Consider the following 144179-nt stretch of genomic DNA (forward strand, 5'->3'; position numbering starts at 1 on the left):
GTCTTTCTGGTGAAATCATCAATGAATGTTAGAAAATATTGGCTGCCTGCAAGTGATGGAGTTTGCATTGGTCCACATAAGTCTGAGTGGATAATTTCTAAGGGTGCCTTTGCCCTTATGCTTTTCCTTGATGGAAAACTTTCTCTATGTTGTTTCCCCAAGATGCAACCTTCACAAAGGCTGTCCGGTTTCTCTATCAATGGTAATCCTCTTACCATTCCTTTTCTGCTCAACAAGTTAAGACCTCCAAAGTTGAGATGTCCAAATCTTAAGTGCCACAACCAATTTTCATCCTTTGGTACACTTTGGAAAGCTTCTTGGGTAACTGCTGCAATTACTTCTTTGTTTTTCAAATCTGCCCTTATTCTGAGAGGGAACATCTTATTCCTCGTCATCTTCACTTCAACAATACATCTTTTGCTGGGTGCTCTATCCATGATGGTGCATACATCATTCTCAAAGAAGACATTGTAACCCTTCTGAACAAGCTGTCTAATACTTAAGAGGTTACATCTCATTCCAGGGACATAGTAGACATCTGCTATGGTTTTCTTCTCACCATTCTTTGTAAATATTTTTACCTCTCCTTTTCCCATAACAGAAATTTTGCTATCAATGCCAAGTGTAACTTGTAATTTCACGTTTTGATCTAAAGCAGAAAAGAGGGCTATGTTTCCTGTCATATGGTTGCTGCAACCTGAGTCTAAAAACCATATATCTTCACTGTTTGTTTCAGCCATGTTACAAGCTAACAACACATTATCTTGACTGATGTTTTCTCTAGTGACATTTGCATTTTGTCTATTACTCATATCATGCTGCTTATTTCTACATTCATTTACATAGTGCCCATATTTTTTTACAATAATAACATTGGACATTGGATTTTTCATACCTTTGTCCTTGAGCATGATGTTGTCCTCTTTGTTGGCTGCTGTCTTGGCCTTGGTTCTGATTTGGATTGCTGCTTCTTCTTTGAGCATTTGCTGGGCTGTTCCTTCCACCTCTGTTTTGACTTATGCCTCTTCCTCTCTTGTTTCCTCTGCCTTGACCTCTTCCTCTTCCAAAAGACATCTGGGTCTTAAAGGCTTGCTCTAGAGATGAGTTTTCATTTCTACTCAACCTTTGCTCATGTGTTATCAGTGATGCATGAAGTTTATCAACTGAAAAGTTTGAGAGATCTTTTGTCTCTTCTATGGCGGTGACAATCACATCAAACTTTGAAGGTAGGACCCTCAATATTTTCTCCACAATCCTCATTTCTTCAAGGGTTTCTCCATGAGTCCTTATCTGTGTGACCAGACCAATTACATGTGTGAAGAATGAGTCAATATTTTCTAACTCCTTCATGCACAGGTTTTCAAAATCTTTCCTCAGCAACTGTAGTTTTGTTGTCTTCACTTTCTCCATGCCTTGATAGGCTGTCTTGAGCGTTTGCCATGCTTCTTTGGATGTCTTAGCTGCTGCTATCCATGGAAACACACTCTGGTCCACTACTTGATACAAAAATACAAGGGCTTTTGAATCCTTCTTCCTATTGCTCTTCAACAGATCCTTCTCTGCCTGAGTTAATCTATTAAACTCATTTTCATATGTTGGTTCTTCAAAGCCATCTTCAACTAATTCCCATAAATCTTGAGAGAGAAACAGGGCTTTCATGGTTATTGCCCAATAGTCATAGTTTCTTCCATTAAACTGTTGGAGCTGAGTATTAAACATGCCCATACTAGTGCTTGTGCTGGCCATTCCTTGCATTTTAAACTATGGTTTAAATTCTTGACTGTGTGTTTAAAAACACTCACTGTTTCTTCAACAGCGACACAAAAAAACTTTGAGGAATACCTGAATCTTTTCTTAACTGAGTTTTGACTCTGCTAGAGCAGCGGTTGCAGCAAAAGAACTCTGTTCTTCATCTTCTTGAACACCTTCAAAGAGCCTAAGCCTGCTCCGATACCACTGTTGGGGATTTTTCTGGTAAAATCCCAAAAACAAATAAAAACTGAACACAGAGACAATGCTTTGTTTTACTCCAGGATCTTAGCACAGGGAAGCAAAAATAGATTTCTGAGAACAGAGTATTACACACCCATAAAAAGCTTTGTATTCATTAAAATATAATGCCTGATACAAGATTCATCCTCTTTCACTCAGAGGGATTCACCAAAAATACATTTCAACCAACAAAAAAAACTCTGTCTCCTCCTGAGATTTTACACTGCTGTGTGTAAAAACCTCATTTACATTTACTGCTGTGAAAACATTTTACATATTCTACTGTAAAAATGATTTTACATATGCAACTCCAAATAAAAAAAACATTATGTGTTCCTCTAAAGGAAATCTCCCCTGCTTCTTCCACCCACTGCTGTGCGATATTCGCTCGCCCTTGCATCATACAAATGGTCAACTCATAATCTATGCACTGTTGTGCATTCACAAGAGACTCTGGTAAAAAAATTTGTTCGCACAAGCTGTGTGTTTCATACCCTTTTTGTTACATACACAAAGTCAACTCGCTACAAAATAAAACTACTCTAGCCAAAAAACGCACAAACTCTTTTTTTTTTTTGGATATTGCATTGAGTATATCATATAACAAAATGACCATACTTGTCTTTAATATTCACCATACGTTTGTGCAAAAGAAACTTTGAAACTTAGACCTCTCACCTACTATCTACGAACACAATTAATTTATTAAATTACTTTAACCGCGGTCAACCAAAATTTTTACACAATGTGAAAATTCATTTGCTGCAGGTTTGTGAAGTCCGACAACCGTTGATTTGCTCTCATGGAATGGAACGGTTGGAATGAATATCGGAAGGCCTTTGTTACCGAACGTTACGTTTCGATGGAGCTGCACGGGAAAACATGCCGAGGACGCGTGGAAGCATTTCATTGCATCGGAGTTGTTTGTAAAAAAACAGCTTACTGACCAAAGGCGGTCCAATATGCTCAGGTGGTTTTGCTGAAGCGGTTTTGGCAGTTGAAATTAAATCTTCAACACAACTTTCAAGTCAGTATCCACACGGACTGGTTTCTTCAACACCATGTTGTCAAGAGACGCTGTAACTAGTAACAATGGTCTCGGTGTGTCGTCATAATCGGAGCAGTGCTGAAAAAACTAAACCATTAAGAATATAATGTCATTTTTTCTCACTCGACTCTAAAATCTGCATGTTTGATCAATCTAAACCAAAAATAAAAATCCTTTTCTCATGGGCAACTTTGATCTATATATATTAATAAAAAAATCTTTTCCATGCGAAACTTTGATCCATCTATATATATTAATATTAGAAAGAAATAAACTAACAATTTTTTATTAATAAAAATTGTTAGGTAGTTTATAGGTATTATCAGAAATATAGTGCTAGAAAGAGAAACAGTGCTCAAACAGTAGCGATACCTTAGTGCAGAGCAAATCCACAAAAAAATAATAGAAAACATGCAAAAGATAGAGATGAAAAACATTGCAAAGTCATGGTGAAGCAGAATTGATCAGTCCAAAAATGTAAAATGCCTTGTCTCCTGTCCTGTTGAACTGGGAGATGCCAACAAAATATATAATTTTAATCAATGAAGTAAAATATATTTCTTTTTAAGAACAGAAAATATGTTTTTAGAGAAAAAAATCGAACTTTTTATTGCAATGTAAAAAGTTACATTAACAGAAAATATGTTATATATATATCGACGAGAAATTTATATAAAAAATACATACAACATATTTTAAATTCCAGTAGTTTTGAAGTGTAATTTTCTGGAATGTATTTTTGGTTTATTTTCCAATTTAATTTGTCTAAAATCTGATAGGGGTATATTGAAATCACAATTTTGACAAGTGAACTCTTTGCAACAGAATTTTTTTGAGGGTTTTTAGAGTGCTGTGTCTATATATGTAGTCAAAACACCAATTTAAACAACAGAAATCAAGATTTGTCCACAATTTTTCCACCAGATTCCAACCAAAAATCTGCCAAAATCTCCAAAAATATTACACTTAAATATTACTCCCCTAAAATATTACACTTTAAAATTACTCCCCTAAAATTTATCAAATGAAATGAAATTAAATATTTATTAAATTAAATTATATATAAAATCTCTATTGTTTATTGTTATTTATGTATTAAATTTGATTATACATATAGACACGCACGTTGCATTGTATATTCATATATCTGTTCTTAAGAGCTGGCATTCAAAGATTATTGATGTATATTATATTAATATATACACTAACAACAAATAATATATTTGTTTAAGGAATTATACATGGATCAGGTTCCAAAGACCATGGATGTTTACTTTGTTTTGTTTTATATATAAAGAAAAATTGAATAGATGACTAAGATATATGTTAAAAAACGGGATCATCGTCACATATCTATCAACACCTCACAGTAGAGCTATGCTCCTGGGTTTCCCGGATGCGTCGTTGGAATGGGGCGGCATTGTATATCAGCAACCACCATTGTATATCAGTAAATATAAATGAAAAAATCAATGATTTTCTGCTACAAGCTATTATATGGAAGACGCTATGGTCTCTACTTGAGGCGAAGAGCATAAATTAAAAGTAGAATCAGATACGTCCCAAATCTCTCTGAGATTTTAAAAGTAGAACCAGATAAATCGAATAACTCCACAAATAAAATATAAATTACCTTGAAAGCAATGGTGTCCGCTAAGGCATATAAATCCTCCAAAAGCTTACCGATCCTGACCTCATTGTATGGATCCCTGTATTGCTCTCGCAGTATGTGATCGGAGGAGAAGTTGTAGAGTATGCTTATGCGGCTCTGACTCGGACTTTTGGTTTTGGGCGCCACTGGGCACTGTGACTGTGGGGATCTGAGAGAAAAATTTAACACATGCTTTTCCAATATGCTGCGTCTGACCTGCCAGAGAGCATTTGTGACAGCCGAGTTGTAGAGACGCGGCCACAGGCTAAGGGGCTTACGGAGGGTCTCCCCAGCGTCTACTGCAGGAGATTCCTCGAGAGGAGAAGCTACAGAGAAAATGGTGGCCATTGATAAGAGGCGGAGCACAGTGGCACTCTATGAAGTTACTATGGTGATACAATGAGGGAGGCAATGAAGGAGGGAGGCGACTCGAAAATGGCAGCCCAAAATGCTCACTTTGATTCATCGTCCAGGTTGGCGTTTTATAGGCGTCTGTAGATTCTTCCACATGATATACCGCATTTTATGTACAGTGTGGATCACGCCTAAGCTTATCGCACGGAACGGTTCACGGTTCACTGGTTCATGTTATTGTTTTGGTATCGTTTTTTATTTGTAAGTGATGTTCTGATTCATGATATCGCTTTTTAATTGAGTTCATGTTCATATAAAATAATATTTATTTCTTGCGACGAAAGAGAGTTTGTATATAAAAAGAGTCAATGGTTGTATGGATTAATGGTCACCAAAATAGAATACATATACTGTTGTTTTCATCAATTGTGAGGTTAGGTTATTGTTCTGGTAGGGCATGAATTGCCATGACTTGTATGTATCAATTGAGAGGTTATTATTATAAGATTTAATTAAATAGATAATGATTCTGTTGAAATATTTTTAAAATAAGAGTTATTGCTTCTTTATATAAGTGAGTGATGTGCATATAGTTTTGTGGTTAAAACAATTATAAAATGTTACACACAAAGAAGTATGAAAAATTTTATGATAAAACTGACCAGTGAGGATGGAATTTGAGAGTCAAATTATTTAATGAGATTCGATATTTGCACCATAGTGATCACAAAGCCTAACTCAAGAGCACACATTTCAAACTTCCATAACATTTATACTTCATAATTTAGGGTGAGATTCCATATTCGCACCATAGTGGTCACAAAGCCATTTATACTTCATAATTTAGGGTGAGATTCCATATTCGCACCATAGTGGTCACAAAGCCTAACTGAGAGCACACATTTCAAACTTTCCATAACATTTATACTTCTTAATTTGTTTGAACACAGTTTATTAATTTGGTCAAAAGTGGCCATATTTCTTGTTATTAATCAAATGTCTAAATTAAATTATTTGTTAAATATTATTTTAAGTACTTAGGTTATTTTTTATTAATATATCACGATTTTAAAATTTCATTTAAATTAGTTTTTAATATATTAATATTTTTAAATTAGTTTTTAATATATTAATATTTTTATTTTTTATTTTAATTGGATAAGTTTTAATATTTTTAAAATTTTGTATAATTATTTAATGTTAATTTTAATTTAATCAATTTAAAATAATAATGAATTAATAAATATAATTTAACATAATTATAAATATAAGTAAGAGATATTTTATATCATTTTATATTGTAATTTTTAATCTTGACCATAAATATAATTTAAGATGATTATAAATATTATTGACATATAAGTAAGAGATATTTTATATCATTTTATATTTTAATTTTCATTCTTGACGATAAATACAATTTAAGATGATTATAAATATTATTGACATGATAATTAATAATAATTATCTTATATTTTAATATGATTAAGTATTCATAATTATAGTTTATATATATATATTTTTATTGATAATGATGATGATGGTTAACGTCCACTTAGACCAAACTTTGGTTTATCGGGCCTAAAGAAATGAATTATTTAGTTCGATTTAAGATTTTAGTCTCATGCTCAAAAAGTTTGGAGAGAAGCCTCTCGAGCTACCTATATTTTGACATTGTAAAAGGCTAGGAAGGTCAGTATTGCAAAAAAGATTATGAAACCGAGATGTCATGTGGTTGTATGTGGAGCACTCTAAGAGGAAGTGATTTTCATCCTCGATGTTCATATTCTCACAGAGATGGAAGATCCTTTACATCCATGGTGTTTTAGGAATTGCGCAACGACCATTTCACTATGGATCTCATGAGAGTTCGTTCTAATCTTGGCTATATTAATTTTCTTCTTTGAGCTAGTTAAAACAGAGAGATACTTTTGATCTTCTAGGGTAGGGTTGATGAACTCCTTAAAATATCTTAATTTTCTTTTAGCTTCTAAATCTTTCTCACACCACATTTTTTCTTTGAACTTAGAAGTAACACTATTTTTAATGCTATTAATGTTTTGCAATGCAACATTCTCATCGATCTCCCAATGGTTTAACCATGCCCTTGTGTCTTTATACCAACCTCGTTTAAGCCTTAGGTGGTTTTGGATAGAATTTAAAGCTAGCTTAGGATGTTTATGGTCTCTTATTTTATTGAGCTTGTGCTTGTACAATAGGAGCCTAGTCATAGCTAGGCTCTCGATAGGGGAAAGACCCACTTCTATAAGGAGAATAGGGTATGGTGTATTGCTTTTAATTTTGAGGTTATACATTATAAAATGCTTCTGGATTTGCTCAATATTTCTCCAGGATTCTCTAGAGATGTTGCAACCCCAAAACTTACATCCATATAAGATAACAGGAGTGACTAAAGTTTCAAAGAGGAACTTCTTTCTATCCCACATTACAAGGTTTTCCACTTTAAAATTATTTTCAAGACCAAAATAAGCTTTCCACCCCCATTAATCCTTTTCTTAATGCTATAATTCCAGTTGAGCTTGCGATGAATATCAATTCCTAGGTACTTGCAAGAAGAAACTTCATCCAAGTTACTATTGTCATACCTAAAATTAGCGTAAGTGTCCTTCTTCGATTTGATAATCATAACTTTTGTTTTGTCAGTGTTAACAGTCATACCCATGGTGGAGCAGAAATCCTTAAGAAGTCTAAGTTTCTTATCAAGATCTGATGGGCACCTTGCGAGAAGAACAATATTGTCAGCAGTGAGAAGAACAATATTGTCAGCATAGAGAAGAAGGATGATGACTATCCTAGCTAAGATCATGCCAGCACAACCTGCTTCGTGTAAACAACCTTCTAGATTGTCATTGTAAATACCAAATATGGTAGGGGAGAGGGGGGAAACCTTTTTTAAGTCCGATATTACACTTAATATCCTGCGACCACCCCTCATTGCTCTTTAACTTGGCAATTACATGCTCGTATAACCTTATAGCGACAGATCTCAACTCGAAAGGAACCTTTAGCTCTTCTAATCTATTCCATAGGTTGCTTCTAGGAATCGTATCGAAAGAATTTCTAAAGTCCACAAAGCAACAAAAGATATTGGATTTGTCATTGTGACATTCCTCCACAATGATCCTAAGCGTAATGAGATGGTATGTTGTTGAGTGTTGCCTTCTAAAACCCGCTTGGCCTTTAGCCCACTTACCTTCACTTTCAAGCCATATGCTTAACTTCTTTTCCAAAATAATACCATATAACTTGGCTAAGAGAGGGTTGATGATGTAGGAGAGTCCAACTCAACATTATCAATGTATTCTAGTAAACATACAGGGTCTTGTGTTTCAAGGAAGTTGGTTTCCTAAGCTGAGTTAATGTAATTATTTAATGTTTTGAGTGATTTTAATGAGAATATGAATTAATTGAATATTGTGAGGCTCTATTGTAAATGTTCTTGAATGTAGGAGAACATGAGAGATATAGGATAGTTGAGTGATGAGAGGATTAAGAATTGATTGTAAACCCCAAATTAGGAATTAGTTCATGATTCTGTGGATTTGAGAGAATCCTTAGGGATGAAGAAGAGATTTTAGGAATGTGGTTGAGAAATCTATGGATCTAAAACTAGAAATTGGTTTTAGAATTCCTTTGTATAAATGTAAGCCTAAAAGACATGAACAAGGGTTAGAGAGGTTAGATAGGATATATAAGTTAAAAAGTTAGTTGGGTAAGCTAGAGTGTGGAATTTAAGCCTACGGGCAGAATGTAAGCAGAGGCCACTGATATTAGAAAATCAGGCCAAGAGACAGAGTCCCATTTTGTAATTATGTGTTGATTTATATATATGTGAAGAGATTTAATTTCAAGTTGTATAAGTGTGTCATCGAGTATTGAATAGTGAATGATTAGTGAATTAACATAACCTGTGTAGCAGAGAGTTGTAGGTGGAGTCGTGGTGGATGTACAGGGAGAAAAACAAATCTGAGATTCGTAATAGATTCTTGAGTTCATTGAAGGATCTGCAAACGCTCTGGGATGACATAGGTCAAAGGGGCATGAGAGGTTAAGCCAAAAGGGGGTGCAACGGAATAGCAAAGGTGTAAGGTAGAGTCTTTTGAATAAAATCAGAAGATATATAAACGTAGGAAAATGGTGTAAAATCGAAGTAAACAGGTGGACGGAGTAATGGAGTCGTAATGCTCAGTAACTGTCAGATCTGGAAGATCAACGGTTGAGATTAACTCACAACCGAGCCTTGGAGACTTACAATGAGTGAGTTGTGATTAATCGTGGACTGTTGGATCGTGGTGAGATCAATAGTCACTATTGAAATCGCAATTGGAAGTCAGAGGTGCAATGGTCATCGGCGATGTTTAACGGAGTTGCGACATCGCCAATAGTGATATATCAATGATTGGTGGAATTAGAATTCGGGCTTCGGCAATTGGAGGAATCAGAAGTCGAGCTTTGGAGATCGAAGGAATAGTGCAAAGGGGATACAGACCCGATGGCGTTATAGTGAAGGGTCTATAATATTTGAAATCCAACTATGTGTGCCAGAGCTGGTTTTAACTGTTAATCCATTATATTTTTGTTCAAATGATGTGGGCCAATTCTACAGGAAATCACATGTCAGAAAGATTATGGATTAATGTGAAAATGGAAGGCCGATAGCCAATTGCGATAAAGGCAATTCTCGAGAAGTGTGCAAGAGCTATACGAAAGGCGGAAAAGATATGGTTTAGAAGCATTTTCCTTTGTAAAGGTTGTTATAAAGGAAAAGGGCCCGATAGAAGGTTTTATACGTAAAACCATATGTAACCATGGTTAGGAGAGGGTGATTATATATATCCAGGTTAAATGCTTGAACTAAGGTTCTGAAGGGTTTTAATTCCCAATAGAAGGATTGGAAAGGAAGACTTTAATAAAGTCGTGAACAAAGGCTTGAGGACTGTTTAATGTCCTGGTAGGAGGTCTTGGCGGGGTGATTGGTTCCAATACTAAGGAACTGTAGATAAAGAGGGCCTTCACCATTGTATGGTTGAACATTTGACTCCATGGAAGAGTCAAACTCCTGGGACAGTTGTGTTTATGAATTTTTATGCATACTGTGGGTATAAGCAGGGGTAACCCTGCATCATTTGGTGTCAGAGCTGAATTATAAATGAACCATTTGGTATAAGGTAGAACAAAGCAATTATGTATGAGAAGTATTTTAAAGAGTTCAGAATAGAGATATTTGGAAAGATCTGTATGTAGGCAAGGGAGATCAAATTCTAATTTGACAGTCAAGCAACCAGAGTACAACTGGGAGAATGGAGAAGAACAGTTAAGTTCTTAGAGGCAGGTAAGGTAGAATTAAGCAGAGATTGCAGAGACAAGAAGAGTCTACAACGATGTTTGGAGAATGGAGATTCACTCGAATGTGAATGGTGAATGGAGACTGCTTATGAAATCATACAAGTATTGTTTTATTTAATTCTGATTTGAGTTGCTGACAAAGAAATAGATTGAAGATTGATGGTTGTAGCTAATGAAGTATCTCAGCAAAAGGAGATTAAGCCTTAAGAAGTAGTAATGGAAGGAATTGTTAAGGATTTCTGAGTGGAAAGGAAACTCATAAAAGAAGGAATTGTTGCTGATAGTTGAGCTTTACCAAGATAAAGCCAGAGGATTGGAAGAAAGAATCAGATTCTAAATCTGATTGACAGTAGCTGAATATTGAGGATTTGTGCAATGGAAGCATAAAGATTTGCTGAAACAGATTTGCAGGAATGGTGAGATCTTGAAGGTAGGTGAAGGTATGTAGTTTTGTCTGATGATTAGTAGATATTGAATGAGTAAAATTTTATAGCAAGATTATAGTAGTTAAACTATAAGATATGTTTGTAAGTTTTTGAAGAAGCAAAGTTTGAAGATACAGCTGAAGGTTAGTGGAAAGGACAGTCCATTCAAAAGTACAAGTAAACGGGACGACAAGATCAGGCATAGATCTTGAAGGTAAGATGATATGGTTTTATTTTAATTGGATTTTAAGATTAGAAGGTTGTAGTCTTTGCATTGATGCAAAAGTATTGTTGCAAGTCCCAAGAGGCAATTCCACAAAGGATGTGGTAGAATTGCTAAGAGATAAAGGAAGCTGGCAGGAGTTTCCAAGTGAAAGTGGAAATGTGGCAGAACCTTGAGGAATTCCAACAGAGATTAGATAAAGAGGAAAATTGTGTTCTTAGAAGATGCAGATGAGTTGAAGCCTAGAAGGAGCAAAGAGAATTGCTCAAAGGAGGTTCCAAAGATGGAGAACCAATTCCTTACCAAAAGACTGAGTGAAGAGAGCTTGGTGAGGTAAGTGGTAGTAGGGAAAACTTGTTGTGGAATAGGTTTTAGTGAAACTCATAGTGAAGTGAGCGAGGAACTCATAGAGATGGAGGGGATGATGACTAGTGACAGTCATAACAAAGGTTCTGAAAGAAACCATAGCCAAGGATAGAAGGAAGGAGATGCCAAGGCAAATGGCATACAAAGATAGTTAAGCAAAGAGGAATATGAGAGGGAGAAGGCTGAGATAGCAGTTCAACTTGAAGTGTTAATGGAGATGTTGCCAAGTAATGAAGCAGACCAGAAACATTGTTATGTCATGAGAAAGAAAGTGAAGTGGAAAAGGCTACAAGAGAAGAGGAATCAACAAATGAATATGCAGTTAATAAAGGAGCTAAGGGACATTGAACATGTTATTGATTCGAAACAGAGGAAAGAGAGGCTCGAAAGAGTTGAGTTACATCAAAAGGAAGATGCTGAAGAAGATGTTGAAGTTTCGATATGTGTACCGAAGAGTGGACCATTACTTTTTGAAAGTGATGAAGAGCTAGAGGAGTTGAGTCATATGAATGATTTGAAGCATGCAGAAGACTTGATGACTGAAGCATCAAGTGAGACCAGAAGGTCTTGTATTTTTAAAACTAATGATTTGTGTATGATTGCATGTTTGGAAGAGGATAGATAGTATTTTAAAGCTGTCAAAGATGTGAAAGAATACCTTCCAGAAGATGAAAGTTTTGAAGTAGAATATGACCAGGAAAGTGGAAAAGAATCAGTTCACTATAGGGGACAAGTATTGGAAGACATCATTGAAATAGATTATGAGAAGGAGAGACTAGTTGATAGTCTCAAGGGTTCTTTGAGTTTGAATCAGCATACTGATATGTTGACAGAAGAAGAGAGATCAGAGCAACATATTGAAGTGTTTCCAAAGGAAGAAGAGGTACAGAGACCTTATATTTTTTATTATAATGATTGTCTTATAATTGAAGACATTGTTGCAGAAGCTGGAATATATTTGGCATAGGGGGACAGCCAAATGAAAGAAGAAGAGGAAGCACATCTACTGAAGGATGTCAAGAAAGATTTAGCAGAGGAAGAAGGACCATGTGAGATGATGGGTGAATAATAAGTGAGGAAATGGGAGATTATGTAGAATTTCCAAAGTTCGCTCCAAGTGAAATCTTTGAGTTATTTAGAGAATTAGAATTTTAGAGGAGGAAGTTAGAAGAGCAGAGGATAAATGTTTAGGATAGATTGCTGAAGAAGGATGACAAAATAGTTGTCATAAATAATAATCAAGAAGTTGATAGGTGCAGAAAATAGAAGCAGGAATTGTTTTTAAAAGACAATGTAGCAGCAACATAAAAGGTGCAAAACAATAGTAAATAAGAGAGTAAGGATGAAAAGGTAACAATCAAAATAAGTGAAGAACAAGTAATAATGAGAGTTCAGTAATCAAGAAATGAAAATAGTCAGTAGGCAGAGGATATACTGGACGGAGAAATTGAATTGGTAAGAAGGTTAATGATAAAAGTGTCCCAGAGAAAGACAACAACAAGAAAGGAGAGGAGTGAAAACAAGAGGAAAAGAGTAGCAGACTACGAAAGCAAGGAAAGTGTAGCATTACAACATAAAGTATGGAGACTTGGAGAACAGGAGCAGACAACAGCAACAATAGAGAAATTGACAAGCAAGGACAAATTACAAAATAAAGTTTGGGATCCAGGAGGAAATAATTATCCAAACTTATGACTAGGTGGTCATAAATTTTCTTACATGGGGAGTCATATGTAGGAGAATTCAACTCAACATTTTCAATGTATTCTAGTAAACATAGGGGTTCTTGTGTTTCAAGGAAGTTGGTTTCCTAAGCTGATTTAATGTAATTATTTAATGTTTTGAGTGATTTTAATGAGAATAGGAATTAATTGAATATTGTGAGGATCTATTGTAAATGTTCTTGAATATATGAGAACATGAGAGATTTAGGATAGTTGAGTGATGAGAGGATTGAGCGTTGATTGTAAACCCCAGATTAGGAATTGGTTCATGATTCTATGGATTTCAGAGAATCCTTAGGGATGAGGAAGAGATTTTAGGAGTGTGGTCGAGAAATCTATGGATCTAAAACTAGAAATTGGTTTTAGAATTCCTTTGTATAAATGTAAGCCTAAAACACATGAATAGGGGTTAGAGAGGTTAGATAGGATAGATAAGTTAGAAAGTTAGCTGGGTAAGCTAGAGTGTGGAATCTAAGCATGCGGGCAGAATGTAAGCAGAGGTCACTGATATTAGAAAATCAGGCCAAGAGATAGAGTCCCATTTTGTAATTATGTGTTGTTTTATATATATGCGAAGAGATTTAATTTCAAGTTGTATAAGTGTGTCATCGAGTATCGAATGGTGAATGATTAGTGAATTAACATAACTTGTGTAATAGAGAGTTGTAGGTGGAGTCGTGGTGGATGTATAGGGAGAAAAATGAATCAGATATCCGTAATAGATTCTTGAGTTCATTGAAGGGTCTGCAACCGCTCTGGGATGACATATGTCAAAGGGGCATGAGAGGTTAAGCCAAAAGGGGGTGCAGCGGAATAGCAAAGGCATAAGGTAGAGTCTTTTGAATAAAACCAGAAGCTATATAAACCTGGGAAAATGGTGTAAAATCGAAGTAAACAGGTGGACAGAGTAATGGAGTATTAACGCTCAGCAACCGTCGTATCTGGAAGATCAACGACTGAGATTAAGTCACAACCGAGCCTTGGAGACTTGCGATGAGTCAGCTACGATTAATCGTGGACGTTGGATCATGACCAAATCAATGGTCATGATTTAAAACACAATCAGAAATCAGAGGTGAAATGCTCAACGATGATGTTTAACGGAGTTGCGACATCGCTGATCGCGATATATCAGTGATCGACGTTAGGGATTATCAGCGATCAGAGGAATCAGAAGTTAGGCTTTAACAATCATAGGAATCAGAAGTCAGGCTTCGAAGATTAGAGGAATAGTGCAAAGGGGATATAGACCCGATGGTGTTATAGTGAAGGTTCTATAATATTTGAAATCCAACTATGTGTGTCGGAGCAGGTTTTAACCATTAATCCATTATATTTGTGTTCAAATGATGTAGTCCGATTCTAAAGTAAATCGCATGTCAGAAAGAGTATGGATTAATGTGAACGTGGAAGGTCAATAGCCGATTGCAATAAAGGAAATCCTCAGGAAGTGTGCAGGAGCTCTATGAAAGGCAGAAAGGGTATGGTTTAGAAGCATTTTCCTTTGTAAAGGTTGTTATAAAGGAAAAGGGCCCAATAGAAGGTTTTATATGTAAAACCATATGTAACTAAGGTTAGGAGAGGGTCATTATATATATGCGGGCTAAAGGCTTGAACAAAGGTTCTGAAGGGTTTTAATTCCTGATATAAGGATTGGAAAGGAAGACTTTAATAAAGTCATGAACAAAGGCTTGAGGACTATTTAAAGTCCCGATAGGAGGCCTTGGTGGGGTGATTGGTTCCAATACTAAGGAACTGTAGATAAAGAGGGCCTTCACCATTGTATGGTTGAAGATTTGACTCCATGGAAGAGTCAAATTCCTGGGACAGCTGTGTTTATTCATTTTTATGCATACTATGGGTATAAGCAGGGGTAACCCTGCATCAGTTGATTATAATTTTTCGATAATTAGAGGGGTTATTTGTATCCATACTTTTAAAAATAGAGATAATGTGGCTCTGATTCCATGGTTTAGGGAACCCTTGTTTAACCACTTGATTGAAAAGCTTATGAATGTGGGGGATGACGATAGGACCTCCAATTTTGAAGATTTCTGCTTGACAACCTTCAATGTCCTTAGCTTTCCCATTTGCCAATCATTTAACCCCAAAATCAATGTCTTCTAATGAGGAAATTTCTTTCGTTGTGAGCATAGTTTCAAAGTTATCCCTGAGATTTGGAGATTCATGAAGCTTTTTAAGTTAGGAATTCCAGTCGTGTAAAGAAATTTTATTATTATCTTTACTTTTCCTAGTTATAATATGCCTCCATAATTTCTTAGGAGCTACCTTAGAGAGGTGTAAGAGATTCTCTTGTCTTTTACAAATATACTACCTTTTTTTCCTTTTAGTTAGGGCTTTGTATATTTTTATCTTGCCAATTTTAAGAGATTCATCAATAGCTTCCTTAATTGCTCTCCTCGCACTTTTACAATCTTTGTCATACCATCGGTTGGTTTTGCTATTTCCTTTATTACTTGAAACTTCAATTAAGAACTTGTTAATAGAATATGAGAGGGTTGTAGTAAAATAATGGTAGAGGTCTTCTATGTTGTCTATACTAGATAAAGGAAGCAAATTAGTTTTCAATTCATTTAGAAAGAGATGGTTTTTATTTCTATCAAAGATTAAGTTCTTTTGGCTATAAGGATTATCTTCTATGGGATCTCTATACATGAAAAAAATTGAGAGTTATAAGTAAAGGCCTATGATCAAAGTTAGGCTCCTGGTCATTTAAGATGTCAGCATTTATTATTTTGTTGTACAAAGGGAGACTAGAAATAACATATTCTACCAAGATGCTACCAAGCCCATGGATATAGGTCATCCGGATACAATTGGGCCACTTCTTTAGACCATTGCAATTTATTTGATAGAATAAATTTATAATAATAGTAAAATTGAAGTGTATATATATTTGTTTTTCTAATTAAAACTTGCAATCTTAAAAAAAATTGTTTTCTTAATTATTAAATTAAATTGGTTCATAATTTAAAAATTCAAACATTAATTTATTGGTCTATTTTTAAATCACTACTTCCAATATATACACTTTCTATTCATTAACTCAGTTATAATACAACTATTTAATAAAAAAACAATTTTTTTCTATATCATTATTATAAATAATAATAATAAATACTGATATTTATAAATATTGTGTCGAGCCTTTTGTGATCCATAATGAATTAAGCAAAGTCTTTTAGTAAAAATCACTTAGAAAAATTTTTGGCCGAAGCTTTTAGAACCAACAAGTGTAGTTCATCATTCTCTTATGTGATTTCTACCAAAAGAGTTTCTTAAATTATAATTATATTTTATTACAAGTTTAATATAGTCTTATTCACGATATTTTAAATTTCCATTAATCATATATATATATATATATATATGTATGTTTGGTATATTTGTTTTCTAACTTTTTATTTAATAAATATGAAACTAAAATAATAATGTATGGCATAAAATTTTAAAATAAATACATTATTACTAATTATATTTTTAATTAAAATATTCTTTTTATAAAAATAAATTTATATTTATTAAAAATAAATAAATGATATTATTAATATTTTATATTAATTATATAATTATTTAATAATTTATTTTTTTAAGCTTTGTAGGATTATATTTTCATCCTGTCCAACTTCTCACCACAATGAGGGGATAGCACAAGATTTTAGCACAAGGTTTTAAGCCAAGACTTCACGTTTAGTGAAACTTCATTTGCACCACTATTGTCACTTAAAATACACTTAATAAATAAAAAATTATAAATAATAATAAATAGATTTAAATATTGTTGTTTAAATTAAGTTAAATAAATTAAAAATAAATTTTATTTTCAATATCTAACTTAAATAAAAAGAGATTATGAATTAGATTTTTAATTACAGCCAATAAGTATAATATAGTTGGATAATTTAAATGCATCATTTAATCAAATAAATTAAGTTTTTGGCTTCTTTCTTTCCTCATCCAACATAAGTGAAAAATCAAAATCATTGAATAGTGTTTCCCTAAGTTAATAGCTCACAATAATTTTATAAACATTTTAATTACATCCTATAAGTATAGTATAGATGCATAATTTAAATGTTCACAATGATTTTATAAACATTTTAATTATATCCAATAGTATAGTATAGCTTGGCTGCATAATTTGACAGCATCATTTAGGTTTTGTTTTTTTTTTCATCCAACAAAAGTGAAAAGCAAAATCATTGAATGGTTTTTCCCCCAATTTAATGACTCACAATGATTATATAAACATAAGAGTTTTTCCGGGTATTATATTACACGAATCGTCAAATATTAATTTATTAATGAATGTGTGCACATATTACATAGTTGTTGTGGTATCAATCTTATTATCTAGTCATCATATATCTTATGTTGGTTAAATAACAAACAATGCATATGGTATATCAACATACCATCACTTATCATATGACATTATTGAATTTTTGATAATTGCTTGAAGTATGAATCACTATAGAAGGAAATCGTGAAAAGTTATCTGAAAGGAATAGCTCCCAACTCAATTAGCTGTTGGGAATAGTTTTTTTTAATATTATATAAAGTCAAAGTAACTCGGAAAACCCCATGGATCGTTTGTGATAAAGTAATAACGTGGGTGTCTATGATAAAATAAAACGTCAATGATCACAGCGAGCACATAAATCGTATGCGATAAGGTAACAATGAGGGAGAATAGCCGGTTGAATATTGTTTAAAATTAATAATGGGAAGGTTTAAAGTGATTGGAATCGGGGAATTTTTTTTAATTTTTTTTAGAGGTAGTGTTTGTGAATTTTGTTTTTATAGTGAAAATAGATTAACACCATAAAAGAAAATGTCAAAAATTATAATTTTAATAATTTTTACTTAAATTTACAACAATCCCTACTATTTTTTAAATATAACGAAAATTTCGAAAAAAAAAACCTAATTTGGAAAACATAATTTTTAGATTATAGTCTGTAAAAGCCACAGGACAATCAATGCTTTTGGCTAAAAGTATGTGATATGAATGTTAGATTAGCTTTGGTTACCGTAAATGCAACATTTACCAAGGATAGTATGATATAAATAAAAAAGAAACCACTGCCACACCGGGATGACATTCACCCTTGAAACTAGTAGCTGGGATGCGTGGCAAGTTGACCGAACTGAAAAGTTTACCTTAAAAACATTAAAAATTTTAATACCATGGTCAAATTAATCTAATTTCATCAATCTTAGATGTCACTATGCAAATAGTGACATAATAAATTAAATTATTTTGAAATATAAATATATAAATTTAAATATTAAAATATATTTTTATAAAAAAATAATTATATATACATAGATATAGATATATAAAGTTTCTTAAAATCTTATTTTTAAAAATCATTTTATATATATATATATATATATTTCTTTTTTGGAGGTGACAAATCTTATTATAATTTAATTCCCTATTAAAACATGGGCTTTTGTAAAATTTAACTTCTAGCCTTTGCTTTTGAGTCTTGTACAAAGATTATTGCCTTTAAAATGGCTATTAAAACTTCTAAGTTCAATATAAAATTAAAGAAACTTCTAAATTCAATATAAAATCAAAGAAAAATCCACTAGATAGACCATGCAATATCTACAAGTCTTTGAGTTGAAGTTATGAGTTTCAGGGCTTGTGTTTCTTTCTCTGTGTAGCATGCACACATGCAACCAACTAATAAGACAATAACTCTAGAAATGACACTATGTCCATCCATCAACGTACATAAAAGAAAGGATTTGTTATTGATTGGTTGGCAGGTCTCTTGCTATGCACTACCATAGTCAAGTATGAATGCTACATCCCACTAAGCTATATACAAAACTTGATTCCACTACAATATGGAATATGGTTTCTTGATTGTAACTATGTAATTGATATCTCCTCATGTGCTTAAATTATAGACTTACAAACATTGAAGCCAAGCCAACAACAAGTGTAGTGTATTTATCTAACAATGAGTAAAAAATGAATGCAATGGATACGATATAATATCCACCCAATAAATTATATGAAAAAATATGGTTGAATTAAGCCAACAAGTATTAGCGCTTACTTGATATGCATTAAATTAATCACCAAAATAATAATGTACATGTGAATGACTTATTTTGAGAGATTAATTGGTAGACCACTAGTGAAAATTTCACAAATATCATTTACCATATAAGTGTGCTCTCATGAAGTCTTTAATTATGAAATAAATTTTGCCATTTACACCTAAGAAAATGAATTGGCTCTTTGGAAAACATTATGACTACCATACATAATTTATAATTTATTTGATGATTCTAGAAAAATGAGTTAACTCATGACATAATAGTTTTTATTAATAAATTTCTCTTAGTCCCGCATTTTATTTGAAAAAACAATTCTCTTTTATTTGAGATTAAGCTCCTTCCTAGCCTATCCAATTGGTGGGTTGATTTTTTTGGCAAGGTAATTTGGAATTTTCAATTCATCTTGAATAATTGTATTTGAGAAGTATCTATACGATGCAATCAAGAGATGGTAGCCATGAATTATGTGCATTGTTGGAATTTCTTTACTCTCACTTTCAATCTCAATGGAAGTCTAAAAAATCATTCTCAATAGTAAGATTGTTTCTAGAATGCCTCTTCCACCATTAATTGTGAGAATAAAAACAACTAATAGTATTGCATTGATGGCTAGGGGTGGCGTGGCCATCCTCATGCATCCACAAGCATGCAACTTATAATTTTTAATATGGTATGGTTATATGGCTCTTAGATTTTAGAGAATTCGGTGATCGAATTGCAACACTGAGAGGGGGGGTGCTCCTTTGTTTCCCTCACTGCAAAAGGCAAGGGAAGAGGAGAGTGGAAACAAAGGCAACTGCTTCAGTACTTGTTTACCAACAATAGATGAAGACATTATTGTTCCTGATCCTGTACAACATACAATGGCAATTATTGTAACCTTAGCTCGATTCATGTCCTAACTAAGGGTGCACTCTTTATGGATGCGAAGAGGATTTAGGATTTGAAATACTAAAAGGAGGGGGAAATTAGTTTCAAAGCTTGGATGAAACTCTCTAGTGGTCTACAATTTCTCAACCATGAGCAACATCAGGACATTCTCTTAGTATGTGAGTTCGACAACCTCCTCGTGTATCAATTTTTGTGTAAATTAATAGACCTCACCTTTTTTTTGTGTTCTTGTCTCGATTATTTGATAGGTATTTAGTATAATTTGGGTCGAATTTGCATTCTTTTGGGTTTTGTTCTATCGTTCCTATTTTATCAGTGTTCTAGCTTCCTTTTACCACAGAGATCTTTTTGTCCTAAATGCTCCTACCTACTTTTCCCACGCTTGTCACCTTGGGTGTTGGATGACTTCGTGTATTGTGATTTTACCCCAAGCTCTACGATTATCTCAGCTCCTTTTTCTAATTTTGGAATGAACCCTAGGTATCCATCACCCTTTTTATGTTGCAATATGTAAACCATGTATAGTTGTCTAACTCCATATTTCCCTACTAGATATGTGATGTTAATGAATTCATAGTAGGAGCACAAGAGGAGGTTGTGGCCCCTAGGGACACACTTGAGAATAACATTACGCTTAGGAAGTTGTTGACATGTATCATTCTATCACCTTACTTGAAACCTAGAATGAGATTTGTCAATTAGGATCCATGGGTGTTATAGAAAAACATGTTATCTTTGATTTTGAGATCCTAGAGGATGTTTCTACTTAGATTCCTAAACCTATACATAGCATACATTGAAGTAAGAAGTATATGAAAGCTATAATTCTTTATTGGAAATTGAAGACCCTATTAGGCGGGATTGTAAAGGATAAATGAGAATAAAGTTATAAGATATTTGCAGGTTTGCAAGACGTCAAAATAGTTCAGAAAAACCAATGGGTACGCTTGGAGAAAATGGATGCAAGTTTGGCTCATATAGAGTTCCACATTTAGTGTGATCCTCCTCCTCATGCTCCTCTTGGCTCTAGAGCTAAAGACCAGGCACTTGTCACCTCCTCTGACACTTGACATTTTGAATGTTAGTTGGTATTTTTTTGTTTCACAACACTAGTGGATATTTTAATTATGTTAGTGTTAACAAATTTGTTAAAATTTTGGACAAGTTACTCTAATGGTTGGTGATAAAGAACATTCAATTTCCCATAGCACAGATTGAGGATGCCTATTGGATGATATGATGAAATTAATAATTGTGTGATGTAATATGATTTTATGAGATTTTGATGAAATGCAATAATAATAACTTATTTCAGTTAGTATAACTTAAATAGTAAAAAATATAACATTTATCTATTTTTTAAATTTCTAGCTTTCATGCATAAAATTAATTTGCAAAATAATATAATTAAAAACAATTTAATTAATTTTTTTAATAAGTAATTAAACATTATTTACTTTTATTGTTCTCACCTACGTGTATTTGAATATTGAATTTTATTATTTCAAAAATACTTTATATCACTGGAATCACCAATTGAGCAACCCGGTGAGCTAAACATTACTTCATAACATTGGGATCACTATTTAAACTAACTCAATGAGCTAAACATTATTTACCATTTATTTAAATTATTAAATTTAATTTAATTACTAAAAATATTATTAAAATTAAGTTTTAAATTAATGAATATTTATATCACAAGAATAATATACACATGATTATCAACCTTTATCTTCTACGCAAATTGTGTTTCCATTATATATATATATATATATATAATTTCTTTTAATATAAGAATATTTGTGAAAAATTATTAGAAATAAGTTTTTATATAGGTCATTTAATTTATGTTGTCTTTTAAATCACATCACAGGTTACATGAAGATTTGAGTCATAAAATTTGATGCCATGGGGAAGGAAGAATGTTAGATAAATTAAAGGTTTGTATTTTGGAATACATTGGAAATGGTTGCCTCAATTATCATGATTGCCCCTCGAGGTGGTGATGAGCCCCAACAATGTACAATTATTTGGGCTCATCCAACCTTTTAATTTGACTTGATCCACCATTCTCATTTGTTTATTGCATGTTTTTGATTATTTTTATGTTAATAGAGTGAATTTGGTTAGTCATTATGCCAACAAGTCTAATGGGTGCTTTCTGTAGCCTTTTTGGTCAACTTGGAGACAAATTTGAAGGTCTTAATGAGCACTTGGCAGCCAAATTCGTGGGAGAACAAGCTAGAGGATTTGTAGGAAGGTGTCCCCCTCATTTATGGGCCCTTACCTCGAATTCTCCACCATCAGCTCGGAGTTCAAGGGCCACCGAATCAATCAGCTCAAAGGCAGCCAAGCAAGTCAAGTAGGACTGCTGTTAACTCCAAGTCTTGGGCAGCCAAGTCCCTAACTTTTAGGAGGACTGTTGGGTCCTCAAATTGTATAAATAAGAAGGCTTGGGGCCTCATTTTGGTTAGCTAGTGGTTAGTCATTTTGTTTTAGCCATTAGTTAGCTAATCTGTAGTTCCATTTTTATGCAATAGATTAGCTTTTCTTTCAGCTCATGTTCAAGTTCTCCTTGTGGACAGTTTTGATGTACTTTTCATTTCTTGATTAATAAAGATGGGTCCAGCTTTGCACCAGCTCTAAATCTTTCATGGGAGGCTGTAGCTCTTGGGGTTGGGCCCATCTCAAGCGCCCAGTACCTCCCTTGTTTCTCTTTATGTGTGTTTGCTGCGTTCTTGAGAAAAAATCTGCTCTTTAGATTTAATTCATGCTTTGTTACTTAGGTTGCTTTTGATGGTTAAAGTAGTTTCTTATGTTTAAGATAGATTGGTAGGAGTTATTCATGCATTTATATCTCTTTGATAATGTTTTTTTCACAGGTTGTACGTGATTCTTTTCATGAATAAGGTTTCTGTCCACCGATTTCATTAACTTGTTAGATAGATCACATGATATTTCGATTGCATGCAAGATGTAGTTGGTTTGATCAAGTAACCACTATGCAGGGCATCTTCATCACCTCCTCGTTCATTTGAGCCTCGTTTAGATCAGCTCCTCCATCACCAAGTCTGTTCCCTCATCTCCCATCTTCTCTTTTGCCAAGTAACCTTACCTTCTTCCCCATTGTTGTCTCAACTACCTTCAAGCCAAGTCAGCTTTCCACATCATCTCACCACTCCATCCATCAGTTCCTGGGTCACTTCAGACCCCCATCCTACCTCCATAACCATCCATGCATCTTCCCTCAACCATCCATCCTCAAAAATCTAATTCATAAACATCCTGTAGAAGAATTACAGAACATCATGTAGAAACCCCTGTGTTTCCTGTAGAATCCTCTGCAGACATCCTGTAGGAGGCCACTCACTCGGTTGCTGAGCCTCTGAACATGAGGAACCTCTGTGGACTGATGCTAAGGATCTCTGGGGACCTCTCCTAGCCTCCCCAACCTTTCCCAAGCTTTCCTTCCTTCCGCATCACATCTGCACAACCAAACCCTAATAAGCACAAAATCACAATCACTCCATCCACTTAAAGAAAAAATACAAAAACATGTCTTTTAAGATGCAAGTAGATTAGATTCATGCATTTTCACTTATTAGAAGTAATGGCATCATTGGTAGAAGTTTCCTTCACATTCTTTCCATCATAGAGGTTAGACTAGTTAAATTAGGGTTTCCTAGGGTTTCCATTTTTTGATTTGCTTTTAGTTCATTTTTGCCAAGTAGATTAGTCTTCTTTGAGCTAGCTTTCGTCCATCATTTAACAAGCTTCTTCTGAGAGCCTATAGAAGTTGGCTTGAGCCCTAGCGGACTTGTGCCAGCTGACCAAGTGACAGCTGTGACAAGAGCTAGTACTTGTGCATACAGCACCGTCGCTTCCAAGTTTGTACGAACTACCGGGTTGATAAAATTAGAGATAGGAAGCTCCAGGAGTTGTAGCATTTTTGCTACAATACTGGAGCTCACCATCTTTTTGGCGTCGTTGCCGAGGAAGCGGCAGAGTATTGGTGATTGTTGCTATTCTTCTATTTTCTAGTACAACTTTCTGCTAAGTAGTTTATTTCATTTCCCTTATTTCATTTCATTTATGCAAAAGTAGATTAGCATTTCTTGCTTTCATAGATTAGTATTTCTTGCTTTCATAGATTAGCATTTCCTGCTTTCCTAGATTAGCATTTCTTGCTTTCATAGATTAGCATTTCAATTCCGCAATTTCATTTCTGCAAGCGTAGATTAGCATTTCAATTTCGCAAGCGTAGCCTAGCATTTCATTCCTGCAATTTCATTTGAGCAAAATAGATTAGTCCTTTCCTGCTTTCATTTCAATTCCGCATTTTCATTTCGGCAAGATAGTTAGTTGCAGTTCAATCTATTTCAGTTTTGCAAGTAGAAGTAGAAAAAAAAAATCAACCAAAAAGATTTCATTTCATGCTTTGTAGGAGTAGAGATAAGTTAGAAAAATGATTGCACAACCCCCCCACTGCTTCACACAGCCAACGTTCTTCTTCGATGGCTGTGATGAAAGAACCCCTGGGTGGACATCAAGACATATCTGAAGAACCTCTAGGGGAGAAGAAGAAAGAAACACTCCTCTGAGCAAATGGCTACAAGCAGAAATGATTGGAGCAGTCCCTTGTCCAAAGATGAATTTGAAAATCAGATCGAAGGTTTCAAGAGTGATATGAGACAGTTTCTTGCCATGCAACTGGATACCTTGCGGATCCAAAAGAATCAAGAAGAAGCCAAGAGGGCTTTGGCCATTTTTTGTCCTAGGTGCACTAGAAAGCATCCTTGGAACGAATGTCCAATGCACTCTCTAGAAGTGTGTTTCATCTGTGAAGAATACCATCCTACAGATCAGTGCCCTTCCTTGCCTAGAATCAAAGCTACATATCAAAGAGCCAAGAGAGCCACTGAATCACTCTGTTATATGAACCAAAGGAGGCCACATGGACCCATACCCTACCAACAGGAACTACAAGGGACACCCGAGACCTATTATGACCCTTACCAAGCCACCTTCATGCCTTCTTGGGGTCCCCCTGCTCATCCTTCCTGGTTCACACCTCCTCCTTATTCCTTCACAGATCCATATTATGCCCAACCAGTTGCTCATTCGTTTCACTCTTATGCTCAGCCACAGCCTCAGTGGAATGCACCTTATCAGGAGTGGAGGCCCCAGTACAACTCTCATCCCGCTCATTTTCCTCCACCACCTGCTCATCCACAACCATCACCTCCTCCTCCACCAAGGAAACCCCAAATGCCTACCCAACCACAATGCCATCCATCTCCATCTCAATTTCACACCTCCACTCAGCTACCCATACCACCATTTCCAAAACCATACCATGGAGCAGCTCAACCCAATTGCCAATCTGAGGCACAACATATCCAAGCAACTCCTCTTGAGCCCAATGATCTTCACCAAAGCTCAGGAAGAGTGTTGCAAAAAAGAGATCATCTTGAAAGCATTGAAGGACCAAAGGAAAAAGAAGATCCAAAAGAAAAGATCAAAGAACCATGGGCTGCACTTGATGAAGAGAAGGCATCTAAATCAGAGATAAAGAAAGATCCCTCATGGTTACCATTAAATCTTCCATGTACTCAAGAGGAAGATCAACAAAAAGAGGAAGATTAGAAGGTCATGATAGAAGGTGACATGAAGAATGATCCAGATCAGCAAAAGAACCAAGGATATCAAAGCTATATTGAGATATGGTTTCAGAAGGTCACTCAGTTGCAGCAGTACTCTCTTCCTCAGCTATGTTTGATCCCTTCAAAGTCAGATCATTTGGTCTCTGAGATCTGGATAGTTGTCCAAGCATGCATTTTGAGCCCTCACATCATTTTTTGTCTAATCTCGATGTGCACATGGCTCCATTGGAAGTATTCTTATACTTGAAAATGATTTTGTTTTTCAAGTAGGGTAGGGTAGAAAAAAAAAAAAAAAAAAGAGAAAAAAGAAAAAAAGAAGAAAAAAAATGAAAAAAGAGAAAAAACAAAAATCTAAGGTGAAAACCTCCTCCGAGGCGCCTTAGATTGGCTCATTGATTGAAAACCTCCATGAGGCGGTCAATGGGTTGGAAAAAAAAAGAGAAAAGAGAAAAAGATCCTTGGGTGAAAACCTCCCTTGGAGGCGCCCAAGGCAGGCAATTAGGGTGAAAACCTCCATGAGGCGCCCTAGTTGTTTTTCAAAAAAAAAAAAAAAAGAAAAAAGAAAAAGAAAAATGAAGCTAATCTCCATTGAATAATTTCAGGTTGTAGCAATGACATTGCAGGTTGCAAGAAGGACGTTTCATGACAGGAGGAGCACTCAAATCAAAGACAAAGGAGTTTTTGTGCCTTCTACAGGAAGTTTCGTATCTTCTACAGGAAGCTTACAAAAAACCCAAATTGATCTCCGAGGAGGACCTGAAGGCTTGGAATATGTCCATGAGGCCTACCCACATCCATGTTTCCATTCCTCACCCCTTTTCCATCATTTTTTTCATGTCATTATGCTTCTTTCCTCAAAACTGTGTCTTCTACAGGAAGCTTTGTATTTCTACAGGAAACATCCTGTAGAACCTTTGGACGAGCCAAATACAATTTCAAAAGTGAATCTAATGGTGGGAATCTGTTGATTAGGCCTGCAAGCACTTGTGTGTCCATCCCTTGCCTTTCTCCATCATTTTTTTCACCTCCTTGTGCTTCTCATTGTGCTTCTACAGGATCTTCCTGTAGAAATTGTGGGAAACTAGGCATGCATTTCAAAAAGTGGTTTGGCGAGCATGGTAGCTTCCTCAAGTTCAGAAGCCCTCATGCCATCTTCCAGCTCCTCCTCCATCATCTCCATACCTGCATCACAAACAAAATTCATTTTGTCATCCCATGCAAGCACATGCAAAAAGCCTTGAAGCAAAAATACCTCGAGCCAAATTTGTTTTTGCCATAACTTGAAAACCATGCATCCATTTGACAAACCGTTTTATGCGGAATTGTACAAGGTTGATGACAGAATGCCTGAGCAGTTTCATGCAATTCCGATGTACGGTTTCCAAGAAATCAGCCTCCATCACCATCAGCCATTTTTGCCTTTTCTCCATAACCGTGCATCCGTTTCAAAACCTGTTTCATGGGGAGATGCACATGGATGATAGTAACCTACCCAAGCAGTTTCAGCCGATTCCGATGCACGGTTTCCGAGAAATCGAGCTCTGAAATCTTCAGCCATTTTCCATTTTTCTCGAAATCCGTGCATCCATTGATCACGAATTTGATATGGGAGATGCATAATGATGGTAGTAACATGCTCACCAAGTTTCAGATCAAACCGATCTACCGTTTGGGAGAAATGGCAAAAAGAAGTTCTGGTTGTGACCATGCAGCAGCAGCAGCTTGAACGGGCAGAGTTGAACGTGGAAATCAATGCACGCAGCTCAGATCCGGCCAGAGGACACCTGCACAAGAAAAAAAACAATCAAAGATTAGCAGCCAAGCCACATGCAATCAGGAAAACCAATGCATGCAGCAATGACAGGCCACAGCAGCTCACGACAACCATTTAACTTCGAGGTATGTGACTAATCTCATTCTTCTGTTGCATAGATTTAATTGGGAACTGCATAAACGAATGGGATGAGGGATCAAGCCACGAATGTAGCAAGGCTCAACTGATTGTCTGCTTCAGAACTCCGCCGGCAGCCACGCAGTGCACGTGGACAATGGACTCTCGTAAAAATTAAAAAAAAAAAAATTAAAAGAAAAAAACAGTGATAGAAAGTTTAACTCCAATAAACAGGATGTCAATTAATTAACAGAGAGAAGAAGACATGTATCACTGCAGTTCGAAAAATCTAGCGCACACGTTTTTGCCACCACATCATAAATCACGGAGAAATTAAAGACGGCTTGGCTGAAACTCATGAACTGCTGTCCATCTGCACTTTCCACGTCCTCCACTGAAGTTTCCACAATCTATTAACTTTATATCCTCCACCGATCTTTCTCGGCCATTTTTCAAGACCCTTCGGCTCATCGGCATTCTACAGGGAGCACTGTTTCATTCTACAGGAAGCGAGAGCTGCCTACAGGATGTCGTCTACAGGAAAGTGCAGCAGAGCAGAGGAGCCTGAGTTTCTCTTCATCAAGTTTGGAGCTTGAAGAAAGGTGAAAATAGCTGAGGTGGATCATGCTATTGATTTTATTGTTTGTTCACTTGCATGTGATATTGCAGAGGGTGTGAAAGCCGTAGAATTGCTTTTAGAGCTTTCAAAGGATATGGCTGTGTGTGAACAGATTGGCAAGGTACAAGGTTGTATCCTCCTCCTTGTAACAAGGTCAAATAGTGACAATCCTAAAACTGCTAAGGATGCAAACGAAGTTCTGGAGAATCTCCCATGCAGTGAGCATCATGTACTGCAAATGGCATAGGCGGACTATTTCAAGCCCTTGATACAGAACGTGAGAGAAGGGTCTGAAACAATGAAGATTGTTATGGCAAGGAAGTTGTCAGAGATAGGTTTAACAGATCAAAGCAATGCTGCATTGCTCAAAGAGGAGGTTGTATTTCCACTTCTTGAAATGATTTCCAATGTTCATTTGAAGACAAAATTAGCAGCCATTTAAACACTTCAAAATCTTTCAAGTTTACCTGAGAATGCGTTACAAATGATCAAAGAAGGGGTGGTCTGACCCATCTTGGACCTTCTATGCACACCACTGTCAACTATATTTGCTTTGAGAGAAAAAGCTGCTAATACCTATGCAAACCTTGCTATGTCTACAGCATTGCCCCAAAGAACAAATGACACAACAGCTGCATCTTAAAAGTGTGATTCAGTATGAAGTTTGGCTCTACTCCTGGTTATACAACAGCTTGAAACACAACTTGGGAATTCTCATTTTTGGCCTGTTTTGAAGCAATTGCAGATTGAAGGGAAATGCTGATTCATAGCAATGATATGTGAGCAAGTCATATTTTCTCTGCCCTTGATCTATCTTATGTTCTGCTCTGCCTCTGTTATCAATTCTTAGTAGAGTTCAAATCCAAGATTAAGAATGCCATTCGATTCAGTTAAAGGCCTGGAAACACTCTTTCCCATCCAGATTTGGCATGCACTATCTATTCTCGGGCAGTTCATTGTACTTGTGTGCTTTTATAATACATTAGACTTGCCATTCATGTTGGATTCATCAGATTTCAGGCCGCACAGTTCAAGGAGAAGGCATCCCCAGCCAAGCAAGCAAAATCAGAGAAAATTGTTCCTACAGGAAGTTAGCAGACTGTTTCTACAGGAAGACAGAGACTGTTTCTACAGGAAGCCAGCGAACAGTTTCTACAGGAAAGTTTGAAAAGCGGGAAGCCAAAGGAGAAATCGGCCGAAATGCTAGCCAAGAAAGTCACCAAGGCCATCAAAGACAAGGGGAGAGATTTGGTTGCTCAGAGGATGAGCAACACTTTCAATAGGGGGGTGATGATGAGCCCCAACAATGTACAATTATTTGGGCTCATCCAACCTCCTAATTTGACTTGATCCACCATTCTCATTTGTTTATTGCATGTTTTTGATTATTTTTATGTTAATAGAGTGAATTTGGTTAGTCATTATGCCAACAAGTCTAATGGGTGCTTTGTGTAGCCTTTTTGGTCAACTTGGAGACAAATTTGAAGGTCTTAATGAGCACTTGGCAGCCAAATTCGTGGGAGAACAAGCTAGAGGATTTGTAGGAAGGTGTCCCCCTCATTTATGGGCCCTTACCTCGAATTCTCCACCATCAGCTCGGAGTTCAAGGGCCACCGAATCAATCAACTCAAGGGCAGCCAAGCAAGTCAAGTTGGACTGCTGTTAACTCCAAGTCTTGGGCAGCCAAGTCCCTAACTTTTAGGAGGATTGTTGGGTCCTCAAATTGTATAAATAAGAAGGCTTGGGGTCTCATTTTGGTTAGCTAGTGGTTAGTCATTTTGTAGCTAGTTATTCATTTTGTTTTAGCCATTAGTTAGCTAATTTGTACTTCGATTTTTATGCAATAGATTAGCTTTGCTTTCAGCTCATGTTCAATTTCTCCTTGTGGACAGTTTTGATGTACTTTTCATTTATTGATTAATAAAGATGGATCCAGATTTGCACCAGCTCTAAATCTTTCATGGGAGGCTGTAGCTCTTGGGGTTGGGCCCATCTCAAGCGCCCAGTACCTCCCTTATTTCTCTTTATGTGTGTTTGCTGCGTTCTTGAGAAAAAATCTGCTCTTTAGATTTAATTCATGCTTTGTTACTTAGGTTGAGTTTGATGGTTAAAGTAGTTTCTTATGTTTAAGATAGATTGGTAGGAGTTATTCATGCGTTTATATCTCTTTGATAATGTTTTGTTCACAGGTTGTACATGATTCTTTTCATGAATAAGGTTGTTGTCCACCGATTTCATTAACTTGTTAGATAGATCACATGATATTTCGATTGCATGCAAGATGTAGTTGGTTTGATCAAGTAACCACTATGCAGGGCATCTTCATCACCTCCTCGTTCATTTGAGCCTCGTTCAGATCAGCTCCTCCATCACCAAGTCTGTTCCCTCATCTCCCATCTTCTCTTTTGCCAAGTAACCTTACCTTCTTCCCCATTGTTGTCTCAACTACCTTCAAGCCAAGTCAGCTTTCCACATCATCTCACCACTCCATCCATCAGTTCCTGGGTCACTTCAGACCCCCATCCTACCTCCATAACCATCCATGCATCTTCCCTCAACCATCCATCCTCAAAAATCCAATTCGTAAACATCCTGTAGAAACCCCTGCGTTTCCTGTAGAATCCCCTGTAGACATCCTGTAGGAGGCCACTCACTCGGTTGCTGAGCCTCTGAATGTGAGGAACCTCTGTGGACTGATGCTAAGGATCTCTGGGGACCTCTCCTAGCCTCCCCAACCTTTCCCAAGCTTTCCTTCCTTCCGCATCACATTTGCACAACCAAACCCTAATAAGCACAAAATCACAATCACTCCATCCACTTAGAGAAAAAATACAAAAACATGTCTTTTAAGATGCAAGTATATTAGATTCATGCATTTTCACTTATTAGAAGTAATGGCATCATTGGTAGAAGTTTCCTTCACATTCTTTGCATCATAGAGGTTAGACTAGTTAAATTAGGGTTTCCTAAGGTTTCCATGTTTTGATTTGCTTTCAGTTCATTTTTGCCAAGTAGATTAGTCTTCTTTGAGCTAGCTTTCATCCATCATTTAAAAAGCTTCTTATGAGAGCCTATAGAAGTTGGATTGAGCCCTAGCGGACTTGTGCCAGCTGACCAAGTGACAGCTGCGACAAGAGCTAGTACTTGTGCATACAACACCGTCGCTTCCATGTTTGTACGAACTACCGGGTTGATAAAATTAGAGATAGGAAGCTCCAGGAGTTGTAGCATTATTGCTACAATACTGGAGCTCACCAGGTGGTATTCTTCATCACCTTGTGTTGGATGGCTTCTTGCACTAGGAATGATAAATTGTTTAATTAAATGTGGTTTTCAATATTTAAAAATGATGGCATATAAGTTTGTTGCTAATTTTATTTGGAGGAAGTAATTGTATACTTTTGTTATGCTCATTAGATTTGAGTGAGATAGGTTTGTGGGAAATTATTTTTTTAATCTATTTTTTTTATGTGTCAATATATTGAGGATATAAGGACAATGTTTGAGAAAATGTGCATATAGAATGTGTTGGTTAACGATTTTATTTTGGATTGTAATGAAAATATAGGTGATGTTTAGTGAGGTTTTATAAGGACAATACCATTACATTGTTGATTCAACTGTAAAATCTTGTTTCATATATTAAGACAAAAATACAAAATGGAGTTGATGGGATGGATAAAGGGATCGTAATGACCTAATAGCGCCATGTATATGTAGATAAGTATTTGGATAATTAACAATTTTTTTTGCTTACAACATCCCAAGGGTTTAATGTTTTCCTTGTTTCTTCCTCTTTGTGGACGCGGAGGGGTTAAGGATATACCCTCATCACTGAAAGGCCCCTATTTTGAGGATGCAATCAATAGAAAACATTTTTTAATTGCGGTATCTCATCCACCTAATGTCCATATCATGGAGAAACTAAAGTAGGTTCCCATACTTGAGGTAATAGAGGAATTTTTTATTTTTTATTTCCTTTCATTCTATAAATCCAAATTTTCAATATGCCAACTTAATGGTTTTTGGCATCCAAGATCAAATGTAATGCCCTTACCTGAACCCATTATGTTGTATTATGTTAATAACCTACCAATTGAATGATTATTCTCTATACTTGATTATGATGTGTCTTTTCTAGCTACATACCCACACCTCACATGGATACATTAGTATCCTCTGAATAATATTTAACTTGACTAATATTTAAGATTGATTAGTGGTTATTTGATTGATCAACCGTTAATCTTGATTAATAATTAATAATTTATTATTATTAATTCAACATTTAATTAATTAAGATTATCATGAAGCCATTTTGGATTGATCAACCCAAAAAGTAAATATTATTATTATATACTAATATTATTTTATTGTTTTAAAATTATTATTTTAATTATTTATTATCCTTGTGACCTAACAAGGTCTGATGACCTCGAGTTAATTAAAGGATTAAACGTAGGGGAGTGACTTGAGGAATTTATGGGGATTGTCATGACGTAAATAAGGGGGGAGTTATGGAAATTATGATGGGTTGTTTGCATTCATGGGGAAGGGAGGCATGAGTATTGAAGACTATATTTTTCTTTTTGAGGGTTTGGATTATGTGGAGAGGGGTGAGAGGGAGAATCGAGAGGAGAGTGGAAACTAGGAGAGGAGAGTGAGAAATCAAACTTTCTTCTAGTTTGGAGTTTAGAGCGTGTCATATTGATTTTGGACACATTACAGTTGTTATTGGACTTGGGTTCAAAGGGCTAGGGAACTTGTGGAGGTTCCTTTAGCTAGAAAGTCAAACATAGAATCCTAATTAGTAGGATGTCATATTTAGGTGGGTCATACTAGCAGGAGCTCTACATCTGAGCCACCATATCAAGTCTTCTTCTTATTGTTGTTTAATTTATGTAAATTTTCATAAATAAATTATGTACATGTTTTTAATATGATGTAAAAAATACATACATTGAATTGTCAAATATATTTCCTTTAGGTTATGACATTATGTGAAAATTTTATTTATGGTTTGGGGGCCTAGGGATAGGTCCTTACATGTGGTATCAAAACCTGAATTTGAAATCTTGCACCTAAATCCACTTGCGTATTTGTGCACCTTGAAACAACCCAAAATTATTGTTCTTTTTCCCTCTTCTTTTCTTTCCAACAAAGACTTGTAGAAATTAACCACCTTAACAAAATTGTGAATGAACGTTAAAATATACTATATCCTCATGCAAGAATATTAATATCTCCTAAAACATACCATATATTCATGTGAGAATAGTAACATCTCCTAAACAAATACCTCTAATCTAGGAAAGACATTAAGTTCCATGCAAAAAACAAGTGAAAATTTTAGCCATTTATATGTGTTATTGAGATGAAATACACCAAAACTACTTAAAAGACTCAACGTATTATGGTGTGAGAACAAACAATCCATGTGAATAAATCATTCTTTGAAAAAAAAATCATATTCTTTAAGAAATGGAATTAATGAACTTGTTATTAGTGTGGTGTTTTTTTTAGAGTTGCATTAAGTGCGTTTTCGGATGCCTGAAATGAGAAATAACAATAAATCAACAATAATCTGTGTTATTGTCATTACACTTGGCCAAAATGAAAATACAACACTCTATTAGAATTATATGAAAGTCATAAGACTTAGATACAATCCCTTGGCTAAAAGACATACTCCATAACCAAAAGACATACCTTATAACAGTTTGGTGTAATGTGTGTTTGAAAGAAAATAAATAGGTCAAAAAAGTTGGACGATACAACAAGGAGTTATATAAGGCACAAACACAGATGTTTGGATATTGCTTTTAAAAAACCCCTCATTTGGAAATTTTTTAGGTCTAAAATGAGCCTCAAAAAAAAATGTACAACCAAAATAAACTTTATAAGAACCAACATGGTTCAAGATGATGATCTTAACCATGGCAGATGATTCACCATTTTTTGAGTAAAAAGGTAAAACGATGAAAAAAGAAACCACTTTTCAACTCATATTTTCAACTTATCTCCCTAAAATTTCACTCAAATTTTTAGTGGGGGAACTTGTTGGATGCAGAATTTAGTTCCTCATTTATGGAGTACCCATGTTGCATACTTCCAATGGAACCTGCTACATGAAAAATGAGAAATATCTAAAAAACATGATTTCAATCATGTTTTCTCATGTATTTCTAATATTTCATGAAGCATGTTCCATAGGAAGTATGCAAAATGGGTACTCCTTGGATGAGTAATTAAATTATGCATCCAGTGAGTGCTCCCACTTGAAATTTTAGTGACACCATAGGGAGACAAGTTGAAACTACGAGTTGAAAAAATATTTTTTTCTTTCCTCCCTCTAAAATTTGATGATGTGATTTAATCTTATTTTATTATTTCCACTATTTTATAATATTCCTTAGGAGACCCATTTTAGACCTCAAAATTTCTCTAATGAATGGTCAATTAATGTAAGTGCTTGTAGAAAAAAATAATGTGGGGGGATTACTAATTACTCATTAAATTTGTGTTATGTTTTAAATAACAAAAAAGTCTAAGAGAAGTAAAAAATCTAATAACCACAACATGGTGAAGAGAATTTGAATCTAAATATTAGACTAGGAGAAGTTGTCAATTAACAACCACAACATGGTAGGGAAGGGCATTGCAATGAAAACCCAAAATGAAGAACATTCAAAGCTTGTAATTTTAATGGAAAATCAACAAAAACATGGAATTTCACCCCAAATAAACTATAATTTGAAAACCCCACATGATTAATAGGGAATCAAGAATAAGTACTCAATTCCTTGGAAGCATGAAAACTATACGAAAATAAATAGATTGAATATAAAAATGGCATTGCTTACTGCTCATTAAATTGATTTAGATAAATTTTCTCATGTAAGTGCCAAGAAATAAAAATATCTGCCAAAAGAAAAGGGCTCCCGAAACCCTTAATTTACAAGATCACAATGACAATAAAGTATTTTTCTGCAATCCACAAGTGATTGATGTGTGAAGTTAAGCCAAACATATATTAAAGACCTAACAAATTATGTTAACTCTTACCTACATATCGCCTAGTTTTCACCAACCGTGTCAATTCTGCCCACAACATCCTAAATTTTATCTTATGGAGTGCCTTAAAACAAATTTACTAGGGCTATGGCAGCTAAAGAGTGGATCCATAATTTTCTTCAATTAAACCCTTTCTCCTCCTTACTATCTCTTATACTCTGAATCTCTCACTTTGCAAACCCTAACTAGTAGAGGGATTGGGAGATGGGTGAGAGGTGTATATAGTAATACTTATTTCATCCTCCACTAAAAAAGTGGAATGAAAGGTGTGTTCCTTACTAAATTTTTTATATAATGTATGCATGGAGAAGATCCAAAACCCATCCCAACTTAGCTAAGTAGGCCTGAATGATGGTGCCTTGGACCTACTGATTTCATTTGAATGAAACATAAACTAGCCATTAAATCCATTACAATGAGTCCATGAAGAATATGAGTGGGATGTTAGTAACTTTGGATGTTGATCCATGCCTGAGTAAGCCATTTCCCAAGGTTTTTTCACCCAAAAAACTATTGCCACTCTTGCATCTAATAACTACTCTACAAAACCTACTTAATATTCTTAACCAGTCATTTTTCTAGAATCCTAGGAAATTCCACCTTGACAAGAATGCATAATAGAAAGAAATTATAAGAATCAGGATCCATTGTACAAGTGGGAAAAAACCAAATTTATATACAAAGAGGGTGAACTCAACCGACCAAGTAACACATAACTAACATGGAGAGTGGAATTTGGGTTTTGTGTGTGGGTATGGAAACATGTGAGTGAGGCGCTTGAGCCAGATGCGAGATCCAATGTTTCCTACCTCTAATAGCACAATAAGATATTTTTTATACTCTTATTTGATTGTGATATCATTTATTGCAATATTTTTATTTGATTGCGATATTGTTTTATTCACTAATTGATTATTAATTTATTGTAGGTTAATTATATATATATATATATATATATATATATATATATATATGTTAGGATATTACGACACATAGGAAATAGTTAAGTTCAACTTGGTCTAGTATAGAGTTAGGTAAAGTGTGTTTCTTTACCGTTGTACATTTTGTAACTTACAATCCGACGGTCACGATATGTAGTGATCTGACGGTTCACTCTCTCCTCGGTATTACCGACACTTGATCCGTGGCTTGACACCCGATTGGTCCATGAGTTCTATTTAAAGCGCATGGAGGGTCATTGTTCGGGTAATCCGTGCATGAGAGAAGCTTATGTAAATTTTCATTCTTTGATTAATAAATTGCCTGTAGTAGCCACGTTGGCGCAGGCCGTGGACCGTTTCCCTCTTTGAGGGTTTTAACCACGTCAAAAATACTGGTGTATTGATCTGTGATCTGGTTGTGAGCGGTGTCCTTTTGGTGTTCTTTCTGAGGAACTTACCCTGTAAATTCCTACATGGTATTGGAGCTATTTGAGGGCCGCGTTCGTTGGTGATCCAAATCTGAAGTCGGTAGAACTGCATTCGACTGCCGTTTCCTAGATCTGCTCTTTCTGACTGCTTTCAGGCTGAGAGGACTGCTCTGTTGTGTTCGGAGCATCTGTTCCAGTGAGGAACCCCTTTCATTTCACGCGAAAAGGTTTCCGGTAGCCCTAGCTGCGTCATTTTTAAGATCTGGAGGTATACAATCTTTATTTGCAGTTTACTGTTATTTTCTCTCTGCTTATTTCGGTTTCGGTTTATTTAGCTTTTTTTTAACCGGATCTATACCTTTCATTTCTGCGTATGCTCTTTGCCCTGCGACTCTGTGCGATCTGGGCAAATCAGAAATAGAAAGGAAGGATTTTTCTCATGCGTATGCTCTTTTCCCTGCACCTTAGCGTGATCTCGGAAAATCAGAAACATTGAGAAAAATATTTAGTTTTTTGGCTAAAGCTAACTTTGAGCTGCAAGGTTCATTTTTTTTAAATATCTAGTTTTTTGGCTAAAGCTAACTTCGAGCCATAAGGTTCGTTTTTTTTGCATGTCCGTGTTGGTTTTTGTGTTTTGTGTTTTGTAGGGAAAAAGAGCTTTCTCAAGGCAAGCACGCAAACCAAGGCCCCCCCCTCTCTCTCTCTCTCTCAACTTTTTTGTATAGATCAATTGGTTCAAAGCTATTTTAAGAGAGTAGAGGTTTTGGGTTCAAGTCTCCATTTTGTGGGGGCGGATTTTTTCATTTCCGCACATTCGCGCACTTTGCCGGCAACTTCAACAATTGTTTTTTCAAAAAGCCATAACTTCTTCATCCGGAAGCCTTTTTCAGAGCCGTTTTTTTTAAAACAGCCTAATTTTTTGAGATCTATCCATTGAAACACTTACTTTCAGCATCTTCAGCTTCAATTTTTAAAAAATAAAAATGGAAAGTCCATGCCAAGTCATTCTTGACAGCACTAACTACTTCAAATGGATAGCCTACATGGAAGATTTACTTAGAAGTAAAGGTCTCTACAGAATAGCCACAGACCAAGAGAAGAAACCCAAAGATGAAGACAAGGCTACAAAATGGGAAAATAGACAAGATCAAGCACGTGGTTTGATAGGGATGTCTATTTCTCCTGATCTTAGATTCCATATTGCAGAACTTGAGACTCCTCATGAAGCATTGGAACAACTCACTAAAGTTTTTGGGATTAAAAATGAAATTAGAGCCCATCAACTTGAAAATGAGTTGCTTACATTGGATCCTAATAATTTTTCTTGCATTGAAGATTTCTTGTCCAAATTCAAGACCCTTAGATATCTCTTGGAAGGTGTTAAGGTTAAGAAAGAAGATAGTAACCTTATTTATTCCATCCTTACTAAGTTGGGACCAGCCTACTCTGTATTTGTTTCCACCTTCCATTCTACAAGGGAAGCTTTCATTTGTCAAGGAAAAGACTACAAGGCCCCTTCCTTTGACTCTTTTTGTGATTCTTTAATAAGAGAACAAGAAAAACTCTTACACCTTGGTCTTCTTAATCTTGGAAACTCTTCCAAGAAAGCGTTAGCCGCCCAGCAGCAACCAAATTCAAAGAATCCTAAGAAGTCATATCCTAAAAAGAATGGTCCTAAACCAAACAAGGTTCCTAAGCAAACTCAGCCTCAAAATGAAAGATCATTTCAGCAAAATGATAAGACCAATAAAAACAAATGGAAGAAGACTGATAGACATTGTAACTTTTGTAATCGAGATGGCCACTTAGAATCTAAATGCTTTAAGAAGATGGAAGCCTTGGAAGCCGCAATGAAGAAACATAACATCCATGTGGAGCATTCTTCAACTTCAACTTCAACTTCATCTTCAGGAATGGCACTTTCTGCATGTCGTTGTCAATCATCTCAGTCTGGTTATGCATTAAATGTATCTTCTTCTTCTCATTCTCATGAGTGGCTCATTGATTCTGGAGCCTCTTATCACATGGCCAAAAACCAAGCCATGTTTTCTTCTTTAAATGATTGTAACACCAAAAATATATATGTTGGTGATGATAGATCTCTTAATGTTGTAGGGACTGGAACTGTTCATCTAGACAATGGTCAGTTTAATGATGTATTATGTGTTCCAACCTTATCCTGCAACCTTCTATCTGTATATCAGATAACTCATTCAGGTGAAGGTAAAATTGTTGAATTTTCACCTCATGATGTTGTAATCAAGGATCTAAGAGATCCTAAACAGATTCTAGCTACTGGTATTGCTGATGATTCCACAAGGTTGTATAAGTTTCACAACTTTGGGTCATCAAATCTTCCCTCAGTATTTGTTGCTCATAATGATGAAGTGAGCAAACTTTGGCATGAGCGATTTGGTCACTTAAACTATCGCTCCCTTCAGCATCTATGTAAAGAAAATATGGTGACAGGTCTTCCTATGGTATCTTGCAGAGATGGTGTTTGTTCTGGATGTGTACTCGGAAAACATCATCGGGACAGTTTTGAAAAACGTGCCTCTTGGCACGCCTCAGCCCCTTTACAGCTTGTGCACAGTGATTTATGTGGTCCACTTCCTGTTGCTTCATTCTCTGGCTGCAAGTATTTCTTAACTTTCATTGATGATTTCTCCAGACGCACTTGGGTATACTTCTTAAAACTCAAGAGCGAAGTATTTAACACATTTTTGGCCTTCAAAGCCTTTGTTGAAAAACAATCTGGACATCAAATTCTTAAGCTAAGAACTGATAATGGTGGAGAATATGTTAAAAACACATTCATCAACTTTTGCACTGAAAATGGAATTCAAATGCAACATACTGTTCCATACACTCCACAACAAAATGGTGTAGCTGAAAGGAAAAATCGCACCTTAAAGGAAATGGCTAATTGTATGCTGCAATCTAAAGGACTCAGTCTTAGTTTTTGGGCCGAAGCAATTAATTGTGCAAATTATATAATCAATCGCACTCCTACTAAGGTTCTAAAGAATATCACTCCAGAAGAAGCTTGGAGTTCCATTAAACCAGATGTAAGTCACTTTCGTGTTTTTGGAAGTGAAGCATGGGCCCATATTCCAGATGAAAAGCATAAAGCTTTAGAACCTAAGAGTGAGAAATGTACTTTTGTTGGATATTCTGAAGATGTAAAAGGTTATAGACTTATTCCATTTAAGTCCAAAAATGTTATCATTAGAAGAGATGTAAAATTTGATGAAAATAAATCGGCCTGCGAGCCTAGTCCGGCGGATGTGCCACCTCTTCCTATCTCTTCTACTTTTGAAAACATTTCTTCTTCAGATGATGAAAGTGAGGATGAAAATCCTCCCCCACCTTCTCAGGATCCTCAACTTCCAAGATGGGTCCGTGCTACTCGGGATGCAGCAGGTGATCTTGCCGGTGATCCTACAGATCAGCGACGTACACGTTCTCAGTTTGAAAGAGCCTCTTCTTTACTGGCTCAAGCTCCAGTAAATCATGATCCTGACACTTTTGCAGAAGCTTCAGGCCATCCACATTGGGAAGCAGCTATGAATGAAGAATATCATTCATTTTGGCAAATGATACATGGGATCTTGTTCCTCTACCAAAGGGACGCAAACTTGTTAGATGTAAATGGGTTTACAGAACCAAGTATGGACCAGATGGGAAAGTTGATAAACATAAAGCTCGTCTTGTTGCTAAGGGCTTTTCACAGGTTGAAGGCATTGACTACACTGAAACCTTCTCCCCTGTTGCCAAAATGAACTCTATCCGCCTTGTTCTTTCCCTTGCTGCCTCTTTAAAATGGGAAGTCCATCAGATGGATGTTAAATCTGCCTTCTTGCATGGGGACTTGCATGAAGAAATCTATATGGAACAACCCATTGGCTTCATCCAAACAGACTCCAGCCTTGTATGTCGACTTAAGAAATCTCTTTATGGTCTCAAGCAAGCTCCTCGGGCTTGGTATGCCAAAATGGATAGCTTTCTTTTAGAATCTGGCTTTTCTAGGTGTTATTCTGACAATACTGTCTACACCAAGAAAGTGGGCAACTCTCTTATCATCCTTGTTCTTTATGTTGATGATCTTATTCTTACTGGTAGTGATCCCAACCTTATAAACCATGTGAAGTCCAGCCTTAAAAAGAAATTTGAAATGACAGACTTAGGACACTTACACTATTTTCTCGGTCTTCAAGTCTTGCAATCCAAGGAGGGTATTTCCCTTTCCCAGTCCAAGTATGCTTGTGATATTCTTCGTCATTTTCACATGGAAGACTGTAAGCCAGCCCCTTCTCCCTTTCAGTCTGGAGTCAAACTTTCAGTCTCTTGTACTTCTCCTGAAGTTGATGCTACCTTATACCGTCAACTTGTAGGAAAACTCTTGTATTTAACCCATACTCGTCTTGACCTTTCCTTTGTTGTTGGCCTTGTTGCTCGTTTTATGCAAAACCCCCGTGAAAGTCATTGGAAAGCAGCCAAAAGAATACTTCGTTATGTTCGAGGTACAGTACAGTTTGGGATTCATTACAGTGCCAAAGCAGCTCCTCTATTAGTTGGTTTCACTGATTCTGATTGGGCTGGTGACCCTGATGATCGGAAGTCTACTGCCGGTTATGTCTTCACTCTTGGTTCAGGACCTATTACATGGGCTTGTAAGAAACAGGCTGCCATTTCTCTTTCGTCAGCAGAAGCAGAGTATCGTGGTGCCATGGAAGCTAGTAAGGAAGCCTTGTGGCTTCGTCAGATCCTATCAGAGTTTGGCTTTGAGCAGCAGCATCCAACCACACTTTGGTGTGATAATCAAAGTGCCATTCAGCTATGCAAAGATCCAGTCCAGCATCAGCGCAACAAACACATTGAACTACACATGCACTTCATCAGAAAGCTCATTCATGACCATGTTCTTGAAGTGCAATATTGTTCAACAGATGATCAGGTTGCAGACATCTTCACAAAGGCTCTCACAGAGGTGAAGTTCACTAAACTTCGATATATGCTTGGATTTCAGGAAGTTGTCACTAAGGGGGGATAGGCTCTAGTGCCTCCTTCCTTCTCCTATTGTGTCATATTTGTAAATCCTTCAATCCTATCCCAAGTTGTTCTTAAGGGGGGATGTTAGGATATTCCGACACATAGGAAATAGTTAAGTTCAACTTGGTCTAGTATAGAGTTAGGTAAAGTGTGTTTCTTTACCTTTGTACGTTTTGTAACTTACAATCCGACGGTCACGATATGTAGTGATCCAACGGTTCACTCTCTCCTCGGTATTACCGACACTTGATCTGTGGCTTGACATCCGATTGGTCCATGAGTTCTATTTAAAGCGCATGGAGGGTCATTGTTTGGGTAATCCGTGCATGAGGGAAGCTTATGTAAATTTTCATTCTTTGATTAATAAATTTCCTGTAGTAGCCACATTGGCGCAGGCCATGGACTGTTTCCCTCTTTGAGGGTTTTAACCACGTCAAAAATACTGGTGTATTGATCTGTGATCTGGTTGTGAGCGGTGTCCTTTTGGTGTTCTTTCTGAGGAACTTACCCTGTAAATTCCTACAATATATATATATATATATATATATATATATATATAATGTTAGTAATTTTATTTTATTTTTGGACAAATCCTATTAATTAATTAATTCATGACTAACTAATTTTATAGGACTAATTAATTAAAGCTTAATTAAATATATTGATGGGTTAGTTCATAAAGTGTTAATTAATTAGTCAATGACTACTTGGTGTTAATTAATCATAAGGTATACAAAAAAAGGGTAATGTTAATGAAGGTAATAAACTAAGGTTACAAGCAAGGAGAGAAACAAATAGTTGATGCTAGGAAGATGTTTGACGGTAGTTAGTAAGTGCATCATAGTGATCACTTAGCTAGTGATGGGAAAGGATTTACTGGATCTATGAGGATCTACTTCATACTCATAACACTTTTTTATGAGCATAGTAAAAGGAAAACGTACATGTATTATTTCTTGTATACATGTGAGCTAAGAGATGACGATGTCCTAAGCTACACTAATGTACTTTGTATGTCATGCAAATATCTAACCAGTATATAATGGTAAGGATGTGAGAAAATCGAAGCCAAGGAAGGTTGACATAATGTTGAAATAACATCTTGCTGACATGAAATGAGCCTAGCAGCTTTTGTTGTTGGGTTTGGTGGATAGCAAGGGGATTTAGCAAAATACTAGTACAAAATCTAAAATAAACTTGCAAGAATATTCAGTATAGTAAAATGAATAAAGTTCAACATAATTGTCATTAATGAGTGAAAATAAATCAAATATCGTTTAAGAATATTCAGTATAGTAAAATGAATAAAGTTCAACATAATTGTCATTAACGAGTGAAAATAAATCAAAGGTCATTTGTTAGTCACATTGAATATGTAGTAATTACGCAACAACTTTGGTGCCCTACAATAAATATTAGAAAACGATGCAAACTCGGTCTAATTGTTGGCATCTAAAATATGTTTTAGTCAATGATTATAGGCACCAATGGCCATTATGGGGGTGTCATAGAAACAACAAATAGATTCATTTCCAATATGCTTCTTCTCACTTACTAGAGGGCATTTGTGACAACCGAGTTGTAGACATGTGACCATAGGCTAAGGGGCTTGCAAAGGGTCTCTTCGCATCTATTTGAAGGGATTCCTCAAAAGGTGAAGATACAAAGATGATTGTGTCCATTGATAAGAGTTGGAGAAGAGTGGCACTCTATGAAGTTACTATATTTGTACAACGAGGGAGAGAAGTTGGGAAATTGCAAGCCTCAAATGCTCTCTACTATTCATCATCATGGTTGGCGTTTTATAAGCACCTATAAGTTCTTCAAGGTAACATATCGTTTTATGTGCAATATGTATCAAATGGTATGCTTATGTCACAAAAAAGTTCAGTAGTTCATGCCACATGGTGTTTTATGTCACTACAAGTGACATATAATATCGATGAAAACCTATTAGTTTTTTCGTATACAATTTATTTTTTGTCATGTTACACTGTGAACATTGGGTTTTTGTTATAAATTTTCTGGTGATGTAATAGTGTCATCACTTGCCTATGACGTTGCTCGAGGGATGTCATAAAAAATTATGTGTATGAGATGTACGAGATATATATGCGTTGATTCGCCCTCTAATGTCCATACTTGCACCTTTATAATTTTTTTTCTTGAACAATAATTAAGGAGGATGTATTAAATGCACCATCAGGATAACTTATTTCTTTGTATCACAGTATCTTTGCATTATACACTATTGGGTTCTTAACCTAGGTTGGACCTTACATTGAACCCTTCATCATACACTTGATAATAATTCATCACCAATCTTGGTCCTGCATAGAAAGCATTTATGATTTAAGGCTAATCTTAGGACGATTAACACTAGTTCCACCTCCATAGTGGCCATGTGACCTTGCCACATGGTCTCATGGCATTTCCCATATGACCACGAGTATATGATTAGTGTTTCAGTGATTCATATGTAGGGGAAAGATCACATTAGTTGATATGATGGCTAGAATAGTTTGGGGTTTATCCTTGGTAGATCATTCATTTTTTCATTATGCCTACTTGTTACCAGGATCCTTCTCAGAAACTAAAACGGTTTTGGCCATTGGATATGGTAATATTTACCTGACCTCACTCACAACTTCTTTATGCCATTTCTCTAGTCATCAGTCTCACCATCCTCTATTTTCATTTCTTTGTGTTTTTTAATAGGTAATTTTACAACGATTTCATCTTTTTTATCATCTTTACCAATTATGGCTCACATATAAAGGTTTTTTTTCTGAGCTTCCATTTTTTGTTTAGTTTTTGTATTCTTCTTATTTTAAAGATGGTTCTAATCTTTTTTCTATGGAACCCCTTCTTCTCTCAACGATTAGTCACCAAACATGATGGTTGAGGGTTGATATTCTTGTGGCCAAACTGGAATAAACATTCCCCAAGCTATGGTAATGTTGGATATCCATCTTATTTCATCTAGGATTACGATGCTTCTTTTATCTCTATTTTATTTAATTTTGGTTAACATTGTCCAATGGGGTTTTATACTCTCGGCGGTTAGTAAAACCATTCAACTTTCCTCCCCCAGGGTTATTAGGCTAGTTACAGGAAAATTGATTTCTCCTTCACCATTGTTGTTTTCTTCCGATGTATCTCATTTTTTGAAATACTTACCCTGCTTGGAACAAAGGTTTTTCCCTCTCTGTACTCAGGTCCTCTATTCAAATCTCTCTAGACTCCTTGGATGACTTTTGGATTTTCTTTTATGGCTCACGTTTACAAACTGACTGAGGTGAAATCATTTTAACTCACTTCAATATTTAGGCAAATCCTTTCTAAGGTTTCCAAATCTTATAGGGATGTTTTATCCTTGGAAATGCTACCTCTATGTAACCATGTAATTGTAAGAGTAGGATTTTCATTTTCCTCATTTTTTTTTCTTGATACCATATATACATTTCCTTTTCCTAATCTTGATGGAAGGTTTAATGTTGTATTGTTCCTATTGCAGGTGTTGCAGGTAGACATTATAATAACCTGATGCTAGTCAAATTCTCCGAGTGGTCCTGAATCTCATCATCAATCTCAAGGTGGTAAACATTCTCTGAGTTACCAACATCATTTAGGTTAATTACACATGTCTATATTGCATACATGTATGGATACATTTGTTCACATATTTTTATATCTAAGTAATTTCATATATTGATCCATAGGGTGAAAATGTTTGTCCAAGAAGACGTAAGAGAAGCTGGATGGTTCAAAAAGAAGCCCATACACCAATTATTTTTTATCCTATTGGAAATAATACTGGGGGGGTGAATCAGTATTATCATATCAATAATTTAATTTTCAAAATTGATTTGTATACGCTACTTCAGCTTAGTGAACTTGCGTGTACATGGAACTGTACTTAATGCAACTAGCATATATGTAGAGATCTTTTGATTTAACCAAATTATCATGAATTGAACTTTAACCAGTATATCAGGAATTCATTATGCAGGGCAGTAAAAATAGAATGAAGCATCATACATAAGCAACACACATGAACACCAAGATATAGGGTGGAAACACAATGTGGGTGAAAACCGCCTGCTACTGTCGTCTCTGTCTTCTTTTAATAATAAGAAAAATCTGTTTACGATTTTTGTACTGGTGCAGTCTTATACCAGTACACAGGCTTCTACCTATAGAAGGCTACAACCTTCTCTCATTCTCAAACTTCTACTGGAAGGGAGCTACAACCCACTAGCTCTTGTACTAGCTGATATGTTTATTAGTATACAGGAGCTGGCCTACAAAAGGTTACAGCCTTCTCTTTTCTTCGAGGGACCACGTTTCATAAATTTTTAGATTGGATCCATCAACAACATCATTCAATCATCAAAAATATCTACATCAACCAATATCCTTTTGAACCAAGCACAACCGAATCAGTCAATCACTTTGACAACCCATCAATTTGATCATTATGAATGCTATCACCAGAATATGGTAACCAAAACCCAAGCCAGAACCCAGAATACTGCAATAGAAAACAGAAGAAACTAAAACATATTTTATAAGGTATATGCTACTTCCATGTGTTGAAACTGTGTGTATACATGCTCTACTCAAAGTGAACTAGCGTACAGATTTGCAAATCAAATTTATGATGTATACGCTGCTTTGATATGCAGAACTGACATTTATACGCTTCTTTTCTAAAGTGAACCTACATACAGATCTGTAAATGATGATTTAAACATTACAACTATTCCAGACTTTAGTCATACCCAGATCATCATATCTACAAACTACAACATGCACTAGTTATTCAGATACATGATCAAACCACATAAAGATAATTCACTTCAAGCCTTAAGATCCTGATACATCATTAGATCTTATCCTTCATCAAACACTAAGGTTCATCCTTGGTTCAGATCAAACACAACACCATAAGCCAATAAGTTGCATATTAGATCTCACACTTCATCAGATATTCGATACTTGCACACCTTGGCCTAATGATCTTCTCCTCCTTTTGTAGTTTTAGGCCTTTCTCGATACCATGGACCATAACCACTTAGGACCAATACCTTGGACCAAATACCTAGGGTCAATACCTCGGACTAGATACCTTGGACCAATACCAAGGATCAAAATACCATGGACCAAATACTTCAGACCAAAAATTTAGTTTTCCAAGGTATAAGTGCTTTTCCTTTTGTGAAAGTGCGTGTGTACATATATGTGACTTGTATACAACAAACCCGCATGTATACGCAGCTTGGTCAATGGTGAACCTGCATATACCTCTATTTCTTCATTCTGTGAAGACCAATATGTAATTCTTTGTTGTTTACTTGCTATACTGTGATCTTTCATTTGAGTGAGTTGCCTTATGAACATATTCCTTGAAGGTGCCCTGCATTTCATCACATCTGTAAGCACTACTGTCATGCATTCTGTCACATCTAATATCTCTTCTGTAGATTCATCTACTTACCATATAATAGTGAGCTGTTCTTCTACAAGTGGGTTTCCATCAAGTACACCACATACATCATAATTCCAATAATCTCCCGCTTTGGACTTGATGCCAACAACCACACCAAGTCACTCTCCCCCTTTGACATCAAGGGCAAAGGGTCATGCTCCCCCTGACTGCATGATGAATTATTTGAAATGGTGAAGTGTGCTGATTGAGCTCCCATGATCGAGTCCATGCTCCCCCTGAGCATAAGCAAAGTCTGCAAAAAGATGTTCTAAAAGAAGAACATGACTCTATACATACATCACAAATGACCTTCCTATCACCAATGACTCATACATACATCCATCTCCCAACCAAGTGGGGATATACCAAATTTGACTCATCCACCAACCAAGTGGGGATATATTAATTGTTTATACTTGTCAAAAACAAGAAACATTACATCATCCATCCCATGCATAATGGGGTTACAAATTAGTTATTTTCATGACTGTTACATTAAAAGGATATACATGACATATATAACAGAGACCAAATATCTTAAACAAGACTATGATAGTCATTGGCAACTATCATATGATCTAGACCATCAGTAACATCTGTCAACAACATCCAGACCAACAACTTGTATATGTCTAGCATTAGTTCCCAAAATGTCATCAACCATGTTCTCCCCCTGAACTTGTTCCACCTGTTCACTGTCAAATATCAAAGCATCATCATCAATCAAATATACATCAAGCTATCAACAATGAGGAGAAATATATTTCCACATGTTATCAGCAAATTGAAGCCATCATCAAAGAGAGCAAATAATTGACAGAACCATAGCAGACCAATTTTTTTTAAGTTTGGCCCATTGCTTTTCCTTAAACGAACATATACGCGACTGTGCCCACAGAAGCCTGTGTATGTATGCAACTACACTTTATGAAACTCGTGTATAACCACCTTTTTCTAAATAAAATAGGTTTTAATACTAGGATGATGCAGCAACTAATCCCAGCTTTTTCTTGAGATATTTAAATGTCTCTCTAGGTAGTGGTTTAGTGAATATATCAGCAACCTATTCTTTGGAGGGAACATACTCAAATTTTATCTTTTTTTCAAGCACTTGTTCACGTAGAAAATGATATTTTATGGGTATGTGCTTGGTCTTGGAGTGCATGACTGGATTCTTTGAATTACTAATGGCACTTGCATTATCACATAGAATGGAGATGGGTGGAGTACACGTGATCTGAATATCCTGCAAGGTTTGCATCATCCAAGGTAGTTGTGTGCAGCAAGATGCAGTAGCCACATATTCTGCTTCAACTATAGATAATGCAATTGAACTTTGTTTCTTGCTGAACCAAGACACTAACCTGGAACCCATATACAATCCACCACCACTAGTTCTTTTTCTGCCATTAACCCTATTGGTGGAAATATTTGTCAAGACGGTAATACCATGCTCTTGGAGTCTGTTTTAGTCCATAGAGAGATTTTTTGAGTTTTCATACAAGTTTTGCATCATTTCCAAAAATGAATCCTTCTGTTTGTTCAATATAGACTTCTTCTCCTAAGTCTCCATTAAGAAAGGTAGATTTTACATCCATTCGGTATACTTTGAATTTTTGAAAACTAGAAAGAGTAAGGAACATTCTTATGGCTTCAAGTCTAGTAACAAGTGAAAAATTTTCTTCAAAACCTATACATTCTTGTTGAGCATATCCTTTACAAACAAGTGTGGCCTTGTTTTTAATAACTTCTCCATTTCTGTTCAACTTGTTTTTGAATATCCATTTAGTTCCTATGATATTCTTATCATGAGGTCTAGGAACTAATTCCCAAGTATTATTCTTTTCAATTTCCTCAAGTTCTTCATTCATGGTCTTGAACCAACAATCATCTCTACATGCTTCATTTACATTTGGAGGTTCAATGGAAGATAGTAATGCTAGATAGCTTGAGGCTTCAACAATGGTTCTTCTTGTCTGCACACCTACCCCTTTTTCTCCCAGAATTTGAGTTTCTGGATGATTTTTCTTAACATACCTGGACGGATTCTTTTCTTATATTGTTATCTCTTCTTTTGGTGCTTCATTGGTTTCTTCTTCAGAATCAGTGTGATTTGACGTGGGAAAATGATCCTCATCTTCTTCATTGTCATAATATTTGGTTTTTATCTGTTTTGGATTTTTGCAAGCTTCATCAACTACAACATCAATAATTTCAATAATTTTCCCAAGTCCTTTATTATAACATTTATATCCTTTACTTCAGGAAGAGTAGCCAAGAAGAATACCTTCATCTGCTCTAGGTTCAAACTTACCAACTTTTTCATCAGTCCTTTTGATGTAACATTTTATTCCAAAAACTTTGAAGTATTTTACAGTAGGAGTTTTACCATACCAAAGTTCATGTGGAGTTTGAGTGTTGTTTACTCGAACATTTTCTTGGTTGATAATAGTGATGACAGTGAATGCAGCTTCACCCCAGAAGGTTGCAGGAGTTCTAGATTCATTTATCATATCACGAGACAGTTCTATTCATCCTTTATACCACTCCATTTTGCTGAGGATTCCTTGCGGTGGAGAACTGCCTTTTTATTCCATGTTTTTCACAAAGGTCAAAGAATTCATCTGAGGTAAATTCCCCTCCTCAATCAGATCTGAGGAATTTAATTTTGCAATCTGATTCATTTTCAACCAAAGCTTTGAAGGCTTTGAAATTTTCAAATGCTTCATCTTTATGCTTTAGAAGACCTATCCAACACATTTTGGAAAAATCATCAATGAACAATATAAAGTATTCTTCTCCACGAGGTGACTTTTTCCTTGATGATCCACATAAATCAGTATGAACAAGTTCAAGAGGCTTACTAGCTGATCCTTCCTTTTCGATGAAGTGAGATCTAGTTTTCTTACCGAATTGACATGATTTGCATATAGTGTTTTCAAGAATGTTGATATCTGGAAGATCACGAACAACGTGGAACCTGCATGCTTTTCTTATATGAGAAAAGCTTAGATGTCCCAATCTTTTGTGCCATGGCCAATTTTCATCATTTTTGCTTAGATAACACTGTTGTTGTCCTCCCTTGAGTATGTATAGGTTGTTTGAAGTTCTTGTAACTTTGATCATGGTTTCTCCTGTATCAAGCTCATGAACAACACATCCATTTGATCGAAACACTACTTCATTTCCTTGATCACACATTTGACTCACACTCAACAGGTTATGCTTTAAGCCATCAACATACATAACATTCCCAACTTTAACTTTTTCTTTCAAGAAAATAGAGCCTTTACCTTTTATGACAGCGGGACTGTCATTTCCAAATGAGACACTCTTTTCCTTTTCTAAGGCATTATATGAGTGTAACTTTTCTTTGTCACCTGTCATGTGTTTTGAGCATCCACTATCGATGTACCACTAGTTTTCTTGTCCTTCTGCATACAAGGCTATACCACATCTTTCTGTTTGTGGTTCTTTCTTTCTCCATATTTTGGGATTTAATGGAGTTTTCTCCTTTTGAGATATTTTTTGAAATTTACTCCTTCATTTAGATTCGTCATGGCCAAAGTTGTTATAGATTGAGCATTCTATTTCATTTTCAAGAAGAGAAAAGTTATTATAGGAAATTTTCTTGATCCCTATCACATTCCTTTGATTTTTTGCTTCTCTAGTCATGATGGTTTTGTAAGAAACACATTGAGAAACTTTGTGTCGAAAATTATGACATGAGAAACATTTACCATTAAAGACGTTCCTACGATTGTCGAATCTACTAACCTGATGATTGTAGTTTCTATTGATATTCATCTTTGAAGCAAATTGAGTGTGATTTACCTGAGGTTGGTTGTGGCTTCTGTTCATCCTTGAAGTGAATTGAGCCTGATTTACCTGGTGATCTGATTTATGCCTTTGCTAACGATTGTAAAACTGTCCACTGCTCTTTGCTGCATCAAGATAGCTTTTAGTGGAGGTTGATGGCTTTTGTGATTAAGATGCTTCTTCAGTATATCCAAGTCCTGTCTTTATCAGAGGAGAACGCTGCACTTTGATAATTTCCTTTAAGGTTTCTGACCCTTTAGCAAATTTAAGATTGAGAGCTTTTGTTTTCTCAAGATCCTTTCTTAGACTCGCAGTTTCACTTTCTAGTTTTTCATTTTGTTTTTCTCTTCCATCAAGTTGGTATGTCAAGGTATCTATAATCATATTCTTTTCTTCTAAACAGATTTTGAGTTTAGAGATTTCTTCATCAAGGCCACCTTCATTTAAAGCATCCAAGAAATCATCATCTTCATAAGCCATCAGAAGTCTATAGTCATTACTATTTTCATCTTCATCACTATTTAATAAACCATCACTATATTCATGAGTATAGTAGCTATTTTTACTTACACTTTGTTTTCTATTCCATTTTGAAAATTCTTTCCCTTTATCGTTTTTATGACTAACTCTACCATAGGAAAAACATTTGAAAGGTAGTTTACCTCTGAATCTTTCAGAACCCCGTTGAAGCTTCTTGACAAAGTTTACTTCCTCTTCTTCTGTTGAAATATGTCCTGATTCATTAAGTTATTCTTTTCCTTTTGCTGAAGCTTTGAATGTGACTTCTCTCATATCTGATGGACCTCATTTTCTCATCTCAAAGGCAGTTAAGATTCTGTGAAGCTGTGTCATAGTAATAGTCTATAGATCCTGCTTTTCTTCTATGGCAGATACTTTCGATTCAAATTTAGTAGACAAGGATCTTAAAAAAATTTCAACTAAGGTAAATTCCTTTATCTCTTCACCCAGATTCTTCATGTAGTTAACAACCTCATCTATACGTAAGAAGTAACTAGCTATACTTTCATCATTGTGCATCTTGAGAGTTTCATATTGAATTCTCAAAGTTTGTAGTTTAGCACATTTTACCTGAGAGTCTCCTTTGTAGCTTAGAACGATTTTGTCCCATATTTCTTTGGTTGATTTGAGCTGCATAACTTTGACAAGCTCTGATTGTGACAGACTTCCCAATAATGTATTGACAGCCTTGGCATTGGTTTCATATTTCTTTTTACCTATCGTATCCGTAGGAATTGCTTATGGAAATGTATATCCTCCTTCCACAATTTCCTAGACATATGTTCCAAGTGATTGAAGATAGTCTATGGTTCTTACCTTCCAATAAAAAAATTTTCTCCCACCAAAGTTTGGTGGTCTGATGGATCCCCTACTTTCTTGATTACTCATGATGTTGGATCTTCCTTCAAGTGATCAAGCTTCTTCTGAAGTACTACTTTGATACCAATTGTTGGAAATAATACTGAGAGGGGGGCGAATCATTATTATCAGATCAATATTTTAATTTTCAAAACTAATTTGTATATACTACTTCATCTTAGTGAACTAGTGTGTATATGCAACTATACTTAATGCAACCAGCGTATATGTAGAGATCTTTTGATTTACCCAAATTATCATGCATTTAACTTTAACCAGTATATCAAGAATTCATTATACAGTGTATTCAAAATAGAATGAAGCATCACACATAAGCAACACACATGAACACTAGGATATAAGGTGGAAACCCAATGTGGGTGAAAACCACCTACTACTCCCATCTGTGTCCTCTTTTAACAATAAGAAAACTCTGTTTACAAATTTTGTATTGGTGTAGTCTTATACCAGTATGTAGGCTTCTACCTACAGAAGGCTACAACCTTCTCTCGTTCTCCAGCTTCTATTGGAAGGGAGCTACAACCCCCTAGCTCTTGTACTAGTTGATATGTTTACTATTACATAGGAGCCGGCCTACAGAAGGCTACAAACTTCTCTTTTCTTCCAGGGACCACGTTTCATAAATTTTTAGACTGGATCCATCAACAACATCATGCAATCATTAAATATATCTACATCAACTAATCTTCTTTTGACCCAAACACAACTGAGTCAATCAATCACTTTGACAACCCACCAATCTGATCATTCAGAATGTTGTCACTAGAATACAATAACCAAAACCCAAGCCAGAACCCAGAATACTGCAACATCAAACAGAAGCAACTAAAACATATTTTATAAGGTATACGCTACTTTCGTGTGTCAAAACTATGTGTATACATGCTTTCCTCAAAGAAAACCAGCGTACAGATCTGCAAATCAAATTTATGATGTATACACTACTTTGATATGCAGAACCAGCGTGTATACACTTCTTTTCTAAAGTGAACCTACATACATATCTGTAAATGGTGATTTAAACATTACAACTATTACAGACTTCAGTCATACCCAGATCATCATATCTACAAACTACAACATGCACCAATTATTCAGATACATGATCAAACCACATAAAGATACTTCACTTCAAGCCTTAAGATCCTGATACATCATTAGATCTTATCTTTCATCAAACTCTAAGGTTCATCCTTGGTTCAAGTCAAGCACAACATTATAATCCAATAACTCGCATATTAGATCTCACATTTCATCAGATATTCAATACTTGCACACCTTGACCTAATGATCTTCTCCTCCTTTTATAGTTTTAGGTCTTTTTCAATACCATGGACCAAAACCACTTAGGACTAATACCTTGGACCAAATACCTAGGGTCAATACCTCAGACCAGATACCTTGGACCAATACCATGGATCAAAATACCATGGACCAAATACTTTGGACCAAAAATTTAGTTTTCCAAGGTATACGCACTTTTCCTTCTATGAAAGTGTGTGTGTATGTATACGCGACTTGTATATAGTGAACCTGCGTGTATACGCAACTTGGTCAATGGTGAACCTGCGTATACCTCTCTTTCTTCATTCTGTGAAGAGTGATATTTAATTATTTATTATTTACCTGCTATACTATGATCTTTCATCTGAGTGAGTTTCCTTATGAACAGATTCCTTAAAGATGCCCTACATTTCATCACATCTGTAAAAAATATTGTCATGCATTCTATCACATCTGATATTTCTTCTGTAGATTCATCTAGTTACTATATACAAGTGAGTTGTTCTGCTACAAGTGGGTTGCCATCAAGTACAACACATACATCATAATGCCAACATATCCATCTGATATTCTGAATGAGATTCCTTGGGAGACAAACCTCCAACAATGCACATTACAAAAGTGAAGAACTCATTATTCTAAATTGAGGAAAGATCTTGGGAGTTTGGAGCTCCCTGCAGAGAGTAGAGAAAGCTTAGAAATAGTTATGCACTCTCTAAGCTCATTTCTTGATGTTTATGAGGATATTGGGCCACCACGGATTCATTTATAAATATGATGAGGCGTAGAAAGGAAGCGATGATGGGTCCTGATAAATGGGTTGAGGTTAATAAAAAGGTTACAAAAGAAGATGAAAAATCTATGTTTAATTTCAAAGAAGGGCCGAAAAGAAAGATGTTCATGGTGAAATATTTCAAGCACCCTAACATATCTTTCCATTTGTAAAATAGGTTCCTTGCAGTGTATGGAAAGCTGCCATGGAATGATGAGGTTCTAGTTTATTTTTCAAAATTATTTTATGTAATTTTTTTTGGGTATGAAACCTGATTATAATGACCTTCCATCAAAATATTATGGTATTAGGAAAGGTTAGTTATATAATCGTAAGGGTGCATTACGTGATACTAAATCTCCTCCCCCTCAGATAGCTTTGGTTCGCCAACCTCCTCTTCTGGTAACTTTATGGTCAAAGATGGATGTGACTTCTCAAATTAGTTGAGAAAGAAGGGATGCCATTATAAACAACATATAGAGTGCATAGACTGGAATTGAAATTGGTCTAAATCGGGAAAGAGAACGAGATAATGAACATACTAATTTTGTATATAAAACATATGAGGATATATATAATATGAATATTGATGAGCTTCAATCATATGCAAAGGTTTGTCAATATGGTTGGCAAGACCTAATTATTCATGAAGAAGAGGGTGTGGGATCAATATGTGTCAATGGTTAGGGTTGATATTTTAATGTAATTTGTAATGTATACATGTTAATGTTGATTCACATACATTTTTTTATTCTTTTCAGATACAAGAAATAAATGGAAGGGACACCTTCACCATAACAACTCACCAAAAGCAACAAAATCCACTTATTCCATATGCTGATAACGTACCTCTTCTCACCATATATGAAATAAACAACACAGTCAATGAGAACAGGAGGTGTATAATAAACAACGTAGTCAAGAATGATGGATGTATAAATGAACAATCCGGCTTACAAGTTGTACCTCTTTCCTCAAGAGCGCAGAACAGATTAGATTTAAATGTCAGAAACAGCGCAGGTATAAATCAGGAATGGAGCAACGTGGGTATAAATGAACAATCCGGCTTACAAGCTGTGCCTGGTCTTGATGCCTCTAGAGCACAAGCCAGTTTAGATTCAAATCCTATAAACAGCACAGTTATTAATCAAGAATGGAGCAGTGTGGGTATAAATGCAATCAGCAACAAGAGTGATAACGAAATAAGAACAAACAGCTTGGAGATGGTACAGAATATTAGCGATGTGGACATAACCGGTCTCTCCATCAGGCACAGCAATACGCTGGACACTCTGGCTCACTCCAGAACGCATCCCCCATTTGATGTTATAGAAAATAATGACAACGCAGCTATAAAGGTTAAGAAAATACAAAGGTATAAATCAACTGATGAGAACAGCGTAGATATGAGCAATAATGTAGATAAAACCATCAGCCCATCTACCAGTTTAAAATCTCAAACCACTCATATTGAAATAGTTATTACAAACCTAAATATAGAAAAAAGTGAAGAAATCAGACAAGATATTGCAAAAATTCTGAGAACCTTTGAACCACCTACATCTAACATTTCCAGAGAAGAAAAAAGAGCTCTAAACAACCTCAGAAAAAATAAAAGCATAGTCATCCTAAAAGCTGATAAGGGCAACGCTACTGTAATTATGAACAGAATAGAGTATGACAATAAAATGGAAGAACATTTAAATAATAGTGGATGTTATAAAATTATCAATAAAGATCCCAGTGAGAAAATCATGCGTGAAGTAACTAAGAAAATCAAAGAATCATCTCTGGATGATGTCACAAAAAAGAAAATCATCCCTAATAGTTCCATTATTCCTAGAATTTATGGAGCTCCTAAAGTCCATAAACCTAACATTCCTCTCAGACCTATAGTTAATACCATAGGTTCCCCTACTTACCTTTTGGCAAAACACCTAGCCAAAAAACTCAGACCCCTGTCTGGCAATACCCCTTCTTATATTAAAGACTCCTATTCGTTTGTTCAATGGATTAATAACATAGAAATGAAAGATGAAGACCTTATGGTTAGCTTTGATATTGTATCCCTTTATACCATGATTCCTATTGATGAAGCCATTGAGATCATGAGAAACATCACTGATAAAGAAACTGTGGATCTTCTGGAACTATGCTTGAAATCCTCTTACTTCAGCTTCAAAGGTAAAATTTATGAACAAACTCATGGTGTGGCTATGGGCTCTCCTCTATCCCCCATAATTGCCAACATCTTTATGGAGCACTTTGAACAGAAAGCTCTTAGGTCATTTCCATACACCCTTGAAGAATGGAAAAGGTTTGTTGACGACATATTTTCCAAGTGGAGTCATGGAAAAGAAAAACTTGACCTATTCCTCAATCACTTAAATAGCCTCTCTGACCATATAAAATTCACTATTGAAATTGAAAACAACAACCAACTTCCCTTTCTCGATATCCTTCTAACTAAAAGAGATGAGTCTCTTGGTTTCCAAGTCTACAGAAAGAAAACCCTTACAGAAAGATATCTTCATGCAAATTCCCATCACCACCCTAAACAGAAGATTGGCATCATTAGGACCTTAACTCCTAGGGCGGCTAGAATATCTGATGCAGACCATCTAAATGATGAGCTTAACCATCTTCACAAGGTGTTTGGACTTAATGGCTACAATAGAAATACCATCAAGAAAGCTATGCACCTATCCCTAAACAAGATTAACAATGATATTAAAAATCAAAATTTATCCACTCCTCAAGTCTCCCTTCCATACATAAAAGGCACCATTGATAAAATCTCTAAAATTCTTAATAAACATAACATTAATGTAGCACTCACCCCTGCTAATACCATCAGACAATTATTCAACTCTGTCAAGGATCCCATAAACCCTAAACTTCAAAAAGGTGTTTATGTGATTCCTTGCTCATGCGGTAAGGAATACATAAGCGAACTGGGTAGGTCTCTTAATATTAGAATTAAAGAGCACATTGCTGACTTAAGAAGAGAAAGGACCCCTAAATCAACCTTAGCTGAACATGTTCACTCTTCCTCTCATTACATCTTCATAGAAGACGTCAAACTGGTTAGAAAAGAAGACCACTATCTCAAAAGGAAAATAAAGGAAGCCATTGAAATAGAAAAAAGGACGAATAACCTGAACAGGGACGATGGATTAAAACTAAGCAACACCTGGAAACCGTTACTTGTAACCTTAAAAGCCAATAATTAACTAAGTTCCATTAAAGAACTTAAAAAAAAATACCAATAAACAAATAATAAAATCATCAATTATGTAATATCCTCCTTAAAACAATAGATTTAATTAACAATCATAAACATAAATTAGTAATAGATTTCTTCACATATAATCATTTGATATCATTAAAAAAATAACTAATAGAATGCATATAGGTGTAATTACTCAAAACTTCAAAATAAAATAAAATAATAATAATAATAATAAATAAACTCTAGAAATTATAGATAAATAACTCACTAAAACCAAACAAACAAATAAATAAATAAATAAAATATAAAAATAAATTAATAAATTAATTGAGAAAATAAAACAAATTAATCAAATAAATAAATAATTAATCAAAGAAATAAGTACATTAAATTAAATTAATAAACTTATTAAAAAAATAATAAATAATAAATTTGTTAACTAATCTATTGGTTTAATTAACTATCAAAAATTAGTTAATTAGTAAAACATAGTAATTAATCAATCAAAAAAATATTTATTTTTTCATAAAAGTATTAAACCCAATAATTAATTCAAGAAATAGAAAAATAAGTAATTAATTTATCCGTGTAAACTTATTAACTAATGAATTAATTAATCAAATTAATAATGTAAATAAATGAATAAACATATTAATAAAGAATACATAATTAAATTCATTAATTTGATTAATCAAACAAATTAACTTATTATTTAAACAAATTAATGAATCAATTGAACCAATTATTTAAAATATAATTAATAAACATAATAATTAATTCTATAAATAATAAAATTATTCGATTAAGTTACCCCCTTGAATAAATTAATTAATTAGTTAAAAATAATAATAATAATAATAATAATAATAATAATAATAATAATAATAAATAATTTAATTAATTAAATAAATAAAAAGATAAGAGCCGACCTATTTTCTTATTTCTTTTGTTTAATAAGTTATATATATACCCTAATTATAGCTCTTGGATACATCATTAAGATCTTAAGAATATCTATTGACGCATCCTCCCCTGATGATGGACTCACTTGGTAGTCTGAAACGTTGGGTTCATAAAACTCTACAACATGTCATTCCTCCTCTACCTAAAACTACCCTCACCTGTATGGATTCATTATTTAAAAATGTATCATATGTTCACCATTTGTAGTTAACTCGTTTGTTGAATGAATTTTTTGATAATGTCATGATCTGAGGTTCAAGTTTCAATGAAGATATTTTGAGAGATATTTTTTTCTTAAGAGTTCATGTTGATACAATTATTATTCTACTTTTATTATATCGGTATATTATGACCTGACATATTTTTAAAATAAATGTGTATGTACATGTAATTAAATGTCGACAGATTTTGATTCTGAATGATCTTTTTGACATAGCGTCATCCTCTTCCTCCCTATCAGGAGATGTGGCACAAGTGTTGAATATTTCACTTATCTTTTGTTATAAATTGAAGTGCAAGTTTCATTAAAAAATGATTTATAGACTTATCTTATAATTTTAAAATTTTGGAGTTTTAGGTTTGGGGAGATGATTTCCATTGTCCAGGGACTTTAGTGATGGAGTTGACAATGGGGATCGGGGATAAGATCATCTAAACAATATGAAAAAGTCGTGTAACGATTTTTTTAATATTGCAAATTTATGAATTTTCATAAATGAAATTTAAAATTTCTAATATATACATGTACATGTATTGTACAGGGCCTCCAGAAGGGTGCAATGCAAGGTGAAAATTGAAAGGTCACAATGGAGGGTGAACACCATGAGGTATTGCATGGAATTTGAATTTTTTTATAATTTTTTTTTTTATGATCTTACATTCTCATTTAATTTTGGAACATTAAAAATTAATTTTAAAGTACATAATCTTATGCATATTTGTAATTACACATGTTGTGCAGGGCACCCATGATTCATAGGAGAGAACAAGGAGGTTGATAGATCGTATATTTGAGAAAGATTGTCTAAATTGATGTAACTTTTTATTTGATAGTGTTTTAATGTTATATTTACTTTTATCGTGATATAATTTTTTTGAGATATTTAAAGTAAAAATCTTTATTATGAATTGATGCATCTTATTATTTGACAACTTTTTATTATATATTTTAAAATTTTGGACATATTTTAAATGTTGAAATCTTTATTATGATTTAATACATGCTAATTTTGGAGTTTATGTACATTTTGCATGGTACAATTTGCATGATGTATGGTTTGATGCTTAAAAATTGGTTTTACATATTTAATTTCATGAATATGTAGTGCAATGAAAGTAAATTTTCATTTAGTTGGTACATTTTTCATTCAATCATTCTTATACCTATAATGTTAGTAGATGATTCTTAGGTTTTGTTTAAACTTGTTTTGTCTTGACTTATTTAAAATGAATATATTAAAATTGCAAGTTACAAAATGTGGTCTAGATTTTGTATTTGAATGAATCAAGCATTATTCGATGTATATGTCTAAACCAATGATAACTTAAAATTGCATTATAAAACACGGTACATGTACATTTTAAATTCATGTGTAGAAAGACGAGTATGGATGTCAGCGGATAGTTAACTTTTAATATAAAGTTGTTTGAATTCACATTTCCATAGGTTGGTTAAAATTGCATTATAAAACATGGCCCACAAGTTGTATGATGCATGCATGGTTTGATGATTTTAATTGTTTTACATATTTTCATTTAGTTGGTATATTTTGCATTCAATAATTCCTATAATGTTAGTAGATGATTCTTAGTTTTTGTTTAAAGATTTTTTTCCTTGAATTATTTGAATTGAATCTATTAGAATTGCAAATTACGAAATGTGGTTTGCATTTTTCATTTGAATGAATCAAGTATAATTAGATGTAGATGTCTAAAACAATAATAAATTAAAATTGCATTATAAAATATTGCACATGTACTTTTTTCATTCATGTATAGAAAGGATACTATGGATGTCACTTGATAGTTAACTTTTAATATAAAGTTTTTTGAATGCACATTTACAGAAGTTAGAGAAAATTGAATTATAAAACACGACCCACAATTTGCATGATGCATGCATGGTTTGATGCTTTTAAATTTTTTACATATTTTCATTTGTTGGTACATTTTGCATTCAATCATTTCCATAATGTTAGTAGATGATTCTGAGGTTTTCTTTAAAATCATTTTGTCTTGACTTATTTAAATTGAATCTGTTAAAATTGCAAATTACAAAATGTGGTGTGCATTTTTCATTTGAATGAATAAAGTATAATTTGATGTAGATATCTAAAAAAATGATAACTTAAAATTGCATTATAAAATATGGTACATTTACATTTGGCATTCATCTATAGAAGGGATACTATGGATGCCCGTTCATAGTTAAATTTTAATATAAAGTTATCTGAATGCTCATTTGCATAAGATAGATAAAATTTCATTATAAAACATGGCCCACAATTTTCATGATGTATTCATGGCTTAATTCTTTTAAATTTTTCACATATTTTCACTTAGTTGGTACAATTTGCATTCAATCATTCCTACAATGTTAGTAGATGATTCTTAGGTTTTGTTTAAAGTTGTTTTGTCTTGACCTATTTAAAATGAATCTATTAAAATTGAAAATTAAAAAATATAAATTTGTTTGAATGCACATTTACATAAGTTAGATAAAATTGCTTATAAAACATGGCCCACAATTTGCATGATGCATGCATGGCTTGATGCTTTTAAATTTTTCTACATATTTTCACTTAGTTGGTACATTTTGCATTCAATCATTCCTATAATGTTAGTAAATTATTCTTAGGTTTTGTTTAAAGTTGTTTTGTCTTGACTTATTTAAAATGAATCTATTAAAATTGTAAATTACAAAATTTTGTCTTCATTTTTCATTTGAATGAATCAAGTATAATTCGATGTAGATGTCTAAAAAATGATAAAGATTTGCATGATGCATATGCATGGTTTGATTCTTTTAAAGGTTTTACATATAATTTAAGTTCATGAATATGTAGAAATGAAAGTAAATTTCAATTTAGTTGGTATATTTTTCATTTAATTATTCCTATAATGTTAGTAAATGATTCTTAGTAAATGACTCAACCAACCACAACCATAAATTGATAGAGAAGTAATAGTGCTCGACTCAACCAACTACAATCACAAATTAATAGAGCAATAACAACGCAGTATACATCACAAATTAATAGAGCAGTAAGTCACCAATACAAGTCTACATAACAAGCAATATACATATAACTTTGTAACTTAGTATAAGAGCCAATGAGTATCACTTTCACATCATCACATTCTTAAGAATCTACAAATTAAGAGTGCACAAAATGAAATGCTAACAATGTACTTGAACTCTAAGTTCTCAAAGATGTATCTAATTAGAAGAAATTGTTGGGCAGTTCAATTAAAAAATTTCTAATGGAATGCCATCTTCAATGAGACGTTCTTGGTAAAATTTTGAAATTCTCGATTTTTAACTTTCAATTGTATTTTTTTATTGAACTTCTATCAACTTTATGCGTGTTTCACACACTAAGTGACTATATTTACAACTTATGACATTGGGTTGATAGTCTTGAAAGTAAACATTAATCTCAGTTTGGTGAGTTTCTTGGAAATAATAACCTTTCAGGATAGGTCTAATATTTACAGGTGGGCTAATTTTCCATTATTTGTCCAAAAAAAATATTCGCCAATTTCAATTTTTATAAAAATGATTCACCCAAATTTTACAGTAGAAAATTATTTTCCCTTAAAAATCACCAACATTATGTAGAGAGTATATATAAAATCATTATCAATTTGTATAATTTTACAAATACATCAATAAACATTTTATAGTTTGCATATTGAGGACTAGTGAGATTAGCCAGTGTTTTTAAACTTCAAGATAATTTTCCATCCTTAACATTTTCCCTGCAAATAATATACTTAAGATTGTATTTTTTAACAAAGGAAACATTTCAACACTTGCAATTATTTCCCAATATCTTCTCTTAATACCTCCTTTCCTTTTAATACACCCTTATCTCTCTTAATCTCACTTTTTCATCACCTTTCTAGTATTCTTAGGGGCAATGTTATGTCCTTTGGCTATAGGCACCTATATAGTAGGACTGACACTAGCCAAACTACCTATATTCAAACATCTCCATTCAACTCCTCCATATTTCACTAAATCAAGGGCCCATGATGAGAGAATTTCTCCCCCGATGAAATTTTCACAAGTAGGGCTTTCAAATCACAATAAAACAAGGTCAAATTCACAAGATAAAAAATATAAAAATATGAATCATTTTTAATGACACAACCTTGATTTTCCCATGGTGGGTGACAATCATGAATGATATTCGAGTTTCAACTGTATGTGGTGGGTGAGGGAAATGCCAGTATATTCCCTCTACCACTTGATGCATGCATTCAAAACCTTTCTATGCATAAAAGGAATATCTCCTTGGAATAATGGTAGTAGCTTTATGGTTTGATATAGTGGCTCACTCATCTAGGAGTAATTATATCACAACTAAGGTTCTTGTTTATATTGGTTTCATGGTAAATAAAAAAGATCCAACACAAAGAAATATACATTTCTATAGAAACTCAAGAAACACCCCCACCCCCCATTTTTAGGTTGATTGAGGTCATTTGCACAATTCTTGGTTAATTATGTCATATGCAAAGATTTTTTATTATCTATAATTTCATTATGTTCCTTTCTAGTTTAATTTCTTGGGTTTATGACACACATGGAAACAATAATCAAAGATATGCTCACCTTCAGTAGGATCATCTTTAGAGTCAACTAACTACACATTTTCTCTTATACTAGCTATGGTCTCCTTAGCCCCTCCCTCCCTCCATAAATAAGATGGTATAATTTTAGTTTGTGTGCCCAAGGTTAACATTCATTGCATTAATACATATAATTTACAAATTTGTGTTATTTTTTTGGCACAACATTTTATTATATTTTTCCATATTTTTTGTATACTCAATATTCTTTCTTGGATATGTGGAAGTGTAATCTAGTGATTGAGATAAAGTTCATCAAGTTATGGTTTCATAGTTGAAATAGAGAATAGCAATATTAGTCAATTGGGTCTCATCTATGTGGTTGAGAGAAGTGGCTTCCTTCTCACCAAGGATAGTTTCTATCAAGTGACATGTTGAGCCCTTAATAAGTATATTGTTGTATTAGACTTGAGCCTCAAAGAATCCATTTTATCTAGGGTGCCATCTTTAGAATGAGGGGATTTTCATAACAGGTTTCCTTACGATATATATATTTCATGTAAAAAAATAGCATAGGAATATCAATGATCAAAGTTCAACCTTTAAAATATATAAAATTCTGAATTTATATGAAATGTTGGTTTAATTAAATAGTTTCCCTTCATTTTTGTAGGAACTTTTGATATTCACAACAACTTTATTTTGTTTTGAAAAGCCTCCAGTCTATATTTTCAATCCCCTATCCATAATCATAAAGGCCAAGATACTCGCCCCTACTATTGGGAACCATACTATCCTATTGCCCCATAAAAACACTCATGTGTAGATGATGGAGTTAATCACACCTATGTTATGAGACAATAAAACCATGCAATGGAATGATAAACACTGCAATATCAAACAAGATGACAAATGAACCTTGGATTAAGAAAGAAGTTGCAAGTGAAACTCCAATGTAGCTATTTACCTTAAATATTCCCTTCCCATCAATAAACACCATTCTCTTTCTCTTCATCACTTAGTCGGTTCACTTTGACAAGGGGTTTGAGTCTTCTCCCTCGTATTCTTCATTAACCATGATAAAGTATAGAACACCTAATTCACACACATAAGGGATCAATATAGGAACATATCATTAGATAGATCCCATTAAAATACATTTTATGCCAGGGAGAAAACATGGAGTTCCTCTCCACCCTCATGACAATGTGAATATGATGAAAGGTGAAAGTAAAATATCATCTAACCATTTCACTAACGTGAGTGAATGCTTCAAGAAGTAAGGAGGGGAGTCAAACTAGTCAAGTCTTGATTCTTCTCATTTTCACAAGAATAAGGGTGTCAATGTTTTCTTATTTGGTCTAAATTTGAAGTGTGGGTGGTGGGGGGTGAAGAAATAAGGAGAACCTTACCTTCTAACTAAGGTAATACCATTACTTAGTCATAATACTTATAAAACCTTGGACTAACAACCCATTTACCTAAAGGTATGTGAGTGACTTATATGATTTTTATATATGTAATCATGATTTTATGTAATATCCTTGATAAGAACTCTAAAATTATCATAGCCATGTAGCAAAAACATGGGATCAACATCGATTGGCCTTAAGGAGCTTAGTTAAATGTGACCTCGCCAACTCAACTTATGTTCATGTGCATGTAGAGGTAAAGTATCTCTCTCGGATGCAACAAGAAGGAATGAAGCCTTATTTGTCATTCCAAAGTCATAAGGAAAGATAACTAACATTTGAAGAAAGATAGGGTTTACTTTAATGCATGCCCTTTCTGCTTGGTTTTGATTTAGCTTCACAATAAAGCCACTTGTTACTCTTTTGGTCATTTTCGTATTTTCTTTTTTCATTATTTGTGTTAGTGCACTAATGAACAAGTCAAGTGTTAATGAAAAAAGGAAAGCATAAATGGAATGATTTATCTATTTTATTTATGATATTATGATACTTTAATTGCCCCAATGCACATAATTACTAGATAATGGCCATCATCTAGAAAGAAAGAAAAGTGCATGCCAATTAAAGAAGCCGAAATGACATATCCTACATGGTTCCCCACCTTCTTGACATGGTTATTCAAGAGAATATAAGTGTTTATTCTCTCTTTGGTCCACCAAATTTCTCTCTCACAATAAATAAAACTTCATTCATTTCTACCCATCAACTCAAGTTTCCATGGTTTCGTCTTTTCATTTGAGTTATTTAATTTTCAACGGAAATTATCCTCTTTCTTAGCCCAAGGGTGAGTGTAAGGGTCAATACAACAATATTCATAGGCACCTAGAAAATTACAACAATATTTCTCACCGTCATGTCACTTGCAAGGAATTGAACATGGGTGTGGTAGATAACAACCATTCTGCCCAACCACCTGAGGTAAACCCAATTTACTCATTTGACTTTTTATGTTATGCTATAATGAGTGATAATTAAGGAGCTTCAATGCACTTTTTCACATTAAAGTGGAAAGAAAGAGATAGGGAGAGGACTCTTTCATTTCTTTTGAGGGAACATGAGATGAGACTTATTTAGAAGGTAATGTTCTTAACATGTCTTTGTAGAGGCATTTTCCATGGATTGACTCACCTCCTGAAAATATTTGCAATAGACCCCTCCCAAAATAAATCCATCTTCCTTAAAGAAAACAAGAAATTTAAATGAAATACTTAAAGAAAACATGGGTTTTCAAAACTAAGAAAGAACTCTATTATATGTTGAATCTCATGGGTATGATTTATAGTCTCAATGCCTAATTGATAGTTGTTGCTTCTATGAATATTACGCTACCATTCGATTGACTCATTATTATTAATAATCTAGAGGGTGATGCGAGAGAGAACTCATGTGATTGGAAAACCATTGAGAATTAATAATTCCCTTCAAAGTTTTAATTTTTTCTGGAAAATAACATGATTTGTGTCTAGTAAAAATGTGAAGGCAAATATTTAGCAAGCAATTTCCATTCAATAATTTATTCCTCATGTGGACCTACAAAAAGGAAGCATATCATAAATTAAAATTGATAAATTATGGACAAGATAAAGTATCATCTGTTTACTTTCGAGTCCCTCTTGATGGGTGGAGTGTTCAACCAAAATCTCGAATAGGGTAAAAATCTATAGAATTTATTTCCAAAAGATTTTAACAAGGATGAATCTCATTTATCTAGGCTTTGAGTAGTGTAAAATTTATGGATACTAATGATAAAATATTACAACTAATTATTAGAAAGAATTGATGTCATACATAGCTTAAACTAAAGAAGAGTTCATTGATGAAAAAAATTTGAAAAGTTAATTGAAATGAAACTAGAAGGGTTATCCCTTACATTATAACAAAATTAATTACAAAAACATACACAAATTCTGAACAAAGGAAGAGCCAATTAACGATAATGTGAGTGCACTTGGAAAAAAAATCTAACATTCATGTAAAAGAATGATAACATTAATGTTATGTAAGGGTAGACTAGGTGGTTGAGGCAGGTTATTAATTCCCTCACCACCTGTTTTCGATTCCCTATAATGTCATGTTGAGCCTGTTGTGATGAGGCTAGATGAATAGGCGAACCTAGGGAGTTTATTATGTTCATGGTTAATACAGGACATCTCAATTCTCACTAAATTTGATCTTGGGCCAGATTAGTCCAATGAATCACTAATTCACCATGGTTAAAAAAAAGAGTTCAAGAAAGCACCCTAAAGTCAACAAAGTTATATATAGCTTCCTATTATATCATGTTTCATAAATTGTCCCCTGACATCAACCACCTAGATTCGACCCTCCTTTTCAAATGGAAATTATCCAATAATTTATTTAAAATCAAATGTACATATGCCATCAAGCCTCCTTTTCAAATGAAAATTATCCAGATAATTTATTTAAAATCAAATGGACATATACCATGCTAAGCATTATTTTGTGGATGTTTGATCGTCATATGCAGGACACGGGAATTCTTGAGAGCCCATGAAAGTAAACGGAATTTGAAAAATAGTGGAATGTAGGCTAAATCCAATCCTAACGATTCTTGAAGAGGGTTTATGCAGGGTTCGAAGCGTGACAGTGTGTTGTGAATGGTGCAGAAATGGGAGTAATTGAGGATGGAAGCATGTCGTGGGTGATACCAAACACCACACATTTTTTTTAAAATTGCTCTGGTTATCCTTCTTCCATTTCACAAGCTATTGAAACCCTTAGAGCTACTGAAGAAATTGCTAAGGTGAGACTACCTCTTTCTTTATTCACTTTCTTAAAAACATGATGAAATTTACGTGACGTTTGTGTTTGAGTTTGAGATTTTATATTCAAGAAATTTTTTTATTTAATGGAAAATGGATTTAATGGAAACTAGATCTTCATGGAAACCGGATCGCAAATGGCTGTATTGGGTAAATTTTGTGAGAATAGTTTGGAATTACTCGAGGCCTCCATGATAACATTATTTATTAATATTGTGCCCATTCCTTTCTTTTCAAAAACCATGATCACATTGTTTTCATAATTGCAGCATCGCCCTTTTTGCAAGTAACACTCTTGTAAATAATCAAACTCTGCAATGACTCTTTTTTCCTTATGATTGTTAGTATTAACAAAGTAGGAAAAACATGGGAATCAAAGTGAAAAAACTTAGCTCTCTTTTGCATCCCTTAAGAACTAGCTTGTTCTTTGATTTCAACCTTTTTTCTGCTGAAATTTCCTACGCATAGCATCACCTTGGCAACCCCATACAAAAGTCATGCGAACATTATTTCCATCATCAATTGCAGCATGACCTAATGTAGTGTCCTTTGGCTCATCTAAAAGCATATGTAATTTCCTAGAATATCGTTCTCTAGCTCTAGACAATTCCAATCTTCATTTCTCGTTTCTCCAATTCCTCTCTCATATGGAACACCCTCTCCATACTTTAATAAAATTTTGATCTATCGTAGAACTAGTTGGAACAAAGTATAGATTCAACAGATCTATTGCATGTTTCATTGATTAGCTGATTCTTTCGTCAACAAAATGTAAAAAGGAAGGCTTGGGAAACAACATGTAAAAGTTCAACTTTTATTTTGGATTTTTTGGTGCATTATTGGCTAAGAAGATGGTGTTTATTGAAGGATATTCTGATTTTATTCGGGAATAAGATCCAAATGTTTATTAGTGAGATATTTTTTAGACCTTAGAAAATGAGATTTATATATTAGTGGAAGGAGTCGCGCTTCAAGAGAAACTACAAGCTCTCCCCACCTTCCTCTTGATCATGTTCTTCATGATCTTGGTCATCTTCTGGGTGCTACATCTGCACCAGTCACAGTTCTACTGCATAATTCTTCGGTTAATGAGCTAAATATGTGATATTGATTTATCATTTCCATCCTACAGTTCAACCTCAGTCGAATCTTCTTTGAAAGAGCAGTTAAACTTCTTGTTCCCCTATTCAATCTGGGGTCGAGAAGAGATATCCACTCATGTCCACAAAACAATGTTATTTTTTGGAGATCCTCGTAATGGAGATCAACTTGTACCTCATTCAACTCTTCCTTCTTCTGCTACCTCAATCATTGCAAGAAGTCTAGGAGTATCTCGATATTAATCCTCTTGTTCCATCTTCTGGTTCTTCTAAACAAGAAGAGTCAAGAGATAATCCAAATCCTTTTCTAGGACTTATGCTCCCTATTGTAGTGACAATTGAAGATGTTCTACCTGTGAAGTAATGCTTTCCATTTGACATGCAGATGTCTCTTTCAAAAGCTTATTTAGCAAAAAATTTGGGAAGAGCTCATTGTTTGTGAGGTAGAGGCCATAGCAGGGGAAATTTCTCTTGTTATTGAGATGCAACATGATGCACATGTAGCATAAGTTGTGGCTGAAATCCATGAGGAACACATCCTTCATCGTCTACATACACACATGGCATAAAAAATCCTTGTCCAACTCCCATTTTCAAACATTATTTATTCATGGATCCACTTACCTTCTTGTTGAGCTCCTAAATTAGCACATGCTCACAGAACTCTAATGATAGTGACTTTTCTTGACTTTACACCTACCTGTTGCATTTTTTCGCAGAGATTTGAAACCTCTTTAGGATGACCATTCTACACATTCCTTGTAATTGTATTTTCCAGTGAAAAAACATCTCGTATAGAATTTTTTTTATACATGGAATTCATCATCTATACTGCCAAATTTGGTATACATTTATACAAGTGAATTCCTACAAGGGCATCCAACTCATAGCTATTTTTAATTATAAAACCATGCATTGCTTTCCTTCTTATACATCCACTAATTAGGAATATTCTACAACCACGTTCCCAACTGTAGCTGAGTTTGGTTGCACATCCGTGTACTACATTTCACAAAACATTAACAAAGCCTCTTTGACATGTCTATTCTAAACATGTCGAGAAAACATAGCAATCCAAGAAACCGTGTCTCTTACATACATTTTATCAAGCACTTGGAGGCATTCTCTACAATCCCCATTTAAACGTAGATATCGATAAGAAAAACTCCCAAAGAACAATTATGTTTGAAACGCATTCTTAGCTTTGTAATAATGAGTCCCTTGGGCGTCTTATAGGGACAAAAGGTTGGTGCATACATGCAGCAGTGTGGGAAATTCAAAATTGTCTCATTGTATCTTTCTCTCCAGCATTTGAGAGAAAAGGCCAAGGACTTCCTCACCTAACCATTTCCTCACATACTCCTTAATCATTAGATTCCATAAGAAAACATCCCTTGGGAATATTTTGTCAAACAGTTTGTAAACCTGTTAAACATTCCCAGTGTAGTAACCCATCTATGCCACATTAAGAGTGAGCGATAACAAAATATATGACAATGACTAGTTGAATTTCTTAGACATTTCTCATATATTTATGGTGCATTTTCTAGTCCCACCTTATCTCTTAAGGTATTTCACTAACTTATTGATGCAGATTATTTTTGGTATGTGCCATAATCTAATTGGAGATTCTGATACTAATCTTTTTTGTTTGCAAATTCTTGTTCCTATGTGCCATATTTTAATTGGAGCTTATGGGAGTAGTTTTTGTTAGTTTGAAAACGATTTTAGTCAGTTAGGTATAGGCAGTTATTCGTAACGAATAAGTGAGTTGAACGATTAATCAGTTATATGAACTATAAAACTTTCGTTTGACAATGATTGTAATGCGGTGAAAACTCATTGTTCAATAAATCAGTCCGATCTATAATTTCAGTTGTGCATTTGATTCTTGTTGTTCTCTGTTTCTTTGTGCATTCCATTCTTGTTGTTCTCTGTTTCTTTGTTCATCTGTTTAATAAATGGTATCAGATCCGTGAGTCCAAATCTGGGCGTGTGGCTGTATCAGCGTGGACGTGTGGCTGGATCAGCAATTGGAGCGTGTATTAGCGGCTGTATCAGCGTGAGCATGAGGCTGGATCAGAACTGTATCAGCGTGGACGTGTGGCTGGATCAGCAATTGGAGCGTGTATTAGCGGCTCTATCAGCGTGAGCGTGAGGCTGGATCAGAACTGTATCAGCGTGGATGTGTGGCTGGATCAGCAATTGGAGCGTGTATCAGCGGCTGTATCAGCGTGAGCGTGAGGCTGGATCAGAAATTGGAGCCTCGAATCGTGCTGCGTCTGTATCAGCGTGAAGGAGATTGCTGTGTAGCGTCCGTTCCAGTGACCAAAGTGAGGCGATTGCTGTGTAGCCGTGAGGACGACCAGCAGAAGCTGTTGCTGTGGCGTGAAGAGCCAGCAGAGCCAGCCAGCGGAGCCAGCCAGTAGAGCCGGCCAGCAGAAGCGTATCAGAGCAAATTGAGATCCGGGTAAATTTTTCCGAAAGAAATTATTTGTTGAAAGGCAATTTGTTTTTGTTTACCCAGAATATTTTGGGTTTGAAAAGGAGTTGTCCAAAACTGATAAAGAGCAGAGTTTCAGTAGGAAGAACAAGTGTTATTTTTTCCAGCAGTTGCTAAATAAGTCTGGGCTTGTATTCAGAATAAATTGTTTCAGATTATTTTTTTAAAAAGGAATGTGTGAGTGAAATAGGAGGAACAGAACAGTTTTTTTTAAGAAAAGGAAACTTTAAGGGTTTTGAAGAAATAAGGAGACAGTTTTTTTTATTGAAGAAAAGAAAAATTTTAAGGGTTTTTTTTTGGAAAACCTAAAAGAAAAGAACCCTCGAAAGACTGAAACCCTAGGAAGGAGGAAAAATGGCCAAGATGTCGAATGCAAGATTTGAGGTGGAGAAATTCACTGGAAAGAGTAATTTTGCTCTTTGGAAACTGAAGGTTAAGGATCTGCTTGTGCAACAAGGGTTGCACAAGGCGTTGGATGGAGTTACTAAGAAACCCACAACCATGACTACTTCAGACTGGGAGGACTTGGATGCCCGAGCTCTCAGTACCATCCGGCTATGTCTAGCGGATGAAGTTCTTTTCAACATCGTTGAAGAGACTACGGCGTCAGGTTTGTGGGAAAAACTTGAAAACCTTTATATGACAAAATCATTAACCAACAGAATTTATCTGAAACGACAATTATACAGTCTTCGAATGAAAGAAGGTTCAAGCGTTGCAGAACATTTGAATGTTTTTAATACACTAATTTGTCAATTAACAGATATGGAAGTAAAAATACAGGAAGAAGATAAAGCCATAACCTTGCTGTGTTCTCTGCCTGAATCATGGGATCACTTCGTAACCTCAATCAGCTTCAGCTCTGCTGATTCTTTGAAGTTTGAATCAGTCGTGGGAGCTCTTCTGTCTGAAGAGGTACGAAGGAAATCCAGCACTGATACAACTGCATCAGAAGCCATGGTCGCTAGAGGACGCTCAAAGGAAAGAGGAGACAAACCAAGGGGAACTTCCAGGTCGAAATCGAAGGGCAAAAAGTGTAAGGCAAAATGTTGGAGCTGCGGTAAAGTTGGACACTTGAGGAAGGACTGTTGGAAACGGAAGGAATCCGAAAACCTGAAGAACGAAGCAAATCAGGCTGATTCAGGTATTGTAGACGAAGTTTTATCTGCTGAAGATTTGTGTATGATAGATGAAACTTCACCTGAATGTAATGTCTCTCAGAGTTTTGATAGCTGGCTGTTAGACTCTGGTGCTTCACCTCATATGTTCCCACATAGAAACTGGTTTACTTCGTATGAAAATGTAAACGGTAGTTCTGTGTTTATGGGTAACAATATGTCATGTCAGACTGTTGGGATGGCAGATATCAGGAGTTAGGACATTAACTAGTGTTAGACATGTGCCTGATTTGAAGAAAAATTTAATCTCTTTGGGATTGTTGGATTCAGATGGTTATAAGTTTACAGGTCAGGATGGCGTCTTGAAGGTCTTCAAAGGTGCTCTTGTGGTTATGAAGGCAGAGAAGGTCAGGAATATTTACAGGTTAAAAGGAAGTACTTAGGTCGGTGAAGCAGCGGTTGCGTCAGAAAAGGAAGAAGCAGGTACTCGTCTGTGGCATCAGCGTTTGGGTCATATGAGCGAGAAAGGTCTTCACATACTGATGAAACGTAAATCTCTTCCCGGTCTGAAATCCTTGAATTTAGATTTCTGTAAACATTGTGTGTATGGGAAACAGTGTAAACAGAGATTTAAAGTTGGCAATCATAATAGTAAAGATGTTTTAGACTACATTCATTCTGATCTGTGGGGGCCTTCCCCTGTTATGTCATATGGAGGTGCATTGTATTTTTTAACGTTCATTGATGATTACTGTCGTAGAGTTTGGGTCTATATGCTAAAACGAAAAGCTGATGTATTCAATGTCTTTAAACAATTTAAAGTAATGGTAGAGAAAAGAACAGGCAAAACTATTAAATGTCTAAGAACTGACAATGGTGGTGAGTTCACTTCTGTTGAGTTTGAACAATACTGTAAGGATGAGGGCATTGTTAGACACAAAACTGCTGTTTATACTCCCCAGCAAAATGGTGTTGCTGAGCGTATGAATCAGACTCTTATGGAAAGAGCCAGAAGCATGATCAGCAATGCTAACTTGCAAAAGGAGTTGTGGGCGGAAGCAGTATCTACTGCTTGTTATTTAGTTAACAGATCACCCTCAGTAGCAATTGATTGTAAAATTCCTGAAGAAGTCTGGACAGGTCAGTCTTGTGACTATTCTCATTTGAGGATATTTGGCTGTGATGCTTATTCTCTGATTCCGAAAAATCAGCGTTCAAAGTTAGATCCAAAGTCAAAATGTTATGTCTTTGTTGGGTATGACTATGCAGTGAAAGGATATAGGTTGTGGGATCCTACATTGCAGAAGATAGTCATTAGTAGAGATGTAACATTTGATGAATCCTCTTTGTTAAAATCAAATGTTGAAAGAATTGAACAGGAACAGGTATCGCCGTGTCAACGAGTTCAGTTGGAGGCTAGATCTTTCGGTGACAGTCGAAAGGAAGGAGAGACTTCTGGAGAGAAAGGTGTTGAAGACACAAAGGAAGCCGTTGAAGCTTCTGAACCAGTGCAAGTTTCTGAACCAGTTCAGCAACCAGTCACTCTGAGAAGGTCAACAAGGGAAAGGAAAACTCCCAAAAGGTATGAAGATTCTGCTTCATCTTTTGCTTTGGTTACTGAAGATGGGGAACCGTCTTGTTATCAGGAAGCGATAGATGATACAGATAGCGAGAAATGGAAAAAGGCTATGGAAGAAGAAATGGACTCCTTAGCCAAGAACAATACCTGGGATCTTGTAGAGCTTCCTGAAGGGAGAAGTGTTGTTGGATGTAAATGGGTCTTCAAGCTGAAACGGAAAGTTAATGGTAGCATTGAGAGATATAAGGCGAGACTGGTAGCAAAAGGGTATTCTCAGGTTGAAGGTATAGACTTTCATGAGATTTTTTCTCCAGTTGTAAAACTTGTTTCTATACGTACTGTGTTGGCACTAACTGCGTTGCTTAATCTTGAGTTAGAACAGTTAGATGTTAAAAAAACGTTTCTACATGGTGATTTGAACGAAGAGATATATATGGAACAACCAGAAGGTTTTGTACGAGGTCGCAGCAGAAGATTAGTTTGCAAGCTCAGGAAATCATTGTATGGTCTGAGGCAGTCTCCCAGACAATGGTACAAGAAGTTTGATTCCTTCATGGTGAGCCAGAACTTTATAAGAAGTGAGTATGATCATTGTGTGTACTTCAAAAGTTTCAATGGCATATTCATTATCTTAGCTTTGTATGTTGACGATATGCTTATTGCAAGCAAAAGCATGGAAGAGATCAACAGGTTAAAGGCTCAACTCTCTAGGGCGTTTGATATGAAGGATCTTGGAGCAGCAAAACATATCTTGGGCATGGAGATACACAGAGGGAAAAATGGTAAGCTTTGGTTATCACAGCAGAAGTATGTGGAGAAGGTACTTGAAAAGTTTTCTATGAATAATGTGAAACATGTTAATGTTCCACTAGCTTCCCATTTTAAGCTTTCTTCGGTTTTGAGTCCTAGAGCTGATGAAGAAAAGCGGTATATGTCTCATTTACCATATGCAAATGTGGTAGGCAATTTAATGTATGTGATGGTATCTACAAGACCTGACATTTCACATGCAGTTGGAGTTGTCAGCAGATTCATGGCAAATCGAGGTAAAGAACATTGGCAAGCAGTGAAATGGGTGCTTCGATATCTAAGAGGCATAAGAGATCATTGCATCATCTTTAATGGTAGTGAAGGATCAGTCTGCGGATATGTAGATGCTGACTATGCAGGTGATTTGGACAAAAGAAGATCTACTACAGGTTACGTCTTTACTCTTGCAGGTGGAGCAATTAGTTGGATGTCAAAGCTTCAAGACACGGTTGCATTGTCCACTACCGAAGCTGAATATATAGCTACTTCAGATGCGAGTAAAGAAGCAATCTGGTTAAAGGGTTTGCTCGATGAAATTGGAAGAACGCAGGAGAAAGTGAGTGTACTTTGTGACAGTCAAAGTGCTATTCACTTGGCTACAAACCCTGCCTATCATAGCAGAACCAAGCACATTGATGTAAGGTATCATTTTATGAGACATGTGATCGATGGCAGAAAAGTAGCTCTTAAAAAGGTCCATACACGAGAAAATTGTGCAGACATATTCACAAAGCCAGTTACAGTAGAGAAGCTACGGTGGTGTTTAGCTTCTCTTGGCTTGCAGGAAAGATGATGAATGGGAAAATTGTTGTCAAGGTGGAGTTTGTTAGTTTGACAACGATTTAGTCAGTTAGGTATAGGCAGTTATTCGTAACGAATAAGTGAGTTGAACGATTAATCAGTTATATGAACTATAAAACTATCGTTTGACCATGATTGTAATGCGGTGAAAACTCATTGTTCAATAAATCAGTCCGATCTATAATTTCAGTTGTGCATTCAATTCTTGCTGTTCTCTGTTTCTTTTTGCATTCCATTCTTGTTGTTCTCTGTTTCTTTGTTCATCTGTTTAATAGTTTTTCAGTGTTTGTAAGGCAATTTTTGACCTTACACGTGATTAGTAATATTGACGTGTTGTGAAGAGTAATTTTTATATAACTTTTCTTTCATTTTAATAAATTCTTTGGATTTATGGCCAAGTTATCCCTTCTTTCATTGCCCAATAGTTATTCGGAGTTCCAAAAAAATGCAAGTCGATAAAGGATGTATCACCTTGTTTTGTGCTTCAATTTGATTTTATGATTTTTTAGTATCATATTTCAGTTGCAGTGGTTATGGACTCATCTCTTGAGCTCTAAATGGTCAACCTAATTTTAAAAATCACTCTTGATTCCCATAAATAAAAATGAGGAAATTAATTCATGTTGTAGCCAAAATCCAAAGAAAAAAACATGGTCGTTCTGTGGAAAATAACTTGTACTATCAACTTTATTTTTTATCATTTTGAACCTATTTTCATATTTGAATTGATTTTTTAAAGGTGAATTTTGAAGTTGATTAAGTGTTTGGAAGATTCATTTGAAAGGGGAGTTCAATATCAGCATTCAAGTTTGTTGGTAAGTTTTCTAAACCGTTTCTTGATGATGTAGTAGATTGAAATTTTGAAAGTTGTGTGAAAAAATATATATTTGGAAGCAACACAATTGTAATTCAGGGAAGGGAAACAACTAAGATAAGCAGAAATATAAAAAATTAAAATTTGAAACTATGGTAAGATGTGTATATTTGGAAAGAATGTTCCTAATTCACTAGAAAGTAATCAGTGAAAAAAAATTAGCATCATAAATTTTCTGGATAGTAGTTGTTAGTGGCCTTACTTTCGCTGATGATGTTGATATTCAATATAGGTTTTTGTTGTTATCACAAGAGAATTCAAATTTTTGGTTACCTGTGTATTAATTTTAATCTACTGCTACCCTTCTCATGTGAGTAGCCAGAAAGTTCCACCATCACATGATCTGTAGTGATATCAAATTTACATTCCAGATAGGACCATGCTTATAAAATATGAGTATTTTGTAAGTCCTCATAGTGACACTAGAGCCTGGAAATTAATTATCTTCAAAATAACAACCATCTTTGTGTGTTGTTTTCTTCCGGAGTTTTCAAATCCATGATTTGTTTGCATCGACATTTCGAGCCCTCCACCGTGGCTCATCATCAGGATAGATTAGTAATTGTGTAGGACAGATCTCCTTGGTTTCAATAAATAGGGATGAGAGATGCACAGGGAATGGAAGCCAACTTTGTTTTTTGTAAAATAATAATTTTAAATTCAGTTAGAAATATTTAATTATGTAATTGAATTCTTTAATTTTAATTTTATGTTTATATAGTTTGATTAATTAATTTTATTTATTTATTTATTTTTAGAAATGTTTAATTATGTAATAGAATTGTTTAATTTTTTAATTATGTGTTCAAATAGTTTAATTAATTAATTTATTAATTAATATTAATTTATTTATTTATTTTTCAATATTAGTATCATAATTGAATTGTTTAATTTTATGTTTAATTAATTAATTAGTTAGTTTATTTTATTAATTAATTAATTTATTTTTAGAATTGAGCTAGAAATATTTAATTATGTAATTGAATTGTTTAATTGTTTAATTTTATGTTTATATTGTTTGATTAATTAATTAATTAATCTTATTTATTTATTTATTTTTAGAAATGTTTAATTATGTAATAGAATTGTTTAATTTTTAATTATATGTTCAAATAGTTTAATTAATTAATATTTATTTATTTTTCAATATTAGTATCATAATTGAATTGTTTAATTTTTAATTGTATGTTTATATAGTTTAATTAATTAATTAGTTTATTTTATTTATTTATTTTTAGAAATGTTTAATTGTTTAATTTTATGTTCAAATAGTTTGTTTAATTAATTAATTAATTTTTATTTTTATTTTTTTTCAATATTAGTAACAAAATGAGTTTTTAATTTGTTTTTATTCAATTTAATTTTTATATATTGTTTATTTATTTATGATTAATTGTATTATGTTTGTTACTACCCTATTTCATACTTGATTTTATTTTAGTTTTGTTCTTATTATTCACAGTAAATTAATTAGTTTGAATTTAATAATAATTTAATATTTAGTACTAGTTCAATTCTAATGTTTGTTTCTATAATTTTAGTGTTAATGAATATTAATGTTAATATTGTTAATCTAAGATTTATAGATTATAGTTTTAAGATGTAAATTAATGATTATAATTTTAAGAGTTGGGAGTTTGGGTAGGTGAGAAGAGTTTTAATGGGGGAGAGGGTTAGGTTAGGCTAGAAGGGGTTGTTCTAGGACATTAGAGTAGGAATCTAATTGTCACATATTTTCCATCCTTCGTCTCCATTGAGGTTGTTAGGGTTTTTACCTATTTCTATGGCTTCTCTTAGTTTTCTATGGTGATAATGATCAATTTTGGCTACTACTTTAGAGTTTTCAATGCAGATGTGATGATTGCTTTTACTGGAATGTTCATCCAGAGCTGAGGTTTTTGAGCGGTTATGTTTTATATCGGCAGCATGTTCCTGAATTCGAGTATGGATAGATCAACCAGTTTCTCCAAGTATGTTTTTCCGCAGGAACACAAAACCATGTAAACTCCTTTGTGGCATTTAGGATCAACATGATCTTTGACCAATTTTAGGCATCTACTGATGGTGTTCATGGGCTTGAATGTGGTTCTAATTTTGTACTTTCTTAATATGTGTGCAATTTTATCTGTTGTGCCTAATATGTAAGGGAGGTGTACCTTGCCTAGATGATCATCTAGTGGTTGTTTGTTTTTAGGATTTTCAGCATCCTTGAAGGCTTTGATCACTTGGTGTTTTTTGTATCCGTTCTCTATGAATACATTCATAAGATGGTTCTTTTCATCTTCTAAATAATAAGAACAAAACTAAAATAAAATCAAGTATGAAATAGGGTAGTAACAAATATAATACAATTAATCATAAATAAATAAAAAATATATAAAAATTAAATTAAATAAAAATAAATTAAAAACTCATTTTGTTACTAATATTGAAAGAAAAGAATTAATTAATTAATTAATTAAACTATTTGAACATAAAATTAAACAATTCTATTACATAATTAAACATTTCTAAAAATAAATAAATAAATAAATAAAATAAAGTAATTTATTAATTAAACCATATAAACATAAAATTAAACAATTGAACAATTCGATTATGATACTAATATTGAAAAAAAAAAAAAAACAAATATTAATTAATTAAACTATTTAAACATATAATTAAAAATTAAACAATTCTATTACATAATTAAACATTTCTAAAAATAAATAAATAAAATTAATTAATTAATTAATCAAACTATATAAACATAAAACTAAAAATTAAACAATCCAATTACATAATTAAATATTTCTAACTCAATTCTAAAAATAAATAAATAAATAAAAATAATTAATTAATTAAACTATATAAACATAAAATTAAAAATTAAACAATTCAATTATGATACTAGTATTGAAAAATAAATAAATAAATATTAATTAATTAATTAAATTATTTGAACATATAATTAAAAAATTAAACAATTCTATTATATAATTAAACATTTCTAAAAGTAAATAAATAAAATTAATTAATTAATTAATTAAACTATATAAACATAAAATTAAAATTAAACAATTCAATTGCATAATTAAATATTTCTAACTCAATTTAAAATTATTATTTTATAAAAAACAAAGTCGGCTTCCATTCAATGTGCATCTCTCATCCCTACTTGTTGAAACCAAGGAGATCTATCCTACACAAATACTAATCTATCCTGATGATGAGCCACGATGGAGGGCTCGAAACATTGATGCAAACAAATCATGGATGTGAAAACTCCAGAAGAAAGCAACACACAAAGCACTGATCGCAGAAGCCTCAAAACAATAATAATAACCATCTTATCGAGGTGAGGATGAGAAAAGAAATTTGGTCATATATATATATATATATATATATATATATATTCCCGCTACCAAAATATTTGGTTTCCTCATTTACTGGAATAGTTTATGTAATATTTGATTATGTTTGTGTTAGATTCCTGCAATATTTGAAGTGCAGATATGGTATTCGATGATTGATATGAGATTTGATGACAATAGGTTTTACATTGACACCATATTTTGTGAAGTCCACTCCTTAACTCAGTAACTAATTTTCTAGGAATAAATGTGTCTGAATTCTCTACTTGTGGTGCACTATGAGTGCTTTATTTCATGACTTTAAAATGTATGTAAAAAATATCAAGCAAGAGACATCAGATTAACTGTAGGAAGATAATAATAGTTACAGTAAAATGCTTATGCATATTAAAGGAATTTTTATGTCTCACATGAGCACATGTGCATTGTAATGTAATGTCGTGTCAAGTGGAAGTTCAAGTGTCAATAGTTGGATGTAACAGTCATAGAGTAGATGAAGAGTCATGAGGGTAGATGAACTATCACAAAGGGGAATGTCAAGGGTCACCCCACCCTTTGCTATAAATAGAACCTCATAACTCATTGTAAAGACCTTTAGTTAGCCAAACTTCCGATAAGACTATCTTGGAGAGAGCTTGGAAAATATTGTAATGAGCCTTGGCTTCTCCACTGCATAGAGCTAGTACATCTCTTTGGAGGAACATGCAGATGTGGCTATAATGTTCCACTATTGGAACTAGTGGTTGGACATGGATGTATTGTACGACTGGAACTTACACTTCTTTATATAATAAAGGTCAACATGTTTCATGCATATGTTGTATTGTATTCTATGTTATTTGGTTTACTCTAAAGTATATATGTATTGGTTTGCTTATGCATGCATGTATGGACTATTCTGTATAAGTATGTATGAATAACCATCACTTTGGATTGCTCGCTAACTTTCCATCCATGTTGTGATGTATCTTTGCTCGTTTGTTCACTTCCAAGCCGAGTACTATTACATGTTGCCAAGGGGTGCACTCATCTCAACCCCTATTTTTTAGAACCTCTCATGCACCTTCCTTGACTCACTGCAGCTATCATACCCTTGCTATCAACAGAGTTATCTTACTTGCATCTATGGGAAATCGTGGTCAAGGGATTGCCATATGACCCACTATTGGGACTCCTACACCAAATGGTCTGAAGTCTAATTGGGACTTCTAACCGGGGAGATCCCTTGAAATGTTGGTGGGTCTAGCACCCTCAACACTTTACAATACTAAGAGGGTGGAGGATGAAAAACACTTTCTTTTAGAGTGTCCGTCCCTTACTCACATTCACTCTCATTTCCAAAACATTTTTCACACTTCCACTCTTCTTGACTTGCTAAGTCAACTCAACTATAGTGATATTAGTGTGCTTCTTTCCCTTTGTTTTGAGCATAGAAATAAGATTCTAAAGAATTACATTTAGATTCTTCTTCTTCTTAAGGTTTGATAAAGCGCATCGATCTTAGTAGACGTTAATCATCATCATCATCATGATAAGAGAGATGTATATTTAAAATATATAAATAATAAAAATTAGGTTATAATGTTTTAAATAAGATATTTTGAACCAAATACTTCATTATCAATAATAAACAAATATACCAATTTATCATTCTCTTTCACACATATGAGATATATTTAAAACAAATATATATATATATATATATATATATATATATATATATATATATATATATAATAGAAAGATGTTTTATAAAATATTAATAATCTCAATCTCATTTCTTTTTTCAAATGCGGTTCATGGTCCTTAAGTGGCTGCTACATCCACGGGTAATAATCCAGGCAGATCCATCTGAAGAGATCTACATCTACCCTCCAATTTATCTGTTGGGGCTTAACCCCAAGGGCATTGAGGATATTTGACAGTGTGACCTCCCAATTGGAAAGCTACCTAGCCACTGGAACTCGACCAATTGAGCTATCCCTTGGGGCTAAAGTCCCAACCTCATTGTGGTTACCTACTGTTGATATTACAATCCAATATAGTGAAAATATTTCACTCACACACTCATAAATGTAATATAATTTCATATCATCATTAAAATGAGATAAAATAATTAGAAGTAAAAAAAGAGTATAAGATGTTTAAACCTTATACATCTCAAAAATATTTAAATACAAAATTTAAATAAACAATTTGAAAATATATGTTAACTATTTTTTGTGGATATCAACTATATATATCTCTATGTAGAAATAATATGTTAAAAGAAAATATTTTGTTGTTGTATATAATAAAATATTCAATATCTAAATAAAAAAAAATATAATTGAAGTATTGAAAAAAAGCAAAATAAAATTATTCTTAATAAGAATAATAAAAGAGCGATGTGTAATTTATTCAATCCTCAAAATAAAATTAATATGTAATATTTAAATTTTTTCATAATAATAAAAAAGATTCAGTGTGAATGATCAATGAAATATTTTTGTATGTAACATTAGGTAATATTGATGTATACTTCAAAATACATTAATAACAAAATACACTCATTTTATATCTATAGTATAGTCCAGAGATAAAATGTCTCAATGCACATGTTATGTAAAATATTATGATGTCTAACTACATATATATTATATATGGTTTAAAAATAAATTATGTGAGTACCACATAAAGCAAAGAAAGAAAAATAATTGTTAAAATGTTTAAAGTATTCTTACTATTTTACACTTTGGTCATTTTTTAGGTATGTTTTTGGCCTTAGAAGTCTAAGTTATGTACTATATATCTAGAGAGAGAAAAAAAGAAAGAACCACTGATAGATTCATTGGAATCTATCACGAAATAAGAGATATAATTATGCTTTAAATTTAAATTTTGCACTTGACATAATTTGGTTCCTCTAAAAACATAGCAAATCAGTACTTAAAAATACATTTACATTAATATATATTTAATTAACTTAAATCTATATTAATCTTAAATTATTAAATTTTGAAGCAATACCAACATTTCTTGATATTTTATTATAAACATATTTACACCTAAAAAACTAATCTCTTAAACCTAATAAATATAAAATTAAAATAAATATATAACGTAGGTATTACTTCCATATACAACCTCGCCTCACATCAAAGTATTTAGACGAAAAACTAACTCTCGGAGGGCCTCGAGTATTTGATATTTTTTCCTTTAATTTTGCACTGATAATTCAACTCTCGTGATAAATCGACTATCAAAGGCGGGCCTTGAACATTTGAATGTTTATTACAGAAATTTGGCCTTATGGAATTCAGTTGCCAATTTCCGTATACAATATTCTGTACTTTTGCATACAATATTTAAAAAATCAATACTGTAATATTGTTTACGAAAATACTTCTGCATTATAACAGAAAATATTATTTATATATAAAGACGGACGTCGTGTTTCATGGAGGTGTTAATAATGGTTCTGAACATTTATAAAAAGAGACTCGGAACTCGTGGTATTTTATTCTAATTTAAATTGCGTCCATTTTCATTTCGGATGGCATTGTCCCACCACATATAATTTCTAAGAATGATGCGTGACATCATCAGTTTTTATTTAGGTTGTTGGTTTCTTATTATTTTTATTATTTGTGTTCTTTGTAATGATGATATTGTTTTAATGGAGGGTAGTCTTTATCAATTTTGCAAGTCATTATGATTTTATGGTTATAAACCGTAAGAAAATGAAATTCTTGATAATAAAATTCAATAAGATCAGTTATAATGACAATAAGACAATAATTTTGAGGAAGTAATTTTATACCATCATTTCAAAATTCTGGTTCATCACAAGTTAAATTAGAATTATAATATTGAGAAAAAGAGAAATAGAGAATTATAATATTAAAATATTACTTTCACATCACTAAGCATTAAGAAATTCATCTGATCTTTAAGAAAGACAAGACACCTAACTCTTTTTATTTGGTTATTACATAAATTAATCTTTCTTTTCAATTTCTAATTTATTTTATTGAAAAGAAGTTGAATGTTCTCTATCTTGATAAAAATTAAAACAATAACAATATATTAATGTAAATTTTATTTTTGTCCAATTGAAAAATAATTCTTAATCATGTTTTTTCTCATTTTTCTTTTTAACCCAATGTCACTGCATGGGAGAAAGTTCCACATGGAGTAATGGTAATTTAGAAATGGTACAATTAGGATTTGTATAAAAAGTTGGATGTAGAAGACTATGATGATATGCATATCACATTAAAGTTGTTAAATTTATGAATTATATGCATTTCCTGTAATTGGATTTCATTTTCAGGTAATATTCTTTAGGATTTTTTTCTTTACATTTTGACTATTAAGATAATTATTTCTTCAACCTACACTGGTCGTATCTATTGGTATCTTTCTCTAAATCTATAATCTTATAATTGTTGGCAATTTATTCATATTACAATTATTGCTCAAATAATAGCAATCCTTTGGGTCTTAGTTTTTATTACTTTTTCATTTTAAGATAATCTTATGCTTGAGGATATGTATTATGAAAATGACCTAAACTTAAACTTAAAATTAAAATTAAAATTATATATATATGTATTATGAAAATGACCTAAACTTAAAATTAAAATTATATATATATATATATATATATCTATATATATATATTTATATATATATATATATATATATATATATATATATATATATAAAACACTAGCATTTTTCCAAGATATTCATAATGTATTCAGAATATTCTAGTTTTTGAAATTACATTCATTAATTGGGGAGGTGTATCTAAATATGCATTTTGGTTACAAGCATATTTGATGCATTAAATTTGGGAACAAACAAAAAGGTTTGATCTTCCCCCATAACTTGAGACCTCAAAAAGTTTCTAATAATTATTAATATTATGAAATTTTATCATTAAAAACATTAGAAATAAGATATCTTTCAAAATTTAATTGTCTGGTTCAAATAACGTCAATAGTGCAAATTTGATCTAGGATACCAAAAACCATTAAAGTGACTTTTTTTTTTTTTCCGGGGAAAATAGAGTTCGTAATTTCTATTATGAAGTAGTAATAGAGATTACATGTTGTAGATGCCAAGGCATATGCATATGTGTGGTATTGACCACAGTTCTGAAATGTTACAAAAAATACATTCAGTAGGTGTCTCTTGGATACGAAAGGACTGTATCCATACAATATAAACAGAAATATAACTTAGAGTTCAGTAGAGAAGCAAAGAGTGAGATATAACCTCCGGTCATGTACTGAAACAAAAACAACAGTGACTATCATGTAAAGCCGATATGTACAAAATGTTCTGTATATCCAAAAAAATTTAGATGGGGAAGCCGCCCCCTTGTTGGAGACCATCAATATACAGACGATGATAAAACCTGTGCATCCCATCTGGACTGTATTCTTCAATCATCCAATCACCTAAAGGCCGATCCGCCGCTTCTTTCGAGAGCCGGTCAGCAGTTGAATTTCTTTCCCTGTAGATATGAGAAACAGTGATCCGGTCAAAAAATGTTTTGAGAAAAACAATTTCTTCCAAGATATGTTTCAAAGAATAAGTATGACAGACAGAATTATTATTGGCCCAGTCAATCACTATCTTTGAGTCTCCAAAAATTTGAATTTGTCGATAATTTTTAGATAGTGCAAAGTATAGTAGATGTCTCAGAGTGATAAGCTCTGCATGATTATTGGTGCCCCTCCCGAGTCCCAATCTCAGGTGGAAAAAATGTGAATATGTAACATGAAAAAGAATACCCCCGCCACAACCGCGATCTGATGCGGCCCCATCAAAATAGGCCCAAGGCATGTCTCTGTTGATGATTTCGGGCACAATATGCCTGGGAGGATTTGGTTTCGACTCAAAAGGGATTTCTGAGTAGGCAGCGCAAATGGTGGGCGAGAGGAGCTGCCAGTTTACCCTGCCCTGCTCGAATATAATATTGTTGCGATTTATCCAAATATACCAAGACACAACAAGAGGTAGTTTCCTAGCCTTTTCCGAGGGCACGGCAGTCCACCAGTGCGCCCAGGCAGCTTGTAAGTCATTTGCCTGCCAGACAGTGGGGATATTGAGGGATTGGGTAACCTGCTGCCAGATCATACCAGTGGTCTCGCAAGTCATAAAGAGATGTGTTGTAGATTCCTCCGCCTTTCTGCACAGAACACACTAGTTCGGACCCGCGAAGGCTCTTTTTTTAAGGTTGTCCCCAGTAGGTATTTTATTTGCCAAAATATTCCACAATAATAGTCTGGTCCTAGGCTAAGCGTGTAGCTTCCAGATATCCGACCACCAGCTATTGAGGGTTTCAGGCTGTCTGTCTTCAATGAGCTTAATGTATCCAAGCTTAGGAGCATAAGAGCCAGATTTGGCCGGTGCCCATATAAGCTCATCATCCATCTCATGTAACTTGATATGAGATTCTGTGAGTGCCTCAGTGTATCTTTGCCAATTATCAGACCAAACATCGGTCAGCTGCCACAGTGGGTCCGTGACCCATGCCTGAGAGAAAATGGTGGATCTGTGTGGATCCCCAACTTGAGCCAGATATTTGATGCCCCGATCATTGAGGTGACGGATAAGGTCGTCCGGCAAGAGGTGAGCGTTCCCAGACCCAGTCCATGGATCACGCCCAATTCGAACTTGAGTACCATTCCCAATTTTCCATAGCAGATTATCCTTAATGAGAGGCAGAGCTTTGAGGGTAGCTCTCCAAATAGCTGAAACACTCTGCTGGTTCCATGAGGGTCTGCAGAACCAATCAATGATGTTGGATGGCCAGATGTATTTATAGTGAATGACTTCAGCCCATAAACTATCCATCTTAAGTAGAGACCAGCCCTGTTTTGCTGTTAAGGCAAGAGCAAAATCAGAGAGGGATTTAAGTCCCCATCCACCCCATTTCTTTGGCATGGATACAATAGACCAACTTGTTCAAGCAAAAGCCCTACCCTTTTTATTTCCATTCCATAGGAATCTGTAACAAAGTTGTTGAATTTTTTGTAAGATGCCCTTTGGAATCCAAGTGAGGGACATCCAATACACAGGAGTGGCCTCCAGAACTGACTTGATCAACTGTAGTCTGCCTGCTTTGGATAGAAAACGATGGTGCCAGCCTGTGATCCTTCTTTCAATTTTGTTGACCAGCCAAGCCCAGTGTTCCGTTTTATATCCATCCGGTCTTAATCTGAAGCCAAGATATTTAATGCCTTCTAAAAGGTTATTTTCCAGATATGGGAAAAATTGTTCAGCCAATAAGGATTCCTGTTGTGTACATCTCGTCACAGATCTGGTGGACTTGTCCCTATTAATCTCCATGCCCGTGGCTTTACAGAAGAGAAGGAGAATGTGATATAGGGCAGTACTATCTCTGATGCTGCCATTGAGGAAAATAAGAATGTCGTCTACAAATAATAAGTGTGTTATGGTGAATTGATCAGTAATCTTGATGCCGCACAGCTCCCCATTCCGTTTTGCATCCACAATGAGCCTACTTAGACCCTCCATAACTATTAGAAAGAGTAGTGGAGAAAGAGGACATCCTTGCCGGATACCTCTGTTGATGAAGAATCGATCAGAGGCAGCGCCATTTATTAGAATAGCGAAAGAGACAGAGGATACACATCCCATGATCCAATTGATAAACATATGAGGAAAGCCAAGATGGGTGAGTATCATTTTCAGGTATAGCCAGTTGACCTTATCAAAAGCCTTTGAGAGGTCAATTTTTAAGGAAACTCCTTTTAGGTTCTTCAACTTGATAGAGTGTAATGTTTCCTGGGCAGCTCCAATAGCTTCTTGAATATGGCGATTTTGAAGAAAAGCAAATTGTTCAGCAGATATATGGGAGGAGAGGATCGGCTTGATACGATTTGCAATCATCTTGGCAATAATTTTATAGAGGCAATTACAGAGGGATATAGGCCGAAAATCATTGAAGGATGTTGGATCATCGGATTTGGGAATCAAGGCTATGAAGGTCTGGTTCATAGGAGGGTGGATGTGTCCCGAGATCCAGCTTTCCTCAACAACCGCTAAAAGATCCTCTCCCAGCAGATCATAGAATGCCAGGTAGAATTCAACAGGCCAGCCATCCGGTCCCGGGCTCTTGTCTCGCTTGAACCATTTAAGGGTACATTCCAGTTCCTGTGCAGAGACAGGATTTGTAAGGTCTCCAATGTCATCCTGTTCAACGAACCGAGGGAATTTTTCTGCAACTCTAATGATGTCTGGAAGGATTATATCATTCGGAGCCGTAAAGAGCCTCTTGAAATGTGAAACCCCTATACCTGCCAGTTGTTGGTGTGTGTTGGCCCAACCTCCTGTTTCCAATGGAAGTCTCCAGATGGTATTTGTAGCCTTTCTGCCATTAGCAATGTTATGAAAGAATTTAGTATTACAATCCCCTTCTTTGAGCCAGATGGCTCTGCTTTTAAGTCTCCACTGCTCCTCCTTTTCTTGTAGAATTTTTTCTTTGACCTCAAGCAATTGTTGTAGGGAGGTTTTTGTGGCTTCCGAGAGATATCCCTCCCCCTTCTCATCAGTCAATGAGGCAATTTGTGCTTCGGTATCTTGCAGAGTCTGATCATCCCTGTGCCTCTTTGATTTCGCCCAGTGCTCGATTAAGCCTGTGAGTTTTCTGAGCCTCTCACAAAAATCAGAGGCTTTTCTCCGTTCCCGTAAAGGGGGCTGAGTTGTCCAGAAGTCCGAGACCATCTTGATATAATCCGGTTCTTTTAGGTGCCCGAAAAAGAATTTAAATGGAGACCGAGGCTTCGAGTTATGCTGACTGATCTGTAGGAATATCGGATGGTGGTCAGATAGCCCCCCAGAGCCCACCCATTGTCTGTATAGAGGGAAAATCTGTATGAGTTCCTGATGCATCATAAATCTGTCCAGCCGCCGCCCCAGAGCAGCCTCACCAGTACGCTGATTGTGCCAAGTAGGTAGCTTCTTGTTCATGGGGATGTCCACAATATGGTGTGAGTCGAGGAGCAATTGCATTTGATCCACAATGGGATCACAATGGGCATTATGTCCCCAGGACTCACCAGCCCCCAAAGAAAAATTGAAATCCCCCCCCAATATAGTATGCTGAGTAATGTGGCCTCCATTGAGAAATTCTTGCCAGAAAGGAAGACGATTCTGGTTTGGCCCATAAATATTGATGATCCTGATTGGTAAGCCCAGTTCACCTAGGATAATGTCCATGCCAAGAATACCTCTGCCCCCCCAGGCCGAAAGGGGTCTACAATTCCGAGAGTTGATACCAATGAGAAGTCCACCAGATCTCCCACACGCATCTAGTCCATGCAGGGTCCAACCAGGGAGCAGGGATTGCAAGCAACGCACCGCCAACTCAGCCGAGCAAAGAGTTTCTTGGAGGAAAATGATGTCACATCGAGAGACTAGAAGAAGTCTCTTCAGAGCCACACGCTTTTTGGGGTTGGCTAATCCCCTGCAGTTGAAAGAGAGCCAGATCATGGATCACCACAGGTCATGGGCTCGATAGCTCTAAGTTCCCGTTCAATGGTAACCTGGCGCCCCTTGGCGACATCAGCAACAGCATGTAGCTTTGCCGAAGATAAATGAGAGGGTCGACCACGCTTTAGTTTAAAATGGTGTCCAGGGGATGATCCCAGACCCAAGGTGCAGGGGCGAGCGCGAGGTCTAAGATGGTAGTGGTGTGAGCCGGATGCACCCGGAGAGGATGGGGTGTCCGTGCCACCCAATATAAGATTATGAGAGGGAGGGGTGGTGGAGAAGGTGGGTGGCGGAGGGGCAATGGTACAGAGAATGGAAGGAATAGACGCATTTGCCGAAAGAGGATCATGAACAGATGAATGAACGAAAGAATGCATGTTCATAGAAAAAGACTGTGTGAAAGTAGGAATGGAATCATTACCCGGTCGAGAGAGAGCAGTCGCCGCAGGTTGAGAAGCATTGACAGCAGTCTTTGAGCGTGTCCTCGGCGGTCCTGAAGCAGCCAGGTCCTTCTTGCGTGCAGCTTTTGATACGCTGTCCCCTTTCTTCATGGAAGGGTTCGCCTGATGGTTCTGTGCTTGCTCCATAGGGATGTTGTTTCCCTCATGTTGTATTTCAGTGGCCGGCTGGCGAATTCCTTTAGCTTCCTCAGTATTCATCTTCAAGATCAAAGGGCAATCCTTGTAGAGGTGGCCAACTTTGTGGCACCTGCGAAAGCGGTAAGGAACTCCTTCGTAATCTAGAGGCTGCTTGCGTGAGACGTGATTGTGATGCAGAGTAATTTTTTCCACCAATCCGGGCCTAATATCCATATGGACTAGAATTCGAGCCATAGTCCTATTTCCAGTCTTCTCGTATGACCTGTCGTGCTCCAGGTAGGTACCCAGAGTGTCCCCAATTAATTTGAAGGTGTTCAGGTTCCAGAATTGCCATGGTAGCCCCGGCAGACGCACCCAAATGGGTCCTTCCCCCAATTTTTCACGTTCAGGATCGAAGAGGGGATCCCATCGCTTGAGTAAGACCGGGGCGAGCTCAATGTGCCAAAATTGGGATAGAACCCACTGTGTGTATGCCGGCTTTTGAAAATGGAGAGCGAACCAGCCTCTAGTGAGCACCATTACCTCTGGGAGTTCTTTGAAGTAGGGTCCCCAAATTTCTTCCACCCAAAGTTTAAGTCGCGCTGCAGAGTATGTTCGGCCACGAACTCTACCAACCATAACTTTGTTGGCAGCGTCCATAACGTCCGGAAGAGGAGCTTCCGGCCCGATGTTGATGATCTAATCCGGGTCGATAGAGCGGTGACAGCGACCCTGTGGAACTTTCTCTGAGCGTCTGCCAAAAGGAAATCCCCTGAGAGAATTTCGGCACGGGTCCGAGGTGCTGTGCTGGGCGGATGCTGCGGAGCGTACCGGCAGAGACGGAGTGTTGAAAGCCCCGGAGAGAATCGGAGTGCGGGGAGAGGTGTAGCTGGTACCAGGGATGAGCGATGCGGGGGGAAAAGTGGAATGATGCTGCGCCAGCGGCATAAATGATACGGAAGGAGAGTAGGAGATCGATGGGGGAGGGGGCGGAGGGAGCGAAAGCGGAGGGGGCGGAGCAGTAACAGGTCGAGCGAGATATTGCGGAGGGCGTCAGGGATATGGGAGTTGAGGAAGCAAGTGCCCATAGGTGAGCCGTCGCAGGGGAGAGGGGAGGGCAGTCGAGGGGCGAGGAATCCACAGGAGGTAGAGCCGGCGCCTTGTTTTTTCCGGAAGCGGACAGATGTGGTAGCTGAGACTGTGCACCCTTCGATAAACCAAGAGCAACGCTCCGCGGCAGCATATGAGGCGACCTTGAATGAGCCCAGATGGCTTGATGCGGCATGGGGTCCGCTTCGGAATCGACAAGCTCCTCGTCCCCCATCCTAAACTGTCGGTAGTGCGGCGGAGACGGGGTTCGAAACGGGGACCGTTCGCGGGAAAGCAGGATAGGTCAGTGCGCCAGAGAATGCACAAGGGGGACCGCAAGTAGAAACCAAGACCCGAGAAAAACGTGAGTGATGCCGCGTCTATACCGACCGTTTACACAGAAACCGGGTGCCCTGCCTGCTAACCGCCATGGCTCGAAAATCTGCAGAAAACCCTAGCTAGGGTTCCACCATCGCCGCTCAACATGTCTAAAGTGACTTAGTACAACTATGAAGAGAAATAAAAAAGAATTGTCTCTATTACCTCGAATACTGGAACATCTTTTGGTTTCTCCATGATGTTTCGGTGAATGAGATCCCACAATTGTGATAGATTTTATATTTATTACATCCTTAAAATAGTGGAATTTAGGTGAAGTTGAAAAATATTGAATCCTCATAATATTGTAAGTCAAAAAAATTAATTGTCTAAATGTTTATATGCATATACAAGGCACTCTTAAGCAACCAAGATCCTTACACAGCCCCACCCAGACCTTTATATGCATATACAAGGCACTCTTAAGCAACCAAGATCCTTACACAGCCCCACCCAGACCTGCCAGCCCCGTTTTGTTGTTTTGGGTTAATGGAGGTAATATGTTCTTGCAATTGAACCAGTAATGTAATGGTCTTGTACTCATAACATCCTACTAATATTTGAAAAGTATGTACATGATCAACATCACCTCTATTATTATTGTAATTCGAAGCATAATCGTTAACTAGCACATTTTATTTAGACATTTTCTCAAATACTTATTTTATATCCTCAATAATTTGATTGGAAAAAATAACCTTCCACAAACCTATGTCACTCAAATCTAATAATAATAGGAATATGAAATAAATTATTTTAATCAAAATCAACAACAAACTCATATTCCACAATTTTTAAAATCATGAAAACAATATTTTATTTAAACAATTTTTCAAATAATTACTGTATAACCTTAATTCAAAAAGTAAAAAAAATTACACTTTGCCATATCCCTTTAAATATATAAATAAAATAACAAATTTAATAAAAAGTTCTTCTAAAACTTCAAGGAAAAAGATACTAACTACGCCATCGATGCTCCTATCATATTTTTTTTCATGAATAATCATGAAAAGACGATGATTTTCCTATAAACAACCCCACCTGGAGGGACGATCGGAGAGTGAAAGAATATAAAGAATTGGTTAACATGGAGTAGTACTGCAACAACTAAATTGCATATTTCTGGTCAATGTAATTATTCGATAAATTATCTTTTTATTTTATCTTATTTCAGATGTATTACAATTGCATAATGTATTGTATAATGAAGTTTCGCATTGCATAATGTATTGTATAATGAAGTTTTGCGAAAGAGAATTTTTATTTATTTATTTATTAGATGTGTGTATAAACATTCTACACCAAATTTATTTTGATAAAAAACTTATTTACTAAAAAAATCACTTTAAATATTTTTTTTTTAATTTTTAATATTTTCTATTTAAAAAAACAACTTTTAAAATATATCACAAATGGCAGACACGATGTGTGTAAAATAAAATGATTTGTAATGGTGTAATGTTTTAATGATATAAATATTCATTAATAATTTTAAATAATTAAATTGAAAATATAAATTTTAACAATATTTTGAGTAATTAAATTAAACTTGATAATGTAAATAAAATTTAATTAATTTGTCAAGTATTTTTGAGTTTAGCAGGGAATAAATGTTGAAATGTCTTTTTCTGCAATGTTTATGTTATCTAAGCTTTTTTTCTAGGTCAAATTACATTTCAATTATTTTTTTTTTCCAAAACAAAAGCACATTATTTGAAGATATTAGGTACATACATCATTCCTCTTGATAAAATAAATATGAGTTTAGGTTATGGACAAACTTTTATTGGCAAAAAGGGGCTGAAAAAGTATTTATAGGAAGGATAGATAAACTAAGAGATCCTCTTTTGTAGTAAAATTGTTTAATATTGGTGAGATTCATTTAAGTTATGGCCATATTTTATTGGAAAAGGGGTTTGAAAAAATATTTAGTTTATAAACTAAAGTTAGAAAAACCATTTTTCAAAACAATTTTCATGGTATTTTGCCTAGAACTCATTCATTAAAGTTGTTGTATATTATTTGAATTTTCTTACTATTTTTTGTTTTACTCTGAGTGACATTTGTTTAGGTCATGGCAATACTTTTATTGAAAAAAAGTTTGAAAAATTATTTAGGAGAACCATAGATAAAATGAAATTGTTTAATATTAATGAAGGTAATTTTGCTATATATATAATTATATAATTTTGAGGAAATTTGTCGAAATATACATTATATTTCTCATATATGAAGGTTGCAAAGGATTTGATTTAATTAAATAATTAAAGGAGGCCCTACTAAAACAATTTGATATTTGGGTTTCAATATAATAATTGAAAGGGATGTTGGTACCTTTGATATTTGGGCTTCAATATAATAATTGAAAGGGATGTTGGTACCAAAAATATAAAAAAAAAAAAAAAATTGACACAATATCTTGCATTTCCGTTAGCTTTATAGATTTAGTAGCTATAATTGTTTTTTAACGCTGGGAATGAAAAAATATTTCTACGCTACTCATTGTTTTTACACGTTGTAAAACCCTGAAAGTAATATCTCGTGCATACCCATAAATAAATTGTTATCATAATTTCCCTATAAATTTAATAAGAACATAAAAATTCTATCAATTTACCGTACTTAGATTTAAGTATTTAATATCTTGCATTTCTGATATCTATGAGTTTGGTCTTTAATTTGAATAATTGAATAATTCATGGTACTAAGCTTTTAAGCCTTTAATATCTTGTATTTATATTAGATTTATATACTTATTAATAATAATTTTTTTAACCATGGGAATGAAGTGATATTTTTAGCCTACTCCTTGTTATTACAAATTAGAAAATTTAGAATTAGTATTTACTCATTGATAAATTGATATGATAAAATTGTAGTCATAATTTCTTTATAAATTTGACATGAATATAAAAATGCTATCAATTTATTGTACTAAGTTTTTAAGTCTTTAATAATTTTCATTTTCGATATATATATATATATATATATATATATTGTAATGAAAGAAGAGGAAACTATGGATTACCTCCCCACATTTCATGGATTCTAAGCCCAAATTGAGGTGTGTCACCCCTAGAGAATCGAAGAGAATTGAATCTATGAGTAACAACTAGGTACAATATCAAAAAACTTTGCATCTGACTCTATACCACTTGAGCTAACTCTCAGTGCTTAAGCTATTAGCTATAGTTTATTGCATTTTTTAACTATTAATTATTAAATTTAAATATAAATAGAAAAAAACAAATCAATAGAGGAGAAAGTTAGCTATATTTTTTTTTTAAATACCATGAGGAAAAAGTTGTTTTTTTAGGCAAAAGTTATGAGAAACAATAGAAAAAAATGATGTAAAATTTTTAGTAGAAATCAAGTCAAATTTTTAGTAGAGTATGTGTTTTTTTTAATACTAAATTTTTGAAGTGGGAATTTGTGGCATATTATAGATTGGAGTTATTTAGTGAGTTTCGATTTGGAATTAAGTGTCACCTACAATATATTTTACATAGTGCCATACACCATTGTCTTTAAATGTTGAGTAAAATGATGGATAAGTGTGAAGGGTCAAGGCGAGAGGAAAGTAGAGCTCAAATGAGAAAAGATTAGAGACATGTATCTTTCTAGGATTTATGGTGAGGGTGAAGGTTGAGGTTTAGGGTTAGAGTTAAGCCTAGAGACAATTAGCTCTCTAGCCTCTAGGGTGAGGTGAAGGTTGAGGTTGGTTAGGTCCCACAGTTAATATTAAATTTGGATTGCTCTAGACTATATCATTTAATCCTTTTATTTAATTATAAAACTTTTTAAGGATCCCATTGACCAAGTGATTTAAATATTTTACAAAATCACATAAACAAACATACGTGCCTAAGGAGTACAACCACCTGAGTGATCAGTCAATTTTATTTAATTTTGAAACCTTTTTAAGATCTCATTGGCTTAGTAATTTAAATTTCTAACAAAATAACATAAATAAATAAGAAGTACAACCAAATTACATAAACTAACCTAGATCCATCTTAAATGTAGATCTATCAATTGCTCAGAGGGATCAAATCTCTTAAGGATCAAACTTATATTTCGAGTGAAAAAATTGAGGAAAGGTTTACACCTAGAGGTATTTAATCCATTTGAGTGCTTGATAGATCTAGAGTTAAGATATATCTAGGTTGGTTTATTAAAAATTATATAAATTAATGTTAATTATATTATTAGGTGGAGGGACACTCTCCAACTCAACACTCGCTAGCCCGGCATGGAAAATATGTTGTAAGGTTATGTTATGTTATGTAAACTAAACATTTTGATAAAATAAAATAAATTAATAAAATAAGTTATTATTATTATTTAATAATTAAACCATTCTAAATCCATCTTATAGGTATCAAATATCTTTAGGGGAAAACGTTTCCTCAAGCTTTTCACTCACAAAATAGGTTTTCACATTGAGAGATTTGATCCCTCCACTATTGATAAATCCATCGTTAAGATGGATTTAGATTTATTTAATAAATTAATTTTATATATGTGTAAAATAAAATTAAGCATTTCAAAAAATAAATTATATTGTATTCTTAATTTTGTAACATCCCCGTAACCTTGGAGGAAAATTCATGGAGTTAGGAAAAAAATTCGACATTTACCAATGTGTAACTTTATAAATTACTTTCTATATTCCCTCAATTATCATTAGAATAACCATCATCATTACATAGAGAAATATTTAGTAAAAGCATAGTGAGTTACACAACCATTAACTGCCTTTGTTGTAGCATATTAACTTAAATTTCCTTCTATAACTATGCATTGATTCCATGATTCTTTTAACTCAATTATTAAATTACATACTTGATAATATAAAAATCACATCATGAAAGAAATTAACATCATAAAAATGGCACAATGAAGAATCACATCATTAGACATCGATATACCCTGGAAACCCTATAGGGTGAAAAACAAAAAACATTTAATTTTATTAGTAAACGCTTGTGAGGGTGTTCAAGCCTCACTCAATGGTTATAAGGGAGTCTATCCCTTGATCATTGTCATAAAATATTACATAGAAAAATCATCTTAAATGAAACATAGCTAGCTATAATTTATTACAATCATCATGATATCATTTTTCCCATGAATCCTCAATATCTATGTTTTTGTAGTCAATGTTTCCATTAGTGGGTCATCCTATAGTTCAAATTCCTCAATCTGCATTGACTAAAAAATATTTATCTTCCACAATGTTAAACATGAACTATCCTTTTCACAAGTAATTGTGATTTCCTACCATTGTTGTCGCCAACACACTTGATATCATGATTAGATAAAACATAAAATATTAATTAACCAATAATCAATATTTATTAATGACACTTCAACATCTATTCATGTGCATGCATAAAACATAAACAAACTGTGATGAAATGTCACCTTTAACATCATTGCAATATCCACACCACTAGAAGGTTTTAATAACTTCAAACCATAATAAATATTCCTACTATCCCAATAATGTTCAATATGATGAAGGGGAATATCCTCCACTAGTTATTAGTATTGATAAGTGACATATCAGGAAGAGATGAAGAGTCTAGACAACCAATAGTAGAGAAGAAACGCTACACCTACAAGAATTCAAAATAAAATACAAAAATGATATGAAGAGACCACTTACTCATCAAATTATACATAATACCATTGATCCATGAACATCCATCATTTGAAAATTATCCACAAGACAAAATTCTCAAGAGAATGCTCTAGTTAGTCATCCATAGCATAAAAGAAATAAAGCAAGGGTTTCCAATATATTTTTAGTTAACCTATATGGGTTTTCTCCCCTAATCCAACAAAGAGTATCAATGTGGAATGACATATCCTTATAAATAGTAATTTTCCTTCACAATAAAATAATCATATCACATTTGGGATTCCTAAATATCACCTATGGAAGAGATGTCTCCATTAATTATGGAAGATTATATTTTTAGGGTGTGCCATGTAGCCTCCAAATGCTTTCCAAGGGGTGAATCATCCAATGATGCAAATAAGTCCTCTAAGTATTCTTCCAACGTGGACATTGCACCTTACAAGGAGAAAGTTCCTCTAAATTGTGGGTGAATCCCCTCAACAAGGATCATATGTGAAGTCCCTAAGGTGTACTAATCATCATCAAAAGAGTGATGCGAGGATCCTAGGTCCCATCCAAGTGGACACATGGTTCTTTGAGGTCAAAAATTTACATAATGTATGTGTAAATTATTTAAAGAGGGGATTACCCATCACTCCTATTTTATAATAATATAAATATGCCTCAAACTATCTTCATTTAAACTTTCCTTCCTAAAATTCATTATGAGATAAACAAAAATGTTATCTTTGAAACTGCATGAAGGTTTTTGCAAATATATCTATGAATAACAAATGATTACAAAATGAATGAATGATGATGTTATAATGAGCCTTGTCATGGTCTACTTTTAAGCATTGATCAATTATGATGTGATAGGGTGTCGGACCTTTGACTTTTCAATAAAAAATCAGCATTATTATGATTCTAACATTTTCACACTCTTAATGAATGCTTTGTCCTAAAATCATAGTAAATTGGATTCTCATTAGTTATAAACCTTTTTGTGGTGGAATGAAGTTTATCTATTTTTATGGGTTTGTATTCATTGGTGATTTAGATGTTAGTGAGTTTCATTTATATTGTTTGTGTCATAGCTTGAAATATTTTAACTTGATTGTTTAACATGAAATCTTTATGCTTATTAGCACTATACTTCCCTTGATTTCAGTGTTGGATGCTTTATTTTGATTCTTTCCCCTTTGACATTAATTGTAATTGATTTGTCTTGAGAGTGGAACCTATTGGTTTTAATAATGTAAAATTGATAAAAATAGAAAATATGCAATGATGTACACACACGAGTTCTTACATGCTAATGTTGGTTCCAAATGTGACAATTGGACCATTAGGAACATGTGTATGGTTTTAGGAGTCCACACACAATTTTCTAGGTGTCAAGGCTTGACAAGCCCCAAAATAATAACTAGGACACCAATTAGGGTGTGAGATTGACATGGATTAGAGTGTGAATCTATTCTTATGAACATGCATGTGTTCCTTGGAATGCACATGCATTCTTATGAATGCACACACATTCCTAGTGCAAGGCATTTTTAATATTTCCATGACCAATTGTGTTTACCATTTTGGATTGCACGATGCATTTTTTCTTGTTATTGAGTTAAAAGTTTCATCCTTGGTCTACATTTAGCAGCAATTTAATGAATTATATCTTACTTGAATTCTAGATGAGAATTGTAATGGAATTCCATTGATTTTTTTTTCTTTTTTTCTTAATTTGGTCTAAAGTTAAAAAAAAAGCCAACCTAGAGAAAATAAATCCCAATTCTCTAATTGGTGCAACATGTAAGGACCCATTCTAGGGTCCTCAACCATAATAAAATTCATACATTTTCACATCGTACAAAATAACAAAATATTTAACAACTCCACATATTTGAAAATTGAATATCAACAACATATTTAAAAATTAAATTATGGGATTTTATATAATTAAAACAACAAGAAGAATACCTTATTATAGTAGCTCAATTGCAATGCTCTTATCGGGACCTCTTAACTGAATATGCCACCTTACCAACTAGGAAATTCTAATTGGCATCCTAGCATAGGAAACCACATAGGGAACCTCCACAACTTCCCTACCCCTCCAAGCCCAATTCCAATCACTAACCACCGTTGTTTTTGAGATCCCTGCTATAATTTCCATTTTGTGTCCAACACCAAAATCAACCACTCAGTCCTTATCTCACAACCAAAACTTCTCTCGATCCTTTTCTCTCATGTTTCTTGCACTTATCCCCAAGGTATAGTCCACCCACCCCCCACCCCCTCATCAATGCCACCAATCTCATAAATAACTTTGATCCTTAAGTTAATTTGGCGATCAAACTTGCTAGGCCATAAAGAAATGGTAAAATGCTAAAATAATACTTGGATAATAATAATAATAATAATAATAATAATAATATTTACTTCAAGACTATGTACATCAAAATGGACTTGTCATCATCCTAATTAATTCAATATTGATTTAATCATAATAAATATATATATATATATATATATATATATATATATATATATATATATATATATATATATATATATATATATATATATATATATATATATATATATATATAATGAACTAATTATTAGTTGATATTAAGGGTTAATTATCTAATTAACCAATAACCAAGCTCAATACTAATCATAAGATACTAACACATCGATGCGAGGTGTGGGTATGTAGCTAGCATACACATACTTCATACGTTTACTACTAATAAGTATTAGTCAAAGGTAGGTTAAGAAGCTAACATAAGACAATAGGATTAGTGAGTGGGAATCACATATGCCATCCTTCATAAAAATTCATCACAAAGTATGAAGTAATAATATGCAAGCAGTCAAGAAATAATATGATAATCATTTGTAATAAGACAAGGTGAAATATGTAGTAACAAAAATTTAAGTAAATCAAAGAAGGATATCACTTTCAATCTAAAGCCCCCACTAAATTATAAATTCATATCCTTCCTAACCTACTTCGACTCCCATCCTATCAATCCTCTACTACAATTTATTATGGCATCGATTATATTGGTCTAACCACTAATAGAACCAAAATAGTAGAAGTGTAAACTATATGAACATAACTTCCTTAGCAGGTAATTGGAAAATTTCATCACACATCCAAGGGAGCATGTACATCACCAACCTCCCATGATTCTAAGCTTGGAGATTACCTGGTGGGAAATGTCTCTAACCCTCCTCAAGGACTAGGGCGAACACCCTATAATGGGCCACACTACAAGACTAGTTTGAATGTTTTTCTTCAAATAAATCAGGTAGGCAGTGATGTCACCCAAAATTTTCACCTTATACTATCTCATAATAGTGCATATGAAATAAATATAAAATATAATAAAACAATGTACATTGTACCATTCCTTATTTGAGGTTTCAACATCCATTAGTTGTTAACATAGATCTATAGCTATCACATAGCCCACTTCCAATCTACAGGTTAGCTCTCATCCAAGCATGTATACAAAAATTATATTTATATATACATGTGATCCTAGTGATCATATTATTAGATCAAGTATCCAAACCCCAAAATTTCTAAATTAACATTAGAATGCTAAAACAAAATCATACGTCAAATAAATCATAAACCATATATAATATATTTAACAAACATAAACTGAATTCATCAAGTGTTTTATACAAGTAAGTCCTTCTGTCCAATTCAAATTAATCAATGCTACATAGTGTTCATAAATAAAACATCATGAAAATACAAATAGGGAATTAGCATAAGTAGCTATCCAAGTCAAAATGGGCATCGCATGAGGTCAAGAAGTGAGGGGTAGTCTCAACGTATACTCTCTGCGTTCTACCAGGTATTATTCCCTGAGATATACTTGTCCTACTTGACCTTAACCTCTTCCACCAAGTGATTCCTAAGTTTTCAAACTTTACATTCCATTGTGCGTAACAGTTTGATTGTAATGCATCCCATGTTTGAGACCTACAATTCCCTCTAATCAAGTTTGTGAGATTCATCAAAAACATAATTTCATAGAATACATGCATGAAAAAAGATCACGAGTTTTATGCTAGTGGGATGGGAGTAAAATATGATATATAATTGATCCAATTTTCTCTTTGATCCTAAAAGGTCTTACATATGAAGGTAACATAATGTTGTTCTTGTTGCACTGGATATGAATAAAAACTTGGTATCCCACTTTATAACTTTTAACAGTCCTATGTACATTGACATAAATTTTTTTGTCTATCTTGTACTTCCTTTAACCTTTCTTGAATCTACTACCTTCATCTCCCATTTTTTGAACAATTTCTAGCTCTAGTATTAGTATTTCCTCCATCCTTTCCCCATTCAAAGGTGTCCTACATGGCCTCTCATACAATTCTTGATAATGGGCATCCCAATTGAGTTGTAATAACTATTATTGTAGGAAAATCACATTATACATAACCTACATTATAAGCATGTGTTCCATAATCTAATTTACTCATTTAATTTTCCCATATGATATGAGGTGCTCAATTTCATCTAATTCCTCATCATTGACTGAAAAATTATCCAAAACCTAAATGTAAATCAAGAATCTCTATCAGAAATGATATTTGTAGGTAACCCATGTAGCTAGCTAAATTCTCTTATAAACACTCATGCTACATTGGTGCAATCATAATTGTTTCTCACTAGGATGAAAAGGTAAATTTTGGTCAATTTATCAACAACAAGCAAGACAACATTGTGCCTTTGTGACGTGAGTGAAAAACCCACACCAAAATCCATACAAATAACCTCCCCTTTATACATAGGAAATTCATGTGGTTGTGGGAGTCCTCACGGGTGGTGATGGTTATCTTTCACTCACTAACATTCAAGGAACTTGACAAAAAAGTGGACCATGTCATACTTCATGCTTACCCAAAAGAAAATATTCTTAATTTCTACATACAACTTCTTCAATCTAGGATGTACAAAATTAAGTTTTGTATGTAAATATTCAAGGATAGTTCAATTCTTCATATGCTTATTTGAAATATTGTTGTTATTTATGTCAAAGACATCGGGAGACTACTTCTTTCCAAGACAATGATTGGAAAATGAAGATTGTTGAGAATTCTTTTTTTAGACTTTTGATACCCCATTTGGTTACATTATATTTGAGTAAATTTTTAGTCTAATTACGTAGCTCAACCAAGGGAATATGGTATATGGTCATAAATAATATTCTGAGATATTTTTAATGGTATAACAAACTCCCTCTAATCCCATAGGGATGAGGAGATATACAATATTTTTTCAGGATGATCCAACCAAAGTATAAGAAGGATGACCCAAGAAGTTTTATAAGATATCCCCATAATTGATCATACAAACACTATAAATAAAAGTAATATGAACACATTTAAACACCATTTAATCAATAATAGTTTTGAGTTCTCAAGAGGAGATGGGGAATAATTTCATGAGACACAATACTTTCTAAGGTTTTGAAAATGGGGTAGAAAGCTAAGTGGGCTTGATTGTGGTGAAAAATCTATAGTTAAGCATGCTTGAACCAGAGGTGATCAGGGATGGGTGACCTCTTGGGAATTCCTGGTTACTACATGCAAGCCCTGGAAGTGATGATTTATGCCATGTGATTCATTTCACTAGTTTCAATCCAACTTCTCCATTCCTTTGAGCATCACCTGATGCAATGAGTTCTAAGTGGAATATTCAAAAATCATGAGAAAGTAGTCATTTATGACTACCTCTAATGGAAATGGTCATATATGAATGAATTACTTCACGCATTTGAATCCCAAAAATGATATCTAATATAATGCACTACAAAAACCCCTCAATACTTAAATTAAAAAGAGTGAACGGAACTCTATGGTTCATGAGGCACAATACTTGCTAAGGTTTTGCAAATGGGGTAGCAAGCTAAGTGGGCTTGATTGTGGTGAAAAATCCACAGTTAAGTGCACTTGAGCCAAAGGTGATCTAGGATGGGTGAACCCCCCGGGAGTCCTAGTTACCAGGTGCAAGCCCTGGAAGTGATGATTGATTCTATGTGATTCATTTCACTAGTTTCAATCTCACTTCTTCGCCCCTGTGACCATCACCCGATGTAATGAGTGCTAAGTGGAATATTCAAGCATCATGAGAAATGAGTCAGTTATGAGTACCTCTCATGGAAATGGTCATAGATGATTGACTTACTTAATGCAGTGGAATCCCAAAAATGATATCCAATTTTTGGGGTGATTCTTGGAGTGTAAAGGTGGATAAAAAATATGATTTATGGGGTGAATGAGTCATCCTAGCTAACTTTTCTTCTAGAATGTTTCATATTGTGAAACTTAGGGGTGTTAGAGAGAAGAACTTCATGTAGCTATGGTTAAATTTTTAGACCTTGGTTTCTATAATTACAGAGTATACTCTGATGATGTTAGGCCTCTAAATAATCTTGAAATTTTCTTCTAACATGCATCTTGGTATTTTCCCTATAAATTTTCTTCTAGGATGTTTTAAAATGTGAAACTTAGAGGATACATATAGAATATCTTCATGTACATGTGGTAAAAAAAAAAAATTCCTCGATTTGTTATAATTTTAGAGATATGGTTTGAGGAGTCAGGGTTCCTAAATTCTCATAAAATATACTTCAATAAGGTTAGCTTGCTATTTTTTCTATAACCTTATTTAAATTTTGTTTCAGAACCTAAAATTTGGAGGAGATAGAGAATATATCTTAAGGTACCTATATTATAACTCTCATACCTTGTTTCACTATAATTTCATAGATATGGTCTAACGATGTTAAGCTTCCTAAATTCTCATAAAATCTACTTCAGACATTGCATCTTGATATTTTCACTATAATATTATTGATGCTATGTATCAGACTCTTAAATATGGAGAAGAAAAATAAGAGATCTCAATTATACTTGTGGTAGAAATTTCATACCTTCTTTCACTGTAATCTCAAATACATGCTCTAAAGGATTTTATGTTCCTAAATGTTCACGAAACATGTGTCAAACACAACAGCTTGCAAAATGTGTTATAACATTCTTTTTGGTGTGTTTGAGACTATGAAATCTAGAAGAGACAAGTAATATATCTCTAGGTACCTATAGTAGAAGTAATGCACTAGATTTACAAAATTAGATACATGCATGTTGTGCAAGTTCATTCTTGGGAATAACCCAAAAACAAGAAGTTTTGGGAGAAGTAGACTTGGTGAAGGAAGAAGGAACAAGTAGAACTTGTGAAGGAAGAAGAAATGAATAGCCTTATTGAAGGCAGAAGAAACAAGCAAAGTCGGTGAAAGAAGAAGCAAATAATAAACATTGTGAAGAAGCAAGAAAAAACAGTGGAGTAGGTTGTTGCCAATGAATATTTGTAGCAAAGGGGATTAGTGTCTCCTATAGGTTGGTGTCTACAAAATATAATATGGGATGGGTGTCTCTTATAGTTTGGTTCCTACAAAGCAGCAAAGGGGATTGGTGGCTCTTGTAAGTTGGTGCCTACAAGGCAGCAGAGGGGATTAGTGTCACTTGTGGGTTGGTGCCTACAAAACAAAAAAAGGGATTAGTGTCTCTTATAGGTTTGTGCCATTGGTGCCTACAAATTTATGTAATAGTAGGTTTATGCCTACAATATCTTTCATATTAAGAAGTTCTCGGGTTTTTGTCATAAGGGTTTCCACATATATCATGCCTAACTTATTCATTTTATGAGATTGATGTTCTATGATGTCTTTTTTGTCTTTAAATATTTAAAAAATGTCATTATACTAATTCACCCTGCTCTTAGTACAATCGTGAATCTAATAATTGGTTTAAAAATAGGTTCCTTCAAAAGTAGTCTAACCACTAGAAGGTAAATATTAGAGGGACAAATGGCTAACAAGGATCTTTCCTTCTCAAATAGAGACATTCTATTTCATGGAACACATTAATATTTATAAATGATAAAATTAAGGGCATAGCTAATGTCCTTTGGCATTGATGTATGAATTTATTGGTAGATGACGATAAAGCTCCAAAAACTCCTCCAATAGATGCAGATGAGAAAAAATGTTTTGTAAATAATGCCTAAGTAATGAATTCCATTATAAGTGGTCCCGCTGATTTAAAACTTGTTAAGGTAATGCAATTTTAATCTATTAAAGAAATTTGGACGAAGATTCAAAGAAGCTACGAATGAGATGAAAATAACCCTCTCCCATTTTGTGTTACTTTCATATACATATTCGATCTTGAATAGCCCACATAAGACATTCCCTTTTTATTGTTTAATTGAGAGGATTTGGTTGGTTACATAACATCCTTAGTGTTCTAGCTCCAATTCTTAATGATGGAAGTCTCATTATCTCTTTTCTCTCTACTATTGAACCAAATGACCTTCAACATTCAAATTTCCCACAATGGATCAAAACTATTCTCCTAGCTTCACATAGGTCCATAGCCATAATCATCTTCACCCATGGCATACAACATGTTTTTGTTAAATAATTTCATTGCTAAATTGAAAAGAAATCATAATGATTTATAATTAAACTAGGAGGATTTTGATATAGGTAGACAAGGTGCCATAGCCAAGGAGAATGCAACCCTGGAGAAAACCCAACAAAGATAAAGGAATTTACTTTATTTTAAACTATAATAATTTGCATTTGCATGGTGTGGGCATATTATCCCTTTTCACCCTTTGGGTTGTGTGTATGAATTTTTCATTGGGCTGCACACCTTTTAATATGACTCATTAAGTTGAGAGGCACATTAAATAGTCCACAATGAGGCAGATGTGTAATTTCTTCCATGCATAACATATATTTGAAATTTGGTTTAAAAATATATATATTATGGAAACCATATAAATTAAATGGTGGGTAGATTACTATAAATATCAATACAAAATAAACATCAAAACACTTGCTGCATGATACATATTAGGTTCCTAAAATTAAAAGAATAAAAAAAACCATCTAAATTATAAATTTATTTTAAATTAAGTTTATGATTATTATTATTATTAAGTGTAAAAATAACCAATATATCAGTTAAACATATTTACATTTAAATATATATATATATATATATATATATATATATATATATATTATAGATTTACACTCACATTACCATGGAGATTCTTAATCTCTATTTACACTCATAGTACCCGAGATGAGACATGCGAGGACCTACGAGAAGTCTTGTAGTTTGTGAATAAGTTATATGTGATCCATTAAAAAGTTGTTGAGGGGAAGGAAGAGTCCCTACAATGATAGCAAATTGGAACCTTGGATGTGGAGGAGACCTGCAAGGAGACCTAGGAGGAGACCTACAAGGAGACCTACGAGAACCTATAAGGATTTTTGTAGTTTGTTAATAATTTGTATATGATCCAGTAACAAATGGATAATATTTTATGAGTGATTTTTTTTAACCATTAACCAAGAGGTTGTCCGTTGCGCATGGTGATTAGAACTCTTGGAGTGGTCGAGTATTCCTTCACCTTGTTCCATATTTTCATTCTAATTTCTTTGGTCATATTTCTCACTTATAATATGGTGTCACTCACTAAATCATAAACACATCCTCCTGCTTGGATTTCTTCATATGGACACGTTCACATGCCTTATTTCCCTATCATAGGGACTCGATGACTACAACTCCTTCATTAGTTTCTACTACTCGAAATTACTCTTATCTGAGATATTGATTAGTATGTTGTCCTCATTTTTCCGATGATATTGAACGTTCAGGTGCTTCTTGGTGGTGTTTTCTATTCCTGGAATGGTGCAATGGTGGCATCTTGAAGTGGCCTTGTGGATGTTGTTGGTGGAGTTTTAGTTTATGATGGTTTTGAGTTTGTAGTGTTTGTGCTTATTGTTACTGAACTCTTTCACTCTTTCATTTTTTCAGGTCTATCTCACATTGGTGTCGAATATTTTCATAGTTTTTTAGGGTGGCTATGGGCTTTTTTGTGTCTGGCAATGTGTTTTACTGCTTCCTCGGGATCCTATAACATTGTTTTTGGAGGAGTGTACTAGTGTTTCCAGGTGCAATTTATTTTTTGCTTATGTGGTGTTACAGTCACGGTGGATTTTTGGTGGGTATTGCGCTGGTTGGTGGATGAACTTTCTGTTTATGCATACATTAGGTTTAGGTGAAGGCTTTTTTTTTTTAATACGGTGGGTTTGGCTATATGTTGGGTGATGGTTTTTTTGGCAGACATAGAATTTTGGACGTTTTGATCACATTGCCTCTTTGTGCTCTACAAATTTTATTTCTTGCCCCCTTGAAGCCAAGGTGGTGGTTTTCTCTGGTAACTACTCTCCCTTTTCCTAATCTACGGTGACCTTTCCCCATCGTCTACTTAGTTTTTGTTCCAGTCACTTCGAGAACATCTTTCTGGACCTGATGTTTCTTGGATCTTTCCTTATTTTGAGTCCTCACTATTAACTACCGTCCTTTGGAGTTGCGCTAACATTTATGATTATGCTTTCTTTTTATTCCCACATCATGTCAGGTTGATGGATGTAGATATTCTGGATGATGTTTTATTATCTTTTCCTTAGTATTTTAGGGTTTATGTGCCTCCTTTCCATATGATTCATCGTTCACATTTAATTATACTATCTAGCATGGGGCTGGTGGTGTTTTAGAAGATTATCTCATAATTTTTCCCAAAATATGTGCATATCCTTTTTAGTTCATCTTTCTGACATCTCTATTGGGAGATCCTATAACATTATTTCCTCCTTGACTAATTTTAGCGGTTGGTTGGAGAGTTGACATAGAGATGTATATATTTCTAATGAACACTCTATTCTCTGCACTATGGATCATAGCACGACTTTTCTAGATGCATATGTGGAGGCCCATGAAGCTTTCATATAGGCCACTTTGGATGTTGAGTGGTCCTTCACCAGAAAATGTCATCTCAAGGACCCTCTCGATGTGTTACACTCTCACGACCATCTAGTTATGCATTACACTATTTATGGGACACATAATCCACCCAATGTCAATGTGCCAAAACATTCCTTTTCTTAATGTGGTAAGGCATGAAATAAGGGTGGAAATGCTATCATTTCAGATTCTGCAACAAAACTTAGCTTCGGTTACAACATCATGTGGGACTAGCTTACTAGCTTGTAGAAGAGAGCTCTTGTGGGCTGATGGATCTTCTCTGAGAACTCAAGGTTGGATATGTAGGAATGGGTGAAGATATAATGGACTTCAATTTTGGGATATACACCAAAGGTCAGTATTCTGATGAACATCTAGTTTAGTTTTCATTTTCTCCACTTGGATGATTCTGAGAAGTTTATGAAGACTTCATGGGTGAGAGGGAAATTTTTCCTGCATCTACATAAATGGTACATTGGATTTAACCTTTGCTAGATACACCTAAGAATGATATTGTTTGGGTTAAATTTGTGGACTTAGACTTAAATACTCGACCTGATGATCTTTGATGGAGACTAGAAATTCTATTGTTAGTTTCATATATTTGGACCCAAATGTTATGGGTGCTCAGCATAAAAGGGCTCCCAAAGAACGTGGGTTTGGAATGGGGATCACTTCATATTAGACAAAGGATTGATTACTGGGGCATCCCATTCATACGCCTTAATTTTCACCGTGCTCGACACCTAATGAATTATTGATCAAGGAGGAGGAGATAATATCTCAGTACTCCACATGGTCACAATGGATGCTCTGGGTAGTCTCTCCACCCTTTAGAAAATGGAATCACCTATTCTCGTAAAGGTACCTCTTCTTCCATATGTGATCCTTCATGGTTATTATTACTTTATCCTCCCTAGAATCATCTTCCCCTTCTGCTTCCCCTTTGGGTTCGGTTGTTATACCATACTTTGTTTTTCCTCCCCCCTCCCAATTTAGTTTATTTCTCTTCAGGCCCTATGGTTTCAAGGTCTTGTCCCCTCCTTCTACCAAAACTTCCAACTTCCATGGTTATGCTTCCTATGGATGTACCCATGGTTCAGGACCCACACTCCCCCTATGATTTCCCCTGATCTTTTTGTCTCTCCATATGTGCCCCCTCTAGAAATGGGCTCTACACTGCCCTCTCTTCCTCTCGACGACATATATCCCATCTCTTCCCCTCATAACATTGTTGGCAGAGATATCAGTTTACGCCTCCTCAACCAGGCTATGGATCTCAAGGAATTGATTATTCATAAGGGTGTTACTCCCCCTTCTTACCCCCACATTAGTCCTGGCTTGACTCTTAACATTACAGTCCAAAAGACTAGGAAAAGAGGAAGTCGTCAGTTTCATTGTCATCTGACTTCTTAGACACCTCCTTTTGATGATTTTATTGGATTAATGGATGTTACCATGATTGTATCTTCTAAATATCAGGCCCTTCGACAAATGAAACCCACTCAAGAGGCCCTATGATGAATATCATATATTTGAATCTTAGAGGTTTGGGGAATCACTTCAAACAATTAGGCCTACTCCATTTGATTCAAATTATTTTCCCCTTCGTGGTTCTCATTCAGGAAAACCTTGTTGATGCCTCTAAGGTGATCACATATTTTTGTTTGATTTTTCCATCTTGGCATATTTTGGGTGTCAGTGTTGACCACTCACCAAGGGGTATTATTTGCATGTGGGATCCTGGTTGGGAAAATTTTCATGCCTACAGTGTTTTTGCAGGTACCCTCCTTACTAGACATTTCAGGGGCCTACCCTATCGCATGCACTTGCTCAACATATATATTCCCTACCAGAATCACTCTGTTTTTTTGGATTATATACAAATATGTGACATGCTAAATATTGGTGGTTTAATTATGGTGGATTTTATTACAACTCTTTTGGCATAGGAGTGTTGGGGTATGCATAGAAAAATGGATCCATTGTCTGACATATTATATAATCTTTCTGTTAGAATAACCGTGGAGTGGGTGAGGACCATATTATCATTTCGTTGTACATGAAAGTCTTGTGGAGATCCTTGGAAACATGAAGTCATGGGTGCAAAGGACATATTTATCTGATCACCTTCCCATTTCTCTTCACTAGTGGATGGAGTATATCTGTCATGGGATCTCACTCAAAATTAACAAGGTATGGTTGGAGGATAGGGAATATATGGAAATAGTGAAGTCTATATGGAATGAGAATAGCAGGTCCCCGAAAGATTCAACGATGAGGTTCTTGACTCATAAAATAAGTATCATAAAAGGAAGCTCTAGAGCATGGGAAAGGGAGAAAAAACAACACATGATCGTGGAATTGAGGAAAATATCCACTAACATTTCTCAGCTTAGGGGAGATTTGGAACTAAAACCGTCAACCTTTCTAGAATTGGTACTCTTGAAAACATCAGAAGTTAGGAAAAATGAAATTCTAAAGATTTGGGAAGCAACATGGAAGATGAAAAGCAAAGTGATTTGGCTTCATGAAGGTGACTATAACACGAATTTTTTCCACAAATATACTAACCAGAGGAATAAAACCAGTGCCATCTATCACATTGAAGTGACTGATGGGAAGATCAAACACTCCACTCCTAAGATACAACAAGAGGCTCTTAAATAATTTGAAATTGTTTATAGAGCTAGGGAGGATGTGGATTATTTGGACCATAATTGGGCCTTGGAACTTTATCACTGGAGCTATTAACTCTAAATTCTTGGCTCTCATTCCAAAGTCCTCCTCTCCATAAAACTTCGGGAACTTCAGGCACATATCCCTTTGTAACATCCTATACAAGGTAATATCAAAAGTGATTGCAACACTTATCAATAAGGTCTTATCTACTTACATCTCCCGTCAATAGTCCGATTGTTTACAAAATCGTTAGATCAATGAGGCCATTGTAACTTCACAAGAATGCCTTCATACTATCCACACAAGAAATAAGGAAGTTATTGCTATGAAATTCGATCTTCACAAGACCTACGATTATGTGGACTGGTATTTCACTCGTCTCATACTACACAACATTGGAATTTTTTCAAATAATGTGGAGTGGATCATGGCTTGTATTTATTTTGTCTATTATGCAGTTCTGATTAATGGTTTCCCACCTCTTTCTTCTGTGCTGGAAGATGCCTCCAACAAGGTTGTTCCCTCTCCCCTCTTCTGTTTATTATTTGCATGTATGTTCTGAGTTTATGCACCAATGAGGCCCAGTCTTGTGGACTATTTCTGGATTTATCCATTTCCAGAAATGTGAACATCACTCATTTGTTTATTGTCGATAATATCCTAACTTTTGGTATCATTTCTAGATCACAGTTGTCAGTTTTACATTATATTTTTCTCTACTATGGGGCGACCTCTAGGCTTATAACAAATGAAAAAAAATATTCTATATTTTTCTTTTGGTGGTAGGTTGGATATAGACTTTATTGCATGTATCTTTCACATTCAGATTTATCCCCTGTAGTCTGGCATCAAATACCTGGGCTTCAGACTCAGACCTAGAAATTATAAAAATAATGATTGGAAATGAATGGTTGATAGGTATAAGAGAAAATTGAACAAATAGACCCATATATGGCTCACTATCAGGGGTATATATGTTCTCATATAGTTTTTTCTTCAACAATTATCGGTATACTAGGCACATTTTTTTAATTCCTTCGTCCATCCCTGCAAAGATAAATAGTATCATCTCTAAATTCCTATAGTCTGCGACTGGTTCGAACACAAAATATCATTTATGCAGATGGGATTCCTTGACCATACCAAAGAAATTCGATGGTTTGGGTTTATTGTATCAAAAACTCTTTTTTTTCTTTGCTAACTAAATCTTTCTCGAGGGCGCTGAAAGGATAGGAGGTCTGGTGGGAGATCATCCAAGGAAAGTACTTGAGGGGCACTAATTCTCACAAATCTATTGGAGCTTTATAAAAATCCTCCTTTCGTGACACATGGGGATGACATGGGAGTTTCATAATGGCCACAAGATTTTGATTCAGACTTACTGCATCATAGGCATCAATGGGGATCTAATTCTAGGGGAGATTACCTTAGAAACTATACACTCAAGAGGATGTTTCTTCTTATATAAAGTAATAAAGCATTGGAAAGCATGTTTCCCTATCTGGAATATTTTGGAGGATCTCGGCCTATAGGACAATGTGCAAGAGAATGACATGAATATTTTAGAGAACTACACATGGTTGGCCTTTGCCAAAAAGATCATGGAGATTGCAATATATGGGGTGGAAGACTTCAAAACCAATCAATCATTATTGCAGATACATATCTATACTATATGAGGTAAGCACATGGCCTACACAACCCATCCTCATTTCATAAAATACAGAAATGGAAAATCCCCCTAAAAAACATTCTATTTTCTTGGCTAGTATGGAGGAATAAATCCTTGACTTGGGATAATATTCTGAAGCGGGTTACTGAGGCCTAGGTTTTTTCATCTTATGGAGAAAAAGATCTAAATCTTTCTTACATATTTTATTTCTATGCCCCCCTGCAAGACTGATATGGATTCATATACCACACACTCTACAACTACTAGAAAGGCTCACAATTTCAATGATTTCATTACACAACTATCTTCCGGAGATGATAAATACAAAGACATTCTACTATATACTATTTGGGAGATTTGGAAAGATCCTAATCAATGTTTATTTGGATGATAGGCCGATTAGGAAAAATTGTATTTGTCACAAGATATTTGTCTAGATGTCTTCGTTCTCCAAGGATCTGGTCACACATAAAGATTTGTCATATTGCATAAGTCCTCTTGATATTTGTTTATCTTTAGGATTTTTTGATGGAGCGACACAAATTGCTACATGTGGATGTGGTGTGAATCTCATATTTAATGAAAGTTCATATTAAAAAATCTTCTTGAATGGTGGTCTAGGCACCAATACAAGGGCACAAATCCTAGAAATGTGGGGATTACTTTTATTTCCAAAAGAAAAGTAGGTTAACAACATCCATGTTTATGGAGATTCAAGAACTATCATTGAAGGCATCCAAGGTCATACTTATTTTGGACCTCACTCACTTACTGGATGGATTGAAAAGATTAGACACATTATGAACACCATCACTATCATCTCTTTAATGCATATATACAAGGAGGAAAATATGGAGGTGGGTGCATTGTCAAAGGAGGGGCTCAATAGATAATATGGTGTTATGGATTTCAAATACGTCAAATAATTTACCACCAGGGAAGAAGGCATACTCAACATTCAATAACGTTTCCAGAAACCCTGTCTATATTGGATATTTCTTCCTACGTGTAGACTTATGTAATACTCTAGCTCCATGTGGGAATTTATAATCGTGATTTCTAAAAATCTTCAATTTTTGGTTATAAGAAGTATGAAAACATTGCTTTTGGGCACTTACATTTTCTATGTTTTAGATAGCTTCTGGTAATTTTCAGTCTCTTTAAACAAAACATACATAGAAGATAATACATCTGAACAATGTAATGGATCTATCTTTCTACTAATAGAAATCTACCGTTATTTTCCTCTATAAAAAAAAATATTATGGCTTATCAATACCATATGCTCAAAAACCCATAAATTAGTTCATATCAAAATCATTCATATGAAATGTTTTTAAATTAATCAATTTAATTAAGATGGAAAATAACATAACTGTAGGCATTCCTCAAATTAATTAATAATGAAAAAAAATATTTCACTCTCAATGATAAATAAAATATTTCAATATCCATATTATCTAACATAATTTGATATCAATTTTATATTAAGAAATTAAATAATTGAAATTTTAGAATAAAAACTTATATTTTCACTTTCTATGTATATATAGAGAGAGAACTTCATTATTAGTATAGATAAATAAATTACATAGACACACACATGCATACACACACACACATATGCATTTCTCATTATAAAGGAGATATATCTAAAAATATTTTAATAATAAGAAAAAGAATTAATTGATATGTACCATTTAAAAAATATTTCAATGTGAATGAATAAAATATTTAATATGGATATGTATATATATATATATATATATATATATATATATATATATATATATATATATATATATATATATATATATATATATATATATATATATATATATATATATATATATATATATATCTATATATATATATATATATATATATATACATATATATATATATATAGCTTATTGGGGGATAAATGAGGAGATCATCCTCGAGAGCAAGGATAGTGTCAAAGATACTATCACCTCCAAATTTAAAGACAATATATGGGATGATAAGGAGATAGAGGGTAAAAGGAAGCTAAGATATTATAAGGAGGTGATCTTCCTCACCGTTGAGAACCAAAATTATCTTTCTATTTTCACTAGCTTGAACAAAAAAATGATCAATAAGATTAGAACTAATTCTCATGAGCTTCAAAGTGAAACCGGACAGTGTTCTACTCCCAAGTCTCCCTGGGGAAATAGAATTCATAAGATTTGCTATACTAAGAGGTGGGAGGATGAAAATCACTTTATTTTAAATTGTATAGCCCTTACTCACATCCTTTCTCATGTCCCCAAAATCTGTCAGACTGCCAATCTTCTTGACTTGTTAAGTCATACCAACTATAGTGATCTTGGTGTGCTTCTTTGCCTTCTTTTTGAGCATAGAAATAAGATTCTAAAGAATCACAATTAGATCCTTCCTCTTCTTAAGGTCTGATAGACCAAATCAGTCTTAGTAGATGTTAATCATCATCATCATCATCATCATCATCATCAAAAGGATACCTATTTAAAAATATATAAATAATAAAAATAATTTATAATGTTTTAAATAAGATATTTTGAACCAAATACTTCACTATCAGTAATTAATAAATAAAAAAATATCATTCTCTCTCACACATATTAGAGACATATATATATAAACATGTTTTATAAAATATTAATAATCCCAATATCATTTTTTTTCAACTGTGGTTCACAGTAACTGAGTGGCTGCTACATCCATGGGTAATAAACTGGGTAGATCCACCCAAAGGTATCTACCTACTGACTTGTGGCCACTACATCCATGGGAAATAATCTGGGTAAATCCACCTGAAGGGAGATACCTACCGACTTATCTCATCGGGTTTAACCCCAAGCGTGTCAAGGAGATTTGACCCCATGACCTCCGAATTGGAAAGGTACTTAGCAACTGGAACTCAACAAATTGAGCTATCCCATGGTCCTAAAATCCCAACCTCATTATGTATATTACAACCCAATATGGTGAAAATATTTCACTCACACATTGATAAATGTAATATAATTTCATTTCAAGATTAAAACGAGATAAAGTAATTAGAAGTAATAAAAAAGTGTAAGATGTTGAAACCTTATACTTTTCAAAAATATTTTGATACAAAATTTAAATAAACCATTTCAAAATCTATGTTAACTAATTTTTGTGGATATCAACTATATATATCAGCGGAATCTACCAAGGAATCTATGTGAGTAGCACATAAAGCAAGGAAACAAAAAGTTTTTATGGTTAAAACTTTTGAAGTATTCTCACTATTTCACACTTTGGTCATTTTTAGGTATGTTTTTGGGCTTACAAGTTTAAGTTATATATATATATATATATATATATATATATATATATATATATATATATATATATATATATATATATATATATATATATATATATATATATATATATATAGATAGATAGATATATCGAGAGAGAGAGAGAGAGAGAGAACCACTGATAGATTCATTGAAATCTACCTAGGAATGAGAGGGATGCAATTTTTTTTCAAATTTAAGTTTGCACTTGAAGTAATTCAATTCCTCTCGTGGCATGATAGATATGTACTTAAATATGCATCTATATTGTTATATATTTAACTAACGTAAATCAACATTAATCCTAAATCTATTAAATTTCCCGAGCAGTATTGTAGCTGCAAACATTTCTTCATATTTTATTATAAAAAATATTTACACCTTAGAAAATTTAATCTCTTAAAATTACTAAATATAGAATTAAAATAAATATATATTTTAGGTATTACTCCAAAATAAAACCTTTCCTTACATCAAGTTTTTTTAGATGATAAACCAACTCTCGGAGGGGATCGAGTATTTGATATTTTTTTCTTCAATTTTGTACTGATAATTCAACTATTGTGATAAATTAACTATCAAAGGGGGCCTTGAACTTTTGAATTTTTATTACAGAAATTAGACCTTTTAGGTTTTTGTTTTCTAATGTCTGTGGTGAAATTCGCCTAGATCCATCTTAACTCCGGATCTATCAAGAACCGAAAGGGATCAAATCTCTCGAGGTGCAAACCTTTCCTCAACGTTTGCACTCAAAAAGGAGGTTTTCACCTTGATATATTTGATCCCTCTCATCACTTCATAGATTCAAAGTTAACATGGATCTAGGCTAGTTTCAGTCGTGTGCGGCCAAGGAAAATATATCAAACATATGATTAATTTTATCAATAATATGTAAATACATATAATATGAATATAATCATTTTAAATATGCTAAATATGGCTGAGTTTTGTTTAGTCATTTTAATTTTAAATACTCTTATTTACCTCAGTTTGTTGAGATGATAAATATTGTTAATAACTTTAATGATGAAATAAGAATTTTGAATGCAAAGTGATGATGTAATAGTGTTGAATGATAAAAAATGTGAATAATAAGTATGTAGCCAATTACAAATAGTCTTCATTGTGATAAATCTCAAATTATTTCTTGGTACTATTCTTATTGTAACCCTTGTTAGTTTTGTCATCTTATCATATCGACTATATGAAAAGCATAGTTGAAATCGTAAATCATTTAAATATCTAGCTCGAGCTATTGTAGTAAAAAACATACATTGTCTCTCTTGCTCTCCAATATTAATAGGTTGAATTACTATAACACAAAAATCAATGTATATTGTCAATAATTTTTTGTGCTTACACTAAAATCAATGCACATTTTTAATCCAATCACTTTAAAATTAATGTACCATCGTACATCCAATTACATCAAATCAGAAATCAACATCTACACAAAAATCAATGCATCTAATGAAAGCAATCAAATTAGATTATAAAATAACATATACCCTGAAATCAATGCATGTAGTGAAAGTAAGAAAATAGGATTAGAACCAACATCTACACTGAAATCAATGCATCTAGTGCAAGCACTCAAATAGGATTAGAAATTACCATCTACACTAAAATCAATGCATTTAGTGCAAGAAATCAAATAGGGCTAGAAATAATCTCCATTGAAATCAATGAATCTAGTGCAAGCAATCAAATATAACTAGAAATAAACATCTACATTGAAATTAATGCATCTAGTGAAAGTAATAAAATAGGATTATAAATCGCCATCATACGAAAATCAATGCATGTAGTGCAAACAATCAAATAGGATAAGAAACCATCTACATTAAAATCAATGCATCTAGTGCAAGTAATAAAATATCATTAGGAATCAACATCTACACTAAAATCAATACATCTAGTGCAAGCAATCAAATAAGATTAGAAATTACCATCTATTGTTAAATCAATACATCTAGTGCAAGAAAATTTCTTCCCTCTCTCTCCCCTCCATCTACATCTATATCTCCATCCATTTCTTCTTTGTCTCTCTATCTCACCCCCAAAACTCACATGCTCTCTCACTCCATATCTATCAGTCTCTTTGTCCCTCCATCCCTGTCTCCATCTCCCTCTTCTTCAATACATTAACCTTCCATCTATATCTCTATCTCCCCCTGTCTCTCTATATGACCCCAAAAACATACACTCTTTTCCTCCAATCTATCTATATATCACTCCCTCCTCTCCTCCTTCCCTCTCTCTCTCTCTCGCTTTCCCTTCTTTGCCTGTCCTCTGCTTCTATCTCTCTTCCCTCCAACTATCCTCTCTCCCTCTCTCCATATTCCTTATCACTCCTCTCTATCTCCACCTTTATCTCTCCATATATTTCTTCTTACCTCCCACTCTCTCCCACTCCATCTCCATCTCTCTTTCCCTAACTCTCTCCACTCTCTAATGTCCTCTCTCTCTTCCTTCCACTCTCTCCCTTTCTCTCCTACCTCTCTCTCTCTCTCTCTCTCTTAACCCTCCAACTCTGTTACTATATGCCTCTCTCTATCCTTCTCTTTTCCCTTCTCTCTATCTCTCATTCTTTGTCTCATTATCTCACCCCAAAACATACACACTCTCTCTCCTTCTCTCCCTTGTCACTCCCTCTCTCTCTCCACTTCTCACTCTCTATGCCTTTTTTCTTCCCTCCGTCTTCCCCCTCCAACTCTGTCTCTCTGTCCCTCCCTCTCTCCTCTATTTCTCCTCCTCTCTCTTTTCCTTCCTCTCTCTCCCTTTCTCTCCTACCTCCCTCACTCTTCCCCCATTACTTGGTCTCTCTCTCTCTCCCCCCTCCAATTTTCTCTCTTCCCCCGTCACTGTTAGGGTGCAACCCTAACCCCCTTATTTATGTAATAGGGTCAAGTCATAGTTATAGTTAAGTAAATAGTCAATAAAGCCCATATTAGTAATTGTAAGTGGTTGACCCGCATTTAAAGAAGGGACCACAGTTAGTTTCAAATGGGCCATGGTATTAGATAGATGGTATTAATAAGAACCATGGTATTGACCCATGGTATTACATGTATGAATTGTATATAAAGGATAGAGACTCCCCTCGAGGAGCATCGTGTCTTATTTTGTAATTGAGCCCAACTCTATTGGAGGTTTCCCCCTCAAAGAGGCAAGTGAACATTTCTTTCCTTTCTGAATAATAAAATACATGTTGTTATTTCTTATTGTTCTGTGTTTTGGGTATATTTCTTCGCATATTTGGTATTTTGGTATCTTCTTGTAGGTCAAGAGCATAAAAAGTGGTATCAGAGCACTTTCCAAGGCTGGTGAGATCTCCATTTTTAGCAAAAAAAATTGGGTAGACACTTGTTCTGACATCTTTAGACTACGAGATCTGTCGTTGAGCACATAAACCTACGGATTTGGGGAGGCATGCACTCAGGAAATAAAAGAGGTGGTCACGCTTGTTGGACTCCCTTGTAACCCCTGTGGGTACCCCTTCGAGTAGTAGTGCATTATACAGAACTGCGCACGGACTGTCTTCCAAGTACCCTCTGGTTATATTGGAAGCCCCCTAGGCTCTCTTGAAACATCGCCATAGATAAAATGTCGATCATCTTGTTGCTACAGTACACTAAGAACAACACTCGGGGAGAATAATCGTGCGTACGATAGGGTAGTCGGGTTGTACGGCTAAGGGTATGGTTGATCCTCCTTGGTTAGTGCCCTAAAAGATTGGGTTGAGTACTACTGTTAGACCCTTATGTATATTGCAATCTGTAGCACTTGACACTCCTTGAGACCATAGTTCCCTTGTCTGTCTCTAGATCATGCATCATCTTTTCTGGATCAAATCTAGCAAGTGGGGTTCTGTCACAACTGCAACAATCAGTTCTGCCATTCAGATCTCTTAGATATGCCATTCAGATCTATCAGATCCGCCAATCAAATCTATTAGTTCTGCCATTCAGATCTAGTTGTTTGGGTTTTGTAGCAGTCGCCACAATGAGATCCGCCATTCAGATCTAGTAGCAAGGGTTCGATCACTACCACATTCCTACTCATACTTTGCAGTTGAGGGTTAGCAGACAAATCTAACTATTTGTGTGGGACCCTATACCTGGGCGTGATTGTCGCAGGACATTGGGCAAAATTTACTTTTCTCGGATTTGGCTACTGCAGTATTCCTAAGCAAGGAGTAAAACTCCTTTCGAAGTAAAAAATAATAATAATAAAAAAGAAAATGTCTGAGACCCTCCCGGGACGCCGATAGGAGACATAGCCCATAAGAATCAGGTCGATGGGCTAAGCAAGGTGGTACCATTCACATGTTAGCATCAAAATTTTGGGTGGTCCCAATTTATTATATATATATATATATATCTATATATATATATATATATATATATATATATATATATATATATATATATATATTGCAGTAACGAAAATTGCACAGGATCAGTGCATGGTACAAACCAGAGCTAAAGCTATGGCTAATGATAAGATCAACACCCTTGAACAAAATTTGGACACATTAATGAAGACGATCCAGACCTTAGCTAACACAATGACAAAGAACAATTCAGGGGAACAATCGAAGGCATATGCTTTTAATGGAAACATTGAGAGTAAGTCTAGCCATTCTCTTCACCTCTTTGGAAACCACCAACAGTCCCAACCATGACCACCCAAGTTGGACATGTGTAAATTCGATGGCTCTCATCCGGCCACATGGCTAGCACAAATGGAGCAGTATTTCACTTTGAATCACATCAGAGATGATGCGACTCAGCTAAGTGTGGGTAGGATGTACTTGGAAAATGAAAGATGGCAATGGTGGCAGTGGCATCAATGTTGCTATGGAAGGCCCGTGACTTGGTAGGTATTCGCAAAAGCCCTTTCAGATCACTTCGACCATGAATCTAATTTTTTGGGTCGTCTTACTAAGCTCCGACAGAAAAGAACAATGCAAGAATATATTACAGCGTTTGAAGCCTTAGCCTTCCACATAGGAGGTCTACGAGATGAGCTCTACTTGGAATGTTTTGTTAGTGGTCTCAAAGAAGCCATACAAGCCCACATCTAACTACAACACCCAATCTCATGGCTAGATGCTTGCAATATAGCTCGTGTAGTAGAACGTGTGTTAGCGGCCTAGTCGACTCACCCAAATTTCATAGCCATGGATCACCCCACCCAGGCTCCAAGCACCACCGAAACACTTAAAGTTCAAAAGGTGTCACCAGCGAAAATGATGGAAAGAAGAAAGCAAGGATTGTGTTACTACTGTGATGAGAAATACTCCCCAGGGCATAAATGCAAGGAACCCAAATTCTTTCAAATTGATGCTACTAATCACAATTCATCACAAGAAGCCCCACCATTTGAGGAACCAGAGGAGGAAGATGAGGACAACCAGCCGGACAATGCACTCCCAACTACACTTGATGAACCAGTTATCTCGCGTCATGCTTTGGCAGGGATTTCTTCTCCCTGAACTCTCAAAATCAGATATTTTATTAAGCATCGCCTTGTAGTAGTCTTGATTGATAGTGGCAATACTCATAACTTTATCCATCAAAGAGTCGCTGAAGTAGTGCATTCTTTTGTCAGAGCAGTCTCTAATTTCCATGTCCAAATTGTTGATGGGGGGGCAATGAAATGTGAATGCCGTTGTGAAAATGTCAAACTTCAAATGGGGGATTATCAGCTAAAGACCCACATGTTTGCCATACACATGGAAGGGTGTGACATTGTCTTGGGTGCTAAATGGCTTCGCACACTCGGCCCAATCACAATGGATTTCCAGGAGTTATATATGAGCTTTAAGCATAACAACCACACACATACCCTTCGCGGACTCCAGGCAGGTGCTCCCTCTATCATCAGCTCGCGTAGCATGGAACAATTGTTAAAAAAAGGGCCACCATGGACTTATAGACCAATTTAATGCCATCCAGGCCTTCGAACCCACTTCTCTTCATATTCATCCTAAGATGCAACAGATCTTAAACAACCATCTGCCGATCTTTGACAAGAATCATGAGCTTCCACCCTCGAGAGGGGAACATGATCATAGCATTACCTTAGTCCAAGGGGCCCAACCACCAAATGTGTGCCCATATAGATATCCGCTCACCCAAAAGAATGAAATTGAAAAAATCATCAAGGAACTCCTAGAAGTAGGCATCATTCATCCTAACATTAGTCCTTATTCATCACCTGTGGTCATGGTGCTAAAAAAAGACGGGGAATGGCGTATGTGTCCAGATTTCAGGGCACTTAACGAGCTGACGGTCAAAGATAAATTTCCCATCCCAGTTGTCGATTATTTGCTGGATGAACTAAATGGGGCTCAATTATTTACTAAGCTCGACCTACAGTTGGGCTATCACCAAATTCGCATGAAAGAAGTAGACATTCCAAAGACTGCTTTCCAAACTCATGAAGGCCATTATGAATTCCTGGTCATGCCATTTGGTCTTTATAATACCCCATCGACTTTTCAAGCCTCATGAACCACCTGCTCAAACCATATCTCAAAAAATTTGTCCTTGTTTTCTTTGATGACATCCTCATCTACAGTCGCACCTAGGCCACACATCTTCAGCATGTAGATCTGCTCTTGGAACTACTCCAGAAGCATAAATTATTTGTCAAGATGTCCAAGTGCTCTTTTGGCATGGAAGAAGTTGAGTATTTGGGCCACATTCTGGGGCGTGAGTCTGTCAGTGTGGACCCCAAAAAGATCCAGGCAATGAAGGATTGGACTCAACCAAAGACCTTGAAGAGCTTGAGAGGATTTTTGGGTCTCATAGGCTACTATCACAAATTTGTCCACAATTATGGTTGCATTGCTAGACCCCTCACTCACCTTCTCAAGAAAAATTCATTTCTCTGGAATGATGAAGCAAAATAGGAATTTATAGCTCTCAAACATGCCATGCGTTCCACTCCCGTATTAGCACTACCCGAATTCACCAAATATTTTGTGATTGAATGTGATGCTTCAAGTATAGATATTGGGGTGGTCTTAATGCAAGAAGGTCAACCCTCGTCCTTCACTTGTCAACAACTATGTGGGACAAATCTAGGACAATCTACCTATGAGAAGGAGATGATGGCCATCTTACATGCAGTAGATACCTGACGACCATACTTATTGGGGCAACATTTCCAAATCCATACAGACCATCAAAGCCTTAATTTTTTTTTGGGGCAACGCTTATCCTCACCACAGAAAAATAAATGGCTTCCCAAAATGTTGGGATATGATTATGAGATAATTTACAAGAAAGGACGTGAAAATGTCATAGCAGATGCTTTATCACGCCAATTTGAGGAGGAAAGCACCCTGCTCGCAATGTCCCTTCCCATTCCAGAATGGATTAAAGAGGCTCGCAAGGAATGGTTTTCACATCCTTTGCTCTCCCAACTCATTAATAAATTATAGGCAAATCCAAATTCCACAGCGGGCTACTCTTGGTAGGATGAGATTCTTCACTACAAGGACAGAGTCGTGATATCACCAACATCCAGCCTCAAAAGTCACATTTTGGTGGAGTTGCACTCATCTCCCACTACAGGCCATCTAGGCTTTCAGAAGACTTATGCTCGCACTCGACGTTCATTCTTTTAGACAAGAATGAAAAAGGACATTCTTACTTTTCTAGCTGAGTGTGACATATGTCAGCACCACAAAGGAGAAACAGTCAGATCCCCAGGCACATTACAGCCATTACCCATCCTGACCTCAGTCTGGATGGAGGCTTCTATGGACTTCAATACAGGTCTTCCAAAGTCAGGCAACAAGTTAGTCATCATGGTGGTTGTGGATAGACTTTCTAAGTATGCTCATTTTTGTGCCCTACCCCACCCTTTTACACTGGCTTTGGTGGCTCAATGTTTCATGGACCAAAAATTCAAATTGCATGGCATGCCCACTTCCATTATGTCTGATCGCGACCCAATATTCACCAGTAACTTTTGGCAGGAACTCTTCATGCTACAAGGTACCCAACTACAACTCAATACCTCCTATCATCCCCAAACTGATGGTCAAACTAAAGTAGTCAACAAATGTTTGGGGACCTACTTTAGGTGTTTCACTTCATAAAAGCAACATCTATGGGTACAGTGGTTACCTCTAGCCGAATGGTGGTATAACACTAACTATAATGCCACCACCAAAATGACTCCATATGAAGTAGTTTCTGGTCAACTCCCTCCTTCACCTACATCTTATATCCAAGGATTCTCGAAGTTACAAGCAGTGGATCAACTCCTACAGAACCACACAACCATGCTGGCCCACCTCAAAGAGAATCTCCATCAAGCTCAAAACTGCATGAAGCAACATGCAGATCAACATCGTTCAGAACACAAATTTCAAGAAGGGGATAAGGAACTTTTGAGGCTGCAACCATATAAGAAAACATCACTCAAGGACAAGGGTTTTTCAGAAATTATCTCTAAAATTCTACGGCCCGTATCAAGTACTTCAGCATATCAGAGAAGTAGCCTAAAAGCTAGCTTTGCCACCCACGGAAAAAATTCATCCAGTCTTCCATGTCTTATGCCTCAAGAAAGTGATTGGGAACCATTTTCGAATTCAAACCAGTCTACTGGAATTGGATGAAGAAGGTTCAATCTGGCTCCAACCTGAATAGGTTTTTGACACGCGAGAATAGCACTTACGTGGCCGCACGATCAAGGAAGCCCTCGTTAGGTGGAAAGACACCTCTCCAGAAGATGCGACTTGGGAACCAGCCATTTTCCCTTCAAAAGTTTCTATAGCTTCAACCTTGAGCACAAGGATATTTTTATGGGGGAGGGCATATTAAGGTCCAACCCTAACCCCCTTATTTATGTAATAGGGTCGAGTCATAGTTATAGTTAAGTAAAGAGTCAATAAAGCCCATATGAATAATTGTAAGTGGTTTACACGCATTTAAATAAGGGACCATATTTAGTTGCAAATGGGCCATGGTATTAGATAGATGGTATTAATAAGAACCATGGTATTGACCCATGGTATTGCATGTATGAATCCTATATAAAGGATAGAAACTCCCCTCGAGGAGCATCACGTCTTATTTTGTAATTCAGCCCAACTCTATTGGAGGTCACAACCTTGAAGAGGCAAGTGAACATTTCTTTCCTTTCTGAATAACAAAATACATGTTGTTATTTCTTATTGTTCTATGTTCTAGGTATATTTCTTCGCATATTTGGTATTCTGGTATCTTCTTGTAGGTCAAGAGCATAACAATCACTCTATTCCTCTCTCTCTCTCTCTCTCTCTCTCTCTCTCCCTCTTCCCTCTAATCCTCTCTCTTCCCCCATCACTCTCTCTTCCTATCTCTCCAAGTGTGTTACTTTATCTATCCCTTTATCCTTCTCTCTCTTTCTCCCCCCCTTGTCTCCATCTCTCCTTTGTCTCTTTATCTCATCCCTAAACATACACACACTCTCTCTCCATGTCTCCCTTATCACTCCCTCTCTCTATCCACTTTTAAGTCTCTATGTATTTATTCTTCCCTCCCTCTCTCCCCCTCCAACTCCATCTCTCTATCCCTCCCTCTGTCCTCCTCTTTCTTATCCTCCCTCTCTCTCTCTTTCTCTCTTGCCTCCCTCTCTCTTCCCCCATCTCTCTCTCTCTTTTTCTATGTCTCTGTCTCTCTCTCTTCCCTCTAATCCTATCAATCTCTCTCTCTATAATCCTATCACTATCTCCCCCCTCTCTCCTTTTCTCTCTCCCACCTCCATCTTTAGGTCTTCCTCTCCCTCTTGCACCCTTCTCTACCTCTCTCACTCCTCTTCCTTTCTCTCTCTTCATTCGTCATCTCCCCTATCCTTTAGTTAATCCCCATCTCACCCTTGTGACTTCCCCTATCTCTCCACCTCTATGACTCTATGTCTTTGTTCTTCCCTTCCATATATATATAAAATTAATATATATATCATCATATCAAAATATATATTATAATATAACAAATTTAATATTGTATTAATCCAAAGTTATTAAATTTAATAATATTAATATTATAATATATTAATATTATAATATATTAATATGAACATTAGTTTTAATAATAATAATAAATTTAATATTTTAATATTAATATTAATATTAGGGTTAATTATGTTTTTATTCATGGTATTAATATAATTTGGTCCACGTTGTTTGACCCAAAGGCTTGGTAAATATTTAGATGTTGATTTCTAATCCTATTTGATATACTTTTATTTATTCACCATACCTCCTTATACCTATTTTATATTTATTTATTTACCATACCTCTTTTGTAAATATGGTATTTGGCCCATGGTATTTTTCCCATGGTATTAATAATAATTTGTCCCATGGTATTTGGCCCATAGGCTTCACCCAAATAAAACCTCTTTCATTGAGTTTTCGTAAATATAAGGAGGTTGATGGAGTAAATATAAAAATGTGTTTTATCTATTTACCATACATCTATTTTGTTTTTATTTTTATTTATTTAACATACCTCTTTTCTGAGTGTTCGTAAACCTCTTCATATCTTAAATTTATATTGTGTTGATACATAATAATAATAATAATAATAATTACATTGAATTTTAAATAGGACTCGCATTAGATTAAAAATGTTAAATGTTAAATGTTAAACATTACATGTTAATTATTTATGTTTACTTTAATGTTTATCAAAATTATTTTAAGAACTAGTACAAAATGGCTAATTAGTTACTAAAAAACGACTATTTTTTTCATATAAATGACCATTTTTCAATCGGTGACCAGTAGTAGCTAGTTTACAGTATCTTATAACATGACCCAATTTTATTCATTTTTAGCCTAGCCATTAATTGGTTGTGTCAATTTCATCATCTAGTAGTAGGTTTAGTAATTAATTTGGTCATTGATTTAGTCATTGATTGCCACAATAAATGACCAAATATACAAGAAATATATTATCGTATGATCATCCGAGAAAACTAATTAATGGCTAAAATAATATGACCAAAATGTTGGTCATGTTATAAGATACTATAAATTAGCTACTAATAGTCATATATATTTTTAGTCATTGTTTGAAACTAATTAATGACCAAAGAAATATGACTAAATTTTTGTCGTGTAATAAGATATTGTAAGTTAGCTACTAATAGTCATATATATGCAAAATTTAGTCATCCTTTGTAATAACAAAGTTGTCTTTTGTAATAGTCATTTCTATTTTTTTGGTAGTTTCATATTCATTATATAAATGACTAATTTAGTAGTTTATATTTATTTCATTTAATTTAACTAATAATCATTATAAACGACCAATTTAGTCATATATTCAGTTTAATTATGTTCATCATTAATCAATATAAACTACTAATTTAGTAGTTTTACATTGATTCTGTGCATTCATTAGTAATCAACATAAATTAATTAGTATTATTTTGTGACTAAATTAAAAAAATATCATACAATGTGGATCTTCATCTAATATGAAAACACAAAGTTACATGTGTTACTTACAATACTAAATAATATCAAGTTCAACTATAAATAATTTCAACCACATAAACTATATTATATGAAATGTCAAGTATTGCAATACGAGTTTCCAAATTAATATTGGTTGGACTAAAATTTACACATGAAATATTGTTTCATCACTTCAAAACATTATCATGATTTTCACAAGGCATTGTAGGTGAATTCACCAAATCTGAAGGCTTGATCATCAGTCTCTATGTGTGTGTCTCATGTAAGATATTGATTTTATGGACATCACTAGACCAGTTCTCTTCTCTCTTTCTCTCTCTCTTCTACATTTGTCACTCCAATGTTATTTTCTCCTCTTTCTTCAATTCCACCTTTTGATCATAAATATTGAGTTCCTCTTCTAAAATGAAAGAAGATATAATGTAAATTATAAGTCATGAAATACGATGAACACTGGAATACAAACTAAAGTAGATTATAAAATATTTATATGACATATACGTCAACATCAGCTATGCCAATGTCATTTTTCCCCAGAAAAGAAAGAATGCAAACAAGATTTCTTTAGTTGGGGGATAGTGGCCACTATGTGGCTAGATGACCTGTATAAACAAATCAAATATAACATCACCATAGAAAAATAAAACCTTGAGAACTTAATAACAATCATACCAACTAACTTATAATCTAAAAAGATCAATTTGTAGATATATCATGGAAACATATGGAAATAAAAATAGAACATAATAAATAATGTATGAGAACTAGCTAGAAAATTGTATCATAAAAGAAAAAAATTCTCCTATGGTTACCTGTAAATGTGGGTGGGTAACATGTCCCAATATGACATGATCTTTAGTGTCTAGAGGAAGTAAACATCCTACTAACATAATGATTTATTGGTTTCATCTTGGCCTTGCCTCTCCTTTGTGAGTCAAGAAAATAAACATAAGACCATCATTAACTAGTTGTACTCCATAGTAACATTTTACAATGTTTTCTCCACATACCTACCAAAAATGTCATATATTCCAAATAAATGGAATTTTGGAATTGTTTTTAAACCTATGTCATTTATACCCCCTTCCAATGTGTTAGTGTTCAGATATGAATCATGCAATTCACCCAATTCCACATTAAATGTCAACCCAGAGCTGTACGAGTTATTTCAAGGTTGTCATGAAAAGTATATGTAGGCAATAGTTTCCCTACCTAGTATTGAACATTCAATTATAAACTTAACAATGTGTAACAACAAGAAATGAATGTAACAACAAATAAGAGTAACAACAAATAATGACTATAACAGCAATAAGAGTAACAAAAAATTAAGACTCACAGCAATACATTGATAATCATTCACAACAATAAGTAACTTAATTGAAATTAACCTATACACACATCTATCCAACAACACATGGTCAAGAGAGTGGGCCCAACTCCCTGATCAGGGTTGTTGCAGGATCAAGGGGTCACGAAATGCTCAAAAGATCAGAATTTCATTAACCAAAAGGATATTACAATGTATGTTGTTATAGAGTCAAAGTTAACATAATTATCTGTGATGTTAACTATAAACTTTCACAACCTTGTAACTCTACTTATATAATTTGTTAATACTAAAATCTCTTAGAATTACAGTAGCTCCCTATATATAATTACATAGTGGTTCCCAAAGAAAATCATAATATAAAGATAACAGTGCATTGATTGAGAGGTTGGTCCACCATTGCAGTTGATGTCTCAGGATAGCGCTTCCATATTAATGGTCACCATTCGTTAAACCACGATCTTGATCATTCTTCCCCTAAATCTACAAGAATAATCAAATTAGCAAGCCACTTTAGAAACAATCCCCTATGACTATGCTTCATTGATTAATGATTCATAATGACATGACAAGAGGTATACCTCTGTGGTTTAGAATGTAAATTGACTGGAAATTATGTAAAAGGGATACAAGAAATGGGGTAGAAAGGTGGGTAAAAACATGCAAATTCAGCCACCAACATCTCCCCCCAACTAGTCTTTATGCATTTCCTCATGGAGCTCGTTACCTAAGCATATCTGGGTTAGAGTTGTGGTGATCAACATGAAGATATATGAGATCATATTTTGTATCCATTTTTGTTTGTGGAGGCTTATATACATATGTTTGGATTACTTCCTTCCACCAATCCCTACCTACCATGTAAGCAAGGGTATAATGATTGGCTGCCAGCTAGATAATGGGGAACCAGAAACTCAATGCCATCCATCAGACCCCACGAAGCTACATGCATTCAATATACTAGGGCACTCTGTTTAAAGCCTGAGCAAATTTGGGGGCCCAAAAAGGTTCACGTATCCTAATGGATTATGATAATAGCATCCACCATTTATGGCAATTGTCCCAGGCCTCCTCCTAAAAAGTAGAACTTTGTTTTGCGCACATGTCAACGCACCATTTCTAGGCTATCAGCATCTGTCCTTTCCATCCTTCAATCTCCAAGAGGGTTTCATGTATGTTATAGGCATCCACATACTTATAATTCTCCATCGAAAGGACAAGTGGTATGTTTTCTTGATTCTCTTCGAATGTGTTCAAGGCCTTCTTCCACTTAACCTGATTAATTGCATAGGAGGTAAAGGATCACAATTGAATATCTCCCATGTATGGGACTAGGTTGAATGATTGATCATTGCTGAGAAAGTAATCATGCATATAGAGTTCACACATCAGGTGCTAGTTTAGGGTATTGTGACTCCTCAAGATACAAAAAAACTATATCAAGTCATCTATTACATGGATGATTTCCTAATGAATGATTTCTAAACAAAATAATAAATATTGTTTATGGAGGAACAAACAATAGCTATGGGTAGGTGTCAACCAGCCATTACCTATTGTGCCAGAGTGAACATTTCTTCCCTATCAGTCTTCAGTAGCTTCACCTGCTTTTCTAGTTCCTCAATTTTCTTCTACTACTTCTCCTTCTTTCATTTCTCTTTCTCTATCTACTCCATGTAATTGGTAAATATTTTTGTGGCTTTCTCATGAACTCCCCTCACTCCTTCCCGGTGGGCTTCCATAGGTATGGTCCCCCATTGAAGGCGAGATGTAGTAGCTTACCACTTTTGAATCTCTGTGGTCATAAAAAATTCTCGTTCCTCGATCAAATACAAGAATGAATCGGTCTGTGTAGTCATGGAGGTTCTGGGCCTGTCCTCTATCTGTATTGTTGCTGAAATGGTTTCAGCCCCAGGTTTTGCAACATTCTTCTTATGCCTCCCCACTTTACTTTGTAAGAGTAGTACCTACCTCCTTATCTTGATGATTTCCAACTTTTAGCTGCATGTTTTCTTTGAACTGTGACTGGTAACTTTCTTTCAGAGGAGGCATTATTTTTTCAAATTGCTCAATCATTTATTGTTTGACAGTGACCTCCTTGATCGGTCTCGCAACTGGTGTGGGGTTTAGCATATTGATGTCGACAAATTTGTCAACCAACTCTTGCTTTACCCTAACTGCCTCTCTTTGTTCCTCAACTCATGGAACAACCCAAAAACCTTCTCCTTCAGGTATTTGGACCTCCACGTCTTCTCTTAGTGGCTTTAAACTCACTGCAGGCCTTTGTGGGGTAGTGCCTTTGACATCCTTTTCTTGTGACTACTCTGCCACCTGACCATCTTCTTTCATATGCTCAAAAGTTTTTTCTAGCCCCTGCAGGTTAGTTTCAACAACAACATTCTCCTATGATGGCCCTGTGGAGACATTATCGACCATAGTTTCTCCATTTTTTCTTCGATAGGCATTGGTTCTTGTGTGGTAATTCCAACCACCAATCCCTCAATTTATGCAATTTTTTCACAAGTTGACACTAGTTCTTGTGTAACAGTGTCGATGATATCACACTTAATTGCTCTGACAAATTTTAAGATCGGGGGAGATACTTTTTCCTTCACTATGCGCTTAGGGGAATGAAACTTCCTTGCCCCTCTTGAGAAAGACACAAGAAGTGAAGAGCGAAAAATGTTTTCTTCAATGTCCATTCTCTTAGTGTCTGCTACCTGAAGCCCTCCTTCCATTTTGTTCAGTGGCTGGTTTGTTCTCCCTTTTTATTTTTCTCCTTATGCTTCTTCAAATTTTTCCTCCTGCTCAATAGTCGACACTGGTTCTTGTGGAGCAATGTCGACTACGACCCTTGTTTCTTCCAAGGGTTCCTCAATCACTTGAGCAGGTGATGTTGGTTCTTGTGTATCAACACCACTTGCAACTTCATCCAAAGGTTCTTCATTTTCTTGGACAGGTGGTGCTGGTTCTTGTTTGTCAGCGCCACCTACAATTTCATCCAAGGGCGACGATTCTCTTCTCAAATTGGCAGTGAACACTGGTTCCTGTGGAACAATGTTGACTCATTCTCTTATACATCCATTGCTTCTACTCCCATTGGGCCAACAGGAGATGCTAGTTCTTATGGAGCATCATCGTCTATGGCATCTTATGTCTCCATTGCTTCTACTCCCATTGGGCTAGCAGGAAACACTAGTTCTTGTGGAGCAGCATCATTTGCAACCTCTTCTTCTTCTTCCATCAATTCTTCCTCATCCTCCCTTGCAGGCATCATAGCCACAAGTTATCCCTCTACTATCTCAATGAATTTTGGAAAAGCCACATAAGTCCAAGAGAGAGCATGAACCACCAATAATCGAGTCAGCCCATGATTTGTAAGGATTGCTAATGCTTTTCGAGACTGATGAGAAGAATGCGTCATTAGCTGAATATTATTCCATAGAAAATATGGCATATCTAAAGAATGAATCTATGCATACCGAAACTGAAGGCATACAAGAAGCTTGAAATGATACTTAAACAGGGTAGCAAACCACCCTTCACAAGTAATATACCTCATGACAAAATATGCAACCTCATCCCATTGGTACATAAACTAATTTTGATCATACCCCCTACCCTTCTAGATTGTTGGTTCTCTAGCCTACGAAAACAATTCTTGAAATGCTGACAAAAGAGATTTCTGAGAAAACCATTTCTTCCCTCCTTGTGGCAATCTAGTGACAGTTGAAATTAATTCCTCTATGACGAAAATATCCAACCCATGAACTCTTGAATGATTTCCATCCAAGTTCAATGCAAATTAAATTGTGATAGCTTCATCAGATCCCTGCAACCTCTCAAAACACACATGCCATCATGCATCTAGAAAGACCTGCCATGCTAGAAATATTGAGAGGTGGGTGAATCAATATTTCTTTTCAATTTTTAACCAGTTAGATTCTACCCGAAAAACACCAATCCTTCTCTACTAGGGTTTCTTCAAATCTTCTTCTTAATGGGTCATCATAGTTTTCAATACCACACCAATTATGTTATGATATATGTACACAACCAAAAATATTGTAGCTCACCATAGCCCACTTTCACTGCTCTGTCCAAAAGATAGTAAACAATGGTAGATAGCCCACTCTCATTTCTTTATCCAAAAGATAGTCCATAATCTGCAATCCAAACACTCTAAGGGCTCAAACCTTCAACATAGTCTGAGGGCTAGTGTATCACAGTTTGACAAGTGCAAAGTCAAAATCTGAAGTTGATCTGTGCCCTAATTCGTAGTCCTTTTTACACCTTCGTAGTTGGTATGAAACATATTATAACATAGTCTAGCAGCCCAAGGTTTAACACATGTCTCCTTACTGCAGATGTATCTGAAGGTGCACAGGAAAGTTACTGCAGTTGATTGGTGCCCTAATCCGTAGTCCTTTTTACTTCACAGTCCTCTGTGTACTACATGTAGTCATAAACTAGCCCAGTCAAACACTAGCCGTAGTTAAGACTGTCTTGTTGTCATTAGCCCACAAATACTTGTTGAATTCGAACCCTAAAGAACATTGCAACTACCATAGGAATCTTGTTTAGAGGTCCACAGTCCTAGCTATAGGTGATCACTTCCCTTATTGACCCTGTTCTTTGCATATGTGACTGCCCTTCCACTTGAAAAGTTCACAAGGTGTGAAATTTCTGAGCCCTATACTTCACCACAGTCTGAATTCCTTTTTTTGCTTAGAATGTCGAGTTTCTCATGTGTATAAATACCTTTCTTTGGTGTAGAAACTAAATTGACATGACCCTAAATGAGGCCAACATGAATTGACATGGTGAGGTTGGCTTACTGACCAGAATTATACCCTCATCTTTAAAAAAAAATCATATCTCTTAGAATATTTGGAGTTTTAGGGCATATGATAGCTCATTAGAAATCGAAAAATATGATCTAAAAGATGGTCTAGCTCTCATGGTGAGATTCTTCCTCTAAGATGGAGAAAAAAATATTATTTAATGTGACTGATCATCATTAGTGCAGAAATGGAGGCAGGGCAAAGTGTCTTTGAGTGTTGGGCTTCTTCATTGTTTGGTTTCTTCATTGATTACCACCTTGTCCCTGATTTCTTTATTGACATCAATGGCAACTAGATTAACAATTTCTCCCTTTGCCATTGGATGGTAATATATTTCTTCTCTCCCCCTTTCACATCAATGAAAAAGGAGTGTGCAAGGACCCCCCTATCGAACTGCTCCTCCTATCATATGTCATCTTAAGAATCAGCTTAGTGTGATGCTAGAGAAATAACCCTCATGTTTTGGAGAGGATGTTCAAATTCTTCTTGAGGAAGAGGTTTGGTGAAAATATATCCAATATGTTCCTTGGTATTGATATACTCCACCTGTTCACAGAGAAAATGATACTTGATTGGTATATGTTTGGTCTTTGAGTGCATCACTGGATTTTGACTGAGACTGATAGCACTTGTGTTGTCATAATTGATGGCTATTGGCTATTTAGTTTCTATGTTGACATCCTTCAAAGCTTCCTTCATCCATAGTATCTAATTACAACAATCTGCAACAACTATATATTTGGCTTTAGTTATCGAAAGAGATATAGATGATTGTTGTTTGATGAGCTAAGATACTAGACAATCTCCCATGAAGAATGCATTTCCATTGTTACTTTTTGGATCATCCACACTTCTAGCCCAATCAACATCAGTGTAAGTTGTCACTCTAAGAGTTGTGCTTTTTGGATACCAAAGAGTAAAGTCACGAGTTCCTTTCAAGTATCTAAGAATTCCTTTTACAACCAACAAATGGGATTGCTTAGGAGCTGACTGAAATCTTCCTAGCATTCCTACTGCTTGCATAATGTCGGGTCTTGTAGTAGTTAAGTAGAGGAGAGATACAATTATTTACCTATAAAGAGATGCATTTACCGAGGGGGTTTCATCATCTTTTCTCAATTTGCATTCTATGGTCATTGGTGCTCTCATGGGTGCACAATCTTCCATTCCATATCTTTTAAGCATGCCTTTAAGATATTTTGCTTGAGATATGAACATGCCTACTATGGTTTACGATACTTGTAGTCCAAGGAAGTAAGATAATTCATTCATCATTAACATTTCAAACTCTTTTGACATATTTTGGGCAAATGCATGGCTCATCTCATCATTATTTCTAGCAAAAATTAGATCATCAACATAGACAAGAGTGACTAGTAACTTATCCTCGTCCCTCTTCTCGTAGAGATTACTTCCTTCCACCCCCTTTTTGAATCCTTTTTTTTGTAGATAATGATCCAATATTGTGTACCAAGCTCTAGGATCTTGTTTCAACCCATATAATGCCTTTTCAACCTTACAAATAAAGTCTTTTCATTCTACTAGATAAAATCCTTCTGGTTGCTCCATGTAGAATTCTTCCTTGAGTGCCCCATTATGAAATGTTGATTTTAAGTCCATTTGATAGAATTTGAATCCTTTTGACCAAGAAAATTACAAGAACATCCTTATAGCTCTCCTACGAGCGACCAGTGCAAAGGGTTCTTCAAATTCGATTCCTTCAATTTGCTAATAACCTTTACAAACAAGCCTTGCCTTATTTCTGATGGTTTTTCCGTCTTCATTCATTTTTGTTTTTGAACACCCACTTGGTTCCAATTATATTTTTATCCTTTGGATGAGGTACCAGTTCCCATGTCTCATTCTTCTCGATTTGAGACATTTCTTTTTCCATGGCTTCCACCCAATGAGGATCCTTCCTTGCTTGAGTAAAAGATTATGGTTCTATCATAGATAGGAGAGAAACATCATTTTTCCTTGGTGTGCTTGTCATCCTTCTTCGGGTTTGTATCCCTTGAGCTACATTGTCAATAATCTACTCTTCCAAGTGATCTTTTTGGATGAATTTCACCTTTGAAGGAGTTTGAGATGGTTCTTTTTCCTTTTGTTTTTCTTGATATTTTTCTTCTTTTCTAGGTTCTTCTTCATTTTCTTCAATGAGGGAGTCAACTTCATGATCTTCAATTTCCTTTTCTAGAATGGCTTAATCAATAATCACATCAATTATTTCCAGTACTTTCCATAGTCTATTATTGTAGCACTTTTAAGCTTTTGATCCTAGTAGAATATCCAAGGAATATTCCTTCGTCAAGAATAAAATTTTCCTTGTGAGTCATTATTGATTTTTATGAAGCATTTACTTCAAAAATCCTGAAGTATTTTACTGAAGCAAGTCTTCCTTTCTGTAATTCATAAGGATTCTTCTCATTATTTGGTCTTAGTTGAGTTCGATTCAAGGTATAAATTGTTGTCCCGACTGCTTCTCTCCAAAATTTTGGCTGCAAGTTAGCTGCTAGTAACATTGTTCTTGCCATTTCTTGAACAGTTCGATTTATTCTTTCAACTACCCCAATTGACTTGGGTATTCTAGCATTAGAGAGTTCTCTTTCGATTCCATGTACTATAAAGAATTCATCAAATTATTTCGATGTGAATTCTTCGCCTCTATCCATTCTAATACATTCAATCTTAGAATCCTTTTCATTTTCTACAAGAGCTTTAAGATTATTAAAAAATTCAAATGCTTCATATTTATATTTTATGAAATATACGCACATAATTCTAGTATAGTCATCAACAAATAAAGAAAAGTATCTTTCTCCTTGGAGTGCTAGAGTTCTAGTTGGTCCACATAAATCATCATGAATGATCTCCAAAGGTTTTGATGTAGATAATTCCTTGGTCCTATGGTTAGTTCTAGTTTTCTTTCTATGTTGACATGGATCACATACAGCTTGATTTGGCTTGAATAACTTTGGAATGTCTCGCACTACATTAATCTTGCTGATATTGATCAAGTTATCAAAACTTGTATGTCTGAGGCACTTGTGCCACAACTAACTTTCATATGTTTGACTTAGGTAACATTTATCTTCTTGAATTTTATTCAAAATGTAGATGTTATCTGATGTTCTAACTCCTTTGCCACAAGTTCTCCTCGGGAAGAGTTCCTTATTTCACAATATTTAGTTCTAAAGACAACATTATGTCCTTCATCATAGATTTGGCTAACACTCAAAAAATTTGGTTTGATCCTATCTTCTAGCAAAGCATTTTGAGCCTTTCCTTTTCAATTAGTAAGGGTAACGGTTCCTTTTCCAACAGTTTTGACAGATCCACTTCCAAAGGATACATTTCCTTCTTTACAAACTTCATTTTTTGCCAATCATATTTCTAGAGCACCCACTATCCACACACCAATGATTTTCATCACTGTGAGCACATAGAGCTAGGCCACATGTATCTATATTGCGATTCTCATCTTTTGCTTCTCTTATTTTGAGGGGTCAATTTTGTTCATTATGTCCATTATCATTACATAATGAGAAAGTTGGATCAAATTTGGCCAAGGGATCAAAAGACTTGTAGGTAGTGATTTTTCCTTGCCCTTTGAGACCACATGGTTTGTTTGTTTGATCATTCAATCTTGGTGCTTCATTCTTATGAGCCATGCAATGTTTAGCTTGATGACCAAAATTTTTACAATAATAACAATGCCAGAAAAGGAAAGTTTGGTACATGTTGCAATAACCATGATTTGAATCAACATTCTTCCTTGGAGTTACTCTTACTTCATTCTTTGGATTTGACATGGGCCATTGATGAGATGATTTTTCTTATTTTGGATTGCTGGAAAGTATTTTGGCATAGCTTCTTTCATTATCCTTAGTACTTGATGATTCTCCTTTCAAGCTAATCCTAGATTTGTCATATTAGGTTTTTTAGCATTAAGGATATTGTCAAGTGTTTGAGAGCTTTCCCAACTCTTTTTTACTTGCTCCAATTCCTTCCTCAGAGATACTATTTTAGCTTCATAATTTTCACATATTTCTTCCTTTTCTTTTAGCTTTTTCAAGAGGTCTTCCCTTCTTTTTGCTTCCTCCTTTTCTACCCTGAGAGAAATAATTTTATTTCGTAATTTCTCATTTTTTTCAATGGCACTCATTAACAACTCATCTACATTTCCTTCTAGTCCTCAATCATCATAATTTTTGAATGCCATGAATAATACTTCTTGGCTTCTAGCATAGTCATTTTCTTCATCTCATTCATCATTACCTCCTTTGCGATGAGGGAAATTTTTAGTTGATTTCTTTTTTATGACTACAAATTCATCTTCATCAAACTCATATTGCTTAGAGAAGAAATTTTTCTTATTAAGCCCTTTCTTTTTGTATAACATCCTTTTAGAAACCTCCTCATCATCACTATCATGCTTATTAGGACATTTTGCAACATAATGATCTATTCTTCCACATTTGAAACAAATAAGAGGGTAATTACCTATTATCTTGGATACTTTCTTTATTCTTCGTACAAATTTTCCAATTTGGATTCAGCATCGAGGTCATCACTACTAGTATTCCATCCTATCCCCTTTTTGGATTTTGAGGCCTTAATTGTTGCATCTTTGGAACTTGGGATTCCTTTTCTCATCTCATAGGCAATGAGGATTCCATGAAGTTCATCCATCTTGATAGAATCTAGTCCTTCACTTCTTCTACAACACTTACTTTGGAGTCAAATATGTCAGGGGAATATCTTAAGACGTTTTGAACAACAATTCTTTCTTCAATAATTGTTGACCACTTCAGCTACTCAGAGAAAGTATGATCCAATATCTTCTTCATCATCCATTTTCAATATTTTGAATTTCCTTATATGAGTTTGAAGCTTTTCCTTCTTAACTTTGGAGTCCCCATCATATAAGCTAACTGGTTTATCCCATACTTATTTGGCCGAGTCACAATTCATGACTTGTGTAAATTCAGAATCAATGATTCCACTAGTGATGGAATTTAAGACTTTTGCATTTGAAATGTAAGCTTTCCTTTCATATTTATCAATCGGAAAATTGGAAAGAAGAGTGTAATCATTTAAAACGGAATTCCAAACTTTAGGTCTAAGGGACATTAAGTAGTAGGAAATTCTTTTTTTTCCAAAAACAAAAATTTGTGCCATCGAATAAAGGAAGCCTCCCTGTCACTTATTGATTCTTCATTGTGCCTAAAGATCCTTCTTCTATATATTAGGATGATAGTGAAGAAGTTGTCTCTAATACCAATTTTTGGAAATACTGAGAGGGGTAAATCAATATTTCTTTTCAATTGTTAACTATTTATATTCTACACAATTTAAAAATCAGAGAAATGAATATTTTTATTATTGAAATAATAAGGAGAAATGATCCTTTTACAAATGAAGGTATACATTGATTGTCAAGCACAAAATTGGAATTAATGAGGCTCCAACCTCTACGGCTTTGACACTATCTTCACCAAGGCTCAAACCTCTACAGCTTCGACGTTATCTTTGCCAAGGTTCCAACCTTGAGTTTAGGGGCACCTACCCTAAGGACACCAATACTTCTCTGCTGGGGTTTGTTCAAATCTTCTTCTTAAAGGTTGGTCATAGTTTTCACTGCCACACCAATTATGTTATGATGTATGCACACAACCAAAAATATTGTAGCTCTCCATAGCCCACTCTCACTGCTCTGTCCAAAATATAGTCAACAATGGTAGATACTCACTATGACTTCTTTGTCTAAAAGATAGTACACAATAGTAGATAACCCACTCTCACTGATCTATCTAAAAGATAGTCCACAATTTTCAATCCAAACACTTTGAGGGCTTAAACCTTCAACACAGTCCAAGGGCTAGTGTATCACAGTTTGATAGGCGCAAATTCCAAATTGGCGGTTGATTGGTTCCCTAATCCGCAGTCCTTTTTAATCCTTTGTAGTCGGTATGAAACAGATTGTAACACAATCCAATTCCAACCCTAAAGAAAACTGTAGCTACCACAAGAATCTTGTTCAAAGGTTTGTAATCCTAGTTGTAGGTTTCTCTAGCCTTATTAACCCTATTCTTTGCATATGTGATTGCCCTTCCACTTGAAAATTTCACAACGTGTGAGATTTCTAAGCCATATACTTCACCACAACCCAAATTCCTTTTTCTACTTAGAATGTCAAGTTTCTCATGTGTATAAATACCTTTCTTTGGTGTAGAAACCGAATTGACATGACCCTAAATGAGGCCGACGTGAATTGACATGTTCATGTCGGCTTACTGACCATAATTATACCCTTATATTTAAAAAAATTCATATCTATTAGAATATTTGGAGTTTCAGCGCATGTGATAGCTCATTAGAAAGCTAAAAATATGCTCTAAAATATGGTCTAGGTCTCATGGTGATACTTTTCCTCTAAGAGGGAGAAAAAATATTATTTAATGTGACTGATCATCATTAGTGTAGAAATGGAGGTAGGGAAAAATGTATTTGAGTCTTGGGCTTCTTCATCATTTGGTTTCTTCATAGATTACCACCATGTCCCTTATTTCTTCAATATATTGACATCAATCATAACTAGATTAGCGTGCCATATGTCTGGATTGCGTCGAACCTACACTGTGTTTTCTGGTTTGTGCCTAACATCTTGCCCACCCATTTTGTAGTTGCTCAGTAGCAACAATTGGAGTAATATCAAGATCTTTTAGGAGGAGTGTCGGTAGGTAAATTTACAGTGACAGGGTTATGGTAGTGACAGGGTTCGGTGATAGTGAAATCCAGGAAGATAATGGTGAAATATGGAAAAATCCATAACGGATTATGGTAATAATGAGTGATAATTATGGTAATCATTTCAAAGCATCAGAAAGGACCTTCCATTAACAAAATCGTACTTATTTCAACTCTCGATGCATATAGATAACCGTGTGAAGTATGGTGTGGTTCGTGGAGTGTACGCACTAGCACATGGTTCAGTGGTGATAATGAAAAGTCATTACTACATTTTAATTATGGAAGCTTCATATTTATTATAATAACTCCCCCCAACTAAGGGATGACCATCCACGGTCATGTCGAGTCATGTCAAATGAATTATTAATCAAATCCACAAAGTCGATCGGGGACGTACCTCATGACTTACCTTGATGGAGTAACAATAGTGAAGGAGTAACAACATCGGAGGGAGTAACAACATTTTATTATATTATATTATATTATATATATATATATATATATGTATATATATATATATATATATATATGTATATATATATATATATATATATATATATATATATATATATATATATATATATATATATATGTATGTATGTATGTATGTATGTATGTATGTATGTATGTATGTACGTATGTATGTATGTATGTATGTATGTATGTATGTATGTATTATTGATTGATTGATTTTTTTTTATTTTTTTTTAGATTAGAGGTGCAGAGGAAGAGTTCTTTGCACTAACAATTTCAAAAATAGAATTATTAGAGAATTTTTTAATAAAGGATTATTTAGAAGTTGGATGGTGATATAGTCTGAGGTGGTGTCCATTTACAGGCAGAGGAGTGTGTGCCTCATTAATTGTTATAAGTCTAACAATCTCATTATCAAACATCATGTCAACTTCATATGGTCCCATCCATCTGGAGCAGAGTTTTCCTTTAAAATATTTGAACAAGGAATCATAGAGCAATGCCTAATCTCCTCTTTGAAACACCTTTTTCTTAATAAGTTTGTCGTGCCATTTATTTTGCTGTTGTTGAATTCCAACAGTATTCTAGACAGCTACCAAATGAATATCATCCAACTCATTTAATTGTTCCAGTTGGTGTTTCTAGGCTTCTAAAAAATTGAAACCTACTTCAAGGGTTGTCCTGAGCGTCTTAATTTCAAATTCCACCAGAAACAAAGGGGATTTCCCATAAAAAATATCATATGGTAAGAATATTGTTGTGTTTCATCATGGTGTTCTATACGCCCAAAGTGCCTCAGTAAGTTTTTCATCCCAAATTCGACAATGGTTTTCTACAGCGTTTGTAAGAATATTTTCCAATACCTTGTTTGTGCTCTCGAGATGACCATTCTCCCGAGGGTGATATGGCGATGTTACTGTATTCTTGATTCCATATTTATGTGATGTAAAATGCACCCCTCCATCTGAAACTATCTCTCTAGGAGCTCCATATCAAGAAACAATTTCTTCAAATAAAAAGCATAAGACAACTTGTTATGTTGCTTTCACAACAGCCTTGGCCTCTACCCACTTTGTCACATAATCTGTGCAAACCAGAATGTGAATTTTCTAATGTGAAGGCAGATTGAATGGCTCAAAGAAATAAATAGCCCATTTTTCAAATGGATTAAGAGCCAGTTGAGGTTGTAACGACATCTCATCTTCTCGACCAAGCTGACCCATCCATTGGCAACTATCGCATACTTGAATATATTTCCTCGCATCACAAAAAATAGAAGGCCAATAGTACCCCATTTGCAACACCTTATGTCCTGTTCGCTTATCTAAAAAATGGCCGCCATAGGAGCCATCATGAGTAGCTTTCAGGACAACATAGATGTCATCCTCACTTATGCAGCGCTAGATTTGTTGTTCGGGTCTTGTATAAAAGAGATATCCTTCTATCCATGAATAGTGGGCATTATTATGGATAATATTTCATTGTTCTTGATATGGTAGGTGTTGAGGCACTTTTCCTATCGCAATATAGCTAGCAATATCTGCATACCATGGAGTGTGAGTAGAAATTTCATAGATATTTTCATCTAAAAAACTATCCTCTACAGGTGTACCTTCATCACTAGTATCCATCCTAGATAGGAAATCTATAACTACATTATCTTTCCCTGGCTTATCTACAACGGTAATATCAAATTCTTGAATTAACAACAACCATCTTGTAATACGACCAGGGGTTATCGATTTATTCATCAGATACCTGATAGTTGTATGATCAGTGTAATGTAATGCCAAAACTTTTTAATAGCATAAATAACAACCAAAAACTCATTTTCAGTTATCGTGTAGTTTAGTTCAACAAGAGTCAAGTTCTTGCTAACATAATAGATTGCATATGATTTGTTATCCTCCTGTTCTCCTAGGATTTCCCATACTACAATTTGAGAAGCCTCTGTAGAGATATGAAATGGGAGCTTCCAATCAGGACCATGTAATATTAGATCTTTACAAACTAGTTCTTTAATTTCCTAAAAATCTGCTTCACATTCATCTATCCACACAAACTCTTCCTCTTTAGGTGACAATTGAAAAAGTGTGAATGTTGTCTTAGAAATTTTTTCTATAAGCTGCCTATAATAGCTAGCATAACCAATAAATCTATGTACCTGTGTCGGTGTCTTAGGTGTAAGAAAATTCAATATTACCTCTACCTTAGCAGGATCAACCTTAATTCCTGCAGTTGAAAGAAGTTGCCGAACCACTATTCCTTCCTTGATGATCATATGGCATTTTATTGTACTAAGAGAAACATGTGTTTTCTTACATATTTTAAGTACTTTCTCTAAGATTTCTAGACCTTCTTCAAAAGAATTCCCATATGGGGTGAAGTCATACATGTAAATTTCTACACTATCATTGATTAAATAAAAAAAAAATTCCTAATATTTCCCTTTGAAAGGTAGCAGGTGCATTATAGAGATGAAAGGGGAGGACTCAGTAGGAAAAAGTCCGTTAAGGGCATGTGAATGTAGTTTTATCCTGATTGTCAAGAGCTATTTGTATCTAGTTGTATCCTCTAAATCCATCCAGAAAGGAAAAACACTTCTTTTTGACTAATGTATCAAGGACATGGTCAATAAAGGGTAAGGGGAAATGATCTTTTGAATTCACTTTATTTAATTCCCTATAATCCACAAAAATCCGCTACTTTCCATTTTTATTAGGAACAATGACCACTGGGGGAACCCATTGACTGTCTAATATCAGATAAATAAAACCCACATCTAATAGCTTATACAACTCATCTTTGACAATTTTTTTAAGGCAGGATTTGTTCTTCACTGTGGCTACCTAACAAGTCGACATTCTTCTTAATGTATATGTGATGAGCCCATAAATCAGTAGGGATTCATTTCATATCTGTATACTCCCAAGAAAATGATTCTTTATATTCTCGAAGGACCTTCAGTAACCGTTCGGTTTGGGAGGGAGAAAGGTTAGGATTAATATTCATCGTTTTCTCTGGTTCAATTTCTACAGAAATATTGTCATGGGGTACAATTACAGGAATATTTCAAACTTCTATTTCTAGTTCCATATCTTCCTAAACATTGCAACTCACGACAGATTCGAATAGATGGCGGGTTAGGTCAGAAACGGAGTTGGGACTGCTGAGAAAAGTGCTAATGGAGTCATCCTCCATTTCATCGTTGAAACAAAGAGCCTTATTGATGGTAAGGATAGCTCTAACTTCTTCATGCTCAGATTCAGTCTCTTTCATAGGTAGAGATTTTTGTGTCAAGATAAATCTTCGTTTATCTGACAAACTTGGTTCGGCAGGCGGGTAGAGGATAACATTCTTTGTAACTTCCCCACTGGATATTACCATATTTACACACTAAAACCCAATGTAAGCATATACTGTCGCAAGCCAAGGTATTCATAAAATTAAAGTATATCCACTGACTGGGGATTAAGTATGGAAAATGAAAAGGTCGATAGGGTATTTCCATGACTACACTAA

General features: G+C 34.8%; 1 pseudogene; it reads right to left on the reverse strand.

The window, feature by feature from the left end:
- LOC149201540 (acyl-coenzyme A thioesterase 2, chloroplastic-like) overlaps nucleotides 1–5039 on the reverse strand; it is a 10458-nt pseudogene extending 5419 nt beyond the window's left edge.
- Nucleotides 5040–144179: the final 139140 nt, after the last annotated feature.

Source organism: Pinus tabuliformis, chromosome 2_1 (assembly GCF_031772625.1).
Source record: "Pinus tabuliformis cultivar Carrire ecotype Pingquan chromosome 2_1, CPIR1, whole genome shotgun sequence".
Classification (NCBI taxonomy): Eukaryota; Viridiplantae; Streptophyta; class Pinopsida; order Pinales; family Pinaceae; genus Pinus; species Pinus tabuliformis.